Consider the following 144,179-nt stretch of genomic DNA (forward strand, 5'->3'; position numbering starts at 1 on the left):
ACTATGTAGGAAACAAAAATAAAATAATAACAAAAAAAAGAGAAAACAAGCAGGGAGACCTGCCAATTATACAGATACAAGTGTATGATCTCTTAAAACATGAATTCAGCATGGCTTAATTTCGAATCCTATGCTCAGAAGTGTGCGAGCTGACTCCATTGCCTTTTCACCTCCAAGATCCATGGCTTCCCCGCTTAGTTCTCCTTCAGTGTCCACCGACCATTGAGTAGACTTGTTCTGTTTTTGAGGAGAATCAGGTTTTTTCTTTGACTGCAAATTGTTCATGGATGCCGGAGCTGCAGCAGCCACAAGAGGAGCACTGGGTGGGCCATGTCGTTTCTTTGGCACAGGCATGTCATGGTCATGTACACCCTTGTATGTTATGATGACAGCATTCGAGTTATCAACAGCAGTCTCAATGTGTTTTCGGACAGGACACCCAGCAGAAGTGCATCTGTAGTAGTTTCTGCAAATTCATGATATGATCAGAAGAAATTGAAGGAATTTCATTTTCAGTAGCCAAAGTAAAGAAAACAAAAAGGGAATGCTATATCCTGTACCAAAAAAAAAAAAAAAAAAAAAAAAAAAAGGAGGAGGAAGGCTATAAATCTTTTGGCAACTTAAGAGAATTGCTGCTGCTTCACTTGGACATCTGTCCCTTATCCTTTCTCCAAAGGAAGCAGCTCTTCTTAAAAAAGCCCTGAGGAAGATAACCACACCACCAACACAATTTTGACCCCTCAGATAATAAGAACTTATCCTCCCTGTTTGGGAAGGTCTCAACCAATCATCATTCCTAATGAGGCAAATACAAACTAAGCATGCAGAACAGTTCGAAAAATACTTTAACCCAAAGGCCAATTCTATGATGTCTATTACTTGGTGCCTAATTAGTGCCTAACTTACCTTTTATGGCAAACTTTAAATATTTAAAAATTATTTATTTTTATACTTTTTAAATTAAATATTGATTTTTAACTTCTTTTGGCAAGTTAGGCATTCCTTTTTAGGCACCATAGCAATCACCTAATCCAAAACTATCAAAGTGATTAAGTGTATAAATGTTCCAGTTGCTCAAACCTGTTAATTTGACACTGAGCACACGTTTCTTTCAGCATATTATCATATAGAACGTTTTTAACCTAAATAGCCTTGGAACAACATTTTTTAGTATTATTACCTTTTGTAAACATAAAAAAGGCTAATAAAAGATTAGGAGAGCTTTTATTAGGTACAACAAAGTATTAGCCTAAATCAATAGATTAAGATATCATTTTTAATTTCTTCAGACTGCTTTACCAGAAAAATGGATGCAGCTTGCCACTGTATAACTGATTATTTTATTTTATTTTAAATACCCATTAAATCTAAATAAAAGCTTTACATATTTGTTGAGAGATATTTATGTTATAAGGAAAATTTACAAAATCAAGTAATCAACATTAAGAATAAACTAGAAAGGAAACAATCTAAACAGGTAATCACCTCGGATGTGGATTACCCTTCACCATTTTCTGTCCATACTTGCGCCATCGGTATCCATCACCTGATATACCTACATCCCCTTCTGCATGTACAACAAACCTCGATTTCTTTCCAGATTTTACAGGGGAATCCAAGTCTGCTAAGTCATCTTTCTTCATTCTGGTTATCAAGTTAAAAGGAGAGAATGTTAAATCGTTGTATCCTACCTCTGTTGAATAAAAAGCTTATTCACTAAATTATTTTTACGAAGAGAATGAACCGATAAGGAAGCTTACCTTTTTTTTGGCTCTGGCTCATTAACATGCTCCTCCTTCAAAATAACTTTACCATTGTCACTGAGATTAGATGAGTTTGGTCTTTTCTTGTCAGCAGTGCGAGGTGCATCTTGTAAGGTTTCTTTTGAAGGAGACGGATCAGAGTTTTTCAGACCTCTGATAGATAGCTGCTGAGAAACTTTGTTTTCTACATTAGGAGGCTCACTGGAAGACACTAACTTACTTTCCCTTGTAGAATTAGGCTTATGTGGGGGATCATGACTGTGTTGACTTTTATAAACAACATCTATTACACGACCCACATCATCATTGCATTCAATCTTCTTTGCAGCACATTCTGAATGAGTACACCTGTAATAGCTTCGAGACCCCGTGGGACTCTTCACTTGCTTCTGACCATACTTCCGCCAGCTGTAACCATCAGAAACTGAAACCCTTGCAACAGAACCACAAGAAACATGTTTGCCACCAGAAGGAATTTTTTTGTCCAATTGTGGCACATGAACATTATTAATCTTCAAAGGTGGCATTTTCTGTTTGGGGACAATTTGACTAGGAACAGATGATAAAGATTGTGTAACAGAGGTTGGTGACAGTTCTGACAATGGAGTTGAACATGCAGACACCTGTGGCTGATTTTCTATCTGAGTTCGAGGTGGTTGTACTGCTTCACTTGCAATAGTTTCCTTTTCGCGAGGTCCATCTGTCTCCTGAGCATGAAATGACCTACTTTTAGTGCAAAAGAAAGCAAATCTATGTTGGTAGTAGAGAACCTATAATTTGCTAATGCTTAATTTAAATGCAAGAAAAGCAACCAAATGACTATTGTTCAGTATACCATGGAACCATCTCTAGACATAGATGCTAATATGCTACCAAGAATTCAAGAAAACTAATTTCATGTATTACATTCTTAAAACATCATTATTAAATGCCATTCCTCATTTGTATGGGATCAATCAACAAGTATTTAGCAGGGCAAATTTAAATTCCTTATTATGCTTAACAAGAAGTTTATAGGCATTCCACTTAAATTTTTAAAAGAAAAAATGAAAACAGAAGGCCTCAGAAATAAATACCATAAGTCCAAACCCCAACTGGTTAATCGTAATGACCTATCGATCATTCCAGATCCAAGTTTCTAATCTGCAAAGTATGTTTCTCATTTATCGGTGCTGTTCTCAGATTATACACTCAACATTAAGAAAGATAAGAACAACCCTAAACCAGGCGGCTCAGAAAATTCTACCCATAACCAAAACCAGCCCTTCTCACGTATCACATATGTTCAAGTACAGTTTACAACTTCAAGCAGATGAACACGAAGAGTGAGATTCCCACAAAATTTAAAACGATCACAGCAAAACAATACTTAAAATCTCGATTTAAGAAATATAATAAAAATAGTAACAAGTTATCATGGAAATGCTCTAACCTTACTTTCAGCTTTGACATCCATATTCGGCGTAGCAGGGCTCCCCTGCAATTCTGCTACCCCAACCGCACCATTTCACCACAAAGAAATCACTCATTTAGATTTTTGAAGATTAAAAAAAAATTCAAATACTCATGGAAACCAAACCGTACCATCACTCCGATTGTTCACAACAGGTGATTCAGCAGCTAGGGTTCCTGAATTCGACCCCTTCGGAGGTTTATCAGAACTCTTCGGAGGTTTATCAGTTTCGCAAGGCGATTCGCTAGCTCGTTCTTCTCCCTCTGACGCCTTCCCTTGTTGTCCTTGTTCGTTTCCACCTTCGCCGCCTTCTGAATCCTTCTCTTTCGGGAGAAGCACCGGCGCTCCCTCCGTGACAGCTTCGGCGGAGCTTGGTTGCTCAGCCATGACAGCCGCAGAAGAAAGAGAGAGCGAACAAGCGAGAAAATCCGAAGTTTCGAGCGGTTTCTATGATAGCGTGAAAGTAACCGCAGCGCGTTTCGGATTTCAGCGAAACGCAACGGTTTTGTGTGAGAAAGAGAGAGAGAGAGAAAGAGAGAAAGGGTTTTTGAGTTTGCGAGAGAGATATGTATGTGTTTGTGCGTCTTTTTGACTGAGATTGACTCTCTCACTCACACTCAGGTGCTTGATGCTTCTTCCTTTTTTTATTTTCTCTCTCTTCTGTTTTTGTGCTCTGCTTCAAGGTAACACACGCCGTCACTCTCCGTTACGCTCCTATAACTACGTTTCTGTTTGCCGTTTTTCTTGACGCCGTCAGTGAGTAGTCTCCTCCGTCTTCGTCGTCGTCTTCTTCTTTGACTCTCCACAGTGACACTCCTTTTTGAAAAAATAATTTCCTTCTGCTTTTCCGGATGGACCATTGTTAACACTTTTTGGTCAAACCAACATTAACCACACTTAAATCCAATGTTGACAACACTCTGCCTTTCTCTCTTTTTTTCCCTCTCTTAGTAAAATAATTGCAGAAAATTTTGTGTAATTATGGTTGGTAGTTATTATAATAAATAATTATCAACATTAATTTGTCTAATTGTTTTTTAATGAGATATTCTCTTCTCTTTTGAATATAGAAATCTACAGTGGAGAATAGTCAACAGCATAAATCGGGATTAGGGATAACATAATATAATAATACCATAGGCAATTGGGACTACTATAAGAGTAATAATACTAAGAGTCTAAGACCAAGTCAAATATGTTTGTTGTTCCTGTGTGACTGAAAGTTGACGATGAATTTGATTAAATTACTATAAAATAATTAGCTTCGTTACATTATTGTTATTTTATGTATGATAAATTTAGTAACTTCGGTAGATAGTGGAAGCATAATAAATTTATTAAGAATTGGGTTCCGACACCCACGAACGAATATTCTACTTTAGGGTGTACTTACAAGTTTCAAGAAGATGATATACAAGGTAATTTCTACAATTTTTCCTTAATTTTAATTAACGATTTTAATTTTGTTTTATTTAATATTTATTAATTTTAAAAATAATTAATAAATATTAAATAAATTAAATTTTGACTAATTTTAATTAATGTTTTTTTGTTATTGAATATTTTTGTTTACCTAAATTGAACACAATATTTAATTTTTCAAAGATGTACATTAAATGCTTTCCGGGATATACTTCCATAAATATAACACTTCTTAAAGTAATGTCAATATTTGTCTAGATAAAAGTGAAGATTTACAATGAATTTCATCAAATTTTACAATCTAATTGGCCTTGATATTAGGTTTGAACAAAAAGAACATAGGACAAATTAAACTACAAGACTCCTCTTAACATTTAATTAAACCCATCATAATTCCTTTTTATTTGTTTAAATTATATCAACCTCTTCTAATCCACTTAGAAAATTGGATTTGCATTTTTTAAATTTTAAATTTTATTTTAAAAAATAAAGTATGATCTATTACTATTTATTTTATAAGTGGGACTAAAAAAAATATGAGAGAAAAAAATTTAATGATAAAAAATTTTATTTTATTTTTTAAAAAAAATCTAAATTTAAAAGATACAAATTTTAGAAAATTAGTATCGCTTTTTCTTTTTCAAAGAATGTCTAGATGAGTGTGTGTGTGAGATATAAATTTATTGTGTACATAATATTCTTTTATTTACATACAAAAATTGGACTCAGGTGTGAGGGAAAAAAAAAGAGGTGAAGGTACACATTATATGTGTTTAATTAGCGTATATGTTAAGATTATATGTTAAAATTATTATTAATAAAAAATTAACGTTCTACTTTAATATAAATATAAGATTTTTTATTTAAATAAATTAAATAAATATTTTTTTATTGAAATAAATAATTATAAAATTATTACGAAAATACGTTCCCTATCTTATCTCGTTTAAATCATAAATGATTTAAGACTTGTGCGTATGACATGTGTATATTTTGTTTATACCGTAAATAAGATAAGGATGGAAAATGTTTATATATAGATGTAGTTTACAGCTAGATTTTGGACCCATTTCAAACTTTTTCACCACTTTCTCGTTTTTTCTACCCCTTTCTAACTATATTATCGAGTTAGATAAAAATGGCGCGCGCAAATGCACGTAATCGGGACATCAACAAGCAGAACGCAACATGGTACTACGTCGGAACAGCCGACTTTGCGGTTAGTTTTATTATCTTGATGTTTATGTAATCTCATATATGTATAGTCATGATTATGGTACTTCTCAAAAACTAAAATACAATTTGTATCATTAGGAACATGTCACTGATAGAAACTAATAACTCTAGGAATGTGGTTATGACTTTTTGGTAATTAAGTTGTTAATTAATAATTATTAATTTAGAGTTTAAATGTTGGGATAGATATTTTTCAACCGTTAGAGTTAGTTTATTGGTTATACGTTTTTTAATTTATTAATTTAGTTATTAACTATCTAAGTTTAATAATTAGATTATTAAGTTAAAGTTTAATAATTAGATTATTAATTATTTTATTAAATGTTTTAATTTCACGTAATATATTGAGAAAATGTGTATTAGTTAAGTAAGTACATATTAACGAAAAATATCGTGTTGACATAAATTAAGTTAGTACATACGTGTAAAATTCTGTTAAGTAAATGTATAGAATAGTTAAACCTGTTATATATGTTTATGGACCTATACAAATTTTTTATAAGCAATAATAGTGATTTTTTTTTTTGTCAGAGGCCTTGCTTACTTCTACTCCGATGAGTAAGCCACATGCTTCCACCACCCGACACCATCGACCTGTATCTGAGGGAGGCTGAATTCGGCGACGCGGTGCCTCTCATGAATTTCGTATTCGACAACTCCCTTATCACGACATTTGTGGAACGATGATATTCGCAGACCCACACGTTCCATCTATCGTAGGGTGAGACTATTATCACCCTACAGGACGTGGCGTACTACCTTAGCATACGCGCACACGGGGAGCCAGTTGGGGTGCTTCTGTGATTTCTACCGGTGGTATGGCATGGAGACATGGGAGTTATTGGAGCGGCTACTCGGTGTCAGGCCTCCGGTGGTTCTACAGTAGGGGACACAGAGGAAGGAGTTGTTCTCGCTGAAGTTTACATGACTGTGAGACCGTGTCTGCCATATGCCACAGACGGACGACCCAGAGACACTCCGACAGTATGCGAGGTGTTACATCTTGTTACTGATTGGGGTACCTGATGACGGACAAGTCGAACAACTTGGTCCATTTGCCGTGGTTGCCATTGCTTCAGAACTTTGAGCGGTGCCGTGGATTATCCTGAAACTCTGCGGTGCTTGCATGGACATACCATTCTCTGTGCTCCAGCAACCCTCCGAGCCTACCTAACGAAATAAAACATTTATGGTTGGAAACTACTCAATATATAGCAATCATAAATGAGTAAGTACGCAACAATTAAACTTGAACTCACCAGTATCCAAAGTTCTATTAGAGAGCAACACGGAGACTCCAGGGACATCCATTTGTAGTTTGACAGCAATGCACATGGTACTTTAATCGGTCCGATTCGACTATTCGATACTCAGCACTTCTGCGAATACTGTAGTTCTTCACTCCCTGCATTACTGCATCTCTGCATTTAAATCTGTGACCAATCCGAAACTCTAGCCCACCGTCTAGGTTATAATCTTCTTCCTTGGTGTTGAAAAACGAAAATTTCTCATGCATGGCATCTAGATCCAATGTATGATAGTGACTTAGTACATTCGATAGCGCCAGAATCGAGTGGGGGGCAAAACATAGCGCACCACTATCTCGGCCGGCATCTCCGATACAAACTCCTCCTCATCATCATCTTCAAAGAAATCACTATCGTTGCTATCCGCAACGTACTATTCGTCGGAGTCTTCTTCACCCACCTTCATATCTTCCACTGGACTAGCAACATGAATTGGTGGTGATGAGAGAGGTGGGTCATCCTACACAAAGGTCGAGTGTACATAACCACCACCAATATCACCAATTTCGGCGGAAAGCTCCATCACTTGTTCCGCCATGATTATTCCATAGATGTCAAACATGAGTCGCACATGCTCATCATTTTGGAGTCGAAATAGTCGAAATCGAAAAACTCTATTACCTAACGGTGCGAACACCATATACCCCATCCTTCCGATCTCTTTTCTTCTTATGCCGCCAAGGTTATTCAATATCAAACTCTTCAACTCAGACAACGAACTTACGCGCCGAGTGTGTAATAGTAATGGATTCTCACACTCAAACATCACCACATTGTCGTTGTTTCTCATACGACAATTAGAGTACACACAGACAACCACATATCCACTAATACTGGATATTTTTGTCTATTTTTTGGAAGAAAAACGAAGGAGAAGAAGATATGAAATGTATGTGAAGAATACCTAGAGTTGCACATCCTTTTATAGCAGTTGAAAATTTGTCTTAATGTATCTCGTTTACACTATAAACACATTAATTTAACACTGTAAACAAGATAAGCTTGCACGTATCTCGTTTACACTGTAAATAAGATATCCACGTGTCATGCACACTAGTCTTATCTCGTTTACACTGTAAACGAAATAAAATTGGAGAACATATTTCCGCAATAATTTTTATAATTATTTATTTCAGTAAATAAAATATTTATTTAATTTATTTAAAAAAAATTCTATATATATAACAAATATATTTAAAATTTAAATATTATACTTTGTTATAAATCTTTTTCAATTAATAATATTAGACATACATACTAGTTAAATTTATATTATATATAATGAGTTAAAATATTTCTTACTTTTCAAAAATACTAACCAATCAATCTTGTTCCCAAAAATTTATTAGCATGAGGATATTGCACTTACTACTTTTTTGGGTTTGGGACACACTAATTTAATGTCAACTAATTAACAAAAAATAATGTCTGAGGTTATAATATATATAATATTGTATTAAGAGATAGAAAAAATTAAATAAAAATAAGAGAAAATAGAATAAAAATGTTTAAAATTAAAGACAAAGAAAAAATTAAAAATTTTAATTACATCATGTATATCTATACTGTAATATCCTATTTTAATTTTATTGAGAAGAACCATGTATATTGAAACTTATACTCTTGTCTTCTATCTTAGCTTCTATGTATTCTTCTTCCTCTTAAACACATTGCTTTGTGACAATGAGTTCCATTTGCATGCAATGATGGCAGTGCCACCGGCCCACCGCTTCTGCCACCATCAGAAATCTTTTGGTTTTTAGTTTCCATTTTGACTGCTTGTCTATCACCGATCTGGATATATTTCCAGCAAAAGTAATCACCATCTTTATATGTGTTGCATTCTCATTGCATTTTATTTTTTCCTCATATAAGAGTATACATCAATTTTCATGCACACACATTATTGCTGTCATTGAAACGGTCATTTTTCATGCGAAGAACATAATAATTAAAATATTAATATATATACCATAATTAAATAATTTAGTCAAATTATATTAAATTATTTAATATTTTTTAACTATTATTTTTCCGTAACCATATTTCTACACAAATATTCATATGTTGAAATGAGTGAATTTGGTGACATTTCATGGCATAGGGTATGGAGCATGGGGCCTTATGGAAATTTCATTGGATTGGAATACAAAAAACTTTACCATTGTGTGGCCTAAAGAATCCGAAATTCTGAATGTGGTACCAATTAGATCTGGTAGCGTTTGGTAGAGAGATAAAGATTGAAAGACTGAAATTCAGAGACAAAGATTGAAATAAATTTCACTATTTTATTTGGTATAAAGTGGGAGATAGAAATTAAAAAAAGAATGAAACTCTAATTTAATTTGTACAAAGAGTAAAATTGAAATTAATTAATTAAAATGAGAATATTTTAGATATAAAATGTTATTAAAGTTTTTGTCTTTAAAAATTTCAGTCCCCTGTGTCTTTACTTTTTGGAAGTACTGAAATACTAAAATTTTAGGGACTGAGATAGAAACTTTAGTACCAGTCTCTAAACAAACAAACATAATATTGAGTTTCAGTACTTCAAAACAAACGCTACCTATATGAATTCGAGTGAAATTGGGTTTGTCCTAACCTAGACTTGGATTTATTTTTTAAATTCTAATCCGGTCTTAGACTTGATAAACTTTAAATATTTTTTGTCATAATTATACTGGATCCAAATTGGATAAAAATTGGATATTTAAAGTTTTAACAGTAATTTATAAAAAATTTGTTTATGATGCATTTATTTATAAAAAAAAAACTTGTTACCGATATTCATATTTAAACTTGAAGTTGTCCATAAATTCTAATTTGATGCTTCTTTGATCTATTTTCTAATTTAACAAGTATGATTAAAATTAAACGATAAGCTTATAATTAATATAACATAATATTAAAACTAATTTATAATATATATACCTTTTTAGTTTTTTTAGAATGCACATGGATCAGGTGAATCCGAATTCGCTCTGATTCAGACCCGATACTAAATAATAATTGAATATATTGTTGAGACTATTATCCAATTTTAGACTCGAAAAAATCACACAAAATTAGCTTCTAAAATATTTGAATATAGACCGAATTTTCAAACCGAACAGAAAAGTATACACCCCTAGTACCAATGAGAGTGGTGTTTCTTCACTTTCCTGTTTCAAGTCTAGTATGAGTTTAATGGGGCCAACAATAAATGCTATTTTTGTCACTACTGCTGCAATGACCATCATAGCAAAAGCTTCAAGTTCAGACATACATCAGACACAGCTCAATCCAAAAATGTGCCATATCAATATCACGGGATTTATAGGGCACAATAATTTCGGATCTGTAATTTATATGAATGTAATGTGTAATTGGCAGCCTAGAATTGGAAGAATCAACTTACAAAATCATCTTAAGAGATATGAATCAATAAGCTGAAAGTCAGAGCAATGAAGCAAATGAATATGACATATATGTAGATGAATAAAAAGTTGAATTAAATCACACTTGTGGGTAGTAAGGAATATTAAAATATATTTATACAAAGATCCTAACAATTTTTTTATATAAAGTACCCCTTTTTTGTTTTACAAATATTAGTGGACGAATGGACCTCATAAAAACTAGTCTAATAGTTTTTACTGAATAAATAATAGAGTCATAGTTTGTCCAAAAAAATATAGAGTTATAGTAAATTTATTATTTTAAGTAATGAAAACATCAGTCCAAAAAAATTCCCATTTTCAAAAATATTAAAATTTCAGAAAATTAAAAGTGCTACCCAACTATACATGTTCAAATAGTTTCAGCACATAATATAATCACACTCCTACAACAATTTACTGAAAACAAATCCAACTATTACATTGTTACCGACTAATCTTCTACAATAAATTTTTTGATTTAAATTTTTTTAATTTTATTTTCAAATAATAATTTTTAAATATAATAACTTAATTATATTAGCATTAACTATTTATCATTTGTTGTTTTTTATTCAATTTTTAATACAATTCGTAATCATTAGATTTTAATTATGTGAAATAAGAATTTGTATTACATTTTTAATAGTAATAAAAGTACTCAAATTATATTACCTGCTATTAGCATTAGTATTATTATTGCTGTTATTTAACACTGTAGCTTGGCACTTTCTCTTCATGAGAAGAAGAAGGGACATCAAAAAAGGCCACCAAAATAATGGTCTGCATTAAGGGGAGTTATAAAATTCCAAGGCCTGCATTAAAAAAAAGAAAAAAAACAAACAAATAGTTTAGTCCATAAAGCCCAAAAATTGGTATATACAAATATTTTTGAAATTGGCATCTCAACCTTTATTATTTATACAATACACCATGTGTTGGGGGAGAATAATAATTTCTATACAACACCGGAATTGTCTTTGTTCGGTTACAAAGTCATAGAATAATACACATACCTTTACACGTGTAGCACCCTAACAGTGGACAACAATCCACTCCGTACCAACCTCATGGAAAGGCTCATTCTGCCAGCCCCAGACTAGAACTCACCCAAAGAGAAATGGGTGCAATGGATAGAGTGAAGAATGTTGAAGCATGATATATAGAAGGTGAGGGTGAGTTATAGCCTACACCCGTCAAGATGAGGAGAATGATGCACTTCGTATTTTTTTGTTTTGTTGTCTCTTTCACATAGTTGACACGTGTTAATAGTCTTGATGAGTTGGCAAAATTTAGGTTGCTTTATTTGCGTGTCAAGGATGTGTAGGTTTTATATAGAAATTTCACTTTTACATCAACTAGGGTTTATCTTGTAAATATACAATATTATTATGCCAAAACATAAAATACTTGTTTTACTTTTTTTTGTGTGCATTGTATTAGGCCTTTTGTTGTACTAATCTTCAGGGCCTGTGGTTTTTGAACCCATATTTTATGCTTTAATATGGTAAAGGTGATTTATATTTGATTTTTGTGATAATTAAAATTTTGGTTGAGTAGGTAAATATGTTACTTTTTAATATGTTTTAATGATGACTAAGTGATATATTACATAATAATTATGTCTTAATGTAATTAAGTTATTCTAATTATTAATAGAAATTTATTCCATACAAATTATTATAAATTTTTGAGACGGTTAAATCGATTTAACTTAAACTTATATAATTTTAAGAAACAAATAATTTTGAGTAAAAATATTTAAAATTTTTAAATAAAGTTTAGCTTTACAACAAATAAATTATTGATCTGTTCGACTAAAAAATACTATAAAAAAAACATTCGAAGAGTTTGTTGATTTTTTTCTTATATAAATTAACTCTTAAAAGAAACACAATAATCAAAGTAATAGAGTAGTTATTCGTGGGTTAACTTTGCATCGAACATAATGATAGGAGTTATGCAAAATAAAAATATTATTATTGTTAAATTCGGATATAATGATGAGGGTAGGGTAAAATAAAATATTATTGTTATTAAATCAGGATATTATTATTATTATTATTATTATTATTATTATTATTATTATTATTATTATTATTAATTATCGCAATATAATGAAAAGTTATATCTTTTAATCAGGATCTGAAATTGATATATCATTTTTTTCAAATTTAAAAGAATTAGTGAGAAATTTTAAACTAAAAGTTACAACACTTCCTTAATTCAAACATTTTTTTTTTATTTTAGCTAATAAGATAAGATAACAATCTCAAAATATATAAAGGGACTAATATTTTATACATGTATAATTGTAATTGATTATTCTTTTATTTCTATAAATAAATAAATAATAAACCATAAATTAAAGAGACTAATAAAAAAATACTTTATCTGTAAATTATCTGAAACCATTTATGTAAAATAAAATAATTTTTTAAATTATTAATTTTTTCCATTGTTTTAAAAATTGTTTTCATTAAATATTTTTTATTTCTACATCTTGCTTTCAATACATTGTAGTCGCAAGTTTGGAATCCGATCCATGTTGGTCGTGAATTGATTTTAAGGTTTTTAGTTTTTAGTTTTTATAATTTTTGTAATTTTAATTTTTAGTTTTCATCTTGTGTTAAATATTTTTTATTTTTAATTTTTGTTGTTGGAAGCAAACATATTAGATCATTGGCCAGTAAGACCCATCTGTCCAAAATGGAACAATGATAAAAATATTACTTTTATTATAGCACATTAAATAATTTGAGACTAATCAAATGCTCTTTTTGAAATCATAAAAAACTGGACAATGAATCAGTTACCTATGTTAGAAGTATCAGGTGCATTATTCTCCTTATCTTGACTGGTGTAGGTTATAACTCACCGAAGATGTGGAATGGAATAACTTTGGCCTTTTTATTACTATAAATATTAAATTATTTTTAATAAATAAATTTTATTATTTATGTTTATAAATTTTAAAAAAAATATAAATTATATTAATTTATATATATAAATTCTAAAAAATATAAATATAAATTATATATTTTTTATATATAAAATTTTATAAATATAAGTATAAATTATTATTGACTAAGTACTAAATAATATTTGTCATGGTCAATTGGCCATGTAGCATTCCTCAAAAAATTAATATAAGCTGAGCAATTTCTTGAAAACTTTTCTTTTTTCCTCTAGTGGGTCTAGTATGCAACAAATTATCTTAAAAAAAAATCCCAAGTGCAGAATTAGGCGTTAATATAAACAATTTTTTTTATGAGGAATGTTCAATGACCGATAGAATTAGTTGTTTTTGGCTAATATTTTTAATTATCAACTAATTTTTTTAATTTAATAATTTAATTAAATATTTTTAAATATTAATAACTAACTGATAGCTAAAAATAATAAATTTTATTGAATTTTTAATATTTTTTATTTTTTATTAATGAAAGTGAGAGTATAGTAGAATTTTTATATTATTTATATAAATTAAGAATAAAAAAATGATAATTAAATAAGAAATATTTTATTTAAAAATGACAAATATTGTGAAACAAAAAGAATAAAAGTGACAAGTTAAAAAAATTAAAAGAATAGTTTTTTTTTAACAAAAAATAATAAAATTAGAATTAAGTTTCGATAATGCAATATTTTTCCAAAAACAAAAACAAAACTTTTCTTGGACTAAATTAAATTAGTTAGTCTTAGCTTATCATACAAGACTGGATTTGTAGGCACTATTTAACATTTTAACATGCATATCTAGAAGATTTATACGAATTTGAAATTAAGAAGGAAGAGAGAGAAAAAAAAGATAACTAGAATGGTTGAAGGAGGCACAAAACTAATCTAAACAAATGCATATCTATTGTCAAATAGAATATTTTGCTTAAAATAATTTGGTTAGTCGAGTAATCAGTTAGTTCACTTGTCCATTTAAATAAATATAAGAGTTTAAATCACGTCTTGTATATAGCGACAGACTCTTAAATAAAGTTCAAATTTACGACGAATCATTAATCTGTCGAACTAGAAATACTTTGAAAAAAAAAAGAGAGAATATTTTGCATTGTTTCTGGTTCCAATACAATGCATATGGGCTCCACAATAAGTATCTGATGCTTCATATTAGAAACTAAAAATAACAATCAACTAATATTTATTTATTTTTTAAAAATTTTAAATAAAAATCCAATTTTTTATTCAATATTAATCTTTTAAAATTATTTGTTCCCCTAAATTATAAATTTTAATTTTAAAATTCTAAACTCTAAACGTTGAATTTTAGCCATGAAACTTAAGTCCTCCAAAAATGTGAGTTAATAATATAATTTTATAATAAAAAAATTAAATAATATTAACTAATTTAAAATTAATCTTTATACTTATTTTCTTAAATAATTATTGGCAAAAAAAAAAAAAAACCGACAAATGACATAAAAGTTGCATTGATTCCAACTTCAACCCCAGTACTAGGCATGTTGCAGGAAAATGAAGGAAGAGGCACAATCTGACAATTAAAATGTTAAATAATTCTACGTACCAAAATTTGAGCCAAAGAAGTCAATAATTCTTATGGAATATCGATATGAAAAGCAACTAAAAATAATATATTCAGAAATTTTAGAGGAATTATTTTTTCTGAAATTATTCAATAATTAGTGTAGCTTGCACAAAATAAATAATTGGTGTCACATTTTCATTTTGTAATCTACAACATTTTATTTTTCTTCTAACCAAAGGATCTATATTGATTAAAATAACAGAGTGACCAAAATGCCTCATAAACAAAGTATAGTTAAGGGTAAAGCCCAAAGTCTATGGGCCTGGATCCTTATCATCAAGTTCTCTTTCTTTTCACTTTTTTTTCAAATTTTCATGTTAGATTTAATTATCTATTTTTTGTTTGTCATAATATTTTTGACTTAGCCGATCAAAGACTAATTTCTAATAGATTAGAGCTTTTTTAAGAGTTTGTAATTGGCCAATAAATTACTATATACATAAAGAAGATTCAAATTTTTTATATTTATTTAAGTAGACTAGTGAATTAACCACTAGACAAATCCAAGTAATAAATTACTGACCAAGGACCAAAAAATAAAAAGGATCTACCATATTCAGAAAAAGGACAACATATAATTACAGAGAATACAGTATCTTCTGTTCCTGTCTAACCAAAAGGAAATTTTATTTATTTATGGTTAATGCTATGGTGCTTTTGATATTGTGACTAATTTACTAAAAAAGGCAAATAGATAATATTTAATAAATTTTAAATATTTTATTTTTTATTTTAAACATTTTATTTTTTACTTTTAAAAGAAAGTTAGACAATTTAAACATCATAGTAAAAGGCACCATAGAACTCACCTTTATTTATTTGGTGATGAAGCCAAAAGTAAAAAATAAGATAGCTTGTTTGTACAATTAGCTTAATAAGTTGATGGCTTTTTTTGGGTGCAAACTAACTATTTTACTGAAGCTATGTGTTTGCACAATTAGATTAAGCTCATATATTTTGTTGGTAACTAACTTTAATAAAGGTTTAATCAAGATTGAAGATTGAGCAGTGAAAAAGGTGCTAGGTTGGGACCAACCAAACCATAGAGACCCTCTTACAAACAATCATGTTAACAATGTTATTATTATTATTATTATTATTATAAAGTAGCTAGGCTTGTTAGAGTTGCTATGTTAGGCTAAACCCACTCCAATTCCAACATCATTATCACCATCCCTCTCTCTTTCTCTCTTTCACACACATTTTTTCTTCTTATTTATTTATTTTTTTCAAACAACATTGACATTCATGTATTTGAAATATTATTGACATTGACATAGTAAGAAATATACATCATAATGAATTGAATTGTGTACAAATAAAGCTTCTGTTATTATCCCAAAAAGACTACAACACTCTGAAAAATCTGTTGCTATACATGTGTTGGTGTCATGAATCATCAATAGCAAGGAAAAGGAAATGTTTCCTTAAATGAACTAATGCAATTATAAGACAATAGTTAATTTAATGTTAAGAATATAAATCTGATGAAGAAATATAATTCAAAACAAGATCACATGCTGCATTAACAAGTTAGTACAATGATCATAAAGTCCTGGTGTATATTCATCAAAGGCTCTCTTCTTCATAAGAAAAACTCAACTCCAGAATCTAACTGCTTTACATTTGTTTCATGGATGATAGAAAGAAACAAAACTAAATTAAAACAACCTCAAAATCCATGTCACCATTGAAGCTAATTAGAAGCAATAGGTTCAATGTCTTTTAGAAGTCCAACAATCTGCTGCATTGTTGGTCGCTTGGCCGGCAAGTCAGCAGTGCAAAGATAACCAATCTTGAGAGCCTCCTCCATTTGTTCATCTAGTCCTGTGTCCCTAATCTTTGGATCAATTGCTATTGAAGCTTGATTCTTTCTAACTAGTCCTCTCACCCAGCTAACCAAAGTTGATTCCTTGTCATCAGGGTAATCATCTCCGGCCGGCTTCTTTCCGGTTACTAGCTCAAAGAGCACAACTCCATAACAATATACATCAGATTTCGTGGTTGGCGACTCGAATTCTTGTTGGGAAAACTCCGGCGGAACATAACCAGAGGAACCAAGAGCAATCTCCTCGTCCAAGCCGCTTCCAAAGATCTTAGCCAGGCCGAAATCAGACAACCTGGGCTCGAGATCATAGTCCAAATAAACACTGCTGGCCTTGACTGCTCTATGAATGATTGGAGGAGAGCATCCATGGTGCAAGAAAGCAAGAGCTCGAGCAGTTCCAAGGGCGATTTTGTGACGAAATCTCCAGGTTGTGAGCAATCCTTCAGAGCCAGCATTCTGAATTCCATTGTTGTCAGATTCATCCCATGTATCTGTGCTCCAATCATCAGTGCTTTGCACACCAAGTGGCAAGTCATATAGCAGATTTTGCAAGTTTCCATTCTCCATATAATCATATATAGCAATCCTTTGATCCCCTGCTACACAATATCCAGTTAAAGGAACAAGATTGGGATGCTTGATTCTGCCAAGAAACTCAAGCTCTCTAGCCACTTCTTGATCTGTCAATGTAGAACCAACCACCAAAACTTTAACTGCCACATGAATACCACCAGGAAGAAAGCCTCTATAGACCGGACCGAATTTTCCTTCGGCCAAAAGAGTACCTCGGTCGAAATTTGAAGTTGCAGCCAGTAAGTCTGCAAATGTAATGTTCAACAAAGGCTTCTCAAAGATTACCACAGGAACTGATGTTGCCTGCTTAACATCAGCCACCCAGGTTGTTGAATCAGTCTGGAATGAGAAAGGCCCGGAAATGTTCTGTTCTTCTTTGTATGAAGTTTGTTTAACTTGCCACATTTTCGATTTCCTTCGGCAGCCGAATGCTAAAAACAACAGGCCAGCAAGCATGAAGATCATTGAGAAGGTTAACACCAATGCTAGCTTCATTCCCTTGTTGTGTCCATTGTTCTTTCTCCTGAAGAAATGTGGGTCTGCAGCAATTGGACAACTGTTCACTGATCCAAAGAATGCTGATTCAAGAACATCAGGGTGAATGTCTGAAGCACACAGTGTTAAGTTATTGTAAGAGAAGTTGTATCTCTCCATGAATGGTAGTTTCCCCAAGACAGACAAAGGGATTGTTCCACTCAAGGTGTTGTTTGAAAGGTCAAGAATTTGGAGGTGTTTGTTCCTCAAAATTGGAACTTTACCAGCAAGATGATTCATAGAAAGATCAAGAACATTGAGATTACTCAGTTTTGAGATTTCATCAGGGATTAGGCCTACAAGATTGGTTTTGGACAAGTTCAGATACTCCAATCCTTGGAGCTTTTCAATCTTTGTTGGGAATTTCTGTTTGGAGAATCTGTTGTGTGCAAGATTGAGGTGCTTTAGATTCAACAAGGACTCACTCAAACTCAACAAGTTCTGGAAAATTTCACCACTTAGCTGATTCCCTGACAAATCAAGATAAACCAAATGAGACCAGTTGTAGTATTGTACCTGTGAAATGTGGCCTTGAAATTGGTTTCTGCTTAGGTCCAATACCTCCAACTTTTCCTGAAACACACCCATGATAGAACCCTGAAAGGAATTTCCAGATATGTTGAGACTTAAAATGGAATTGAAACCTGAAATATCCAAGATTCGGCCATCTATATCATTGGCAGCAAGGTTCAAGTTCTTGAGCTTAGGAAAAGCAGCACCAAAACCATTTGGAAGTGTTCCATTCAATTGATTTGATGAGAGATCAATTGAAACCAGGGACTGGCACTTGAGAATCCCAGAAGGAATGCTTCTTGAGAATTTGTTATGGTCAAGTTTGAGGATTCTCAAACTCATAAGGGATCCAATAGCTTCTGGTATTTCTTCAGTGAAATTGTTGCTTGACAAGTCAATGGTTTCAAGCATACCAAAGTTGCCAATGTTGTTGGTCAATGAACCTGAAATCTGATTGGTGGAGAGGTTGAGGCTCTTGATAGAGCTTAAACTCCAAAAATCTGAAGGCAAAGTTGTGATCTTGTTGCAGCTAAGATCCAAAGTTTGAAGCTTGCTCAGCTTGCCTATGGTGTTATCAGGAATAGTTCCAGAGAGGCCTAAACCTGAAAAGTTTAACTCAACAACATGTTCTTTGTTGTTGTCACAGAAAACTCCTTGCCATGAACACACTGAAGCTGAGAAATTGTAGGAGGAAAAAGAAGAAGAATTGGAAACCATTTTCTTCAAGAACTCAGACACATAGAACTCATCAGTGTTTGGTTGCTGAGAAGCCAAATGCTTGAACAAGAGTCCCAAAATTAGAACAGTGCCAATCACTCCCAAACCCATCTGACAAATGATTCAGAACAAGAAAAAGAAAAACAACAACAAACCCCCAGAACCTCCACAACCACAGGGAAAATCAAATACTACAAAACTAGCATCACCATTTTATTGATAGATGATGAAAAACTCTTCCTTTAGAAGCTAGAAATTCTTTCATGCATGCCAAATCTACTTGAACTTAATTAACAGAATATTACAGAAAATGAAATCTCAGTTGACAAAAACTAAGGATAAGTAGCTGAGGGAGTTAAAAAGAAAAAAAAAAAGCATTAAACTTTAAAAAGAATAAATAATCTTAAGGGTGATTTTTGCTAGAAGAAATGGTGTGGAGTAGAAGAGGAGAATGTGAACAAGTGTTGGCTGGATTTGGAGATCCTAGAATACCAACAAAAAGAAAAAAGGTCATATAAAGAAACAACTGATGCAAGAAGCAAAACTAAAACCAAAACTATGTTGTCTTTGTCTGCACTCTTAGATTGTTGAAAAGTTGTGATTCTTTCTTCCTTAACTTCTATCTATGTGGCAGAGCAACTTTTTGGCTACAAAACTTTCTCTTCCCTCTATTTTTTTTTCACCCTTTAAAGTGGAGAATGCAGATCAGAGTAAGAACCAAGGAAGGGAAAAAAGAAAGTGAAAAAGTGAAGAGCAATGAGGGAGTGTAGTGGAGCTGGTTTGAGGATTCATAAATGGGAAGAAGAGAAGGGAAGTGAAGGTTGTTGAAAGCTGAAAGGTGAATATATCTAACATTTCTTGGTGGGAATTCAATGATTCTTAATTGAATGATCATCATGTCTATTATTAGTATCACCATCTTTTTCTTCTTAGTCTCATTGGAAACTATGGAAAAAAATTATTCTGTTTTTATGGAATTTATGGGAAAGGGAAACCATGACTTTTTAAATTCTTTTTATAGGATTTAACTAACTAACATATACCTTAAAAGTATTAATTGAAAAACTTTTATGGAGAATATATATAATGTTTAAGTTTATTATATATTTATGAGTAAAGTGATAAATAAATTTCTAAAAAGTTAGGTTTTGAACAGATTAGTCACTAAAAAAAATACTAATAAAATCTTTCATATTATTTTAGTTTAAAGATAGTGTGTATTTTAGATGATTTTATTAGTATTTTTTTAGAAATTAATTTATTCAAAATATAAATTTTTTAAAAGTTTATTTGTCACTTTATTCTATATTTATTAGAATAAAAATTTTAAAATTTGTTCTTAATAAGAATAATAATAATAATTTCAATATGTATTATTTAACTAAATTCTGGTTTATATAATAATAATTATTATATCTTTTAAAAAAAAACTCATTTTGGTGACAAATTTTTTTATTTTTGGGTGACAATATAATATGCAATGCAAGTCTCTACGCTACTTTGTCCCTTTCCTTTGCATGTGATGTGGTTTGCAGGAAGTTAGCGTAATTAAACTATTATTATTATTATTATTATTATTATTATTATTATTAATAAATAGTTTAGCTTAAATATATTTGTTAAGTAGTGAGAAGTAGAAATAAATAATTGAAAGATGACAAGTGTGGTCCTTTAATTTGACCCTCAAAACAAGGCAATATCCAGCTAACAGAGTAAAACACGATGACTGCAACCTGGGAAATAAGACTTTTTGTTTTTCCTCATATCATTTTATTTCTTCATAATAATATGTGCTTACAAAATTTAAAATCGTGTTTTTTAGTATTTGAACTAGACTTCATTTGTTAATGAACACGTTATTTTTAGATATTCAAGTAAAAAATATATTTTAAAAATATTTCTGACTACTGTTCATAGGAAGTAATTAAGGATCTCCTAATCACATAAGTTACTCCTTTTCAATTTTCTTTTCATTTGGCTTTTTATGTTGTTTTTTTGTTGTTGTTTATCGTATTTTTTAGTGTGATAGGTCAAGAATTAATTCGTCAATAATCTAAATTTTATTTAAAAGTCTATTGTTGTTGACCAATAAATTACTCATGCATAAAGTAAAATTCGAATACTCCAACACTTATTTAAACAGACGAATGAACTGACTCGATAAGTCCAAGTTAGTTTGCTTTTCATGTTCATGAAAGTTGGAAGATGTTGATCTTTGTTGTGCAATTAAATTAATGTCGTTACATACACAACCAAGCTCTCTTTTGGTTGTTACTAACATTTAACTATATGTTGGAGGTGTCCCAACCTACATTATTCCACCCACAAAAACATGGAAAAAGAGAAAAAGAAAAAGAATACTAATGTTTCCATTGATAATGATCATTCCATTGGAGCAGCTGGATTCTTTTTTGTGTGTTTTATTTGACTTTGAAAATTGAAACATAGAAAACAAGGTTCTTTTGTCACCTATTTTTCAAATCAGTCATTTTCTCAGCTTAATTATTCTCATTAGATCATAATAATCAATTAAATTTTGTTTCATTATTTACAACAACAATAAAATTTTGTTCCAAATTACGTAAATTAAATAACGTCATTATATTCTATCATATATTATATTTATATATATAAATTTTTTTTAACCATATCGTATATAAAAAAAGTTTTTCTATATCTTTTATCTCTCTTTTATTTGGTCTGTCATTTTAAATAATGTTATTTGAACTTATATTCACTTTATTTTATAATGAACTAATTTTATTCTCCTATTAAACATAGAATATAAACCCAACCTGATAAGTATATAAAAACAATTTCTATAAGACAGTAAACATAATAATGCGGGCCATTTGTTAAGTGTAAAAGGATATAGTCTAAGGTAGGGACAATGGCAATCACCAAGAATCAACAATGTGGACCCCTCTTAATTAGTAGCAATAGAGATGGACCATTATTCTTCGTTTTGAGAACCTGAAACAGTTAAACAATACTACTAATTACCAAATATTAATATTCTAAAAATAAGATTGATTATCAAATCGTTTTAATTATTAGTTTATTGATTCAATCATTTATAAAATAGTAACTTTTAAAATAGCAATTTTTACTTATGAACCAAATTACAAATATTTCAATTTATGGTTGGACTGATTCAACCGATCCTATGATATGGAAACACTGACACAGATATGGAACATAATATGATACAGAACATGCTGGCACGTAAATTTTAAAATTTTACAGGATACAAAAATATATATATACATATAAAATATAAAGTATTTTTTAGATGAATCGTAATGATATTTTGATATTTTATTGATATTAAAATATAAATTAATTTTTTTAATTATTTTAATATTTTCTTTTAATTATATCAAGTATTTAAAATATTTTTTATTTTAATAAGTAATAATATATACTATATCTAAATTTATTTTAAAAATATATATTAATAATAAGACTAGACACACTTATACATGATGATATTTAGGTGTATTTAGGTGTGTACAAAAAAAAATTATTTTTTAATTAAGCCACAATTATACACAGCAGACAAGCGTGTTAAACAAGTGTTAATAAATGTCATATTCAAAATATATTCGACACACAGATACGACAATTCGGCGAAATATCCGTACTTGTCGATTTTAAGAACCATACTAAATACTAATCCATTCTCCCCTGGAGTTTTGAGCAATATTTTGCCTTACTATTATCATGTGAATATAGATATCCAAAAGGACCCCTATGTTATCTTGTTTATTATGTTATTAACATTCACCCTAGCTGCATCCTAATTAATGATTTATTTTTTTCCTTCCCTAATCCCCACCATATGTTTATTGTTAATCAGATTTTGTCTAGTGACCCTAGTGGTACTACTTTTGACTATATATATAGATAGTATTATTTTATTTTTGTATAAAATCTTAGTTGTACTATATGTTCTACCTTTTTGGCCCACTATCCCTTTACTTCTTAATTTCACCAACATTATTTTGAATCTTTGATTGGAGAAATTGTAGTATCTAAAACATGAAATTTTCAATGTCTAACACTAACACTATTTGTTTGGTGTATGCACATGGCAAGTTGGCATGCTCATGGAACATGCACATAAAAAAATCAATATGTGTGTATATATAATTAAATATAAATAAAGGTCCAAGTTGGGTTGGGCAAGCAAGAATATATATTATGTGACAGTGTGTGTGAAAGAGAAAAGAGTGCACTAGGAAAATGAAACTATGGAGGGTCAGTGTCTAATGATTTGCATTGATTAAGGGCTAAGGGGATGAGGGTTTATTAATGAGTAACATGAAATGAGATACTATAAACAAGAGACATATATAATTGCTATGAATAATAATCATAATAACATGCCCACTAATGGGGACACTTGTGTGTATTATCCATATTCTTAATCATGCCATCATACTTATACTTCAAACCACGTCAAATAAATTATTTCTTTCTTTTTTCTGTATTGGTGGGCCCACTTCATGGACTCATTAGGCCCATCATATATATCAAAAAGAGCACTGGTTAATAAGTAACTGTGTAACTAACTTGGGTTGGTCGAGTGGTTATCTCACTCAGATCTACGATGGATTAGTTTTTAACCTGTTGGGTTGGAGAATATCGTGAACAAAAAAAAAATAAGTATCGAAGTTTAAATTCTGTCTTGTACATACATTAATTTATTAGTCAATAGTAAATTTTGAAATGAAATTTCGATTCACGACGGATTAGTTATTGATGTGCTGAACATATATGTAAAATATTTATGTAAATAAATTTGGTTATTTTTGTAATTATCTCAATTTTAATTATGTTTATGTATTATTAACTTTGATGTACAATTTTAAAATTTACTATATTAAATAAAAGAGAAATATTTTGTATAGCTTTAATACCCTAATAATAATAGACAAATAAGCATCTACTTGTTGAAGGAATTTAAAAATAAGTATATAAAATACTTAAATATATATATATATATATATATATATATATATATATATATATATATAATATTAATATTTGTTATCATCATGGTCCTCAGAAACTCAATCTAGATCCAATCCAAGAGTGCCTTTGTAAGCAATGCAATCCCATGAAACATAGTGTTCATCATTTCATTGATACTCTTTTTTCCATGTAACAAATATGTGCATGTACTAAGTAAACTAATTACCTTTTATAACAAGTAGTAATTACTTTATTAAATAAAATACATGGATAACCTTTATTTTTTCCTTTTTAATCAATACAACTTAAGGTTTACTTATTATAAGTATAACAGGTAATTTACTTGGTCCATACGTGTGTATATGTGATTGTATCATTTCAGTGTGTGAGAGATCATAGTGTGAGGATTACCCTAATTTTTCATATTAATAAAATAAAATAAAATAAAATGAATCATGATACTTTAATTATTTCTTTGTGAAAATCTTGAATGAAGTACATTTTGGAATTTGGAGTATATGAGAAGGTTCTAATACTTGAGATCATCCCTTTCCACTATCCGATCCTCAAACATCATATCACCACATTAAGAGAAAATTGAAGCAACCTATTCGTGCAGAAATTATGAGAAATCATAGGAAGTCATTTTGATTAATAAAACTTAATAAATCAAATTATAAATGAAGAACTGACACATATATATTATATTATATTATAGTAGTTATTAGCTGTTGAGTTTGTGTATTTATTTATTATCTCTTTGAACAAACGTTATTTACTTATGAATTATTTAGTAATTCAAGACGGTGATTTTATAAATGTCACAAATGCTTAATTTTAAAGCTATAAGAAAATTATACAAGCTAAGTTCTTAAGATGAATTTCAATTTTTTTTTTTAAAGAAGTTTCCATGTCCAATACTAGTGTTAATATTTGTTGAGTATTAGAATAATAAAGACGTGGATACAAAGACATATATATACAAAAAGACAGATGCGATTGAATACATACAACTTGTTTGGTTCTTGAGACATTAATTAGAAAACATTAACATATTTGTCATTTAAAATTAATTTTACTCCTAATAATAAAAATTTTGAAGGAATAAAATTATAATAATAAATTATGTTTTATAATTAATATTTATAATTTCATTTTCTGAGAATACACTAAATATATGTATTTTATATGTCATTATGTCTTACGTAATCACATATGAATTACTAAACAAATAACATGAATAACAACCACACTCGGCCATTGTTATCACCGATACCAATTTTTTCTTTTTGTTATCTTCAAATAGTTAATATGTGGAACAAAAGCACAATTACTGAAGGTAAATTTAAACACTAAACAAATTAATAGTCAAATTAATTTTTAAAAAATAAGATATTTCTTAAATTTGTATTTTGAAAGATTTTATTATTAATCTTTTAAAAATTACAAATTAATCATATTTGTCTTTCAATTATTTCATTAACAATTTCGGTTAACAACTAATGATATAAAATGTTAACTGATCATAGCATACATAACATCTAACATGTTTAATTAGATGCTGACTAAATATATTTATTAAAATCTATTAATTTAATCATTATGTCATATTGAAAAATAGTTTATATAATTTAAGAAATCAACTAAAATAATAAATTTTTGTAAATATATTCGATCAATATCAAATTAAACATGTTAGATATCATGTAGGATATCAATTAACATTTCACATCATCCATTATTACGAAAATTATTAATACAATTAATTTGTAAACAAATTAAAAAATGTCCTATGTTTGAAGACTAAAACTCAAGTAATGATGTAACAAAGTTACAAAGATTCAAAGATAGAGTGAGTCCTAAAAGAAGCAGTAGTTGGGAAAAAACAGTGTCCAGAAGACAGTTGAGTTATTTACATTAAATGAGATGACAGATTGAGGCAACAAAATTGGGACAAGTAGAGTCCTTAATGGAGAGGTCAACGTCCTTAGAGAAGGACATACATGTGACATATCAGCCACTTGTAATAATTCCACTTTAGATACCTTTCAATTTTTCGGTGCTTTCTATTAATGCAATCTTGTTTCATCTTCTGATAATTTTCTGATGCACTTGGATCTTAGCTACGCCTTCAAAATTCCTTATGGATAACACAAGAAAATTGTTACGATATTAAATGTGAATTAGAATAATGAAATACTTTTTTTTTTTAAGAAAGTGAGCTCAACACAGTAAAGTGGAGCAAGCATAAACAACAAAAAAACCAGAAAAATACATAATTATGCGGTAGAATTCGTTGTCATCTCCGACATTGCTATCAACAACCAAACAGATCTACGTCACACCATTCCTTATAACTCAGAAACGACTTATTCTTGATTCCATCAACACCTGTCTCTAATCTCTGAAAAATTATACTATTCCTTTCTAACCAAATGTTTCAGATAACTGCAAAGAATTCTATCACCCACCTCTTTCTCTCAGAATTACGATCAGACACTTTAATCCAACTCTCAAATAGTTCTTTGACAATTCCCGAAATAGCCCAAGCTCTATCTGCACCCGTCAACCAAACACATCACACCTGTTAAGTAAATTCACAACTAAGAAACAAATGGTGCACAAATTCTATTTCTTTTTTACACAAAACACAAATGTTCTCGCTATGATGTATGATTCTTAGCCTACTTAGCCTCTCTTTAGTGTTGATCCTGCCTATTAGGACAAACCACGCAAAAAGCTCTACTCTTGGAAGAACCAATCCTCTTCAAATGGCACTAGTGAAGCTGTAACTTGTGATATCTTCTGAGAGAGTCTCACCTGCACAAAAGATTTTGTAAAATAGATACCTGTTTTATCAAATTTCCATACAATTGTATCATCTCTACTAGGCGATATTCGTACTAGTCGCAACCGGTCATAAAGTTGATTGAGCAACTCAAGTTTCCATTAGAATAACTCTCTACTCCACTGAAAGTTCCATACCCATTCTATCCCATCCCAGAACCCACAATCCCCTACGATAGATCCTTGTTGATTTGAAATAGAGAAGAGTCGCAAAAAACTATCTTTCAACGGTCCCCTTTGAAGCCAATCATCCTCCCAAAAACAAATACGTCTGCCATTTTTCACCTCCATAGCCAATCTACTGATCATCATATCTCTCACATGTGACTCTTTAATATTAAGCTGACAAATGTCTTTTTACGAGCCACCTGGTAATTACTGTTTTGACATCATTACAAAAAGATTCAAAAGATTACAATAACATACAACCTTCTTCCACAACGGACAATCTTCCTTCAAAAAATGCTACTACCACTTGAACAAAAACACCGTATTCCTGAACGCATCTCCCACTCCCAATCCGCCTAACTTTTTTAAAACTTACACCATCTCCCATTTCACAAGTGGTATACGGTTATTTTTATTTTTTTACTCCACAAAAATTTTTTTCTATAGTCCAATTATTTTTTTCTGCCATCGTTTTTGACAGTACAAGTTTAAGTAATAAACCAGATGGATTAAGATATTTTAGTAGGAATGAAAAAGTTTTTTTATGGGAGCAAAAAATGAGTATTTCCGATAACGTCGGAAAGAGAACATAATTTTTATCAAATGTTCAAATGCATTAAAACCTTGAATACGCAAGACTTATTGCCTCATTAAAAAGGGCTTTTTGCTCCAACAAAAAGAGCTTTTTGCCCCCACTAAGAAGGCTTTTTGTCCATACTGAATTGCATGATTTCCTACATGTGTAAATCACATGATTAGAATCATTTCATAATATATGTTATGTAACTACTCATTCCAAAAATTTAAGTTGAGAAGGTAATATATACATGATTTTTCTGTATTTATAAGTTTAATTTATTTTTAATGTGTATTTATATTTTAACATATATTTTATATTAATAACTAATTTTAGTAACTAATTTTTGTGTACACTTAGCATAACTCTTAAATTTTTTAGCCTGTTTGTTATTTATAAATTCAATTAAATGGATTAGTGTATAAAAACTTAAAACCCATCCTTGCAATATAATCACCACTAATATTTAGCTCACTATCGTCATCGATATGTTCGTCAGGCTTCAATGTTTGGAATATTACAGCACCTTTCAAATTGGGAAGCTAATATTATGAGGGCAAAATGAAAAAATTACTAGGCTCAATTAACTAGAGCCAATTATTGTGTAGGGAAGTTTGTTTCTAACTTAGAACTCTTTTTTTTAGTAAAATAATAAATAGATTTTTAAAAATTTAAATTTTAAACAGATTAATCTTTAAAAAAAATATCAATAATTTTTTAGAATAATAAATATAAATATACTATCTTTAAATTAGTCTTTTATAATTAGAATAAAAAATTTTAATTTAAATTACATTATCCACAATTATTATTTTAAAAAATTTTATTAGTATTTTTTTTAAAAATTAATTTATTTAAAATATAAATTTTTAAGAATTTATTTATTAATTTACTTTTTTTTAATTTCCAACTTTACACTTTCTTTTTTCAAAAAGTAAAATATTTAAAGTAAATGAGTTGGAATTTAATTTCTTTGTGGAAGAGACGGGTTGAAGGATCAAGAGGATTGAGATTGACAAAACTTGTATTTAGTAACGCTAGAAGGAGGACTTGAACCTCCGACCTTGTGGTTAACAGCCACACGCTCTAACCAACTGAGCTATTCCAGCTTACATGTATGAGTTTTGAATATTAATAAAATTTTTGGAATGTTAATTGGGCTTTTTTTTCCAGTAAAAAGAAAGTGCATGCCTTTTATAATATGCTTAATATATCATAAAAAAAATAATATGCTTAATATATATTTTTAGTTCACACAATAGCAAAAAAATTTTTTTTACAAGAATAAAATTCGAATTCGTGATTTTTAGGTGAGTATGAAAAGACAATGTCACTTAAATTATAACTCGTTGACAGTAAAACCCTTATTAATATGTATAAATCTATGAATATCTAATAAATTTACGAAGAGACAATGATGTTACTTAAATTATTGTTCTTGTCCATGCTAAATTGCATGCTCTCATACATGTAAATCACATTATTAGAATCATTTCATAGTATATACATCCATGATGATATGAAATTACTCATTCAAAAAATTTAAACGGATAGAAAGAAACAACATAAAATAGTTATATCCTTATACAATGTTACTTGTACAAAACAAATCAGCTTTGCTCAAACTTTAATATTATTTAATTATTTTTTTTAGAGAAATATATTCCTATTTTTTAGATACATATTTATAATTAAATTTATTTTTAGATACATATTTATAATTAAACTTAATTTAAATTTTAAAAACTTAAATTTCTACGTAACTTCATATAACACGGTTCAACGTCTGGAATATTACGGCACCTTTCACGAGGCTCAATTAACTAGAGCCAATTATCTCTAACCTTTGTTGGGTAGGAAAGTTTAGGAAAGTTTGTTTCAACTTGAAATTTTTTTGAGTAAAATAACAAATAAAATTATAAAAATTTATATTTTAAATAGATTAATCTTAAAAAAAACAATAATCTATTAAAATAGTAAATATAAATACACTATCTTCAAATTAATCATTTATAATTAGAATAGAAAATTTTAATTTAAATTATCTTATCCACATTTATTATTTTAAAAGACTTTATTAATATTTTTTTTAAAGACTAATCTTCAAAAATTTATTTATCAATTTACTCTTTTTTTTAAAAAAAAAAATTCCACCTTTACATTTTCTTTTCCCAAAAAGTAAAATATTTGAAGTAAATGATCAATCACTGATAGTGATTTGCTAAATTATTAATCACAAACTATTGGTATTTGGTAACAAAGAATCTACGAATACAGAAAGAGTTGGCAACATGAGTCTCTTGACAAATATAACAATCAAAATTTCTGGGCTACAACATGCAGCTACGACAAAAACAATTTGTTCAATTCAGTTCTAGAACATGCAGGTAAGAATTTAGGCTGATATGAGAAATAGGAAACCAACTCTCTGCGGTTCCGCCCCAGGGAAAATAATAGAATCCTGCACACCATTTTTGGACATTGTGCATCAAAATTTTGTACTGAAGAGAAAAATAAGAAGGTAGGGGATCTCTCCACTCCAATACCCTCAGCGTAGAGGAATTGATAATTGCTACAAGCCAACACAAGATCTAAGGCAAAGACATCATATCCTGAATGGCAGGTTCCCTGAGCTAGATTGGTCCAACTTGGCCTTTTTTGACTTTGACTTCTCGGTAGCAATTTCTTGGAAAAGATTTGGGCCACCAAAGCTGGGCTTGTTGCTCCTCAACTTCTTTCTTTTCCCCTTATCATATTCTTCATCCCTACAATCCAAAAACGAGGAATAATATATCATATTCTTCATCCTAACAAGTCAAACTATCAATTTCTTACAACTGAGGCTTTGGTTGAGTGACTAGATATGGCGTCTCTTAATATGTTGCACCCGGGTTTGAATCTTTGCGATAGTCAAATAGTAGATAGAACCCTTAAATGTGTCTGTGTATGTGTGATGTAATGCCTAGGATTAGGAGCTGTCCAATATATCCGATAAAAAAAAAACTATCAATTTCTTGAACTCATGTGATTAGGGAAAATGTTTCTTCCAGAAGTTAGTTGATTATCACACAATACCCATGCTAATACACAGGAGTTATCAATAACAAAGGAAAATGCAGCAGCATTTATCTGAGCTCACCATTCATCTCCGACATATCCGATGGTGACAGGATTATTGTTTCTTGACTCCAACAACTGAGATCGAGGCAATTCTACATCATCCCACCGTGCAACTGTGCACAAATAATGAACAAACATGTCATATTCAGCACGAACTTGACAATGAAAGGACAAGGTAGAAGGAAAGACTTTTTGTTTTGTGGGTTACAAAATTAAAATTTACATGGCCTTCAATGTAGAAATGAAATATTGGCATTCCAAACCACTTTCGGAGTGAACTATCCCATTAATACATACAGTAATTGAAAAAAATGTGGCTAGCTTAAAGCACTCTCAACTAATATGGATATCATGATCACTAAATTTGATTCAAACAGGAGAATAGCAAAAAAAATTATAAAAAAATACAGCACCCAAAAAACAAAATACAGACCCACACAAAAAAAGGGTTAAAATTCAGAACTCATAATCATTGTAACCGCTGCAACCACCACTACCCACATTGGCGTATGCAGCCGTAGCTATATAAAGACGTGGCCACATTCATGAAAGACCTAGATAACCATCAACAAGGTTGCATGAACAAAATTAGGGAAGGAAGAGTGGGCACAACACAACTGTCATTCCCCGCAACTTTAACAGGATTCCCAACAGGAGATAAATGAAATATAAACTACCATCCCCAACTACTTCAAAAAGAGGAAATTTTAGGCACACAGTATTCTCCTGACTGTTCCTACCTTGCAGGGGATAGTCTATTCTCAACCCACTGTTCGAGCACAAGTAGATGAGTGCAGTGATGCATGTTTCAGAGATACCCCAAAATACATGTTTTATGAAACATGCTATCTTTAGATATTCAAGGAAAGCAGACCATTTTAAACCACTTTGTGCAAGCAGGTGAATTTATGACAACGTAAGTATAGCATCACAAAAAACAAGGCAAAGACATATAAACATAAAACTCTACCATAAACAGGAATGCAGGATGATGAAAAGGAGGGAAATATCAATAGAAACTTACCAACTGTCTCCTCAAGCCCTCGGGAAGGAATACTCATAAATTTATTGTGCATTTTATCCCTTTTACCATCTTGTAGACTATGTACTTGTCTACCTTCAAATTGATTAGTCGCTGAACCACTGGATGATGTATTTCCTCCTTGTGCAGCTGTTGCTAGCACAGCAGAGTTCTGATTGACTCTCCTCTGAAATTCACCTTCAACAAGCTTTTCTATCACAGTGCCATCATCAGATGGCCCAACATTTGATGAGAGTTTATCCATCTTTTTTTTTTTAAGATTGTGGCACTTGCTTCTTTTGTGAATTTTCTTTCTTTTGTGAATTTTCTTCCGTGAGCTTAAAACTGTCATGAGTAGCAAGGATGAACAAATATGCATCCTTAACGGTTGATATTTCAAAAACTTCTTTTTCGGTTTTTTCATAGTCTTTTGATTAACACTCTCTTTAGTCAAGGAGCTATTTGCCGACTCATTAGGAACCAATCCTTGACACCCAATAGAGTTTTTACACTCTATACTAACTGTTGCATCACACATAGAAGCAGCCGTGGAAACTTCAACCTGGATTAAATGAGGGGTTAACACATAAAAACAATTAGGACTTTATACTTGAGGTGCAGCATCAACTTAAAGCCATTATTCTAAACCAAGAGGAAAATTGAGAATGAGAAATGCTAGAGGGTCAACAGAATTTGTTGTTTTTGGCCAACAATTAGCTAGCAATATTTAAAAGTATGGGCTAAAAGCATATTACTAGACTAAAGAAAATGGGCTGATGACTAAATGTCTGGGTCAAAGCACAACTCTGCAATTACTTGAAATTATTTACCTTATGAAACTGGGAGCTCCCATTGGTTCTGTGTACTGCAGAAGTCTGTGGACTACTGAAGGTAAGAGCCGACAAAAGAGATTCGTTCTTAACATCTTTCGAAATCACATTCTTGTCGGTATTATCTCCAGCTGGATCAACCAAACTTTTCACACAACTAGGGAGAGAGTTCTCCTTTCTTGAATTATCTAGTGTCGACAAGCATTCGTGCTCTGAGCCAACAATGGAGAGCCCTCCTTGTGATCCTTTGTGTGGCTGCTCCTTGGAAGAAGGATCAGATATAGGTTTTTTATTTTGAACAAAGCTTCCTGCTAATGAAGGGCAACTTTTTTGCTGAACCAGACTGTACTTCGTAAAGGAAACAACTGATGAGTCAAAATTTGACATTTTTATCTGAGCTTTAGCATTTAAAGAAGGTTCACAAGATTTATTTTCTGCCAGACCATTGGAAAGTCCCTTCAATACTTGGTTTGCTGCAGCAGAATCCCTATTTCCGTTCTCCTTCTTAATAATATCAACAGATTTCCTAGAAACAATATTTTTTCTATCACGAACATAAAATAACATGTATGCCTGCTGATTCAACACTTCTCGCTCACTGACATTGTATACCTGATGCATTAGTGCGAATGGGTTAAAATGGCAATTCAACGACACAATGTTCATATATGATTGATAGTAGCTCCAAACAACATTCACCAAAACAGCAACTCGCAATTTTTCCTGGACATCTCCGTAGCTTATATTTATTAATTCATCAAGTTTACGTGAATAAAAGAACTAGTACTTATTTATTATCAGCATGCACAACCTGACTCATGCAATTGGATATATTCAGAGTTTCTGCTGAAGATTCTTATGCTCAGCGTTTATTGGTTTTCAATAATCAGTGAGAAGACAATAACTTTTGAATATTAAAAACAGAGCACAAGAGGAGATAGATCTTTTAGAAAGTAATGATGCTATTCAAGTTCTAGTTCTGCGAGACAAGATTTATACTTTAATTTTTCTTTAGTTCCTCCAGTCTAAAGACACTATATGCTCTTTTGTCCCACCCAAATGGATGAAAGAACAGAAAAAAACAATACCAGAAGAAAAAGAGATAGAAATTTGCAATACCCTATTGTCATCCAAGGTATACCACATGTCATTTGATGTGCGGACATAGCAGTAATAATGTCCAGAATGAGTGCTAGAACCAGAATGAACCAAAACCCCATAGAGAGAGTACTTCACATCTCCTTCCTGCTAAAAAGAAGAAACTTATACACAGATTGAAGGTACTCAATCGGAAGAGCAAATATTTTCAATGAGAAACAGAGGGATCTCCTTTTAGCAAAAGATACATAAAGTAACATGATTTACTTATTTCATCTAAAAAGGAAATTCTAACAAGGTGAGATATTTTATGCCCACAAAAACTTAGCAAAAAAGAACAACTTACATATGAGCCGCTGACAAAAGGTTTTAGGTCCAGAGCACAGTCAAACCGAACCTTCTTTTTAATCTTCTGTCCAGGATTGTGCGCATGGAACCGCTTTAAGTGAATAGTTAGCACATAAGGTGCCTTATGAACCGTAAGCTGTTTCAGAGCCCTAACTTTCTGCTTGCATCTTTGACAATTGTATTGCCTCTCCCCTCCATCCAACCATTCTGCAGCAGTGAAATTTGCAAGTGCTTTCTGCAATGATTCTGCCTTGAAAATTTCGAGGCTTAGATCTAAGAATGGATCAAACTTGTTGGAGCAAAAGGAACACTGCTGACATTTCACCTAAGAGAAAGCAACCACATAAGTATACGACAATCAGTCATTACAGGGGAAAAAAATTATAGAGCAATATTGTTCTATACAGATCACAATTTATGGGTTACATATTTACCAGACCATTTCTAAACTCAATCAGCAATGACCTCGCTCACAAAAAATAAACCAGCAGTCAAGAAATCTAACCTGACTTCGCAGGTGACCACCAAATATTTTATGAACAAAACTTTTCTCATAAGCACTAGGTGATTCACTTGGTACACCAGAAGGCAGGCAGCATTTATGCATTGACTCAAGTAAGTTGACCATATACTCATGTGCATCCTCCTGCCTTGCATTTTGGAAATTTCGTGATATGCCTGATCTAAGGTCAGGAAGTACAAAGTTCACGCTAATATGAAAATAAGTGATACTACTCGGCTAACAAACTACAGCACCATCAAGTATGCCTAAGCCAAGAGTTTATTTCCATATACTTAGTGTCAAAAACCAAGTAAAGGAACAAACACACAGTGCAACAGGATATTTTTAGGAAGGCAACCTAATTCTTGTCAAATTTCCCAAAAAGAAACATGAAGGTGAAAATAAAAGAAACATTCTTAACTGCTTATCCATAAACAAACAACTCAAAACATAAGGATACACCGCAGATTCCCAACCAGATCCTCGGGGGATAATGTTCTTCCAGATGCATGCAGTGCACGACTTACATGATTCTGTATTGCACACAGAGCACAAAATCCAGCAACATGGCCTACAATTATGGTCAAACATAATAAGATACTCAACACAACAATGATTTCCTTCACATGCAGACCCGTTTTCCAAAACTAAAAAAATGAAAAAAAAAAAACGGTAACCATGTTAACTTAATTTAACACCGTAGAGCAAACACCAAAGCAAAAGTGAAACATTAATAAATTATCTGGCATTAACATAACAAGGCAAAGCAACAAACACAAACATAAATAAACAATGGAAATGCAGTAAAGGAGAGCAACTCACATGAACTTTTGTGCTTTCCGCTTTGTAGATATGCAGCCAGAGGCTCTGTATGGGTCAAACACTGCAGCACCGAATTGAGGAAGCAAGTATTTCCAAGATTTCGCAACCCAGCTCCCTGAATTTTTTTCATATAAGAGAAGCTTCATCGTAAAACAGAGCATGGCATAATTCTCAAAATCCATAACAGTGGAAAACGCAGCAAGTGAAAAAAAAACTTAAATTCTAACAATAAAAAGACAAAATCACGAAGGAAAAATTAAATAACTACGTATCGTTGATCTGACACCAATTCGCATACCGAAATTTCAGCTGAAGCCAACAAAAAAAAATGAAATTCGAGTGACGAGAGGGGAAAATAAAGAAGAAAAAAAAGCTCACTATTTTTCGAACGGTGATTCCAAAGCTGAGCTCCGGATCCAGGCCGAACTCGGAGAATTCAGAACCGTCATGCCTCTTAGCTGGCGTGACAGACATGGCAGAAGAAGGTGTGCGATGTTCCGATGTGGTAGGATTTAGCGTCTCAATGTGATAATCGGAGGAGAATCCCTTGAAAGGCTTCTTGGCGAGTTGGAACTTAATTTCTCTGTGGAATAGAACAGAGGCGCTGGTGGTTGAAGGATCGAGAGGATTGAGCGTTTCCGCTTGGATTGACGAGGCCTCCACCATTGGTTGAGGTGTTTCTTATTCCTGTTCTTCTAGAAGCTTCGGAGTCGGAATAGAGAGATAAAGAAATCGCGTTCGGTGGTGTGAAGGGGAGAGTGGAAGCGCAGAAGAGAACAACAGAAGCGAAGGGTTTCGGCTTCTGCGAAAGAGGAGTGGTAGCTTAACGCTGGCTACTATTAAACCCTACAACACTCACCACACTCTTTCTTTCTCGCTCTAACTCTGTTTCTTTCTCTCTCTACAATTATGTGTTGTAGGGCCTGGGCTCAGGCCCACAATGATAAGGGTGAGAGGGATGTTCACAGACTGGTGTCGCCCATGTATAACTTGAATCAGATATGGGCTTGGCAACAATTTCCCCAACTCAGTTATATGCCAAATATATGTGAGCTTTGAATATTCATGAAAATTTGGAAGGCTAATTGGACTTATTTTCTTGTGAACAAAAACAAGTGCATGCAATTTTCCTTGAGTTGAGTTCTCCTACGAGTCTACACAGTAGGGTGAGAAAGAGAAAACCTACATCCCTTAAATACTAAAATAATCATAATTTATCTTATTTAATATTTATTAATTATTAAATTTATCTTATTTAATAATAAATAAATATTAATAAAATTAAATAAATAAAAAATTAAATAAATTTATTTTTTTAAATATATTTAAATAAAAAAATTATAAAAAATAATTTTATTTTTATATTATAAAATATATTTTAAAAAATAATATTAAAAGTAAAAAAAATATAATGAGTTTTTTTCTTTTTTTCTTCTAATATTAAAAAAAAAGATTTAGTAAATTTCATTCACTTTTTTATATTATTCCATTTTTTTAATTTTTCTTTTCAACTAAATAATGAAAAAGATTTTTTTTTTCTTTTTTTTTTATTTTCTCTCGAACAAACATAAATAAAATATTTTAATGTTATTTATTGTTTCTATACATTAAAAGCATAAAAATAATTATTTTTGTAAATGAAGAAAATGATCCAATCACTTGAAAAGAATTAAACGAGGAGTAGTATAAAGTGAAAATCTTATGTATAGTTCTGTAGAACCGCAGTAAGGGTGTTTTAATGGACGAACAGCCGACATTAAAGTAGGAGTGTGCATGAGTCGGGTGAAACCGAATTTGATGTGTCTCGGACCCAGTCCGAAATATATATCGCGCCTATTTATTAGATTCGAACCCGGTCTTAGACCTGATGAAACCTATACACTTCGGATCACGATTACCGAGTAAAAACCGAGTGAAAACCGGGCCATTAACATTATATTACCTTGATACCTTCTTATAAGCTAGCATGTGAAAATATTCAAATTTCTAAGACTCCAACCATTATTTGACATGGTAAAATTCACTTAAAAAAATATAACAACAACCAACTCTTTTCTAAAATTAAAGCATAACCATAATCAATACGAATATTGTCTAATAATACCAAATATTTAAATCAATACAAATAATATAATATTATGCATTAGTCTAAAATCTCATGCAGTTTAAACATAAAACATTAATTTATAATCTTATAATAACTAATAACACAAAATATTAAGGTTTACAATACTTAAATTATACGTAAGAATAGCCATCATGCATCACTAATAACACAAAATATTAATTGTGTATAATGACCGGGCCACTGGGCTGAGTTCGGGTGACCCGGACCATGACCTGGATCCGACCAGAAATAATGACCGGGTCTACTTTTGAGACCCTTACCCAATCTTAAACCCGGTAAAATCACACTAAAATAGTTCCTAAAATGTTCGGAGTCGAAGACCAGATCGGGTCATACACACCTCTACATCAAAGTGCCAAATCTTTTCTTCAATGTGAGCTCTTAAAAAAGATCAGCCTATTATCCCTAGAATAATTAAACCCTCATAAATCCGTTTCTTTATAACAATTCTTGTTAAACCCATTTTAAATAACATTAAAATATTTTTTTATAATATACTTAACATATATTTAGTGCACACAATAACAAAACCCTTATCTACATGTATAAATCTATAAATATCTAATAAATCTAGACAGACAATGTGAACCCTATTCTCAATTTAAACTACATTTGACTTTATATATATATATATATATATATATTCCCTAAAATAGGTGGAAACCAAAATATAGGGTTCCACAAAAAGAAAAAAGAACAAGATATTTTTAATTTGTCATAGACCCTTGGACTAATGAATGTTTCTAATAATATTCTAACTCATTTATTATTGTTTATGTCATCCATATTACAAGTCAACAAAAGGGTGATCAAGAGACACACTGGTGACTCTCAGAATTAATGCAACATTCTTTTTATTTTTTATTTTTTATTTTTTGGGGGGGTAAGCAATGCAACAAATCTTAAAAGATCAAAACAAGTCCAGAAAGATATATGAGAATTTATCTCCAAAGTAGCATGTATGATTGAATATCACATACTCTCCCACATGGTTAAAAGATAAAAATCTAAGAGGAGCTAGAAAATTCGTTAAACAAAGTTTGATTCTTAAATACATATATTAATAGGAGTTGATGTGAAATGTTTTGTCATTGCCACAAAAGGGATTAAGACGAGGAAAAACACTATGATTTCCTTAATTCCTTTGAGATTAAGAAAATTAGAAGTCCCAATTACGCAATGTATATATTAAGCTTTTTTATATATAAATGCAATCTTAATTAGTTTGGTATTGATGAGATAGCATAAACCTCACGTGAAGCATTCAATTTCAATCTCATCATCTATCTCAAAGAGTTAAAATGGAGAGCAAGATTGTGACAATCACTTAACCACCAAACGTTGTCAAATATCAAAACTATATATGTGTGTGTGGCAATTATATGATTTGAATTATCCTTATCACCATATCAACAACTTGGAGAATAGACTAGGTCCACCATGCCATGTTTATATTCTCAAATGGCAACATCAGTGAAAAATGAAAGGAAAGTTGTGCCAAGACAATACCCATTTCCCATTCATATATATATATATATATATGCTATTTTTTGTTTTTTGTTGTGTTTTTTTTTTTTTTATGATTTAGTCAAATAGGAGTTGATATTTTTTGACTGCTTCAAAGCTCTAAAAGAAGTGTTCACCACTCAAGAATAAGTATTCAAGTTTTCAAATTTTGCCGTCCACGTCCCGCTACTCGTATAACTTATCGTGGAGGTGGGGTAGGATGGAAAAAAAAAATTGCTTATGAGTAAATCAAGGAAAAAAGGGAAAAAAAAAAAAAAGGAATCTCGAAATTCATAACTTAATATGTGCAAAGTGGTAGTGGTTATCTAGTTATCTAACATGACAAAGACTATGGAAAAAGGGTAATAATATCCACTTGATTAATGGTGACGTTTAAAACTTGAGAACTATATATCAAGTTTATAGATTTATACATGTAGATAAGGGTTTTGTTATTGTGTGCACTAAATATATGTTAAGTATATTATAAAAAAATATTTTAATGTTATTTAAAATGGGTTTAACAAGAATTGTTATAAAGAAACGGATTTATGAGGGTTTAATTATTCTAGGGATAATAGGCTGATCTTTTTTAAGAGCTCACATTGAAGAAAAGATTTGGCACTTTGATGTAGAGGTGTGTATGACCCGATCTGGTCTTCGACTCCGAACATTTTAGGAACTATTTTAGTGTGATTTTACCGGGTTTAAGATTGGGTAAGGGTCTCAAAAGTAGACCCGGTCATTATTTCTGGTCGAATCCAGGTCATGGTCCGGGTCACCCGAACTCAGCCCAGTGGCCCGGTCATTATACACAATTAATATTTTGTGTTATTAGTAAATCAAGGAAAAAAGGGAAAAAAAAAAAAAAGGAATCTCGAAATTCATAACTTAATATGTGCAAAGTGGTAGTGGTTATCTAGTTATCTAACATGACAAAGACTATGGAAAAAGGGTAATAATATCCACTTGATTAATGGTGACGTTTAAAACTTGAGAACTATATATCAAGTTTATTATGGAGAATTAAAGACGATCACTAAGTGCATATTAAATAGAAAGAAATATATTTATTTAATAATAATAATTCGTATTAATTACTAGTGAAGAAGATGGGCACTTCAAGTACCATTCAGAAGTCAGAAGATGGTGTAATTTCCCCAACCTTGATTACTTAATAAGAAATTATGCTTTCCAATGGTACACACATGTTTAAGTGTCAACTTAATTGGCCCGATTAATTAGTTACGAAATTGAAAGACTAATAAATCTAAAACAGAACAAGTAGCTCATAAAATCTGAATTTACTACTTGTGTTTGAATTATAAATTCGAGCTCAATGTAAATATCATGAGCACCTTTAAGAGAAAGCCAAGGTGTCACAACGCGCTTTCTTTAGGCCAAGGAAGGAAGGTTGACTTTGGTAAGAAGTAGTTTTTTTTTTTTAAAGATTCGAACTGATAACACTTGTTTAGATAGACGAATGAGCGATCTCTCGACCAACTTAAGTTAGTTAGTTAGAAGGAATAATTAATAATGTATGTAATACACTAATACTAATATAAGAGGAGGCAACCAAGCTTAGCTTAAATTAAATAAGCAGCAAAGAAATTTCAATTTCATATTTGCTAAGGGGTCTATTTTTGTCGTCTCCACCAACAATAGTACTTTTATTCCTTCAAGGCTCAAGCCATGTTTTAACTTACTAGAGCCCTTTGATGTGATGTGATGTCATGTATATAGGTATAGCACAACTCCAAACAGTGTCTAACTTGATTGGATTTGGTCCCCTTCATACATATAATCATATAACACTACATTTTAGTAATAATATTTAATAATAATAAATAATGCATATTTATGGCGAAGGAAAATTAGGTCCTACCATCTCAACATATGGAAACGTACAGATATTAGAATTCATAAATAAATAAATATATTTATGTAAATATGAAGCCATATTGTATTGATTATAATTTGTACCCCAACTATGCCTCGACCAATAAAAGAAGGAACAAAAAGACAGACACACAGAGAGTGATATATATATATATATATATATATATATGTATATTTTGTGTTGTGTATAGATTTATAGAATGAAAATATCAAAGTGAGTCAGTCAAGTGTGTTTTGAATTCCACCCGCTCCAACACAATTCGATGTTTCTCAGCATTTTAAAAACCCAAACCCAAACCCATTTTAACTTCAATGTCCGTGTCCTGTTTTTCCATCATTTTCTTTTCTTTTCCCCAGTTTCCTAAACCACCTTCTTTTTTCTCGCTTGTGATCCCTTAACTCAACACAAACTTATCCCTCTTCTCTTGCTTCAATTTCAAGCCTTTCAACCTGAAAAAAATATCATCTTTCTCTCTCTCTCTCTCTCTCTCTTCAATCCTATTTGTTACCCAACAAAATTCTCTGTTTTCCCCTTCTTCCATACAACGCAGCGAAGACCCAATTGAGTTCCCTTCAACCTTTCACCGGTTGAACCACAATCTCCATCTGGGTTTCTGAAAAAGTTGACAACTTTGGAGGAAGCAAGAGCGAACACCAATGATGGGCATCCAAAAAGACAGAGTGAAGTTCAACGTTGGAGGCAGAGTGTTCGAGACAACATCAACAACTGTCGCCAATGCAGGGCGCAACTCCATGTTCGGGGCAATGTTCGATGACAATTGGAGCCTCTTAACGGACCAAAATTCCACCACGGAGGAGCACTTCATCGATCGGAACCCCGATTGCTTCGCCGTACTCCTTGATCTCCTCCGAACCGGCGAAATCCACATCCCACAGAACATTCCAGAGAAGCTTCTATACAGAGAGGCTCTGTTCTATGGCCTCCTTGACCATGTTCGTTCTGCCAAGTGGGGCCATTTCGACGGCAACCGTCTCGGCCTGTCGAAATCCGTACAGGGCCACGCTCCCGGCGATGGAACCGCCATTCGAGCCGGCCCTGATGGCGGCTGCTGTGTTGCTCATGGCTGCATGGTTCATGTCTATGATTGGATGCTGGATGAACACCCTCCATTGAATCTTGATTACCAGAGAGTCAATGATGTTGGTTGGGTTGACTCCGACAACATAGTCATCGGAGTCAGCGAAAGGCTTGGTCGTGGCGATGGTGGAATGGGGCTGTTCAGTTCCCACAATGGTGAACTAAGGTACAAGTTTCAGGTTTGTCATGAGAATCAAGTTAAGAGTTACACTGCTGGTGCATTGAGTTTTAGTTCTGATTACAAGATTTTTTCGAGTTGCAAAGGTAGGAGCAATGAGTATGGAGTTGGTGTTTGGGACCAAGTCACTGGAAAAATGATTGATTTCTTCTATGAACCTATTGGTTGGTCACTTGGTGATGCTGATAGGGTTCAGTGGTTGGAAGGTAGTAACTGTTTGTTGGTTGCAACAATGTTTCCTAGGAAGGACAATTGTTACATTAGTTTGTTGGATTTTAGGGAGAAGAAGATGGTTTGGTGTTGGTCTGATGTAGGTGCTCCTTTAGCTGTGGATGAGAAGAGAGTGAGGGATGCAATAGCAATGGAAGACAACAATTCAATTTGTGTGGTGAATGAGTTTGAGGATTTGGGGTTCATGGATTTGAGGAGTGGTGCTGCTGCTACAAGCATTAGGTGGAGTTCCAGGAGTAGGTTGATGAAGGGGAAGATGCCGGAGGAGCCGTGTTATCCGAAGCTCGCGCTCCATGGAGGGCAACTCTTCTCTTCCATGAATGATTGCATTTCAGTATTCTGTGGTCCTGAATGGGTTTTAACCTCAAGGCTTAGAAGAAGCTATGGTGGTTCTATATGTGACTTCTCCATTGGGGGAGATAGGCTCTTTGCACTTCATAGTGAGGAGAATGTGTTTGATATATGGGAGACTCCAACACCACCAATTATATGATTTAGTTTTATACAAAACTTGCTTAGTTACAACTAGTTTTTTTACTTAGTTTGATGTCTAACCAGATTGCATCTGCATATCTTGCAGATAGTGATGATTCTATAGCTTGTATATAGGACATTGTAGATTTTTTGAACTGGCATACATGTAGCCAGCCATATATGTTTATCTTGAGAGTAAAAGATATAACTTGTTTGAGGCTTTGAGCATATATCCAATGAGATTATACATGTATTTGTTACTTTTCTTAATCAGCAAATCAGATTTCATACATTACTTGCAATCTCCTGTAGTTGTTCTCTGAAATTCTTTTTGAATGATCATGTGCTCTTCTTTACCTTATATTGACCTTTCCCTTTTTCTTTTTGGAAGAAATCTATTGACTTTTTCTTTCTTCATTCCCATCTAACAAAGAGGAGTAAAAGCAGTTAAGTCACCTGCCTCAAAAGCATGAAGGGAATAAAGGGAAATTCCTATGCATGAGAGCAGTTGTGAAGTTGTAACTGCTGCACCTCATCTACTTTAAATAGAATCACACTTTGGCTAAAGGTGGGTGTGGTGGGTTAGTGCTTTGATTTTAACTTTTACCATCACTTTCTTTAACAATTTGCTACTACCACATTAAAAAAGAAACTCTTAACTCTTTCAGCTACACTACACCAAATCCCATGAAATGCATTTATAAATCCAAGGTAACGAAGCTAGCTAACCAACTGAGACTAGGCTCTTCCGTATCTAAGTTCTAAATCTTAATTTAATATTAATAAAAAAAGACAAATAAATCTCTAATTTTTTAATTCTAGGACACATAAAGACTCTGATTAATTAAAAATACAAAAATGTCTCTAACCTTTCTAAAATACAAGACATTTAAATTTCTCTAAGAATAAATCAATCTTCTAGATAGACTTAGATATCTCAGGTTTTAAATAGTAAAAGATATTTTTGTATTTTTAATTAATCGAGTACTTATCTGTCTTTGAGATAAAATATCAATGACTTATTTGTCGTTTCCTCTTAATATTATTTGGCAGACTAATAGTTTTGACGGGGCACCCTTGGTCTCTTCACAAGGAAATGCTTGTTTTATGTTTAGAAGATAGTTCCACTTAGAAATTTTCAAACAATAGAGATACCCTGCAATAATAAAACAGTGTCAGTAACAGTAAGCATATATAAACCCCAAACCACTGATACACTCCACGTGGTTTTTTATCCGTTATACAACTGTAAATCTATAATATAATATTTCTTTCAACGTGATCATGGAACAAGAATCTTGTTATTGAGATTACTGTAATATTTACTTTAACCTAATAAATACCTCTTAGAGGGTGCTTGCTTGCGTTCAGATAATCCGCAACTTGGGTACATGATCCAAGCAATTTTCTCTAACTTGGTATATAATCATATGTGATTGAAAAAATTTGCACCATATACAACAAGAGACATGGAGAAAAAAATGGATGCCATACCTAACTACTGACACATAAAATTCATTTAACAAGAGCCAGCTAGGACCTAATCAGGCATAATCAGGCATGACTTCCTTCAAAAATGTAATTGGACGGGAATCTTCAGGGGCAAGTTCGTCAAAGGCAACATAGTTTTGTTGTTTATCATACACATGACACACTGTCATGATTGTCTTCATCAGTCTCCAGTTCCAACTAGCCTCATTCAGATACTGTTATTGATCACATCACAACAAAATAAGATTAAAAAATAATAATAACATCACTAATTAGAAAAACTTAACCACATTGAAGTAGTGGTTTAGTTGGACATTCCTAATGCTGTGTCAAAGCATAAAAAAATTTGTACAAATAAGTTATAATGACAAAAATATTCTTAACATTTTGCATGTTGATGACAACGATAATATATTTTCAATGTAAAGGACTCCATGATAGAAGTATATTACTTGGCATTATTGATCTTACTACCTTTCCCCAGTTTTCTTGTAAAGACTTGTGGGCTGCTCGTAAATTATAGCTTGGTATTCTTGGGGATATGTGGTGCGGAATATGGACATTAATATCGTGGCATAGAATCTCGATCCTGTTAAGAAAAAGAAGGCAAAAGTAAGAATACAGCAGCTAATCAATCCAATGGTAATTCACTCAAATTTGAAAGTAAATAATGCCAACAAAATAGAAATAAACAAATGTTTATGACTTCGTAAACATGCAGCAATTATCCATACATCTAAGGTCAGTCATTCTGAGAGGATCAAGGGCACAAAGAATTCATCAATAGCTTATCAGTTATACAATATATTCTACCACCATCTGTCAATTTATTGGCAGAAAACACACTTAGAATAAGAGGAGCCGAAAGAATGCATATACCACTGGGGATAATCACAATGAACAGTTCCATTAAGCTGTGCTTGGGCAGCATTCCAGTTTTCTGAGTATTTGAAGGGTATGTGCGGTGCAGTATGATGTACCATGGTGAAAGTACTCATCTACAGATAGGAGCAAAACAACACCACTTAGATACAGGACTCGTTTTTATAGGTTCATATATTATTACTACATAGACACATGGAAATAATAATAGATATATCAAGAAAACACAGAACATAACAGCGGCAAATATATTAAGGCTGAGCCATTTTTCATTTTGGGGTGATTTAAGGAGAAAAAAAAGAGGGGGGAGGGGGGAGTGAGAGGGAGGTGAAGATTTAACTATATCAATAAAAAACCAGCAAAATTACAATTTATGGTAAATAACTCATTTTTGTACTTGCTTTTTAATTTTCAGATATGCCTTTCAGCAACTACAAGATACCACTTGACGATCAAATAAAAGCAAGCATCATACCATCAGTTAAACATACCCTGGCTAAATAAGTGTATGGCTACTACAATCTAACCAAACAATAAGAAAAACGCCCTATCCCACGAGGTGGAAAACAGTAAGGAAGAAATGAAAATATAAAATCCAATGGTATAACCATATATCAAGTTTTACAAGTGAAGTAAAATTACCCAGAAATGATACCCCAGCCACGGCATGAACCAGAATTTGATCCATCCCATGATTCCTGTCTTATAAATAATTAACGGCCATCCAATTGCCATAAAGGCAAAAACACAAGCTAAACTTATCTTGACCCTCTTTACTTCATTTGTCCTGAACTTCTTCAAATCAAAGTGCCACATCAACCTGCCAGAAGGCATGGTTATATCAAGACTCGGTACAGATTAAAATTGAGACTGCCCACTGCTCAAGACAACGAAGAAGTTATTGAGGAACAAAACAATGATATTACAGGGCATAGTTGATCACATAGAATAAAAATCTCATAATGTGCCATACCAGTGAGCTATAGACATCCAAGTCCGAAATGGACCATATCCATATATTATTGCATTCCGCAAAGCAGGAGATGAATCAAACTCATCTTTCCAAACAGGGTGCCAAGCAGTATCTTCATACAACCTATAACATTGGAAATATTATAGTTTTGAAAGCAAAACAAAACAATAAGGAAACTACTGATAATTTACATAATCTTCCAATAAAATCATTATTGAGAAACACTACTTACATGTTCGTCTTTGCATGGTGTCTGTCATGCTTAAATCGCCATGGCTCATATGGATAAATTAGTGGCAAGAAAGCTAGAGTTCCAACAATGTCCTCGACCAATTTGTTCTTTGAGAATGATTTATGAGCACAGTCGTGGCCTATAACAAAGAACTGTACAGCAAAACAAGAGCATTACAAAGATGCTAAGGGTAGATGAGTTTCTTAGGGATAGGAGTGAAGAGAACTTTTCAAACAGACAATAACGATTTAAGTAAAATATGCATATAATTGAACTAACCCCAGTTACTGCAGTCCCTGTCCATGCCCAAGCCAGAGGAAGTAGGTACCAAGGTGCTTTGGAAATCATAAAGAGCCCCAATGCATAGGAAGCAACAGATATCAATACTGTTTTCCATGCCTTTGTATCGTCAATCTCGAAGACCTTCAGAAAGGAAAAAATATACTCGAAAAGATTACAGAAAGTAAATACTTCCAGCCAAATCAGGAGAAAAAGAATAAATGGTGATTGACTGGGGAATCGTATAACTACATTGAAATCCTGTCCCTTTTCATATGTGCAGTAAATATTGCCGTGAACAATGATGATTAGTTATAAACATATCCAAGCATGCTATAAGGAACGGATTCTTTAATTTATTCTAATGCACAGACAAATATTTAGCAGGCTGGCAAAAGCTTAAGTGACTTTACAATTTAACTCTCTGCTAATTATATAAAAGATGAAAGTGGTTAAAAGATTAGCAATTGGCAACCTTCTTAGGAAGGGAATCAATGACATCCTTCAAAGTAATATCATCCGGCAGTGGCTCTCCAATTTGCCTAAAACCATAGCTTTCAGCTAGTTGTTTTCTGTACTCAGCACTCTCAACCGGAGATGGTTCAAGCGGAACCGCCACAGCTTGTATGACAGTAACTTTCTTCCTAGGGACAAAGTTCAAACGATGCCTAAACCCTTTTTGGATAAGCCCGCATTCCATAAGATTACATACACCTGTACCAAAACCACAACCAACTACTCAAAAAGCACCATATTATCCATGTCCATTAAGAGTTTCCCTCACTCCATTTTCACATGCAATGCCATTCCAACAATATAATTAGAGCAAAATGCATATATAAAAAAAAAAACAATTTGCAATGACAAATTGATTTGGATAGGGGAAAGAGGTGCATACGTGGTGAATATTGGGCAACAATGGCCCTTTTACTCTGAAGTGGCTTCTGATGAGAGCCCTGCAAAAGCCAAAACCATAAGAAAATGGAACAAACAAAAACACAAACACATAGAAGGCAACAGCAGCAACAACATGAATTGGAGGAAAGGATAGAAAATGAAACCTTGAATAGGATGAATGAATCTGCAAGCCTGCAAGCCATTGAGCTCGCTGCTCACAAGAAAGAGATAACGCTTTTTTTTTTTTGGGTTATGGAGGAAATCCAAAAGGGTCATCGTCCATGTGCTTCGTTTTATATGATGAAAATGAAGGAGAGTGCTCTTTTCATTGCTAGTGGTAATTTCGTGGGTCCCACCCTCAAATGTGGACGCCGTTACACACACTATTGCAGCCTCATCTTTCCATTAAAGCTTTCTCCGTCCATTGCCATCATATGTGGCAATTCTTTTTTTTTCTCGGATTGCGTTAAGAAAAAGTTTAGCGCAATAACTTTATTAAATTCTGAGCAGTATGTAATTAACAAAAAAAATGAGTTACTAAATGAAATCTCATATTTTACACATTAAAATTATTATTAATAATTACAAATCACAAAAATTACTAGTTCATAACACTCATTTTTTGTTAATGAAACCTAAAAAATCATATCTATTTATTAAAAAATATTAAAAGTTAATATTTAATTTAAGAGATATAAAAATAAATAATTTTTTAAAAATTAAAATTTATTACAAAAAAATAAATTAAATAAAATTTAGACATCAATTCATAAACATCATAAAATTAATTTTTAAATTTTTATCATAATTTTTTATTCGACATGTCAATGACTTAATATAAATTTTATTTAAAGATGTATCGTTAAATTAACCAAACAAGTAAAAATCACTTAATCAAATCAAGTAAATTACAATAATTCTATTCTTATTAGTTGTATTTAAATATTTTTCTATCATGTTGTCGTTGATGTATTGAACAAGGTAGTTGACTTTGAAAATTTCAATAATATTCAAATTATATTACAATGTTGTGTGTTACATGTTTACTTCATTTTTTTAATTTTACATAAAATCTTGATTTTTGCATTGAGCTGTGAGTGATTTTTTTACAGTAAAAATAGTACTAAATTATTGGATTAATTTCACTTCTTTAGTTTGAATTTGTTGTTGCTACTAATTTTATTAAAAAGTATGAGTATACTTTATAAACTAGTAAATCTATCTATAGATTGTAGTATTGTACTAATTTAGTGAAAGTACGCTTAAAAGTTTTAAATTCTATTTTCTCATCCTAAATAAAAAACTTATCAAGTTTGATAATTGATACTATATTTTTTTTTTCTAGCAAAAGAATACTCTAATTTAAATCAAAGTGTCTTAATTTATAAAGTGAAAAATCAACAAATTTTATTCCATATATATAAGTAAATATTGAATCACTTTAACAAAATTTGTTCTTCAACCATAGCAACTTAGCAATTTGCTTTGCCAACAGAGTTAGTTTCAGTGTAGTTCAGAAAGGGATTTGCATTTGTGTGGATTGCCGAACTCCACATTTATTTCATTTACATCAGATTGCAATTCAGTGCATTGACTTGAAATTTAGTGGTTGCTTTATGGCTATGAGGCTATGATCCTCTTCGCGATTACTGCATCACATTCACATGCATATTGCTCTTTTTTGAAGTTTGAACTTCGGAGTTTCCGATGGATGATTTTCACAATTTTTGTTTTAATTTTTAACGATTCTTTACGGTCTTTTTTTTTTTCTAAAGTTAGGAATAAAATTTCAATCCAAATTTTTTAAGCAAGATTATGTCATTTAAACTATATTTTTTTTAACTAATCTTTAGCGTTTACATGCAGAAAATCGTCAAAAATTATTAAATAATTTGATAAATTAAATTAAATTATTTAATAGAATATGTATTTATATCTTATTATTTTTACATTGATAACAAAAATTATTATTTTTATATAAAGATATTTTTAATTATCCTTTTATTTTTAATTTTAACTTCATATTTTCACCCATTTCATATTATTTTCTTTTTTAGGAAGATGCGTGTCGCGGAGCTACAGCTGCCGACGGCAAAAATATCAAAGGATGCTGTGTTTGAGTAGGAATCTTCAAAAATAAATAAATAAAAGAAAAAATAAGCACGTAGAGATTGATCTTTAGAGGGCGCGTATGGCGCAATAAGAGTGGTCTTTAAAGGGCGCGTAGAGCGCGATAAAAAAGATGGCGCGTGGAGCGCAATAAGAGTGCAGATAGAACTGCTAAAACATAATGCAACATGACTGCTAAAACAAGATGCAGATGAAACTATCGGAAGAAGGTGCATACAGGCTATATTGACTATTTCATGAATGATAGTTATTTCCTGTTAGAACAGGTGTAACCAAAACTGGCGTTGGATTTTTACTTGGATGGATGTAATAGAGATTGGTTGGATTTTGATCTAAATTAAAATATTGATTATTCATCGTGGGAGGAAGTTAAAAAAGAAGTAGAGTGATTTCTCACCGGAAAGATGATAGCTTATGTATCCTCTTCAAAGAGGATATAAGACTTTGATACCATGATAAAATTGTGAAAGAATAGGAAAAGAAAAGATGAAAAAATTTTATTGCTGATTGATTAAATTGAATTGAATTGTGAAGGTAAAACTAAATATATAAAGAACATTAGCCTAAGAAAGATAGAAGCAAATAAAGATAAGATAAGAACAACAAAAGATAAGATAAGATAATAAATACTACAATTATAACTGAATTTATGTATTCTGTTGGGCTGAATTTGTGAGTCACGGGACTTCTTTATTTGCTTTTATCTTTCTTAGATTAATGCTCTATATATATTTAGTTTTACCTTCATAATACAATTCAATTCAATCAATCAGCAATTAATAATTTTTTTTTTAATTTGTTTGAAGAAATTTTATCATGGTTCCACTCCTCTTTCTCTTCTTGAATATTTTCATTCTTAGCTTTCAAACAAGTAAGTCATCGTTGATCTTGATCATAATGGCTATAATGTCTAACGATGAATTAATAGAGATATGGTCTTGGTTACCTGCAAAAGCAATCCACAAACTCAAATATTCTTCAAAACTCTTTTCAGAGCTTCCAAAAACTCCATACTTTGTAGCAAAACAAGCAGAAAACTCATTGAAGAAAGATCGTCCTTCATGCTTGTTCATTCAAAGAGATGACAATCTGAATCACAACGGCATCATCGAGTTGCATCCTTTTTCGGAGAGGAACCTTCCTCCGGCATCCCTGAAAATATGCTACGATTCATCGCGCGCTCGCGGCTCAAGATTCTATGCTCAAGCAACAGTTTACTCCTTTGTCTTCATCGAATAGAATTGTTTATCATCAATCCAGCAACTTGTTACCTTTTATACATTCCCCTCCCCAACCACTTGCAGCTGCGAGGAATCTTCATAGTTTCTCTATGACACTGGAATGCGACTCTGATGATTACAAGTTGATTCTATTTGACCATGAAGATTGCCATGTTTAAAGTCACAACCTGTGATTTGCAATGGCGCCATTCACTTCATCTCGAATTGCTACAGTTATCTTGCTAAAGATAGCACTTATTTTAGGCCTTATATAATGTCTTATGAAATCACGAACGGCGATAAAGATGAAAGCATTGAAACCAAGTTGTTAAGGGTTCCTAAAGAAGCAAGAAGGGGATCCTATGATAATAGTTGCCATATGAGTATTTTCAAATGAGGAGAAGTTGCTGGCTATCAAACTATTTGCTTAGTGAGATTGAGAAAGCGTGTGTTTACGGTTTGGATTCTAACAAACTATGAGTCGAGTTCGTGGAGAAGGATCTTGAATGTGAGAATGAAAGGAATGTGTTTAATGGAACAGAATCATGGTATCAGAGTCTTGGTATCCTCTTTGAAAAGGATACATAAGCTATCATCTTTTCGGTGAGAAATCACCTTACTTCTTTTTCAACCTCCTCCCACAATGAATAATCAATCTTCTAATTTAGCTCAGAATTCAATCAATCAACAATCAATAAAATTTTTTCATCTTTTCTTTTCCTATTCTTTCACAATTTTATCATGGTATCAGAGCCTTAGTATCCTCCTTGAAGAGGGTACATAAGCTATCATATTTTCGGTGAGAAATTACCCTACTTCTTTTTCAATCTCCTCCCACAATAAATAATCAATCTACTAATTTATCTTAGAATTCAACCAATTTCTATTACATCCATCCAAGCAAAAGTTCAACATCAGTCTTGGTTATCCCTGTTCTAACAACCAGAACCAAATTTGCCCAACAATCGACTCCCTTCATGCCCGACCCTAATGGAACCTAAACTATTCGCCCTCGATGTCAATCTCAAATATCTCTCCCATTGTCATCAGAGCTTCCATCAGAATCCCGGGGACTTGATGCATGGAGCTGATGCCGAAATCGTTCATCATCATTGTTGTTATCAACCCGAATTCTCAGGTTTTCCCTTTGGGTTCTTCCGTAATCGCACCGCGCCAAGGACGCGACTTGATGAAGCTCTTGGTGATGCAATTGGGCCCGCCATGAAGCTTCGGCGTTGCTGTCGTCTTATGGCCCCTGCTGCTCCTATGCCGCAAAGCCTTCCGCCAAGTAGTGAGTCCCTCGGCGCCCCCTCCGCGGTCCCTCCTCTATATGTCAATTGTGTCATTGCTGGTGTCGTTTGTAGGCCGTTGCAATGCTGTGGGTCGAAACCGCTCTTCCCCTTCAGCTTCTTGCCTGTCGCGGATTTCCGTTTCCTCCCTCCCAGGTAACCCCTCTTCTATTTAAAATCCTTAATGGTTAGTTGAAACTGAAACCTCGTTGACTTGATTTCGTATATATTTATTATGCTGAAGTATTGCAAATCCTACTTCTGTTCTGATTATATTCCTGACTTGAATAGGTGGATTAATTGTCCACTGTCTCCGTAGTTCATTCTCCACTGCCATCGCTGCAAGTTGGTGAGCTAATTTGTTGCCTTCTCTTAGAGTCCAGGTAGCTCCCATATCCGAAGCCTCATCCAGCAGTTGGAGAATGGCTCTGTCTCTCTGATGATGGCGTCTGCTTCCGCTAAGGGCATTCTTGCCTTAATCGCTTGAACCAGAGGTAAGCAATCTATTTTAATTATGCAATTTGCTATTTGTAGATTTTTAATGAGAATGAGTGCCTCTCTGTATGCTTGAACTTTTGCTGCTAATGCTGATGTTGTCCTGAATGTTGATGTTGTTCCAGTGATGATTTTTCATTGACAGTTTCTGACAACCGCTACTGAAGCTGCCGTGCTTGTTTCCCTGTGGAAAGTCGCATCTGTGTTCACTTTCAACCTATTGTGTGGCGGAGGCCTCCAAGTAATTCTCTTACTCTCACCATTCCTGCCTGCCCTTGGTTTTTTATATATTGAATCCCTTTGTTGCATTATGGTATTCTGCCGCTAGATGCTCTGATTATTACCTTTTCTAGATTGACTTTTGTTTGCTGGAATATGTGCTAATTTATCGCTTTTCATATGCACCAATAAACACATCCCAAGTTACACAAAATTTTATCCTGTTCCTTCCCTATCTCACTCGTAATTTTCTCAATTGTATTCATCATCCATTTTTCCAAAGATCTCACATTATAGGCTGTAGGCACAATTTGAAGGCTAGATCCAAACCATACCGCTCTAGTCCACGGATACAATAATAACGCATGTTCGATGGTTTCATCATCTTCCTGGCATATGCTGCATAAAGGTGTAATTGCATTTTTACGCTAATACAAATTCGAGTTCACTGGCATAATTCTGTGCACTGCTTTCTAGCATTCTAACCTTTTGTGGCACCGGTAATCTCCAAATAGTCTCTCAAACCTCTCTCAAATTCTGACTTGTCGAAGCTTTGTTGAGTTTTGTCTCTTCCTTTGTATCTTTCTCCTCCCTCGCATAATGGTAACCGGTTCTCACTAAGTATTGTCCATCGTTTCTATACAGCCAAACAAAATGATCCTTTTTATTAATCAGACTGATGGGTGTTCTGGTTATTAGTTCAGCTACGTTACTAGGAAAAATGTCTTGAATCTTATTCACATCCCAACCCTCCCTCTCTCTTATCAACTCGCTCACTCTTCTAAATCGACCTTCTCCGCATCTCCCCAATTTGTCTACTCCTACCACCCAGTTATCTTTCCAAATATCCATCTCCGCTCCACTCCCTACACTCTACCTTCCCTTCCTTCTGAGGAAATCTCTTCCATCCAACATGCTCTTCCATATCCATGATGCGTTTCTTTCTTCTCCCACCTTCCATAAGCTGCAGTTAGGGTAATAAAAGACCTTTAGTATCCGAACCCATATTGCATCCTCTTTTTTTAGTAGTCTCCAAGCTTGTTTAGCCAAGTGTGCTATGTTTTGGCATTCTAAATCTTTAAACCCCAAGCCTCCATTTATTTTACTCTTCGTCATTTTTGTCCAACTCTTCCAATGAATGCTTCTTTCTTTTCCATTGTTTGTCCATAAGAATCTCGCAATTATTGTTTCAATTCTTTTGCAAAAGGATTTAAGGAATTTAATGATATTCATGGGATAGACTGGAATCTCCTGTATTATTGCTTTTACCAAAACCTCCTTTCCGGCTTGATTTAATAATTTCTCTTTCCATCCTTGCATTTTATCTAGTATCTTCTCCTATATCCACTCCAGTGCCTTATTCTTGGATCTTTCCCATCTCACTGGTAACCCTAGGTATCTTCCAGGATCCTCCCACGATGCCATTTCAGTGATCTCTTCAATGTTCACCCTCCTCTGGGTAGATACCTGACTCCCAAAAATCAGACCGAATTTCTCAATGTTGACTCTTTGTCCTGATGCCTCCGTATATTTTTTTATAATCTGAATTAGTTGATAAATCTCCTCTTCTTGCGCTCCTGCAAAAATAATACAATCATCAGCGAATAATTGATGAATGATGACCGGTGCTGTTAGAGCTAACCTTATTCCAGAAATTAGGTTATCCCTCATCGCCTTATCCATGAGAATAGTAAAGCTTTCGGCTGCTAAGATAAAGAGATAGAGTGATAGAGGATCTCCTTGTCTGATGTAACAGCTCAGACCACCCGCTAGCACGATATTGTCTACTTTGGCACACAAGGCCTCCCGGTTTTGCCTTTGACGATAGGGATGATAGCCGAAGCCCCCCACACTCACTCGTCAAAACGCGTCATGCTAGGGAGAGATATCCACACCCTTATAAGGCATGCTTCGTTCCCCTCCCCAACTGATGTGGGACCTTACAATCTACCCCCTTAAGGGAGCCCAGCGTCCTCGCTGGCACATCGATCCAGGTTCCAGCTCTGATACCATCTGTAACAGCCTAGACCACCCGCTAGCACGATATTGTCCGCTTTGGCACACAAGGCCTCACGGTTTTGCCTTTTACCATAGGGATAATAGCCGAAACCCCCCACACTCACTCGTCAAAAAGCGTCATGCTAGGGAGAGGTATCCACACCCTTATAAGGCATGCTTCGTTCCCCTCCCCAACTGATGTGGGACCTTACATCTGAGACCTCTTTGAGAGTAGATCTTGGTTGACAATTTTCCATTAATTTTGAATCTATAAGTAGCACTTTTCACGCAGCTCATCATCAACTTAACCCATTCATTACTAAAACCGAACTCTTCCATGAATCTTTGCAAAAAATTTCATTCCAATCTGTCATAGGCCTTATTCATATCCAATTTGATGGCTATCTCTTTGCTTCCAAGAGTTCATTTTCTGTTTAATTTGTTAAACGCTTCCTGTACTATTACTATATTATCCTGTATGAGTCTTTTTTTTACAAAAGCACTCTGAACCGGAGATATGATGACATCTAGCACTTTCCTTAACCTCCCCACCAAGACCCTTGTTACAATCTTATATACAAAATTGTAGCAGCTTATGGGTCTAAGGTGATTCAGGCTTTTTGGTTGACTCACTTTAGGAATCAAAACAACAGTTGTTTCTCTTAAATCCTCTGGTATGATACCATCTTCAAATATTTGTTTAACCACACCACACACTTCTTTACTCAGAATATCCCAATGTTGTTGAAAAAATAACCCATTTAATCCATCTGGCCCCGGAGCTTTTAATCCTCCCATACTAAATACCGCCTCCTTAATTTTCTCGTCATTAATATTTGTCATTAGCTCCTCATTCATCTCTCTAGTGACTCTCCTAGGTATTTCTCTTACGCACTCTTCTAGGTTTCTATCCCCTTCAGAAGTAACAGCTTAGTAAAATGTCTTTCTACTAACCTCATTATGTTTACTTTTCCTTGTATCCAATGTCCTGTCTCGTCTTTCAATTTGTCGATTCTATTCCTAATTCTTCTCTGAATGGTTGTTGCATGAAAGAAGGCTGTGTTTTTGTCGCCCCATTTTAACCATTTCAATCTTGATCTTTGGCTCCATTATTTTTCTTCTTATTTCCAAAGTTCTGATATTTGGTTCTTCAATTCTCTCTCTCTTCTTTGATCTCTTTTCGTCATATCGGCCTCTTGAATTTGATGTAGCTCTATTTTCTTTCTTTCTATTTCTTTATCTGCTCCTTTAAACTTCCTTCTGCTCCACTCCGTCAACTCCCTTTTGCATCTATTTCTCTTTCTTGTGAATTAATTCCAACAATTTTTATTTCCGTCATTCTGTTACCAACTCCTCTTGATTACCTCTTTGCACTCCTCATGCTCTGCCCAAAAAGTCTCAAACCTAAAATATTTTTTTATCCGAACCCGCGGTTGTATTTCCAAAATTAAGGTATAGTGGTCCAAACTTATAGCTGGAGCAGCTTTTAGAATAACATTCTGGTATATATGCAGCCATTTTCAATTTACTAACACCCTATCTAGTCTTTCCCTAATGATAAAGTTATTTCTTGGATTACTAAACCATGTATACTTACTTCCTTTAAGGTCAACATCCATTAAACCATTATCATCTACAAACCTTCTGAACGTTTCTAAATAAATTATTGGTTGAGGATGAATGCCTCCTTTTCATCTTGACTTAAAATATTGTTGAAGTCTCCCAAATAAGCTTGAGGTTCTTCCTTGCTCATATTACTTACCGTAAGCTCCTGCCATAGTTTCCATCGCTTTTGAAAAATTGGATTACCATACACGAAAACACCCTGCCATTTAAGATCATTATTGATGTTAATATTAGCTTTAATATAGTTATCACACCACTCATAAACATTAATATTAGTATTAGATTTTCATAACAAACATAGTCCACCGGACAATCTCCGAAATTCTACGCAAAACATATTGTCAAAATTAAGCCTTCTTCTTATCCTATTCATTTTTTATTGACTGGCCCTAGTTTCCATTAAAAATCCTATGAGCGGCTTTACTTTTTTACATAGATTGTATAACTCAGAAATTGTCAGGGCAGCCGCTATTCCCCGACAATTCCAGCTAATGATACTCATGGCCGAGGTTGGGGCATGTTAAGGCCCGCCTCCTCAGCCATTTGTATTCCTTTAATCTAACCAGAGACATGCATAGCTAACTGATACTCCCCTGTGTCCAGAGCGGTGTTGCTGCTCTTCAATTTCTTGGGCTCCCTGTCCTCTTGCTCCTCCTTCCATTCCCTGTATGTTAGCAACGGTACCTGTTTGTTTTCTCATTTCCTTTTCAAATTCAGCTTCAATTCCAACTTCTTATCTAGTTGTGTTTCCCAATCTGCATGTGCCTCTGTTCCTTTATTTCATCTTCATCACTTGCTAACTCTACATAATAGACGTTCTCACCCAAATTAACATGCTAACTCACAAATTCATGTTCTTTATTCTGTGCTTTCTCGCTAAATTCTTTAGTTCATCCTCTTCCTTTCCACTTTTCAGCAGTTCTTAATATTCCTTCCCCTCCACTCTGCCTTCACACGCTTGTTTATCCTTCGTTCTTGCTAACATAAGTCTTTTTAATTCCTGGCCTATGGTTTCTTTTTCTTTTTTTTTCCTCCCGGCCCAACTTTCAATCTTCAATTTTATAACTGTTCACCTCCTCTTTTACTGTTGTATAATGATTCAGCCCACTTTCTTCAACGTTCCAAGCTTGCAGATGAATTGCCCCTGTGTTGGATCCAATATCCTTTGTTGGTTTGTTTCCACTTGATTTCTGAACCTCATTCCTCTTTTCTCCCTTCTGGGCCTTTTTATTATTAGCCCCTTTGTTGTTCCTTTCTCTTATTTCCTTAATGAGATTTTTAAATTTGTAGGCTGCTCCTAGGTCAAACTGCGTATCCCTCTCTCACTAAATATCAGGAATTTTTGGTACTTCTTCTACCTGCTCTTCTGCATCTACCATCTCTTCCTCTCTTCTTATTTGGTTTTTCCAGACACTTTTCTCTCTAATTTTCTGCTGCAGTACTCACTCAGCCCTAATTCTACTCTCCTTAGAGCTTTGTTCCTCATCACTCTCTCTATCAAGGTTTTGTTGCTCATGCGCCTACTCCTCCCATTCCTCTCTCCATCCTTGTTATTTTGAACTTCCTCCTCCCATGGTTGGACCTGGTAGACCTTGGCTTACTCCCAGTCCTAGTGAGTACTTCTTCTTGGTTGGATCCCAGCATGTCATGACTGTTGGATTTTTGCATGTTTTCTTCTCATGCCCTAATATACCACAGTTGAAACAGTAGCTGTTCGGTAGCCTCTCATACTTGAAGAAGACCCACAATGGTGGCATCTCCTCTTTATCTAACCAAAAACCTATAGGAAGAGCCTTGGTAATGTTGATGCTAATCCTGATTCTCAGATATAGTCTCCTAAGGACGCCATCCACTTTTGGATCTTCAGCATTGGCCAATACTCCCAACATTTCTTTGATAAGAGTACCTGTGTCTTTGTCCATGAGATCATGTGGAATGCCATGCACTTGAATCCTAAACTCCATGAAGTCATTATCAATTTCAAAAACTGATTCGCCCTCCCTCCATAATCTGAGATTGACCATATTTTCTCTAACATTCCATGGATCATTTTGAATAATCTGCAGCCCTTTCTTCCTGTCTTTGAAGCTGAATAACATCTTCTTCCAACCAATATCAGTAACTGCAACACCTTGTGGGTTTTTTCATATTCCCAGTAAAATATTCTTACATGTTTTAAAATTTATTTCTTTATCACTTATTATCTTTCTCACTACATTTAAGCAGTCTTTCTTATATCCCAGTTCTTCAGGTTTGTTGAGTTTGATAACTTTTCCTTCAATGTTATTCATGTTGTAGGTTGCTAAATATATGTTGTTATATATTTCAGTTTTTCCAATGGTTTAAAGGCTCAGGTTGAGTGAAAAATGTGTGAGAATATAGTTTTGGGTATTAAAACAAGTCGAAAAATTTTCTTTTGAAAAAGAATCCGAAGTTCTCAGAGAACTCTCCTATTGAGAGAAGAAGAGCTCTCTAGTGGAGAATTTGAGAAATGGATCCTCTTAAATTTTTTTAATAATTGAGGGAGTAAAGTGTGATCTCTCACCATTAATTTTATAAGTGAGACTAAAAATAAATATGAGACAGAAAACAATAAAAAATTAAAGATTACATTTTATACTTTACACTTTAATTTTTTTTAACAATCGAAAGGATCCATTCCCAAAAGTTTGATAGTAACGAACCAAAGACTTATCCGGTCATACGCAGTCCACTTCATATCATTTTCAATTAGTTAAAATAATATAGCACATCTCTTTTGGAAACAAGAATTTTGGGGTTTTTTACCGTTGATTTCTGTGTTGTAATTCATTTCCTAACGAAATGCATTTACCTAGGTTTTGGGAAAAAAAACTAGAATCAACATAACGTGAATGTAATTGGGCAAGAGCACGAGATGGGTCTTAGCTTGTGTGTGTTTTTCAACAAGGCCTAGACAAAAATAAAAGAAGGCTTGGATGTTAATCCAACATCAACTTTACTCCATCATCAATATTGGGCTAACCATTCGTAGTTTTCTTTTCTTGACCAAAAATCGTTATGTATAAAAAGGTTGACAACTTCCGACCAAAAACTATGGGTTCAGAGTTAAGACAATCTACAACTACCACAACGCACTCATAAACAAACGATTCTTATTTATTAAGATATGTTTTGCCACTTGGATGGATTCTTAATTAATCTCACATTAACATTAACTTTATATTAAATCTACTAATTTATAAATATACCAAGATAATTAAAATGATAGTATCACAAATGGGAGGTAATCCCATTCCTATCAAGCGTGAAGAGGCAACGAGATTATCGGCCGTAGAAGTGAAAACAATTTAGTGAGTTGAACTAAAAACGAATTAATGTGTGCATATTATAACAAAATAAATGAATTGTCGGTAGAGTAGCTGAGAATTGTTTATTTTATTTGGTTTTATAATTAGAAGTAGGTGCGAGGTTTGATCGTTTCTATTAATTAATATGAAGTTCACACATCAAATTCATGTATCCACGTTCTACAATGTGCATTACTTTAGTAGCTTTTTTTGGTCGTGGAAGGGTAGAAGCCAGTGTCGTAATTTTCAAGGAACTAGAACCACAACCCTTTAGTTTAGTTACTTTGATTTTTCCTCGCAGATTCTCAAATCCCACAATAAATCTGGTTTTCAATTTACCTTGTGTCCCCCCTTTTTTGTTAAGACTTTAACCCTTTTTTTTCTCTAACTACTTATAAAGCTTCAAGGAGAAGAAATAACTAACGATGAATGCCCCCAATTTAAGGAGTACTTTTATCACTCTAGTAACGCATGAGTTGAAAAGTACAAAGTAATTAAATCAATTTTAAGATAAAGTTTCCAAAAAAAAAAATTGATATATTTTACACATGTACATTAAAATATGGCGAACACTCACCTATAGTTATCTTTATGTGAAGTTGCTAGTTAAAAATTATTAAATAATAATTTAATTAAATCACCTAACAATTCTTCACTAACAACTTTACATGAAAACAATTGTATATAAATTTCTATCTTAAAACATATATTCAATTAATCAACTCTCAAATTTTATTTTAGCTTTCTGATTCAATTAGTTATAGATTTACAAAAATATGATATATATATTCTTAAATTAGTTATTATATATATATATATTATTTTATATATTTCCAATATATAATTCTATTTCAATACATATTTTGTATATATAACTAATTTAATAATTAATTTTAGAAAAATGCTACTTATTTTATAAAATTCAATTTTAATTAATTTTTTTAAAAATTTATTATTATTTAGTTAATTTAAATGTTTATTTTTATGTATTAATTATTTAAAAAATAAAAAAATTTATTTATTTTTTATTTTTTCTCTTCTTTAAAAATTGAATAAAAAATAATATTTAAAATATACATAATTGTACTGTTAATTTTAACGTAGACAAAAAGCATAACATAGTTAATTAGTTTGTCAAGCACAAATAAGTTAAAACTAATAAGCTTGTATCAGTTGAATCATTCTCAATTATTAGGAGTATGTTATAATATGTAATAATTACTTTTTAACTGTCATCCACATATATATGCAACCAAAATTTAAAGATTATTAATTTATTTATTATAATAAAGAAATGATAATACTCAATACTCAATAGTAAGAATTTGTCATTTTATGGCGTATTTTTGAATATTTGGGATGTTTCCTTTTGGTTGAGGAACAAAGGAACCCCATTCCCAACAAAACACAAACTAATCCAACGGTGAGTTCTAGCCTGGGGCTGGCAGAATGAGCCTCCCCATGAGGCTGGTACCGTCTGACACAGTTTTTAGGTTGTTTTGGTTTTTGTTTTATTTTTTTTATTAAAAATAATATTTATACAAAGATCCTAAACAATTTTTTTTATATAAAGTACCCCTTTTTTGTTTTACAAATATTAGTGGACCGAATGGACCTCATAAAAACTAGTCTAATATGTTTTTACTGAATAAATAATAGAGTCATAGTTTGTCCAAAAAAATAATAGAGTCATAGTAAATTTATTATTTTAAGTAAATGAAAACATCAGTCCAAAAAAAATTCCCATTTTCAAAAAATATTAAAATTTCAGAAAATTAAAAGTGCTACCCAACTATTACATGTTCAAAATAGTTTCAGCACATAAATATAATCACACTCCTACAACAATTTTACTGAAAACAAATCCAACTATTACATTGTTACCGACTAATCTTCTACAATAAATTTTTTTGTTTTAAATTTTTTTAATTTTATTTTTTCAAATAATAATTTTATAAATATTAATAACTTAATTATATTAGCATTTAACTATTTTATCAGTTGTTGTATTTTTATTCAATTTTTAATACAATTCGTAATCATTAGATTTTAATTATGTGAAATAAGAATTTGTAATTACATTTTTAATAGTAATTAAAAGTACTCAAAATTATATTACCTGCTATTAGCATTAGTATTATTATTGCTGTTATTTAACACTGTAGCTTGGCACTTTCTCTTCATGAGAAGAAGAAGGGACATCAAAAAAGGCCACCAAAATAATGGTCTGCATTAAGGGGAGTTATAAAATTCCAATGCCTGCATTAAAAAAAAGAAAAAAAACAAACAAATAGTTTAGTCCATAAAGCCCAAAAACTGGTATATACAAATATTTTTGAAATTGGCATCTCAACCTTTATTATTTATACAATACACCATGTGTTGGGGGAGAATAATAATTTCTATGGTGAAGTCTAGGGTGTAGAAGGAAAATATTTTCTATACATGTATGTTGTTGCTGTCACCTTAAGATTTTGACAAATGTCTAAATAAAAGTTGGTTGAAGACAAATATTGCAGAAGCAGCTGACATAAAGAACATTTTCTCTGCTACTGGCACGTGATCACCTATGCTAAATTATGTTAATTAGTTTAGTTTAGCGTGAGTAATTAATTTAGAAGATATTGGGCTAGGAGTGTTTGGGCTTTTTAATTGTCAGTGTGATTGTTTTTTGCCATAGTGGGATTTAGTTTTCTGTTGTCTGAACTTGTTTGTTGGCTTGGATCCTAACCCAAAAAAAAAATAAAACACGGTAACATTGGTTAAAAAAAAAACAGCTTGACATTATGGGATAAGGAAATGTTATGTGGGTTTGGTTTAGGATTTTGTTGCAGGTTTTGAATGTTGGTGCAAGTGGTTTCACCATCCGCCCAGATCGGAGTGAAATTGGGGGATTTCGGCGTTGTCATTGCAGAGGGTTGGGAGAGGGAGACCGGTTTTTTCAGCTGTTGTCCATCTCGTATGCGGCGAAGGAATGGAGGTATGTGTTTCTTGTGAACTCTATTTATTCTTTGTGTGCATTGATTTCCATTATGTATCGGTGGAAGAAGAAATATTTTGAAGTTATAAAATTTTGAAAAAGTTAAAAGGTTTAACTTAAAGGATGCATACTATTAATTTGGGTTGTGTCTTTGTTTTTTAATTTATTTTGAAAATGACGAAAGAGAGGGTTTGTCATTCCCCTCTTTCTCTAGTGTTAAAGCATGTGTTATTTGTGGGTGTATATTGCAAAATTTATTTTATTTATACATTCCAAAATAATGGGTTGCCATGTCTGAAGATTTACACATAATAACATTATATATTTGAATGTATCCACATATTATTTAGTTGTGTCATATATTTAAATAATTAAAGCACTTATGTTTCTAACCTGGACATAACGATTAGACTTTGGAAGGTTAATTGATTTTTTATTTGGAATGTGTAAAGTATGAATGATTAGATTAAATATTCATTAGGAAACTCCTTTATTGTTAATGTATGTGAGGTTTGTATGTGTATCTTGCATAATTGGTTGTGTCATAATATATATAATATTTAAATAATTAAACTATTTATATTTTTAATCTAGACAAAATAATTAGACTATCAAAACATGATTTCTTTTTTATCTGGAGCTTTTAAAATATGAATGATTAAATTAAAATGATGTGTGGTTAAAGGGGTTGGATAATGTTCTGTTGAGTAATGGGTGGTTTGCTAATAAATGTTGTGGCATGGTTAGTTGAATTTTTCTATTTGTGAAGTAGCATGTTTGTGTGGTTTCCACTTAAGAATAATTTTAGCATGAGTGTATAGCAGATTCCCAAGACTTTGCAATTGGTTTTTATGTTCTTGCAATTGATTTTAATCAGATGGAATTCACAAAAGGAAATAAGGGTTGCGACACGATGGAAGGAAGCCAAAGGGATGAGGGGTGTAGGCCTGATGAGGAATTGGATAATGCATGCGGCGGTGACAACATGAATGGAGTATCGGATGAGTATCCATCCGATTATGCTGATGTATTCGGGTTGTCAGAACATGATATAATGAGAAAGGTCTTTCGAAGTGAGGAAAGAGCATATAATTTTTACAGTAAATTTGGCAGATGTCATGGATTCGGCGTGCGCAAGGGTGATTATGGAAATGATGAAGAAGGAAATTTGATAAGGAGAAGGTTTTTTTGTAATAGGGCCGGACTGAGAGATGAGAAACACTTGAACAGGTTGGATAGAAAAAGGGGACACCGTCCTGAAACAAGGACTAATTGCTTGGCGAAGCTGTCGATTTATCTGGATAGGGAAAACTCAACATGGAAGGTTCGCAAAGTAATCTTGGATCACAATCATGAACTGACACCTCGAGGGATGGTGCACATGATTCCAAAATTCCGTCGTATATCGGATGCTGCAAAGGCAAACATAGATGGCATGCGTGGGTATGGTGTTTCAACATCAAAGATTTTGGGTTACATGGCTGGGGTTGCCGGAGGGTACTCTTTGTTGGGCTTTACAAAAAAGGATGCATACAACTACATTGATCACATGAGGCGGGCCAAGGTCGTTAATGGTGACTCGAATGCCGCTATTGTATATCTAGAGGGAAAGGCAGCGGCGGATCCAATGTCAATGGCTAGGTATAATGTTACAAATGATGGAATGTTGGCGAACATGTTCTGGGCTGATGGACCTTGCAGAGTAGACTATCAGTATTTTGGGGATGTGGTCGCCTTTGACTCAACATACAAGAAGAATAAGTACCAGCGCCCGTTAGTGATATTCTCTGGGTCAAACAATCATAAGCAAACCACGATATTTGGATTTGGATTGGTGCTAGACGAAACAATAGAAAGTTATACGTGGATGTTGGAGAATTTGTTGGAGGTGATGTGTAATAAGCAGCCTTCTGTTGTTGTAACTGATGGCGATGATGCGATGATTGCGGCAGTCAAAAAAGTGTTTCCAGAAGCTACTCATCGGTTGTGTGCATGGCACTTACAGAAGAATGTAACCTTGAATGGAGGCGAGCAGATGTTTCGTGAGATATTCTGTAAATGGCTTTATACTGACATGGAGGTAGATGACTTCGAGCTTGAATGGGAAGAAGCTTCTGAGGAATTTGGTCTACACGAAAAATGTTGGGCAAACCAAATGTACGAAAAAAGGCACATGTGGTGTAATGCGTACCTTCGTGGCAAGTTTTGTGCTGGATATCGCACAACATCTAGGTGTGAGGGAATAAATTCTCACATAAAGGGATTTTTGAACTCAAGACATAGTATTTTGGAATTGGTGCAAAATTTGGAGTTAGTAGTCCGAGAATACCGCAACAACGAGCTGGTTGCGCAATTCAATTCAATATATAGCACCCCTGTTCTAACAACGTGCCTGGATCCTATTGAGAGGTGTGCTGCAGATGTTTACACGAGAGCTATTTTTATACTAGTTAAGAAAGAGATTGACGGTGTTGGAGCGGTTAATTTTGTGAGTAAAAGGAGGGTCTCCACAACAATTGTATACACAATGGAAGAGTATGGTCATCCCGGCCACAACATTGTTACCTTATTTGATAGGACCATGACCAGAATGGAATGTCGGTGCCGATTCTGGGAGAAGGAGGGCTTTCCATGCAGGCACATGTTCTTTGTCATGAAGCACGAGCATTTAAAGGATATTCCAAATCGTTTAATTCTGAAGCGGTGGAGGAGGGACGCCAAGGCAATTGAAGAGTATGGCGATAAGTCCGACGACATGTTGAGCGAGAGAAGTTTTCTATTGCGGCATGGGGCACTCCATGCGGCATCACAGTGGATGTTATACCTTGGTTCAAAGAATCGAACTGTATTTAAGACTGCAATGGAGGGAATTCGCAGAATTTGTACTGACATCCATGCAATTCTTGGTCAACCGAATGAGGGAAGAAAAGCAAATGCGAACGAGGACATTCGGGATCCTGTTGTTGTTAGAACTAAAGGTGCTCCACGGTCCAAAGGCAAAAAGGGAAAGAAGAGGAGATGTACGTTCTGCAAAAGGACTGGCCACACAAAGCGGACATGTTGATAGGGTACGAAACCGATCCAAATGGGGTTTGCAAGAGGATGAAGAATCTGTCGAAATACCAGGGGCCAATGAGGTTCGTGCTTTATTAAGTACAATCTGGTTTTTTTTTTTTTTTGCAGAATTTCATGTAATTTTAGAAAAAATGCAGGTTTGAATATATTTTTCAATATGGAATTTCAATATTGCATCTTGGCCCTTCGTTTTCTTAATTCCTTGTTGCAGCATAATTTTTTAATTAGGCCTTCTAGTGACATAATTGAATGTTTGGATGAAACATGTCTCACAGTTTCTGTATGGGGTTGTGGGGAATGTGGACATAATTTGATATAAAATCTGGCATGTATTTTTTTCTATATAATCCCATGAATGCTAATTTAAAATTGTAGGTTTAGGGTATATTTATTAATATGGAATCTCAATAGTGCACCCTTAGCATTTCATTTGATTGATTTCTTGTTAAAGGAACCTTCGAGCGACCTGATTTAATGTATGGATGAAACATATATCATACTTTTTGTATGGGATTGTGGGGAATGTCTCCCTCAACTACTTATGCTGGGAGAATTAGCATTACTTTTGCCTGCTAAGTGAATGAAATTATGAGATAATGTTTTGGGGTGTGAAGTTGTTTTATAGCCAGCATATCTGAATTAACCGTGGTGAATGATCATTTGGGTTGACGTTGCAGAACTTTATGGGGCTACATGAAACAAGTCTGCCTCCGAGGTCAGAATCGGTGTATTCACGAGATGGAAAAAATGTTTTGGCAGAATTAAAATCCGTGGGAACTCAGGAGAGGATCGTCGGAACTGCACAAAGTGAGATTCTAGCATCTGTTGCAGATGCAGGCAGTTGCGACTATCACCAACAGGTACTCCCCTCGATTGCATATAATATTTATCAATTAGATTGGACGTGTTCCATTTATTCATCGGTTGAAGGGATTCGCAGGTACTAGATCTCCTGAAATCGCTGAATGCAACAATAGGCTCAGATGGCATTGAGAAGTCCCAGTGATGCTTCAGTTAGTGATTTTGTTTGTTTTTCTCAGGAGTCGGTGGGTGTTTAAAAGACTCTTTTCAGCTTTCTGTGCAACAATGTTGTTTAGGTGCAGCGCAGTTGAATATGCTAAGTACATGAGTTTTATTATTTGGCTTTTTTTGTAATTACGTTAGACTTTCAATGGCAAAACTTTGCTTACTGAAAGCAGAGATCATTATAGCCTTTACTTTAATTCACCAGCCGATAGATATTGGTTTTTTATTTTTTTTCCCCAAGGGTCAAGTTATGATCTAATGCTATTTTTAATAACAAAGACAAAAACCCACATCCACCGACTGATTATGAAGGTCTTTTAGTTATGTTAACACCTAAAAGTGAGAACTACTAATGTAATTAAATAACCTTTATTAATACAATTTAGTCTTTACAGTACTGGATTAAGTTCTCTGAATTACAATATAATCCAATAATTTCAATTAATCAGTGGAAAATTTTTTTTGCCTTTTCATGCTAATGACTACTGCAAATAATTCTAAATCTCTAAATGTGCATTGCAAGAATCTTTTTCCTTTTAAAATTAAGATTCATAGTAACTAATGAATCAAATAATGTTACTTATTCCAATAAAGGTATGCTAGTAATATTAAAACTGTTATACACATTATATTTTGGGTTCTGTCAACAACATGATAAAAACGATTTTTTAATTTTGGACATGTTATATGTGAAGTTTGAATATCTAAAAATTAAAAATCTAATGCTACTTTCAAATAACATAATCACTTCGTTGAAGTTACTTAATCCGCAGGACGTTGTGAAATCTTAACAATTTGAAACAGCAAAGTTACAAGGTTAAACATTGTTGTTCCGTGCCAAAAATAGCCAGTAATTAAATACCCAAAAGAATCTCATACCCATACGCCCATGATCAGGAGAAGCGCACAAATTCCCAAAAGATACACAGCAGAATCCATGATCTTGTGCTGATCAAGACGGATTCCAATAGTAATATATACTAACACAAAGTGTAGCAATTTCTAGTATGATTATATACCCCTAATCTAACCAAAATGCATCATGTGACTTGTCCCAAAAAGAAGTACTCCTACGTAAGCATCATTCGGCATGGAACATGACCGTGCAATCCCTACACATTAGATGGTGATGCTTTGGCTGCTGCTGGTGGCCAGTGAAACAACTTCGGCGACAGATTCCTTTGCCGACTTCGTTCTCGTGGTGCTGGATTTTTGATCATGCTTGTCCCAATAATCAATAGCAAGTTTCACCACTTCGTCCCTCTTTTTGTTGGCTTTTGAGAAGAAAATGTCTAGTGCTAGACTCATTCGGGTAAGGTCAGTGACACCCTAAATTAGTGAGCAAACCATTGGTGACCATATCAAACAACAAAGTATGAAAATTGACTATCAAAGGTGTCATAGTTGCTATTTTCTCCCATGAATGTGTAGTGCTCACTTGAATATCATACGTGCTCCACAGATGGGAAAGTTGCATCCATTGGGCTACAAAGACTCCGCAATCTTTTCTGCATTTTGGTTAAAAGAAGACCCAAAGTAATTTAAAATACAAATTAGTTTGTGTCCATGAAGTATTCTTCGAAGTTGATGAAAATAAATTATGTTTCAAATAGAACTTACGAGTTGTCCTTTTGTTGTGTGACGAGAGGTTCTCTCAGATTGAACCGCGACACCAGCGGTGGGATACTTGCTTGGTTTTCATAAAACCTCTTGTCCGTCAGCATTGTCTCCAAGAAGAAAGCCTGCATCCACTTCCCAATGTGAGAATACATGACATTGGACGTCACGCCAAGAATAGAATAGTCCATAAGGGATAAAAATTTTGCACCGTACAACGTATGTCATCATCTGAACTCTGTGCGCCCGATCATCTGGGTCCTTCGCAGAGTCCAGGTAGATAAGGTCTCCCGAGTCGAGGTCAACGATCATGAGAAACCAATGCCTATCCTTATTGAGGGGGATGTAAATCTACATGGTAGGAGGAACATTGTAGACCCTTTGTTAGTGAATAATACATATACAAGGGTACAGAACAATATGGAGTTCTCAGTTCGACTAGCCTTTTTTATTTTGTCAGCTTTCTTAATCATGTAACGAGTTCGTATGAACTCTAGTGTGTCCTTGCAGTATGTTGTTGGGTTAAGGGCCAGTTGCTGAAGCAATAATTAGACCAAAATGTTATACACCTGATACGATTAACTCCATAAAGAAAGTAATTGCAGTGCATGGAAAATGTTTGTCAGGAATAGCATGCCTTACCGCAAATGTTGTGGGTAGCCACCATGCTGACTCATCACCGCGCTCCACAGTCAGCATTCTCACCAGTAGGTTAAGGATCTACGATTAAAGGGGATGAAAGGGTAAGCCCTAGTTTGAAGATAACAAAATACAAGGAAAATAATGAAAAAGAGAGGACAATGGAAATGCGAATCAAAGGAACTGACGTCGTCCACTAACTCGTGTTGTGGTCTAAGAGTCCAAAGGGCACATCGATCTCCTTGGCAATGCTCCTCTGGGAACAAAATCTCTCTTTGGCGAGGACACGGCGCAGCAAACGTTACACACACCAAAAAAAGGAACATATTAATTCAAATTTGCACAGAAGTTGCGCAATTAGAAGATATAACAAAGCATGTAGTTTCTGCAAGTGCATGTCTAAAAAGGTAAGAAAGATAATACGAAACAACACAATGCCAACATCATGCACAAGCAAGACATAAAACCCTCGGCCCGAGATAATGTTTTGTGGAGGCCCAAGATATTAATTTAAAAAAAAATCAGTAGGCAATGTAAACAGTACCGTTAAACCTTGTTTATTTTTAAGTCTTGGACATGTACGTTGTCACACCTGAAAGAACTCCATAATGGATCATGTAGACCCATGAAGAAAAAAAAACTTCCAAACCATAAAGCTCCCAAAAGGCCTAAATAATTTCGAGCCAAGACAACAAGCCCAAAAGATGGCAATTTTATTGAACAACAAGGACATATGCAGCGCGTAAGAGAAATGATAATTCCATTTGCGGTTCCATGGAACTCACCTCTGATCCAAGTCAACAGCAAATATATATGCAGCAACCGCCATTTCGGTAGCCCCAAATCGATTCCCTTGTGGTGGCCGAAACACGACTTGGAAGAACTGTTGCAGTAAAATAAAATAGTTACACAATAACCACATAACCCACTACGAGGATGTGACAACATGCATGTTAACATACTTTACAGGAAGTGTTAATACCTCAGGTAGCTCCCCAGAATCCATATACTTCCAATGAGCAAGTCTAGTTGAGAACGGGGATCCATCCTCAGCAGCACCAGGGCCTTCAACAAAGGGCTTATGCGACCCCTCACCTGAATCATAATCTAACTTCCTCTGTCGTGAAGTAGGTAAAGCAAAATGACATGCATAGATGTTAGGAAGCCTATCGTCACCAGCATTATACATAGAAAAAAAATTGGAGAAACACTACTAAAACCATCAAAGGAGGTTCACCTTCAAAGGTTGTTCCAGCCTAGAACTCCTTCTTCTACCAGCATTTTTTATGCCACTGGTCTTGCCTTTTCTAACCTTGTCAACATGCAATAATGCATGGACGTTCCAGTTAGCCTTAGTGGAGGAGCCCTGCTTTTTCTGCTGTTTCTTTCCAAAATGGTGCACCTGTGGATCCAATGTCTTTGCCTCATCATGGAATGACCGAGTTTTCTTCCTCTCAGCATGGGAGGCGCACAACATCTCTAATATTGTTGTATGGCCACCAACAATGGCCATCAGTTTGTTGATTTGTTGTGCTTGGGACTCCAGAATGGACCTGCTCACGTTGGCGTTCTCCACAACCGACTCATCCACCGATGGGAGCTTCCCATTTCCTCCTTGATCACCTTCTTTGTTTGGATCCATGTTTACCAACCTTTAGGCGATGGGTACTGGCGCCAAAGAAAACTACAAGTGAAGGATTGTGGATCAAACACTTGGATATAAAATACCCCCACAAAAATCAAAAGACATCGAAACATGTTTATGTATTGGGTGGGCCCACATGCATTCAGCAAAAGGAATGGGAAGGCAGAAGGAAATACCAACCCACATCATAAAGTGACCTCTTATGCTAGTGAGTCGTAAATACAAATTTTATGTTTTGCTATATTCCACAAATCTTACCGGGGAAGCCATCCCTGATGTGAAGAAGCTTCAGAGGCGCGCTTCGATATCTGCACCAATGAAAGGACAGCAACATTGCAGACTTGACCCTACAAAAATGCAGCGCCGATTAGGTAGCCGTTGAAAAAGACCAACAATTTCTATCAGAAGTACTACATTTACCATAAGTTAATGCCCAAAATTAATTATTAAACTGTACATGAATAAAAATTGATTCGGAACATAAACGTTACTAAAATAAAATCTGTTAGAAAGACACTGTATCCTCCATCATTTAAATATTAAAGGTGGTCAATGCCTACCTAAAAAAGATACACCATTTTAGATTACTCAATGCATATTAGTGATAATCATTCATCCACCTCATCACATAAATCAATGACAAAATCGTTCATCCACTTCATCACATAAATCGTTCAATTTTTTAAACCCTTATATTAATAAGCCATTTAAATTTAATCTTGTACATGATGCGTATTCTAAAAAAGACTCAAATATAAGTACACTATGGTTATGGGACTACATCATTCACATAAGACACACCAGATTGTAATTTAAATCGAAAACTTCGTTAAAGGCAATGACAAATATAACTACATGCTTTATGAACTATAATCCATACTGGGCATATAAACTGAGATTTCTTTCCAGTGAGTTCTTCTAACTTGTGACTGCCGTAAACTACAAACACCATCCTACATCCCACACACAAAACAAAACACAAAATTCATATACAACGAAGCACCGATACACCACATACCTTCCTAAGCAAACCACGCATTAATCACCTTCACCCTTAATCACCCAACATTTCCTCAATCATTTTGACCTGGTGCCTCAGTTCAGCGTTCTCCTCCTCAAGCATCCGAATTCGCTCAAACATCGACTGTGGCATCTCATCCTTCATCTGGTGTTGCATACGACCGAGGACTCGATAATTATAGTCACAAATGCTCTTTCCACTAGCATCGACCAATTTCTCCAGCATGGCGAAAGAAACTTCTTGCGTAGCCACCTTTTCCTCTTCAGACTCTGGGCCATATGCCACAAGTTGTAATCCTCTTGCATTGCTTGGAAGGAAAACAATGAATCGAAACATCACACACCCTCTGACGACTTGCTGTCTTGAGGCACGAAGATTGGAGCTCCAATTGCAAGAGTCGAACAAGCTCGCATGAGCATTAGTTCAAAGTCCTCCACATACAAAAATCCAGGATCTTGGGTCTCGGAGACCACTTCTCCGCCTACGAAGAAAAAGTTCCACTTGAAATTGTACAACGGCCAAGAAAAACATTATAACTGTTATGTAAAGAAGAAAAAAACTACCTGACGATGCGGATGTGCCATGACTACCACCACCAACGAAAACACTGCTAGGAGAATGGCTCAAGTATTGCACTTTTTGAGAAGAAGGGCTTGCATATACAGAAGCCAGAGGTAGATGTTGGGAACACCCACCACCTCCAAACGCGTTCCCTCCACCTCCATAGAAGCAACCTCCGCGGCGCATATATTCTTTAGCCTCTGCACGAACATGAAACCCCTTGTATTCGTTCTTTTTAAACCCGTTTACTTGTGCGCTGCATTCCTCCCATGGCAGGTAAATTCCTGGAATTCGTCCCTTTTTGACGGCATAAAACCTATACCTTCCATTCTCCATGGAAGTCACTGCAAGTTCCAGAACGGCAACGAAGACTCTTCGAAAATCCAACCAACATGAGAAGCACTCTCCCACTTAGTGAATCTCAATCGATGTGGGTTATTTTATATTTAAAAAATCAAAACCCCACTAAAGACCTATGAGTCTATGACACACATGGACTGATGACTATCCTATTTTTTTATTTTCTATAATACAACTTTATTATTTTCGGATAATACAACTTCATGTAACTATATACATACGATTATACTTTTTACGATACGCTTTTATATATAAGCCTAATTAAGATCGTATTATATTCCATTTTTTATACAAATAAAAATTTAGATTGTGCATGCATCTCAACATACATATTAATAGGAACTTTTAATTTAAATTTATTAAATATTATGTTAACTAAAATCTGTAATATGTTTGAGATTTACGCTTTTAAATTAGCAATTTAAATATTTTTTTAATTATAAAGTTAAAATTTATATATATATATATATATATATATATATATATATATGTGTGTGTGTTTTGGCAAAATAATATTCTTCGGTTGTTGAATTCATTTTTATTTTTTTGCTTTTATCTAATTTTATTTAAATACTTTAATATTCCAAAATTATAAAACTGTAAATTTCAAATCTAGGTTATCATTATTTAAATTAACGATTTCATTTGATCTTATTTTTAACTTATCTATATATATAGACAGCGACATATACATACATAAAAAATATACGTATATGAATAAAATATCTATATGTATATCTTAACAACACGTATATAATTTTTTCAACAAATTATGAACTTGAATATAATCGTAGATTAATAAAATAAATAATCCAGATATATATATATATAACTTTTAAATATAATGAAATTTTGAATATTCATACTTGTTGATCAATCGGTCAATTTTAACGCTGCAGCATGCTTACTGTAAACTCAAAAAAAAATATCTGCCATCAAATCATGTCATACCTACTCTTTGTGACCCTTGTGAACTAAACTCTACTGTCCCACCCACATCAACCCTATAATATACATCTGGCATTTTCACAGTAACAATCTCACCCAACCAACATGTGAATCATAAGATTTTCTATTTAAATAAATTAAATAAATCTTTAATTTATTGAAATAAATATTTTTTAAAATTATTACAAAATAATTTATTTAATCAGAGTAAATGAGATATATATCTTTTTTCAAATTTCATAAACATTATATTTATAGTGTAAATAAAATACATACAAATTTGGTGTAAACGAGATGTGTATTTATAAATATAAAAATATAAGTTGTAAAAATAATAAAAAATATTAATAATTTAAATTAAACAAAACTCTTAAAAGTAGAACATTTCCTATAATAAAAAAGAAGTGCAGTTTTAAATAATAGAGAAGCTAGACAATTTTAAAATAGCACATTATTTAAAAATTAGGACGCCACGTGTCACTTAACATGTAAAAAGGTTATTCATAATCAAAATAGTCCCTGAAAGTTCAGACGTAACTCATTTTCATCCTTAAAATTTTAAAAATGAGCCAAATTAGTCCTTATATGATTTTTTTTATGTTGTCTTCATAATATTAAATCGAAAATTTTTTGTTAGTACTAATTTGAATATTATTTTTAGACCTTAATAAACAATTTTTTTACATAAAATAATAAAAATAATTAAATTATTATACAGTTATTTCACATATATTTTAAAATTTTACCTTTTCGAATTGTAAATTTTTTATAATAATTTTTTTATTTAAACGAATTTATCAAATTATTGTTAATTATATACTCAAAATTTAATTTTTTAAATCTCACTAACTAATATAGTAGTTATCTTAAAATTTAAATCTTTTAATTTGTTGAAAGATCTTTTTAAAAATTAAAATATTTAAATTAAAAAAAACTACTATATTATTTAGTCAAATTTAAAAATTAAATTTTTGAATATATAATCAACAATAGTTTCATAAATTCATTTAAATAAAAAAATTCCACTATAAAAAAATTACAATTTAAATACATAAAATTTTAAAATATAAATGACAAAATAACTTTATAATAATTTAATTCTTTTAATTATTTTATATAAAGAGAATTTTGTTTATTAAGGTCTAAAAATAATATTCAAATTAGTACTATGAAAAAATATTTTAAATTTAATATTATGAAAAAATTTAAAAATATATAACGACTAATTTGACTAATTTTTTAAATTTTAAGGATGAAAAGACTTACGTCTGAACTTTTAGGGACTATCTTGATTATGAATAACTTTTTTACATGTCAAGCGGGGGTGGCGTGGATGTTCCCTTCCGCCTTCCCCCTCTCCCCTAGAAACAACACTCCCCGCCATCCAATGAGCGACTTTCCCCGAATCCCATCCCCAACCCTGCTTTCCTTTTTTTTTTCCTTTTTTTAATTTTATATTCTTTTAGTTAGGAGTAATTTGGTAATAAAAATAAAAAATTTCGTAAAAATGACGATTTTAAAACTAAGTTAAACCTTCCAGATCATTTTGTAACAAAAAAAAAGTCGACAACGAAATACATTTTCGACTTTTACGTTAAGAACCAAAATTGTATTTAACCCTTTATAATAATAATTATATATATTTTTTATTTTAATCTTCTAAAAAATTTATATATTTTTATTAATTATTCTATAGAGTACACAGAGACATACACTAGTATATTACAATAACAGAGATGCATATTTAAACATTATATGTATTATATAAATTATTAAAATAACTCTTTTTCTCTTTTATCTCTTTACTTTACTCTGATTACTCTGTTCTCTGTGTTTCTCTACTCTGCTCTGAAACAGTTTAACTTTTCATATTATACCTAACACTAGTCGCAACTCAAGTACTAACTAAGTTGCCCTAGTTCGTTCACTAGTCTCTGTCTGTTTTTCTGTTATTAAAACCTTACAGACTTTTCTTTAATTTTATCTTTTCTTCAACTTTTTATCTTTCTTTTATCTTTGCCTCACTAATATGTTCTTACCACTCCCTAAGTGTTTTATGAAAGTAATTATGAGATTCTGCACTTAAAGTTGTCTTTCTAAAGCTTTTACAGAAAATTGCCTTTTTCGCATTATTTTATTATTATTATTAAAATATTATTTTTAATTAAATATTATTATGTAATATTTTATTATTATTTATTATTTTATTATTAAATTTTCGAAAATTACCTTGCCTTTACCTTTTAACCTTTAAAATTAACTTTTTACTCCCATAACTTTTAATATTTCTACTTTAACCATCCTAACTTTCAAAAATTACCAAATAATCCCCCAAACACCAAATTAATTACTTCCTTGCCCTTTTATGAATCAAAAAGGTGTTCTTCATTGTTCTTCACCACACTCAAAGTGTTCTTCGTGTTCTTCGTAAATTCTTCAAATTCTTTCTCTGTTTTTACCCGTTTTTCAGTCTTTTCAGCAAACGATTTTTACCATAATTCATAACAAATTAGCAGCCACTAAAACCCCATCTTTTCTACATGATTTTAACACAAATTGAACCCCATCTTCAAATTTGTAGGGTGAGTTGTGATTGGTTGGCTTGGAGGTGGGTTAAAATAATATTAAAATATCTCAGGTGTATAACAACTAAAACTAAGTGTATCGGAACACTTGTAAAATATCTCTAAAAATTATTTTCTGAGCTACTAGCATAAATGACACTAGTAACATATTTAATATGATAATAGAACATGTATAATGAGGCCTTAGCATTGCTAAAGTCATCAGAGAGTGCTGGTGCTAAGCTGCACCAGTAAACCGTAAATCCGGTTAAACCGATTTTCTGTTTTTAACAAAATAGACCAGGTAACCTTATAATATCATTCAAGCATTTTATAATACTAATATAATGATAATATTATACTATTCTCTCTCCTCTCATGAATCGAGTCCGGTTCATCAAACAGAGACTATTTACGAAAGTCAAAATCAAAACTACCAACCGATACGGTTCAAAACTAGGTTCTTCGCGATCGAGCTTGCCTCAGAGGAGGTTCTAGCTTAAGGATGACATAATGATAATGAGGATTGAGATGCTTGATGATATAACAGAGGTGTTCCCTTTACTGATCTTCCGGAGAAATTCATACCTTCAGAAAAGATCTCGCATACTCGAAAATCAGGGTTGTTACACTGAATTAATGACTGTGCTGTTTGATTGTGTGGTTGGTTTCTGATTGAGATTTGCTTATGAGAAAGAAAAGACTTTGAATTTCTGAAAATGTTAAATACTGCCTCTTTGAAAAGGTTTTAAACGATTAGCTATTGGATTTTAGAAGTGTTTTTAAGACAGTGATAATCACAGAATCTGAAAACAGTTTTCTTATTGAATATCTTCTTATGACAACTTTGAAACTTCGTGGTGAGACCGTGTGGTTAGGTTCTCACCCCCTACAGCTTTACCTTTTCAAGAACCGGATGAAGAAGCGTTAAGAAGAGTTATACTGCGTTTGGTTGATATGTTGTTGTATTAATTAGATTATTTTATTCCCTCGTCTTTGTTATTACAAATTTGTAAGAGGGATAGGAATTGTATGTTTTATATGTATATTATATTATGAGTTATTATGTAAGGAGTCTTGTATATGAATCTATGCCTGTTTGTATTTTTATTAAGATATAGTGTTTATTTCCGGTTTTCAAGGAAATCAGTGATACAGTGTCGAGTCACAGGCTCCTATTTTAGTATTTAGTATGTAAAGTAGTCGTAATACTCCTTGCTATCAGAGTAGCGCAGCTGGAAGCGTGACTTCTAATAGTGAGGGTGTTACATACGTTATATAAAATACAACAAAAAATAATTAAATAAGAATATTAATACTTTATTTTCGGATAAGTTACTTAATTGAATTGTTTGGAATCTAAAATTATCAGAATATAAGTTTTTAACATTGTAGACGTATTTTTAATATTTACATATCTATAGAAATCATTAGACGGTGTAGTGGTTTCAAATTTAAAGTGTAGCAATCGATGTGAGATTGAATGCTAACTAGAAATTGCTAGAGGATGTAGTATTTTTTAAAGAACATGAATTATAAAAAAAACTGCGAGAAGTTATCACTATTATGCAATTACATATAAATTGTTATAGGATGTATCGGTTTACTTTCCAACTTGAAACCACTACATCCTATAGCGACTTCTATAGATATGTAAATGTTGCAAATTCGTCTGCAGTATTACAAAATTTTTATTTTAGTAATTTTCAATTTCAACCAATTTAATTAAGTAACTTGCCCTTTAACTTATCATAAGAATAAATTTATTACTACTATTTTTTTATTTAAATAATACATACTTTAAGTTACATATAATATAAATGAAAGTATTAACGTGATTTTATTTCTAAATTCAAAACCCTAAATAATAAAAAGAGGCACCAAATTTACTATTGTACTATAAACCCTAAATAATAAGAAGAGGCACCAAATTCACTATTGTACTATAAACCCTAACTCTTGACATCAAAGCACAATTTTCAGTGCTACACTCAACCTCTTAAACCCTTAAACCCTAAAATCTTATCACTCGGCACTACACACTGAAGTCTAAATCTATAAACTTTAAACCGTAAATCTCAAACCCTAAATCTTAAACCGTCATTACTCAACCCCAAACACTAAATCCTAAACTATCAACTCTAAACATTAACGTATAAACCCAATAGCACATGCCTATTAATGTTAAATCTTACGTCCAAAATTTTAAAACCACGCCATTTACCTTTTAACACTAACTACTAAAACCAAAACCCTAAATCCTTCACCCTAAATCCTAGACCTTTATTCCTAGACTTATACTCTAAATCTTAATCTATAACCCTTAACATTACTATAACCTAAATGTTAAATGAATTACTCTTCATCATCAACCTCTAATTAAACTTCCAAAACTCAAGCCTAAAATTTAAACACTAAATCATACGCCATAAATAATAAAATATACAGCATAAAGATTAACTGTTAAATCTTAAACTATAAATAATAAATTTTTAACTCTAAATACTCGATTCATATCATATCCTATTATATACCGTTAATTTTATTTTATTGTCAAATAACTCTAAATTATATACTTTAACCCCTAAATATTAAAATTCAACCACTTAGACCATGCACTCTAAATCATAACATGTATATCCTAACCCTATAAACTGTATAAATCCTCAATTCTATACTCTAAATTCTACATTAAACTATAATTCATAAACCTTATATATTTGACTAATAATAAAAGTAATAGTTGTGGACAATTTACCATAGTTATTATTATTTTTGTTATATTATTCTGGTATTATTATTAACTTCTAACATTATTATGAATTTACTATGTCTATCAATATTATTTTTATTCCTTTTAAAAAGTATCGTTAACTTTTTAATTTTATTAATATTTATTGTTATAAAAATAAACAACCATATAGCGTGAATTAATTATTATACCAATTACTGTTATTATTATTATACATTAACACCATATACTAAGAACTACTCATAAATTATCGTCAAATATGTTTTTTTATTTTTTTTTTTTGGTTTTAACTTTTCTTTTTTATGTCACTTTTTTTTGTATTCTTTTTTGGACTAAAGTCAAGATCCATTACCTATATGTCTCATAATCCAAAAAAAAAAATTAATACCCAATCAATAATATTTATAAACAAAGCCTCATTCTTGTAAAAAAAATACTAAATGCTCAAATAAACTTAACTGGCCCAATCCATAATTTACAAAATTCTATGAAAAACAAAAACAATCATTTTTAACCAAGGCCCATTCTCATGTCACATTAGTACTAATCAAATCTAATTCAATCAACTTTACAAATTAAGCTGAGCACATGCATAAGGGAACAATATACTGTAGCTTACTGAAATAGTTCAGAAATTGTCTTTGAAATTTTCTCACTCTAGACACTTGTCATTAATATACTTGGACAACACATTAATATATGTGTAGAAAATTTTTTTTGTCTAAACCATAGAATTCACCTAATTTCTATACAACACCGGAATTGTCTTTGTTCGGTTACAAAGTCATAGAATAATACACATACCTTTACACGTGTAGCACCCTAACAGTGGACAACAATCCACTCCGTACCAGCCTCATGGAAAGGCTCATTCTGCCAGCCCCAGACTAGAACTCACCCTAATCCAACGCTGCATGAAAAAGTCACAAGTGTAATTTATCTATTTCGCACCAAAATTACCCGTCGCGGGCACAATATGACACGTGTCACCTGCAAGAAGCTCCACGTAAGCGACCGGTCACTGTGAGTCGGTTAGTAACCACAGCTAGTCACATAATTCAGCTAAAAACAAAACAATAAAAAACTGAACGGAGCCACGTCACAATTCTCTCTCTTTTATTTTATTTTATTTTTAAAACACAATCTTCTCTTCTTCTTCTTCCTCATCGGTTTCTCACTGAAAACAAAACAAGAGAAAGAGAGATCAAAAGCATTTCACAGACTCACTCACTTTTCGATTTTCATTCTCTCATTAACGAAACCGCTTCTCAGCGATTAAGCGTAAGGGAAAAGATAACACGGTTTATGTGCGCGCTGAATGAGAGTTTCCGTTTTTGCTGAACCCGAAGAAGCTTGTTCTCAGAGACATGGCTATGCTCCGAAAATTGTTCTTTCGAAAACCCCCCGATGGCCTTCTCGAGATCTGTGAACGAGTCTATGGTAACCTTGTCGCTCTCTTTCTCTCTTTATTTTTATTTAAAATGTTTGTAATTGCGTAAGGTAGATTAATTCCAGGAACCTTAGGTTTTGTAGAAATGGAATTGTTGGTTTCTTAACCAATTAATTGATTAATGTAGTATTTGATTGCTGCTTCACCACTGATGCTTGGAGCGAAGAGAATTACAAAGTTTACATTGATGGTATAGTTGGTCATCTTAGGGAGAACTTGCAAGATGCTTCAATTCTTGTTTTCAATTTCAGAGAGGAAGACACCAAAAGCGTTATGGCAGACATATTATCTGAGTATGACATTACTATTATGGACTATCCGCGGCACTACGAGGGTTGCCCTGTGCTCAAGATGGAGCTTATTCACCATTTCTTAAGGTCTGGTGAGAGTTGGCTCTCTCTTGGGCAGCACAATGTGTTGTTAATGCATTGTGAGCGCGGAGGTTGGCCTGTTTTGGCCTTCATGCTAGCTGCATTGTTGATTTTTCGGAAGCTTTATACCGGGGAGCAACGGACTTTGGATATGGTGTATAAGCAGTCTCCCCGCGAGCTTTTACATTTGCTGACACCCTTGAATCCGATCCCTTCGCAGCTGAGGTATCTGCAGTATGTTTCAAGAAGGAATGTGGCCATAGATTGGCCACCGTTGGACAGGGCGCTCATGTTGGACTGCATCATCCTTAGATTCATCCCAAATTTCGATGGAGAAGGAGGCTGCCATCCCTTGTTTAGAATTTATGGGCAGGACCCTTTTAGTGGAGACAAGAATCCGAAAATGTTGTACTCAACGCCCAAGAGAAGCAAGAATATCCGGTGTTACAAGCAGGTGAAATTAACTAACCCCTAGGCTTTCATATGGATTTGTTGCTCTGTTTGCTCCTGGGTCCTCTTTTTTGAAAAGTAGAGGACTCATTTCATATTTGAGCACTCTATTTGCCCAATGTAGTCTTAACTTTAAAGTTGGTAATAGTTAGCATTTCCAGCAATTCTTTCCACTGGTAAGTTTCTCAATAGTGATACTTTGCAAAAAAGTTATTTGATGAATAAGCAAGCTTCATTTAGGTGGGTCGTAGTCTTTGATACAAGAGACTGTTGCATCAATATCCCAAAATTCTAAAAGGAATAAGAGGAAGAAATATGACAAAATAAGGAAGTGAATATAAGTTCATATTTACTAGGTTTAACATGAACAAATTTTGGTCAAGTTTCAACATGACTACTATTTTCAGTCTTACAAAATCCTGGATTAGTTCGAGAGGGGCCCATTCTATGAAATTTGAATTGATACAATGATATGTTTGTTGTTCTAGAAAATATTGTGCCCCTAACACTTTTATTACTCAATCTAGATGCATATGGAATCTGATCGTAGATGTGTAATTATTTTGGAACTCCTTGCTAACTGTGCTGCAGGGAGAGAGTGAACTAATTAAGATTGATATCAGTTGCCATATTCAAGGTGATGTTGTGGTTGAGAGCACTAACTTGAACACTGATATGGAGCAAGAAATGATGATGTTCCGAGTAATGTTCAACACTGCTTTTGTTAGATCTAATATTATGATGCTTAACCGGGATGAAGTTGACATTTTATGGGATGGTAAAGATCACTTTCCAAAGGATTTCAGAGCTGAGGTATATCTTCTTTTTTCTTTTTCACATATATAACCGTCTGTTATCATGGCTACATAGCTTAGAAATACCTAACTTTCAAATTTATTCTTTGGTTTATTTGGATGAAGATCCTTTTCTCAGAAATGGATGCTGCTGCAGCTGTTATGGTGGATCGCACCTCATGCTTCGAGGAGAAGGAAGGACTGCCAGTGGAAGCATTTGCTAAGGTTCAAGAGATTTTTAACTATGTGGACTGGTTGGACCCCAATGCAGATGCTGCACTAAATGTTCTCCAACAGATGACTGCTTCGGCTATCATTAACGACAAGTTGGATACAGTTTCTGATCAGCATGGAGAAATGGGCACAATGCCTCAGGGGAAAATGAGTAAGCAATCCCCGGAAAATGAGAAGAGTAAAAAAGGTGACATGGCCAGCAAAGTTGATGCTACTCCAAAGGCATCTGATATTTCTTATTTGCCTGGTTCTATGGAAGCTTCTCTTTCCCCAGAAACACCTCCTTTACGGCCTGCCCGAACTAGATTAGGCAAAACACTTCATGATTCTCTTCCCCATACAGAAGTCAGTCATCAACTTGTTATTGATGAAACTGAAGCCCAATTACAAGATAGAAGTCTGTCACCTATTTCTAGGTTTGCACCTGAGAGTCAATCGTCACCTACCTCTTGTAGTAACTCACCAACTGATTCCATCACCCTGGCTTCAAATTCAGTTATTACTTCAGTTCAGCCACCCCCTGCACTTTCTCCCAGAACACCGTTGAAGGAGATTCCACCTGTAAAAACAAGACTCGAGTCATCCTCACCGCCTCCACCCCCTCTTCCTCCTACTCCTCCTCCAAAGGATCATAAACCAGCTATAGTTAGACCTCCTCCACCTCCGCCACATCCTTCAAAGAATGATCTACATGTTATAGAAGGAACCCCTCCTCCACCATCACCTGCTTTAGAGGAAGAGCCACAGATAAAAGCTAGACACCCTCCTCCTCCTCCTCCTCCACCTCCTGCAAAGGATGATTCACAGGTTAGAGCTAAATCCCCTCCACCACCGCCACCACCTCCTTGTCTCTCTGTCAAAGCTGAAGCTCCTAGTACACCATCAGCAGCACCACCGCCGCCGCCGCCGCCACTGCCACCATCTGCATCATTTCCCTCCAATAAGCCCAATCCTTCTGTCCCAGCTGCTCCTCCACCTCCTTCTGCACCAGCTGCCCCTCCACCTCCTTCTGCACCAACTGCTCCACGACCTCCTTCTGCACCAGCTGCTCCACCACCTCCTGCTCCCTTTGGCAAAGGAGGTTCAAACCCAAGCAATGGTTTTCCAGGGTCTCTTTCGGATGGATCCGGCTCAAAGGGACGGATTCTGTCACGTACTATTAGTTCAAAGAATAATGGCAAAAAGCTGAAGCCATTGCACTGGTTGAAACTATCTAGGGCGGTGCAAGGAAGTTTGTGGGCTGAGACACAGAAATCGGGTGAAGCTTCCAAGTAATGTTGATTTGGCCATAGTGTTCATTTTTATGACCAATAGTCTTCCTATTATTCTAGTGTGTCATGTGCCTCTACATTTGTTATCTTTATGTAGAGCCCCAGAGATTGACATGTCAGAGCTTGAGAGTCTCTTCTCAGCAGCAGCCCCAAGTTCAGGTTCAACCAAGAAATCAAATTCCCAAAGCTCAGTTGGGCCTAAATCTGATAAAGTGCAGCTGGTAGGTTACCTCTGGTTACTAGTACTACAAATATAGCTTATGGTTATCTAAATAATCTAGTTGTTTATACCTGAATGTGATAACTAAATCTACGACAAATAGTTTCTAGGAGCTCTATCTATTAATTGATTATCAATTTATGGCAGTACTATATTACATTAACATTACAAGTTGTCATCTGTCAGCTTGCTATTCACGCCAAATTTTAGATGACAAGATAAAGTATAAAAAATGATAAAAACAAAATTGATTTGAAGAGAATTACTTTGCTATTTCCTGCACTTTTTCTTATCATGGAATTATGAGAGATCTGTTGTTGAGTGCTGTGTTTCAAACAACGAACATTAATCTGTATGGTACTGTGTTTGAGATAGGTTATGCACTTATTTGTGATTTTATAACTGCTATATCTTTTATTTGGCCACAACATAAAGTTGGCACTAACTTGCTATATCATTTATATTTATTTTGATGTTATCCCTCCTTGCAGATTGAGCATAGGCGAGCATACAATTGTGAAATCATGCTTTCAAAAGTGAAGGTGCCATTGCATGAATTAATGGTAAGATTGATGTACCCTATGATGAGTTGAAGTTTTGTATGTGGAATTAATGTTCTCATTTAAGAATAATGGCTAGGACTTGTTCAACATTGTACGCTTCATTGCTCTTTTCTTTTTCTAGTCTTGCTCATGATATGGAATATTCTAGATGATAAGTTTTGATAAGAGTTATCATCAACCATTGCTTCTTTTGAATGTTCATAGAGCTCAGTGCTAGCACTGGAAGAGTCAGCACTAGACATTGATCAGGTTGAGAATATCATAAAGTTTTGTCCTACGAAAGAAGAGATGGAATTACTTAAGGTTGGTAAACAATGATCAATAATTATGCTGATCTTAAGTTCCTTAAAATAATGAGTATCCTCTTTCCTTTCAAAATCACTCGACTTTTATCAATTGGACAGGGTTATACAGGGGAAAAGGAGAAGTTAGGGAGGTGTGAACAGGTACATAAGCTTTTATGAGTTTTTTATGTACGGTTATAGTTTGGGATCTCATTGGTAGACATAGGATGTTCGAATATTTGAATTTAAGCAATCTTTAGAAGGTCCCAAATATTACTTCTTATCTTCAATGGTGGAGACTGCATTTCTACCTTGACTTGGAATGTATTTGGCTTACATCTCCATAACATTCTCATTACAGTTCTTCTTAGAGTTGATGCAAGTACCACGGGTAGAATCCAAGCTCAGAGTTTTCTCATTCAAAATTCAGTTCCAAACTCAGGTAATTCCCATTACTTGAGTCCTTGATAAGATTGAATTTTAAATTAATTTGCAGGTTGAATGACTCGTTATTTTTATGTAGGTTGCTGACCTTAGAAATAACCTGAATGTTGTGAATGCTGCAGCAGATGAGGCATGATAACTTCTTTTATACTCAAATATTTTTTATTTACTTTCCCTTTTTTTTCTAATAAGAAATAAAATTTTGGATGCTTCTTTGTCATTCCTCTTTATCTTTTTCAGATCAGAGGTTCTGTCAAATTTAAGAGAGTTATGCAAACCATACTTTCCCTGGGCAATGCTTTGAACCAGGGAACTGCCAGGGGTAAGTTGAAACTTAAAACAAAGTACACTGATATATCCCATTGTTTGACGTCATCTTATATTGACATAATTGGCATTTAGTGTTGAGTCTCATAGCTGAGATATTTTCACACACTCCAATGTTTTTTTAGGCTCAGCCATTGGATTCAGATTGGATAGTCTTCTGAAGCTTACTGAAACACGTGCACGGAACAAGAAGATGACTCTCATGCATTATCTTTGCAAGGTAGACAAAGTTACTTATTCATTGTTGTCATATTTTCTAGTTCCTGTTAAGTATTATGTTTCTTGTGTGCCTAATCAAATTCTGAACTTCTAAGTCAGTGTAATGAATAGCTTTTCTTGTACTGAGAATTTTGCATCTTTAATGAGTGATGGTTTGAAACTACCATAGGTGCTGGCTGATAAACTACCAGAAGTTTTAGACTTCTCCAAGGATGTTGCTAACCTAGAGCCAGCAGCAAAGGTTCTGCACTTATCCCAGGGCTATTCAGTTGAATATGTTTTTGGGAATTGAATATTTATCACCACTGACTTGTAAAATTTTGATCCAGATCCAATTGAAAATTCTGGCAGAGGAGATGCAAGCTATAAGCAAAGGATTAGAGAAAGTTGTGCAGGAATTATCGATCTCTGAAAATGATGGTCCGATGTCAGAGACTTTCCGCAAGGTATATAGGCATTGTACCTCAAATTCTGCTGAAGTTTTTCATCAGTTTCATGTGGTTCATTCACCAACTCATCTTTTGTTTGAGTTCATCGTAAAGAGAGGGGAAAAAAATATTGTTGTTCATTTTTTAGATTTCATATTTCCACCACAAAAAATGAATGCATAATTGTTTGTGAACTCTGCATAAACATATCTTAATTAGAGCCTACTGAGTTTGTAATCAAGTGCTGTCAGGAAGGAATAATGGCATTCTAGTTTCTGTCCCCATTCTGTGTAGGTAATCATTGAGATACTGAGGCTTGTTTATCATTGTTCTAATATGAGAGTTTCAAACCATGGGCTTTAAAAAAATGTGGAAACTAACCAGGATAAAAAATGTGCATACTTATCTGTTGGTTAAATCCACTTTGTCAATAAGCATACATATGCCAATATATGATGTTAAGAACCGAATCATTCCTGATCTCGGGCATAAGAAATATTGACGTTCTCATTCTATAATTTCTTTCTTTGTTCCTTTTAGAATTTGAAAGGGTTCCTCTCTCATGCTGAAGCTGAAGTCCGTTCATTGGCTTCACTATATTCTCGCGTGGTAGGCTTTCCTGGATGTATCTGTATGTCTTTGAAGTTTAGACCATATATAGGCAATGCTTTACTTGGATATTTATATTTTACAGGGTAGGAATGTAGACACGTTGATTCTTTATTTTGGGGAAGATCCATCACGGTGCCCTTTTGAGCAAGGTGAGAAGTTATGTATATATATTACTCTGTTATAACTCTTTGTTCGGTTTTTTATTTTTTTTACTTTGATTCCATTATCAACACTTTTAGTTTTGCCTGCTATGTCTTGTGATAATTTTGAAACTTCTGCAGTTGTCAATACTCTGCTCAACTTCACTGGAATGTTTAACAAAGCACATGAAGAGAACAGCAAGCAGCTAGAGCTTGAAATGAAGAAAACAGCAGACAGTGACAAAAAGAAGTGTGAACAAGAAAAGATAATACCGGCAGCAATCCGGACCGGCAACGTCCAATGAGCGGTAATTGGATGTAACACTAGCTTCAACAATCAGAACACACTAAGCATGACTAGCAATTTGATCGGAGAAAAAATGGTTTCATGATTTTGGGGAGTGCATGTATAGTGACACAGCACTTTTAGCTCTGACGTTGAGAACCAAAACATGCATAGATGATAGAACTACATATAGCACTGCAAAGGCGAGGTAACTTTTCATGACCAACTCACTTTGGTTGTACATTCTTTTCTCATCATCATCATACTCTAGTTATTTTTGGTTCATAAATATCCTACACCAGAGACGGTAGAGTTTGCATGAGTTGTGTTATTTTGCCATGCAACTGTATATTTTTTCCTCTCCGCTCTGAAATTATTCATGTTTGTGCCCTTCACCCACCGCTAGCAAGACTGTTTTTCCATCTGTAATGGCATAGCATGTATTATCATATAAATAAGATTTAATTTTGAGTTAGGTGAGAAAATATAGACTATAGAGGGTGAAAATTTATGCAGTGGTTAATCAATTCTTCAATATTAAATTATTGGCAAGCCAATAATTGGAGTCTATTGCGGTGGCCAGTGGCTTCATTACCTAGCCTGATTTAATTTGTCCACATTATCACCGATGAACTATATATTAGCATTTTCAACCTATATTTCAGTGTCACGTAGCAGGTTGCAGTATTCACTAGCCACTAAGCCCACTGTTGATTTGATAAATTAAATCACCATTAAATTAGAGGATTGCTTTACAAATTATTAAGCATGCAAGTTGAATGCATCCTTTTGCTAGACAGATGCCAATATATTATGCAAACCCCCAACACGTGGTAGACTTGACTGACTTTATAATGTATAGTTGTATAGACTTGGAAAAAATGTGAAGTTTATAGTATTAATTAATGAAAAGTTGGTGTTATCCTGAACAATGAAAGAATAATCGATTATTAATTATAATTAATATATATGGTGCTTCTTGTTTGTGTACTATGCACTGAATGAGGATTAGATATAAAAGCAGAAAAATCCGCCCCCGCCGGAGTTGGATGGCAGAATCAATTTTCAGACTTGACCATAGATAGTGTTTTATGGAGCCAATACTTGGTTAATTAAGTATTTTGATTATTGATTTGGGTACTTGTGTAGATCTTGGTGATAATTGAGACAGAAGATAGCACAGATTAATTAATTAGTGGAGCTTTGCTAACATAATTGGATAAGCAGGCACGTGGGTTGAGGATGATATCACAGCATTTTTATACAAAGTCATACATCTGAACTATGAAGCATCAAACGGCACGTGGTGTGGTGGCGCTGAGGTCACGTGCCTTCAACGTTATACCTTCTTGTGGGGATTGCGGTCCCCTCTTCCTCCCATCTCATATAATACCAACAAGAATGATTAAAAACCAAGAGGTCATTTGTCTAAATTAATTAAAAGCAGTGCTTCAAGCTATTATTATTATTACTATTCTTTTTCACTTTTTCACCTTCCCAATTCATCCATGCCTATCCCAAAAAAAGTTGACTTATGTAGTTATGCAACCTCTTACTCTTAAAAAAGAAGGCTTAAGCTTTTGCTTCTCCCATTTTAATGCTTAACCGATAAAGAAAAGTAAAAAGAAACATCCTGTGTAATGTGTGTATTTATACATTTGTTTTTTAGTGTACAAAAAAATTTCTCATTTATTTTTCACATGACAAGATTACCATGTGTGATTTTTTTTATTATTCATGTAAAATGTGAGACCTAAGAAGGCATGAGATTGAAGTTTGAAGATAAGAATCTACGCTTGATAATTTTACGTGAAAAATCAGTAATAATTTTCGTTACTCTTGTTTCTAACATAGGAAATATAGTAATTTTAGATCAGGTACTATTTTATTGTGTCTTATTTTCACAATGAAACAAATGTATTTGTCATATGTTTTTATTTTTTATTTTTTCGATAAATTGGATAATTCTCAATCCTAAGTATCACATAACACATCTACACACTTATGGTTGTAGCAACAGCTAAGATTTTTTTGATTGGTTGCAATCGAACCTGAAATCTCTAGGTGGAGAGCGAGAGACTATGTCATATAGTTAATTAAGGCTCCATAATGCAAACAACAACATTGTAATCAGTTTAGCTTCAATAATCTCCTGTCCTTTGAGTTTAATAGCATTTTCCCTTTTGACGTCATCGATACAATCCACTATATGAAACATGATTCATGAACAAGTAGACAAATTATGAGTAGTTAAAAACCAATTATCTAATATATCCTCACCCGAATTAAGAAAAAAAATGCTAGTACTATTTTTTTTAAGCAGCAGACAGAATCATGGGAATTTGGATATATAGATCCAAGTATTGAAATCATGTTGATGCTGTTGGAATCATGGCCATAATATATAATGATGATTGATGAATAGTCGAAGAAAGCAAATAAAAGAGAATCACAATACTATTCCAAATTGTGTCGGTGAGTATTATCAAGCGTATGTATGTATGTATTTGCATACGTATGCAAGAACAAAAGAAATCAATGTCGTCACGTACATTAGACGTAAAATGCGGACTCTTAATATTTATATGATTTGTCGAGATCTCACATGCATGGCAGCATCCCTAATCCAACCAAAAAAAGAAAAGCAAAAGAAAAGAAAAGAAAACGGTGTGCCTACTGATTCATGTGGGGTGGGGTCCCAAATGCAAAGCCAAGGTTTATTATTCACTTATTCAGTGTTCGTGAGATTCTTTATTTACCTTCACGCCAAACATTCCCACATGCAGTAACTTCTCTTCATGCATTCTTTTCTCTTTTCTTTTCATTTTTTAACTAACTCTTTGCTCATGTTTTGTGGTATACTTATCAAGATATGAAAATTAGAATCTATTTTTAATACACAGTAAAAAATTTTGTATAATTATTCAATTAAATTTATGTATAAATTTTAAATTAATTATTTTTATTAATGTAACAATATACAATTAATTAATTACGTAGAACTCTTTTATAAAATTAAATTACGAAAACTAGCAAAACTAGAAGCCTTTTTGGACTGAATTTTGTGAGGGGTGATTAGATCAACATTAGAACCTATAATACATTAAAAAAAAAGGGGGTCTATCATGCATTATTAACCATGAGTACGCATTTAACAATTCTTTGTTCATTCTCCATCTTTTGTAAAAAGGGGATAAAGTACAATTAATTAATTGATCTTTAATTTTTTTATATATTGGCTGTAAAATTAGTTTAGTTTTGATGAATTAAAAGTATACAGAATTTTACACAATTATCTATTCAGATTTTTGTACTTAAATAATTTTTTAAATAATAAATTTAAAAATTAATTATTTTTTATCGATGTGGTAATATATAATTGAATATCGGTGTAAATTTTTTTAAAATATTGTTAGTGATGTACAAATTTTTTGGTAGATATTAGTCATGTAAATGTAATATGATTTGAACAAAAAAAAAACAATTAAGGAGTACTAGAGCAAAGTAGCAAGTAGGAAGTTGCAGTGTTTGGAATCAAGAAAACACTTCGCTGAGGAATTAATTCGAAGCTCTGGTATATGCTGTCTCCATAGTTGAGTGGCTTGGCATGCCACTAAGTACAAAAATGCATTAATTGCAAGCTATTTGATACGTGCAGACATGCAGTTGTCTTCATGTGAAGTTGATAATTAAAAGATGTTAAATAACAATTTAGTTAAACATATCAAATCATTAAACAGTAAAACTAACAACTTCATATATAAACAACTGCAGACGAGTTTCTACCTTTGATATTATGCTAATGTGTGTGGGGATGTACCAGTAACTCTGTAAACCTTACTTAACACCAATTTAATATTTGAGGGCAGGAACTACTTTTCATCAAATTATTATTATTTAGCACTAAATGAATACTTTGAAGTCACACATTATTTTTAGTTACACATATAATGAAAGTTCAAGAAGCATATGTAAGTAATTTAAGTTGTTACCTTTCTTATGCAATTCACATCCATATACACAGATAATGAAAAGAACAAAAATCTTGCAGAAGGCATCTATTTTCTGTAGTATACCTACATATATAAACATAACCAAAGCACAGAACTAAGCAAATACTTACCAAATAGAGTCTCAAAGGACATCATAGGATATAGGATTTCAGGACCATATAGAAAGATGTAGTTAGGTTTATCATTTCTGCACGTGAGAGTATGAAATGAGAAAGAAGATCTATATCTATATTAGGAGAATCTATTCTATTATGTGCATAAAAAATCACTACACAATACCTTAATTATTCAACCCCACACCCCTTCACAACTTTTCTCTCATAACAGAACTGCAACAACAGACAGAGGAAAAAAGTAAAGTAACCATCAACAAGAAGGTATCTTGCTCAATTCATAAACACACAAATATAACACAATCCCCCAATTCTCTCCTCTTTTCTCTTTTTTTTTTTCTCTCTCTCTCTGAGCTAACTTTAGAAAGGGATCCCAATGTTGTTGCACCCCACCAACCGCCATTTCTTCAGCTGAAAGCTTCTTTCTTTCTCTCTCTCTCTGTCTCATGCAACAACCAGCACACCCTATGTCCCATTACTGTAGTTAGTGATTATTAGCAAAAGAGAGAGAGAAAGAGAAAAAGGAGGATACTTAAATATGGATGTGAGCAGAAGAAGAGTTGGAGTTAGAAGCAGTGTGGTTGCAGGGTCAGTGTGGGAAACCAGAATGAAGAGTGATCAAGTTCGAGGTGGAGTTAAGGTTTTCAATGCAGATGAAAACGGTTCTGAAGAAGGTGGCACCGCCAGATTCAAGAGAACTCAAATTGGGGTTGCTATTCCCACCGGAAAGAGGAAAACTTGGAAATCAGATAGCCCTGACGGATCAGAAAAGACCCCAATTCACATTGCCAGAGGAAAAACAGAGCAACAACAGAGCAATACCGTTTCCTCTGATGAAATCACCCCCAAGAAGAGCCCAATTCTGGTGAGGAAGAAGATTATCAGGACCCAAGGGGCCAAGGAGGTTCCTGTTGGTGGAAGAAGCAGCCCAATTCAGGCTTCTAGAAAGCTAAGATCTGAAGAGGAAGAAGAAAAAGAAGAACAGAATGGGAACCGAGATTCTGTTAAGGCTGAGGATCAATCTGTGAAGGGTGTTTCTGATGGGAATGGAGAAAGTTCAATTCAGCCGAGGGAGACAGAATCAGAATCCAATCGTGATTTGGCTGAGGAATCAATTAATGGGATTGATGAATCAGGATCAGGACCAGATGGTGTTTGTGGAAATGTCCTAATGGATGAGAGTTGCAAGGATTTTGGTGTGTGCCAGGACAAGGTCATTTCAAGCACTTCAGACAATGCAGATGAAGAGGAAGATGAAGATGTGGATGAAGCTGTTGATATTGAGATGGAGAAGAATAGCTTTGTTGTCAAGGAAATCAGTGTACCGGAATCCATGGTTGCTAATGAGCCAGAAAAGAAGGTGATTGTGAATGAACCTGAAAAGAAAGAGATTGTGAAGGAACCATTAAAGAAGGTGGTTGTGAAGGAACAAGAAAAACACAAGATTGTGAATGAATCAGAACCTAAAAAGATTGCAACTACACGATTTCATCAAAAGAATGAGAGGCCAGTGTCTTCCCCTATTACTGTGAAGCAATCTCCTCCAGTTAGAAGACAATCCACAATTTATCAGAATTTCCCCAAAACTAATTCAAGTAAGGCCTTTTGATTTTCGTTTTATAAGTTTGTTCTTTCAATCTGGATTTTGTGAAGCCTAATTGATTGATCATCACCATGCAGTTCCAAAGGCAGAAGCATACAGAAGCTTTCCACAAACCCAGAGCAAATTGCAGAGTCTAGGTGATTTATTTATCTGCATTTCAGAATTATTATTCAAGAAAGAAAATTGTACTCAAAATCTTTGATGTAATGTCTGGTATTTATTATTTAATTTATGTCATTCCTCAGTGGATTTAATCATGTGGAGAGATATCTCAAGATCAGCATTTATGTTTGGGACTGGAACATTCCTTATAGTATCATCTTCTTATGCAAAGGATATTAACCTGAGGTTAGAATTCCACACAAAAAAGAGAATAAATATCTTCTTCTGTATATACTTCTTTTGTCTTAGAATTAAGAGTAACACAGGATTAACACTTGTTAATACTTGTTTGTGCAGTCTTATTTCAGTATCTTCCTATTTCGGTCTAGTGTATCTAGCTGTTATCTTTCTCTACAGATCTCTAATTTGCAGGTAATAATCCAAGCATTGCACATTAATTAAGTTAATGATCATGTTTAGTAAGAATTTCAAAAAAAGTATAGAGATATTGACACAACGGAAACGGAGATACTCCTTCTCTAAACAAGTTTGTGTATTCCAGTGTCTATATTTTTTAGTCCGAGGCTTACCGAACAGAGATACTCCTGTAAACTTTCTTTATTTGGAATCAAATTTTTTCAGGGGAATCATAGATGTAGATAACACAAATTATGTGCTGGGAGAAGAAGAAGCCATTTGGTTGCTAAAGTTGATTCTGCCTTACTTGAATGAGTTCCTGTTAAGACTTAGAGCTATGTTCTCTGGAGATCCTGGTACCACAATGAAGGTACATTATTATTTGCTCAATGATCACATAATTTCTCCATTTTGTTGCACTTTTTACATTGTTAAATCTTGGTAGTGCTTTGTGAATTGTAGTTGGCAGTTTTGCTCTTTGTTTTAGCCAGATGTGGCAGCTCCATAACTATTTGGAAGATGGCCAAATTCGGTAAGTTTTCTAAATTAGCATCTCAATGAAGCAAAAGATGCAGAAGCAATTCACATGTCATTCCAGTCACTGAATTTATTCTTTTACTGCTTCAGGCTTCTTTGGAGTATTTACCCTGCCAAAAATCTGCTCCTTGTATTCTACACAGATAACTGCATATGGTAACATATTCTGAAATTCATATATAGTAGCATTATTTTAATGCATGCTTTATGACACAACACTTTGAAATGTGAAGAGACACAACCCAATTTCGATAAATACTTGCATATTCTTAAAACAATAATATTATTCACGGTGGAGCCTCACGTACAGTTAATAGTTAAGAATTATTACATAATTTGACATGTTTGACTAAATTGAGATCTAACAATTTTTAGCTATCAATTTCACATAAAAGAGAAATGCACGTGAGTTTCCACCATTATTCATAGACTACATTCTTGATACCTGTTTAAAAATACAGTTGTTATTAACAAAACAAAAAGAAATACATGTTGGTTGTTTAGAAAGTACTGATTTCAAAACAGTAACTGTAAAAGTTGTATGCCTAGTGAAGTTGTTCTAGAAACATACAAGTATTTTCATGAAACAAGTTGCTGCAAAATGGCAAATGCTCATTGAATGTGGTTGGGGCAAATTTTGACACTTAAATGTCAAATGTAAACGTTGCAGTTGGCCCACTATAGTTATAGTTTTTTCATGCATATCTATTCCTAAGAACGGCTCCTTTGTACTCTTGATTTTATGGAGTGGTACTACTACTTCTATTACTGTGTTTTTCTCAGATCCACCATTCTAGATTTAGTGGGTCCTTTAGGAAGAACGAGTGATTAATGTATATCAAAAATATGGATCCTCTAAATTTTGAATTTTTAATTTAGAGGGTAAAGTGTGATTTTTCACCTTTGAATAATTTCTCTCTCATATTTACTCTTGGTCCCACCTATGAAATGAATAGTGAGAGATCATACTTTACTCTCTAAAGTAAAATTCAAAATTTATAGAATTCAAATCCAAAAAAATTAACAACAAAAAGTCAGAACTTGCCTTATTTAATGAATGCTAAATAGTAAATAATGTAAGTTTTCGCTTTTTTTTTTTTCTATTATTACCGAATGTATATACAGATAAGGTCCAATTATGAATCCTCCACAGGCATAATTAAACCCTAAACTCACTTTAATGTAGTCTCTTTGGCTATTATCATTCATAATTTAATGCATCACATGGATAAGCATGAGCAACTTTTTCTTTTTATCCCTCACACAATTTTGGGCCCATTAGAAGGCTGAGACATAGGAGCACAATAATGAAATAATAATGGTCCTCCATATTCCTCGTGAATCGTGATCCTCACCAACAAAGTCAAATATGTATATTACTTGGTAGGCTTGTTATAATGGGCCATTCAATGGGCCTCCACTAGCTTTAAGGAGATTTAAATTTAACTACTAAGATCTTAAAAACAACCTTGCATTCAATATAAGTTGCATTAGGTATTTTGAATGACATGTTTGTTCATTAATTGTAATTGTTATTATATTTTAGCAAATTTTTGGATTCGTCGATTCCGGGACGCATGGGATTCGTGCTCTCATAAAAAGGCTGTGGCTCTGGGCATCTTCGGCCTCGTATGGAATTTGTCATCAGTTGTTGCACGCATTTGGGCAGGTAAATAACTAATAAATGTCTTATAACAAGAACTCGGTTGAAAAGCTTCAAAATTTACTTTTTTGAGTTTTTGACTTATCAAAAATAATAGTATTATAGTAGTATTAATTGCAGAGAGACTACAACCAGATTAGTAACTATCATGTAAGTTTCGGCTTTGTTTTCCGTGGGTTTTAAGCCCTCTTTTAATACCAAAAAGAAAAAAACCTAATAAATGTCTTGTATCTTTTTACAAGGACTGTTAAAATTGGTCAAACTCGTTAGAATCAACCCGTTTAAATGGAGGGACTTTAGCCTTAAAACTAGGTTCGTTTAAATTTTGGATTAAACGGACTAAACCCAATTAACTTGAAAAAATGACGGATTAAATGAGTCAGCTCGCGAGCTGAACGGGCAGCCCGTTTAACTTTTTCTGCATTTTTTAAAAGAAGTAGCACATTTGGCCAATAGTGTTTTTATTCCGACCCATCAACAAAAATGTCTATTTAAAATTTTTTTATCCAAAAGTAATATTTTTTAAAAAAATAAAATAAAAACATAAACGAGTCAGTTCATTTAACCCATTGAACTGGTCATAACAGTCTGAGTTAAAAAGTTATCGCCCGTGTACAAATTGAATTTAAATGGGCCAACTCATTTTAACCCACAACCAGACCTAAACAGGCTAAGCTAGTCCATTTTAGTTGATGAAAGTAGAGATGCTTAATGAATATTACATTTGGCAATTGGCATTATAGGTCACATTTTTCAAATGTGCTAGTAGTATAGTCCTCTCCACTCAAAATGCTAAAGTTTTGGTGCCTTAAACATGAATAATAACATATTTTGCCTATGCAGTGTTCGTGCTATTTGTGGCGTTCAGATATTATCAACAACATTATTTGGTGAGAGATGAATGGGAGGAAGATGAAGCAGGATGTGATGAAACATGGCATGAACAACATGTTGGAGTGCAGAGACAAAGGCGTGCACCTAATTTAGTTGTTGACACACACAATAAAGTAAAGAAAGGATACTAATAATTTATAGTGTGTGTATGTGTTGTGGGTACCACATTTAGCAGCCTTACCCATTGGCAGAGTGACAATATCTTTTTTCATTTTCTACTTTCTCAAATTATTTTTCTTTACCTATATCTATAGTTTTTTAAGTTCCATATATTATATAATCTTTTAGTCATTACAAAGATTATTCAAGTTTAGAAGGAAAAAAGATCCATAAGTACAAGTGGAAATGAAAACCCACTTGGATATTTATGGTTTGTAATATATGAATAACATATTTTTCTCTGAATTTTATTTCTCTTTTTGTATATATATAACAAAGTGTTTAATGCAAAAAAGTAATAAAAAAATAATAAAGCTTAAAAGATGAATTGTATCAAATATCAGTGAGTTGTTGATTTAAGAATTAAAGGCGAGTTTAGATTGGCGTTTAAAAAAAATATTGATTCTTTATTAAACAACAACTTTTGTTTGTATAGAAAATATAAGTATTACTTTCTTTAAGTAGATAATTAAAGAAAAAATTTAGGAAACCAACTAAGGTGTAACTAATTTGGAGTTAATTAGTTGAAAAATAATATTATTTTTAATTTTAAAATTAAAAAAAAATTAGAATAGTAGGATATTTTTTTTGTAATAGACTTATTTTTTAACTAGTTGGTTTTAAGTTGGTTACACCCTAGTTGGTTCTCTGTTCGGATCATTAATTAAAATTTTAACTTTTTTTTAAAAAAACATAAACATATTTTAATATATTTTTTCTTTTTTTTTTAAATAAAATTAATGTATTAAATATTTATCTTCAAACACTTTGATAATTATATAAAATTACTTTTTTCTTCGAAAAAGGCAATCCAAAATGAGCACTAAATGTGGATAAAATGACTTTTTATTATGGATGATAAAATCATAATTATAGGAGATATCAATTTGACTTCTTTCTGATGATTTTAGTGTTACACAATCATGTTTTTTTTTTTTCTAATGACATCTGAATTTTATTAAACAATAACACTCAAGAGACGGTATTTTCTACCTTCACGGTCACTGATGCACTACAAATTTCTACAAAAGAAATAATTACTTTTGCTTTTTTTTTTGTCATGGATTAAGCCCAAAAACCCTACCCAAACCCATAATTCAACTCGCTCAAATCTAAACTCCAATATGATCTTTTCCCTCTCAAGGCGTTGAATTATAACACCAAAAGATAAGCTCCTATGGCCTCCACGCTAAGATCATGATTTATTCCACTTTCTGATTGATTCTCAAGTCTGGAATCAAGGCGTGATTTGGTTCATAAAGTCCGCATCAGGTCTCTCTGTTAGCATCACCTCGGCAAGAAGCTTCACCCCAGAGGTTGAGTCACTGCCTGAACCCATGGTGTTTCAGGTTCTTTTCCTATATCCTTTATCTGTAACCTCGTTGTCTTACCTCTACTAACCCCATCTTTTCTGAATTATCAAGATATTCCGAATTTATCTTTTCTTAATATTTCTGTAGTTTCTTGTGTAGGATATATGCACCAGGATGCCTGCAAATCCGTTCAAGTTTGTTAGCTGAGCAATTATATGAGGCAGACGATTTCCATTCCTAGGAATCCAGGTAAACCCATTGTCTGGTAATCGGTTTCTTAGAATTTGAATATCTTGCAGAATTGCTTCAATTTCTCCTATTGAACCTTGAGATTTTATTGCCTGAATTAATTATTGGTTGTCTGATTCAATAAGCGTTTTTTTCGTTCCCAAATTTTTCACTATTATAAGTGCTTGTCTAATTGCATTTGCCTCAACTGCTAAACTAGAGTGAGCTTTAATTCTTTCGGAGAATCCCAACTCTAATTCCCCTTTATCATTCCTAAATACTACAGTAATTGCCCCATCTCCAGTTTTCTTGTCAAAGGCGGCATCAACATTAGCTTTAAGCCAATTTGTAGGAGGAGGTCTTCATTTTACTTGTTGAGTGCTTCTTTTTTTGAACTCTTTAGTTACTGTCTTCTCCTGTTTTGTTGCTTCTCTGTGAATTCTCTCCATTAATTCAGTTCTTATGATAGTGCTTTTGGGATTTGCTTGTTGTTCCTGGAATACTGCCTTATTTCTCGCTTTCCATATTTTCCAAGATAGAAATCCAATTCTACTGATTCTGTCTTCGTGGTCATCTCCTCCACTCTTTTTAATTTTCAAAATGTTGTCTATCAATCAATTGCCAAATGATGTTATTGTGTATTTGGTGGGTATGCAATGACATTGTGCACCAAACCAAGTTTCCTTAGTCCATTCACAAAGCAACACCACATGCTTCACTGTTTCTTCCTCCTTTTGGCAAATTGAACATATTGGGTTGTCCCGCAGCCTTCTTTTGTATAAATTAGAGTTTACTGGAATAATGTTTTGAGCTGCCTTCCACAAAAACATTCTGATTTTTGACAGAACTTTCATATTCCAAATGTCCTTCCAGAGTTCCTGGTTATCAGTGCTTGTAGAAGGATTCTTGCTCAAACCTTCCAGTGTCTCCAATTTTGCTACTTGATACCCTCTTTTTATGCTATAATTGCCATCCTCCCTGAAGGGCCAAAATAATGAGTCTTCCTTTCTTACTATGCTTATGGGGGTTTTAAGAATCTGCTCACATACTTCTGGTGAGAAGAGGTCTTTGATTTTTGAAACGTTCCACCCTGTTCCTTCTGTTATAATTTCCTCCACTTTTTGAATGTTTGGATTTTCAGTAATTTCAGATCTGATTTCTCCCGATATCCATCTATCTCTCCAAATATTTACTTGAGATCCGCTTCCTATACTCCATTTACCCTTCCTTTTGAGAAGCTCTCTTCCTATTAAAATACTCTTCCATAACCACGACGCGTTTCTCTGAATTTTGGCATCCCAAAAGTTGCTATTAGGAAAATAGACAACCTTAAGGACTTGAACCCAGATTGCATTTGGATTTTTCATAGCTCTCCATGCTTGTTTAGCTAAATGGGCCACATTCTGGCACTCTAAATCTTTGAATCTTAACCCTCCATCTCTCTTACTCTTGGTTATTGAGTTCCATTTCTTCCAGTGGATGCCTCATTCTTTTTCCGATGACGTCCACCAAAATTTAGCTATTTTTGAACTAAGTCTTTGACAGAAATATTTTGGGAGCTTAATCACATTCATTGCATATGCTGGTATCGCCTGTATGACTGCTTTAATTAAAATTTCTTTACCTGCCTGACTGAGAAGCTTTTCCTTCCACCCTTCTAGCTTGTTTAAAACTTTTTTTTTTCAATTAATATAAGTACTCCGGACATTGATCTTCCCCAATATGCCGGCAATCCTAAATATTTTCCTGGCAAGTCCCACGTAGTCATTCCTAAAATCTCTTCAATATTGGCTCTAGTTTGTATAGGGACTTGAGATCCAAAAGTGATTCCCGATTTCTCCAAATTTATTCTTTGTCCCGACGCCTCTGTGTACTTGTTTTAAGATTGAAATGATTTGGAAAATCTCTTCTTCACATGCCTCAGCCAAGATTATGCAGTCATCAGCAAATAATAGACGAGTAAGTGTTGGTGCAGTGGGAGCTATTTTAAATCCTGATATGAGCTTTTTATCTTGTGCTTCATTCATAAGTATTGTAAAAACTTCAGCTGCGATAATAAACAAGTACGGTGACAATGGATCGCCTTGCTTTAATCCTCTCTGTGGTATTATCTTTTTGGAAAGCTCCCCGTTAATCTTGAATCGATAGTGAGTGTTCTTAACACCAGCCATCAAGCGTGTAACCCATATTTCATGAAACCCGAATGCTCTTAGAACCTTTTCAAGAAAATCCCATTTTAGTCGATTATAGGCCTTATTCATATCCAACTTTATGGCCACATTTTGTGATCCTCCATTTCTTCTGTTATTTAAAATATGATAAACCTCTTGTATTATAATAACATTATCTTGAATTAGTCTGCCACTCACAAATGCACTTTGCGTTGGAGATATTATGTCTTCTAGTATTCTCTTGAGTCTCATCACCATCACTTTTGCAATAATTTTATAAATAAAATTGCAACAGCTGATAGGCCTAAGTTGATTTAAGCATTCTGGATTTTTAGTTTTAGGAATGAGAACCACCACTGTTTCCCCAAATTCTTGAGGTAAACTCCCTTCGTTGAAAAATTCTTTAACTGCACCATACACTTCCTTGCTTATGATTTCCCAATGTTCTTGATAAAATAAGCCATTTAGTTCGTCCGGACCAGGTGCTTTTAGGCCTCTTATGCTAAAAACTGCATCTTTTACTTCCTTTTATGTGACTTCTTGTAACAAGTTCTGGTTCATCTCTTCTGTGACTCTCCTTGAAATTTTGTTGATGCAATCTTCCTAATTCAGCCTCTTTGTTGAAGAGAATAGATTAGAGAAATGATTTTCAATCAGATACATGAGTTCCTTGTTCCCACTTACCCACTGTCCTGCTGTGTTCTTAAGCTTTTCTATTTTGTTTTTGTTTCACCTTTGAATGGTTGTTGCATGAAAGAAAGCAGTATTCTTGTCGCCCCATTTTAGCCTTGATCTTTGTCCCCAAAATTTCTCCTCTTGTCTCCATAAGAGCATAATACTTTTCTTTAAGGCTTGTATCCTTTCTTGCTGATCCACCGTGAACTCAGAATTCTGCAATCTGCTCAATTCTTCCTCCTTGCTTTGTATTTCTCTATCCGCTCTCTTAAAGGTGCTTCTACTCCATTTTTTTTAATTCTTCCTTGCAATTTTTATCCTCAATCCTACTCTAGCTCCTTCACTATCTGTCTTTCCCCTCTATTCCATCCCTTTTAACAATTTTTTTGCACTCCTTGTGATCTGTCCAATACACCTCAAATTTGAATGCTTTTTTAATTCTAATATTTTGGTCCAGCTTCACACCAATGGATAGTGGTCTGAACTCATAGTCGGTAAGGCTGAAAGGGAAGCCTGTTGGTTTAAAATCCACCACTCCCAATTAGCCACGGCACGATCTATTCTTTCTCTGGTTACAAATCCATTTCTTGAGTTGCTAAACCAAGTAAACCTACTACCTTTTAAATCTAAGTCAATCAAAAAATTAGCATCCACAAAATTTCTAAATTATCTCACATGTACTTGAGGTTTTGGATGCAAGCCGATCTTCTCTTCTTGACTCAAAATATAATTAAAATTGTCTATGTACAGCTGCGCCTCCCCTACATTGGTAGTGGTGGCAGTGATATTTCTCCACTGTTTTCTTCTTTGCTTATAATTTGGGCAACCATACACAAAATTACCAATCCATCTGTTACCTTTTCTATCATCAACATAGGCTTTAATAAGATTATCATTCCAAAAGTAGACCTCAACATCATATTTTTCATTCCAAAACAAGAATAGACCACCAGACAAACTCCGGGGTTCTACACAAAACATGTTTTCAAAATGTAATATTCTTTTGATTCTGCTAACATTTTTTTCTTTTGCCCTGGTCTCTATGAGGAATACTATGGCTGGCTTTATTTTTTACATATATTTATAAGTTCCGAAACTGTCGCGGGAGCTGCTAGCCCGCGACAGTTCCAACTTACAATACTCATGGCTGGATTGGGGGCATGTTAAGGCCCACCTCCCCAGCCATTAAAATCTTCCCTATTTTCTCTTCGATCTGCATCACTTGCCCTTCCTATTCTTCATATATTGCCTCTCTTCTGCACTTTTTCCTTCCTCCCAAGTGTAGACCAGCACTTTCTGCCTCCTCTTCTTCGTTCTCAGCACCTTCAATCGTCATTGGTATCTCATTGTCCCTTCTTCTTTTTAATTTCAGACTGCTGTTAATGTGGCTAGCCAACTCTGTCGCCCATATTTTAGCTATAGATTCTGTTTATTTTGCTACTTCCTTTTTCTCATCCTCTTCATTGGCTAACTCCACAATGTATAGGCCTCTGTCATCTGAGCTGTAAATTTGTTGTCCTACTTGTAGATAATTACTAACTGTCTTTGCTTGTTCTTTGTAATTCCACCATAAATGTCTTTGGTCTAGGTCGTTCTCCGCCTGCGCTCTTTTTCCTAATTTATTCTTTTCTTTCTTATCCTGTTTGTCCCCTCCCATGGCCCCCTTCAAAACTTCTCCAATAGGTAATTCCACCTCTCTTTCTCTTATCCCTATCATTGTTGATATATTTCGTTCCCCTTTAATTAGCCCAATTTCTGTTGTGAAGTTAATGCCGATGGACTTGGATGTACTGCTGGCCCAGTATTTTATTTCCTCTGGACTATTTCTGGGCTTCTTTTATTCACTTGCTTTCCTTTTAGCACTCTCCTTTTCTTTTATCTATCTAATTTTATTTTACTTGTCTGTTACTTGCATGGGCTCAACTCCTTTCTCTTTTAGTTTCAAAGTATGGAAATGGCCTTTTAAAGCTGACCCAATCCCCTTCTCATAAATCACTTTCTCACCCTCCCCTTCTTCTAATGTTACTAGTTTTATCTCCCGTGCCAAGCATGGGCATTAAAATTATAATTTTAAATAAATATTATTCAATAAGAATATGAATTTAATTATTTAAAAATGAACAATAATTGCGGCCAGCAACGTTTGTGATTGGAAGCATCAAATAATCATCAATATGATTTAATGGTGGGAGATTGGTGTGAGATTTCATTCAATGACTCACCGTTTTCTACTGGTTACATGCTAGCCAAAATTCAATAAAATTGCTGGCCCCTAAACTTTTCCTTTAAAAATAATTGTTTGTATAGATATATTTTATATAAATAATAATATTTAATATGTAATTTATTAAGAGGGAAATTTTTTTCATTTCTTCTTTAAGAGTTAAAAGAGCTGCGGACCGAAAAGATTACAGAAGGAGCACATGAGAGGTAAACCGATCAAGGGAGAATGTTAGGTAGCAACCCAGTAAAAACTTCTCTATAGACAACATTAATAGTATGATCTGAAACTTTGCCGTTAGAATCAACAGATAAAATCTTCAGTCCAGAATGAATGCTGACCCGAGAAAGCGCAACATAAAGCTGACCATGAGTAAAAACAGGCCTCGAAAGATAGACGCCAACTGTTGACAGCGTTTGACCTTGGGACTTGTTTATGGTCATCGTAAAGCAAAGAGCAACCAGAAATTGGCGTTGAGTAAACCTGATTGGTAATGTATCATTATTAGGTGACATGTTCATCCTGGGAATAAAGATAACTTCACCAGTATTACGACCTGCTAAGATGACACACTCAATGATGTGGTCACCAAGACGTTTAACCTGCATGCCCGTACCATTGCATAGTCCATTAGATTGGTCAATATTGCGAAGAAGCATCACAGGAACACCAATTTTAAAAACTAACCGGTGTTGGGGAATTCCTGAACAATTTAGCGCTTTCAATGACTCGGTGCTCATTGTGTATAATTCAGATTCTAGGTGACCATATTCGTTAATTAGTGTAACAGAGCTCAAGTAAACCCTCTCATTGCCAGGGATCAAAGACATCACATGATTGTTTACTTCAGTTACAACATCAAGTGTTGGTGCTAATATACTCCTACCCTTAAAATAATCCACGCTAGAAGAATAGAGTAAGATGTCAGGATAAACGAACAACATCAAATCATGCAGACATGGAGACTCAATATTCAGCAGCAAATTGTCGGGTATTCTAATTACTGATTCGTCATCGATATTGTCTCCGATTAACCCATCACCAACTTGAAGCAACCATGTAGCAAATTCCTTCAATTGTACACCGTGGATATCTTGTGAACCACGGACAGCCTCATGTTTTTAGTTAACTGAAACACTTGGCAAGATTGCCACAGGTTCGAAGCATTAATACACGAATGAACGATCTCTTCCCGGGAACCACGAGGAATCACAGGCAATATCTGACGGAAATCACCTCCCAGAACAACAATTTTCCCACCAAATGGAGCATGAGGATTATATCCACGATCAAAACGAAGAACATCCTTAAGGCATTTGTCGAGCACTTCGAAGCAAAATTTATTTAACATAGGTGCCTCATCCCATATAACTAATTTTACAGATGAAATAAGACGTGCGAGGGGTGTGCCTTGCCTTATATTACAAATAGAGTCCTGGTTAACACTGAGCGAAATCTTAAAGCGTGAATAAGCAGTTCGCCCATTAGGCAACAACAGAGCCGCAATGCCACTGGATGCAACGTTGAGGACAATATCACCCTTCGACCTTATTGAAGCAGACAGTGCATTCCATAGAAAGGTCTTACCAGTTCCACCATATCCACAGACAAAGAAAAAACCACCAACGTCACGACGAACTGCATTTGCTATTGTGTCGAACGCAATGCGATGGTCTCGATTCAACCGGGAAACCAAATCCACAGAGATACCTGCCAATTCTGTCCTGTCGAAATTGAGCTCATCAAAAAAGATTGTGTCGGAGGGTTCAGGTAAACCAGCATAATCAGGAAACGGCATGTCAGTAAATTCTTTCAGGCTCCTTCCATTCGGCTGCAAGAGTTTTTCAATTTCGGCAAGCGTGATGGACTTAATCTCATGAACAGAACGCTGGAAACCTAAAAGCAAAAAATGCAACATAGTTACGTTAGAAACAAATTGGACACGATGACGAAGGGAAAAAAATAAATGCATAACACACTACAAGAGGTGGAGAAGACCGGAAGTTTTTGAATGTAGCGGTTTGAATTTATGGCCAAATAGTAACCGGATAGTAAAAGCATTCCAGAAAGTTTACCCAAGTTATGTCTTCTAGAAAGCAGCGAGTTGTCCACACAATGTTGCTAACATTTCTCCCACACCATGTCAGGACGCACAATGTTGTTCGACATCAAAAGCATTGCAAACAACCTCCTGATATAATTCGGTGATGCCCATGCACTGGCTTCATTAAGTGCATCAATAAATTCCCTATCATCCTGCAGTAACCTTAGCGCATAACAGGCCTCTTTGAATGTATCGTACATAATCCCACCAACGGAACAGACATCAGCAAATGTCTGGCACCCTTTTTGATAATTCAATAACAAACGAAGGTAGTACTCCTCTCCATGCGAGTGAGGAATATGTATGAGACGACCTATCACATTCCCTTACTTCTGTGGCCTCCACATATAACCCTGCTTGTCCCAAACAAAAAATGACGGCATCTCCGCGTAAGTCAGTGTACGGGCTAGGTCAAAATTCCTGTTAGCCTTAAACCAGCCAATAAACATACTATCCTTTGAGACCGCAGCGTCGATAACATTCTCAATAAGCTGGTGATCTTCGTACAAAACATTCTATTCATTTGGAAGATGGAATGGAAGGCGGATGACGTTAGGCTCTTTGTACTGAATCTCAAACCCGAATAGCCGCCAGGATGCCTCACAAGTTGATATATACCGACAATCATAGTAGTTTTGGATTTCATCTACAGTGACATCAGAACCAGTTGAATCATGTGATCGGAAGAACAAAGCTGTGACACAATCATTACCTTTGTGGACGTACTTGAACAAATACTTAATAGCAGACGTCTGGCAAGTATACTCAACATTTATGTGACAGCCATACTTAATGAGCATTGTTGCATTGTATGGGACAATAAACCTATTGTCGAGATTAACATTTCTCTTGGTTGTTGAACGCCCATTATCCGACTGTTTATACTTGGGAAAACCTGCACTGTCTATGGATGTTTTCTCACGGAAAGGAACTGGATAAAACTTGGAACACCTCCCATTAACCATACACGGGCTACTCATGTTCAAAACCCCACATGGTCCGTGAATCATGAATTTTTGGACTAAGCTATACAGCTTAAGTTGTGTGTGTTCGTCGGGTATCTCAGTCGATATATGATGGTCAATATCATCGGATGATCGAGGCGTATCAGCTGGTTGAACAAATAATAAAATATGACAGTGGGGAAGACCACGCTTTTGGAATTCAACTGTGTACACAACTGGAACAAAGAAAATGGGAAAAGGCAAAAGAATATGTTAAGGAACAAGTAGACATTGATAGAAATATAACAAATGTGTTAGCGTGATATTGAAGACAGTGAATGGAAAAACTTACTTCCTTTAGGCTTTCCGAATATGGACCCATCCTTTAAGTCTTTCAGCAAGACATCTAACTTGATCTTGAAAACCCTTGATATGATATCAGGCCTGTCACTTGGCTTTAATGAATAGTCCGCAATGCAATCTTTGATCTCGGTCCAATCTAGGTTACATGTGATAGTAATGAAATAGCTAGGGTATCCGGCATACTTGCAAATAGAAAATGCATCTTTGCAATTGTTGTACATGTATCGGGGACCACCGACAAATGAAGACGGCAAGATAACTCGTTTTCCAGTTCTTGCAGCCTGTGTTTCACCCTGTATTAGACACTCGTGTAGGCCTTGCAGTTGATGGGAATGAAACTTGCTCTGGTGGAACATGTGATATTGTAATCTTTTCGGTTCTACCATAGTGTAACTATCAACCAAGAATTGTTGGAACAAACGTCTTGATTTGAGAAGCACTTGCGAATCATGCGATCTCATTTGGATTCGAAAAGACAAAAACTCCCTCATGCTAATTGTTTCTCGCTTATGTAACTGTTGCTTAGATGTTTCATCGGATATTAAGATATCACTCCGAAAACCATCTTCTCCGTACGGAAAAAGCAAGGGGTACTGTAGTGCAAGGTACTGCGGATGATTAACATCAATCCGTTTCAGAAGGTTCGAATGCGTCTGAATAACAACGTCCCTCGAAAGGTTGTCGATATCAAAATCACCTACAATAAGAGCAGCAACTTCAGACGCTGATGGTAGATTATATCTTCTACCATCAGTATTCCTCTTCTTGATAAGACGAAGCTACAGCGGAATCGTTGAATCTTCAGTGAACCTTTGCCTAGCATATCGGAAGCACTTAGCAAGAGAATGGTGGGAATCAAGCATGCTAGTTAGGTCGGCTACAATGGTATGATCTATAGCTTGGTGTTGATTAGACAGGCTACATTTACCCAAAAATAAAATAAATCAACGTAAATCCAGGTCACACAAGAATCATGTAATACAGACAGTAAAATATCAACATACCATAAGTACCACATACTTACCCAATTGCATTAATCCGGTTCTGGACCTCATTTTCTGTATCATAAAAGTAGAGCTGAGCAAACTTGGGCTTGCTAGACTGCTGTGGCGTCAAACTTCCAATTGAGTGGTAATTTTGGCCACTTATAACAAACATAGGGGGCAGAACCCTTGTTTAGTGTGTACTGAATCTTTCCAGCCATAGATGTGAACGAAAACATACCATTAAAGGCCCTGATATATTTCTGGTATTGCAAAGCTCGTTGATCATCACCATTCAACAGCACCCACAACAATGGTGGCGGAACCGGCAACAAAGGGAGAGTGAACTTTCCACTCATACAACAAATAGCAAATAATATAGTGTTATTGGCTCCACCTTTCGCAAGGCGCTCATGCATCCACATATTTGCCCCACAAAAAACACAACTTTGGGTGGGTTGCCCGATTGACCAAACATTTAGGGAACATTAAAAATAAAACAAAATCAAGTGTTGCATGAGTCTAATAATAAGTCAAAATATATATAAACTCATAATCATGTTCATTAAGAATGACACCTGGTTCAATAGAAGATGTAGTGAAAGCTTCTAGTTGGTCGTCGTTAGCCTGAGCCATATGAAAATGTGAAGACGGGGAGAAATGCAAATAGCCAACCAGACTGCATATTTGATGAGAACAAATTATCAAATGTCAAATATAAGTTGGAAAAATTTAGAGGATTGTGATTAAAGGGGAGGAACATTCTGGTAAAGACCCATGTTCAACGGTGCCTACTGGTGAGGCTTGGCAAAAAGGTGCCATGCTAAGGAGGAAAAACACCACACCAACTTATACGGGGAAATTGGTTAAGTGTTTAATTCCAGCATAATCCCTGGTTTCAGAGTCTCAAGTAAAATGGCACTTTCAGGCATTACTAACGTGGTAGGTGTTACATAACGCTGGTGTTTGTCACGGGACGCATCTACGTTGTATGGTGAGGAACCTGCAAGGAAAAAAGAGGTGTTATCCGTGGAGGGAGGGTGCAAAACCGTGGTGCGATGTAGATTTAAAAAAAGGAACAGAGTGTAAAAACGAAACAGAGCAGCACAGGTGATCCCAAAAATAAAGAATAAAAAAATAGTTGTTGTAAGTGATTTAAACGTGAGAGATACTACTATTATATTATATTAAAAGTTAAAATTAAATATTTTAAAATTAATAAATAAAATATAATATAGTAATGCCATTTTTTAATATTATAAGTCAAATTTGTGTTAACCAGGAACTGATTTAGTTCGCATGATTGACTATGATTGCCTAATGCTTGCTTTATGTGCGATTCTAAAAAGAAATGATGAATTCTGGAAACAATAATTTTAAATCAACAATAATGTTTTCAAAGTTAGAAGAAGGTCACATAAAAAATAACTAAATCTAAAAAAGTTAACAATATTTAGCATGTAATACAATGATTAATAATCATGATAATGACCATAATATAAGATATACATATTATATTATTGAATATACCATACATGTCATGTTCTCTATTCTTTATAATCAGTGTATGCTTCTTTATAATATACTATTTTATATTATATTATATATATATATATATATATATATATAAAAGGGAAAAAAAGAGTGTTATCTGCCGAGGGCGGATGCAATCCCGCGGTGTGGTGCACGATGTTAAAAAGGATCAGAATATAAAAAATGAAACGGAGCAACACAGGTGATTCCAACAACTAACCAATACCAGCGACGAGTATCGCACATGAGGGGACTATCATTCCGTTCCATTGAGACTCAATAAGCAAATAATAAATTGGAAAAGACACCCAACTTATATTGAAAAGTCAGAGCTAACCTTGGCGTGTAACAACAGCGGTGGGGGATTTTTGAAGCAGGCCGATATCCTGTTGGAGGGACTCAGACACCTGTCTGTTAGGATTAACTGTAACAATAGGAAAGCGTAGATGAAAGTTAACAAATCATGCATAATAAGACAAGAAGAGCAGCAAGGTTAAGAGCGCGCAAGATTTCCAGCAGAAAATGAAATGTCCCCTATCAGGGGAAAGTATAGATAATGACAAAAAATAAGAACTGTAACGAAAAAATTGACGTCAAGCATGCGGAGAACTATGCAGGGCAGAACGACTAAGAAACCATTCTTGGGGCCGGATGGGCTAAGCAACACGTTGACCCGGTGCCTCTTATGACCAAGCAATTTCATCCGTCGTTGTCGTGCGAGCTTAGCTTCGTGTTCCATGGAATCCAGGCAGCCAAACCGTTTGCCAATGGCTAGGTGTGTTGGATAAATTTGTTTCAGCCACTCAAACTATTTGCAGACAGGTTCAAAATAGGATCTCGGTAGGCAAGACAGGAAAGGCCACACGCAATGACAGAAGTCTACAAAGAATTGGGGAGATGGAGGAAGACCAAATATGTATATCATGAATAATGTCAAAGTTGGACTATGAAAGGCACATGTGTTCAGTCGCTTGAATAGTCTTTAACCATTAAGGAAAAAGACCACTTCACAAAGGAAAATATTTAGCAAATGTTTATGGACAAGATTGTCATAATAAAATAATAAGACGAAAAGTAATTTTCACTTTATTGTATCCAATTATCGCCGAGAAGTATTTAACAGCATTATTCATTGGCAGACCAGAAAATTATTCAAACATAATTTGTTTTATCTATTCTGACTATTCAAAGAGTGTTAAATGAATAGGATGCTGAAGTTCATTTAAAAAAAAAAGAAGAAGAAAATATTTTTAAGACTCATACTAACAAAAACTGTTTAAAAAGAACCCTGAAATTAAAGAAAAGTTGGCAAGGAACATAGAGCAGGCAAATAAAAAGGTTTGGTCTATGGAGGGATGAGAGGTTAGAGCGCACTGAGATGGAGGGCTAAATTAAATAATGCGCCGGCCCACCATAGCAAGGGTGGCCCCAGCCACATGCAAAAGGTTGCTGGCGATGGATTGCGGCGGTCATGCTGGTAGGATCCTCCACCATTGCACTCACCCGTGCCAATCTGATTCCGCACTCAGTAAGTAACCCTTTTCTTTACATCATCTGTTTCTATTTCCCAGGTCCATGCTCATTTGATGATATTTTATCATTTATAATCATACCTTATGTTACCTACTTTATGGTTTAAAAAAATTTAAATTACTTAAAAATCCAAATAAAATTTGACTTAGTTTCCAACTGTAAAATATGAAGCTAAATAAAGAAAGAGGAAAGCAAGTTAGCTGTGAGGAGAAAATGCTTATTACAGAATCATAGTTATACTTACTTGTAACATAAAATAAGAGTAGTGGAACATGAAATGAATTAGAGAGGTTTTTTAGACTTTGTTTGGATATAGGAAAGAAAATAGAATGAAAGAAAATAACAGTTAAATTTTGATATTAAAAAATAAAGATAAATAGGTTTTATCATAAATTTAATATTTAAAATTGAGAGCTAAATTTTTATTAAGAAACAAAGAAAATATTAATTAATTTTAATGGCCTCGTAATTAAACAATAAATTTTTTTATTTTTGTTTTAGTGCATTTCAGCAATATAATAAAAACTTATAATTTTATAGATTTTTAATCTAATACATATATACTGATTAAATGTAAATCTTTATTATAACAATGTATTAAAACAATTAAGACTAAATTTATATTAATAATTATTAATTATTCATAATAATAGAATTAGGTGTAATATTATAAGTACACAAACATATTGTAGAAGATAAAAGAAGTCAAGCAATGTGGTTTAACTTAATATCCCAAATGGGCATTGCAACTTATTCTACAGGCTCAAAAGCAATAGCGTGAAATCTGCATTGTTGGAGAAGAATATGAAGTCCTGATGCATGCAGAGTTCCTTGATGCATTTGGGTAGATGAAATTTTTCACTGTTTTTTAGTGCTTAATTACAATTTGTATGCACCTCCATAAATAAGAGTTGTTTATGTTGGCATGAGTAGAAGTTCAAACCGCTTGTTCTAGTTAACCCATGGAAGGCTGAAGAATGCTGACAATCCTCCTACATGGAAGCATACAATGTACATAAACAATATTGGAATAAATTGTGATTCTATTCAAAGATCATCCAATTATTCAATACAGGTGAATTTTATTGGCGCCTGACATTTTATTTTAGGCAATCCTTTTTTTCTTAACACAGCAGAAAGTAAAGGCAAATTACTTGGCAAACCCAGTTGAAAGACACCCCCGCTCCCCCAAAGGCATAATAAAGCAGTGTCAATAAGCATATCCAGCATGTGGAATTCCATGTATAATGACATACATTGAGCAGGTTGCAATGATAGGAGTAGACATAAAAAGTTGGTGAGGGAAAAAAAGGGAAGGCCTAACATGTTAAACACACCAATAAGATTTTGATTACCAAGTAAAGTAGTGACATAAAACGTGAATGGCATTACAAATCCTCATTGAAGCATAAAGACAACAACCTATAAACCAAAGGAAGCGACAATACGCGGCAGCTACCTTGAGACCAGGCGTGAAACCCAGCCGAGATCGGCCTTTATATATAACACCATGATCGAGCAAAGTAAATAACAATGATGACAATGACACGATGGATCAGCATGTCAATGTCTGAGAGACGTTGCTAATGTGATGGTGGAAAAAATGAATGCCAAACTAGAATGCAATAGTAAGAACGTAAATTAAGTTGATATCATGTTGATATAACGAAAAATTCAGAGCGGTTTATTTAACGCTAAGCAGTTGGGGTTTTCCTGTTTTTATTTTAGACGCTCTGGTACGGAGGGGTGAGGGGCTCACATCTCCCCTACATCAGGGTCGGTGGCATTCCCTAGGAGGCAGAGGGTGTGGCACGGGATGACAAGTCGTCACCGGATCTAATGCAAACCTGCTTTACAGGAGTATGTGTAACCACGTGGGCAGCCCCGTGACCAGAAACTTCAGTGGATTTGGGACTCAGAGTGGTGGTGGAACCAGGAATGCCGAGTATGCTCCCAGACCCAACCAAATCACCGCTTCGAACATCCGCTGCCGTGGTCAACTTCTGCAGTGAATCCTGGAACAGATGATGGTGAGATTGTAAAGTGTTAAGGCATACAAAAAGCAATGGTAATTGAAAGTCCTCTATGGAGCACTCAACGACCCATACCAATTTAATGTTCTTGTCTAAAGCAAGTGACGAGATAATCTCTGGGTCAGAACATATCCTTGAAACGGTAATCACACACGGCTGAAATTTATTTAGGCTATCATGCCTAACAGTAAGCTTGAATAGGAGTGTCTTCCCAATCAGTGCATTTAGCTCATCTGGGAAATGGTCTCTTCCATAACCCTGTTTGTTGAAGACAAGAAGGCAATAAATTGGCAGCAAAATATATCACAGAATCTCAGAGCAAGAGCAAACAAAGTCAGAATAAATAACCCTAGCAAGTAGCCTGGTGCGGATCTCAGCGGCAGATAGGCCTAAGAACTTTGACGCATAATTCTCAAATAGAACAAAGGTTGCGGTATCTGAGTCATCAACAACACGAACCTGAATGCAAAACCTTTATCCACATATACAAAGCACCAAAAAAAAGGGGGGCATGTTAATGCGCCTACAAATACTCAGTCAATATTCAACAACAAACACATAAGTGTAACAGGGCTGTTTGATGGAACCAGCCCCAAATTTAAGGAAGGCATCCAACCGACAAGAAAAAGTAAGGCTAATGCTTCAGAGTCTAATGAATTAACACAAGAACAAACCAACCCCACATGAAGGGATACAAACCTGGGGGCAAAAACTGTAGAGTAAACATCGCATTTTGCACAATAAAATTGGTCAGTAAGTGCCTCCAGTCCCTATGTGCATTGCCTGCAAGCCTTGTACTACCATGCATGATCTCTATCAATGTCAATGACCGTTCCACATGTCACATAGGTTGATTTCTGGAAGCAAAAATTAGTCACAATGAAATGAGTGGTGTATCACATGAAAAAAAGGGAGTCATGTATTTATTTGTTTCATGATGGTAACCAGAATGAATGTATTTAAATGGGTGTTGCGAAAAAGCCATTGAATTCAAAGCACCCAATGAACACACCTCAAGAGTTTGTTTTATTTGATGTATGGGAGCATAGGGGGTAAGGCTGAGAAAATCTTCAGATGGAGAATGCCTCACTACCCTGCCTATAACTTCAACGCTAGTGCTGTGCTTGCTACCAAGTCGAATCAGCCTAGCATCAATCAAATTAACAACATTACCATATCACAAACAATACAGGAATGGGTAAAGTTGCATGCAAAAAAGTGGTGAACAAATAAATAAAGCCTTTGCAAAAGAACCAAACTTTTGGCATAATTTCTTAACCACTTCAAGGTCAGCATTAACCATGAGCCTTGTGGTGTAGTTTGTGTTGGTGATAGTCATCACACCTGAAATAAAATGAAATCTGATTAGAGAAATAGTTGGTAAGATATAAAGAGGTTCGTAAATAGTGGGGCAATGTTAAATATACCATTGTAGAACTTTATCTTGGCAAATTGAAGCACAATTATAAATTCAGTGGCCTTGTTGGCATCAAGAAGAGTTACCAATTCAGATGCATAATTTTCCCACAAGGTGCATGAAAGCTTCTCACTGCCACTTTTGGGTCCACACGTATTTTTTTATCGCGGTTTACATAGACCAGTTATGATCATTAGAGAACACAATCAGAGGCCATTTTCAAATGCGACATGGATAAGGTATATAAGTGTCTATGAATAATGAGATGAAAAAACTTACCTGAGATCATCAAGCTCGATTTTCATGTAATGTGACTTCCGATTTCTATTTTCGAAAGGAATCAACTCACTCTTTGCAGACAGTAGACCAACAAAATCTGCGCTAGATAACCACAAGATAAGCATAATTAAGAAGACAGTTAGCAAAGGCAAATAGATTTTATGCTAGGTAAATGACCTAGATGTGGGTGGCATAATGAGAACATCAAAGTGCATACCAATAAGATATAAGTCATCCTTAACAAATGATAAGATTTTCTTGGTTGCCACGAAATCAAATGACTCAATTGGAATATCCATGTCATCAGCACCGGAGACCAATGTGTCCCTCTTAAATATGATCCGCATGCTATGCTTGGTGGGTCTGTATTTCTGTGTGTTTGAATTCATTGCGAAGTTGGCCACAACAAACACCTTTCCCTCCTCAAGGATAGGTTCAAAAAGCCGGTAATGGACAGACTGGATGAAACAATGGATTCGAGATCCCTGACAATGGTGCAATAAAAAAATAAAGAGATGGCTTATATCAAGGAGATGAGAAACTTCCGAAAGGAATAACATACATGATTCAAGAAAAGGCGGAAACGTACATCTTTGTCAATTACAACCAACTCCATTGAAGGCTGGGAGTAACTCTTTTCATATGGCGGAACCTTCCACATCTTCAAAATTCTTACTTTAATGCACTAGTTCTTTTCGGAAATGAGAGAAAGGTCTTTCACAGAATCAAATGTCTGATCCATCTAGTGGATTAGATTTGGGTCTCCAATAAGCTTTAGGAGAAAATATGAGTTCAGCAGCTGGTTAACTGTAGAGACTTGTAGATATTAATTAAAAAAATAAACATGAGGAGAAACAAATACAAAGGAAAAAGCACCATCAACAGCGAGGGAAGTACAAAAAGCAAAAATAAATATAAATATAACACCAATTAAGTGTATTAAGTATATAATATACACAATAATGTTTTTAACGTTAATGAGTGGGGGTTCCACCGAAGACACCAATGAAAATCTATTAAACACGTGTTGTGCCATAGCAAAGTAAATGTAGAAATCACAACACCATGTCCACAACCCAACAATAACAACAGTGTGCCAGTTGTGTTTACCTATCACATGCCAAAAAGTAAATGGTCGATGTACAAATTGGGAATAAACACATAGACACTCAAGACATGTCACCGAGTGTGCATTACTCGGGTATTGAAAAAAGGTCAATTTGCAAAGAATGTGGCGCGAGGAAAGTCAATGTAATAGAAACAAAAGTAGTGAAAAAGGCGGCAGAATGGCATGGGAAACAAAAAAAATAGATCTCAGTGCAAAGAATGAATGTAATAAATATGTGATATGTGATGCATGTTTATGATTAAATCTAAGGAAGTGAAGGAAAAGCTTGAAGACATGTGCTTATAGTAGTAGCAATAACAATATCAATCACAATAAACATACCTGACATGAGATAAGGACGTCTTAGAACGAACCAGTATTAAAGATGCAGACCAAGTCAGTATGCAAGGATGTTGGAAGGAAGAGGAGGCTTTATAGAGCACCAGGTTCCAGCATTGACCAAGTGCAATTTAGCATATTGAATACGGGACTGCGGTCGGGATCGTCTGACGCTGGTGAGACAATAGTTTACTATAAATTAAGAATAAATTAAATAAATAAATAAATTTACAAAGACCACGAATAAGACCATGATTGTGAAAGCTGGAATCTTAACTCCAAATACAATTTGAATGGTAGCGGACTAATTTGACCGAGCAATTAAACTGTATTTGATTTAAAGAATTAAAAGAAAGTAAAAATAAATATTATTTAGTTTCTGTCAAAAATAATATAATTATACAGTTATAGAATTATACTATTATAGTATAGTATATAGTATATACAATTATACAATTATAGTATAGTATTATAGTATTATAGTATTATACTATGCGAAATCTGGAACCATTATACTATCTTAACTCATTATACTATATTTACTATATTTTATATTTTATTAGACGGTTGTTATTATAATATGAGTGTTATTAGAACTATGACCACAAGTATATAAGTATAACAATAACAAATATAACTAATAACTAATTACTAATTAAATAACTAATGAAGAATCACTTAAATATTAAATCCAACAAAAAGGTAATTAAATATTAAAGTAAATACCAATTAATTAAGAAATGAACTAAATAAAATGCTAAATAATTGACGAATAATAAATAATAAATAATAAATAATAAATAAGCTATAAATAACTTTGGGGCGGAATACCTTGTGGGAAAGGGGTAACCCAACCGAATAATCAAAGCTCGTGTTTGATGCTTTTCATTGGACTGAGAAATGATGCCGAAAGCAGGCAACACAGGTGACGCTACGGCAAGCCCTGGAGAACTGGGAGTTAGCGGTCAAAACCCACCGGTGTATACGTTGAATATAGGAATTAGCGACACAGCTATTGACACAGAGCAATGAAGGCAAACAGGCCAGAAAGAGTTGACATTTAGCTGGCACGGTTGAGATTATAGGGTTGAGGGAGCACGCCACAGAGGAAAAAAATTGATCCATAGAAAGCAAAGTTCACAAGTTAAAAGAACTTGACCGTTTTAGGTGAAAGGGAGGAATGGAAGAAAACTTAGTGAGTTAGTCAAAAATGGCTGACCATGTGCCAACAGGAGAATTAGATAGTAATGACAATAACAACGTGTGGATAGATTCATACAAAAAAAATATTTGATAAATTGCAACATAGCGAACTTGTGGTGATATTTTTTTTAATTGTTAGACCACTCATTCGATAATATCCATAAACGTCATTATAACACTGCAATAAAGAGATCTGACCCCTGATAATCTGTAGAAGAATTAATGTATAGGCATTGTTATGGGAAGAAAGAAGCATGAAGGCTTTTTTATGTCATGTAACAATAATACATACAGACCACCCAAAAAAAACCATTATTGAAAGAACAAAAAATTTTTCAGATATTAACTAAATAATTGACATATTAATAAAAGGTTTTTTAATATGAAAATACAACAACAACTATTTAATGGTGTAAAATAATAGAATCTAGTGAATTAAAAACTAATTGGTTAAATGGTTTTTCGAAGGCAATGTATAATATAAGAAGACTAAACCTTTGGTTAATGGGTGATTCAAGTAGGGAAAAAGTTCTTTAATGCAAGATGGATATAACATGACTTAAAAGGAATATAAAGTTGTCAACAGTAATATAGAACTAATTTTTCCCAAACCATCATGGGGAGTCATCTCCGATAAACCAAAAGGTGTAATAGTGCGATCCTAAAGCCCAAAAAAAAATAAAACACAGTGGCTATTATATGAATGGGGAGAAAAAAAATCATATTTTTCCCATGATTAACGCAGCAGAATACTATTCAATTATATAGACAGCATTGTCCAAGAGTATGTATTAAAGAACGAAAGTACTTTTGACTGAATATGATTAAATTTATCTTAGCAATATCCGGTGAGTAAATCTAAAGTTGGCTAAGTTAATGAGTTAACCCACAGCACATATTAAAATGCATATTGCACATTGCTGAAACACCAAGTTCGATATTTGATGGGTGGAGCACAGTTTTCGGCTTCAGGGAACAAGGCATCAAATACATAGGACATGACAATGCACACGCCAATTCTTAAAAGAATAAACCATTAGCCTAATGGCGCTTCCGGTTCGCAGCATGTGGTGCTGACTAAAAGGCCTCCAGCCTTTAGCAAAATAGCACTCTCGGGGCCGACTTGGCTTGGAGCGAACATGGACCTTGTAACACACACCAGCATCATCGACAACGTCGACTTGATCAGATTTAATCCCAAAGGCCCTTTGAACAAAACTGATTGGGAGGGTCTACAAAACAAATGAGAGAAAATGGTCTTAGAGTGACTAAGATGCTATTACTACGTACATGTAGACATTAAGGACGAAAAACCCACATAAACCAAACACGGCGGCATTGAAGGATTGAATAAATCCTTACCAAAATATACTCGTCAGCTTGGTATTTTGAAATCATTTTGTCGACAACAATAGCCTCATGGTTTGGCATCAAGCTGTGAAGTGCTCTGAGGTAGGCATTTGAGTAATGGCCAAGCATTGAAGCAAAGGCGCAATAGTCAAGGGGTTTGGCATCATAACCAGTAGCAAAAGTGAAATAAATTTCCAGAAGCAACGAAAGCATGGGCAGATTTTGTATGGTCGAGGCGAACTGGATGGTGTATGTATCACCCTTGGGATATATTACTGATGGCAAATTAGAGTGGATTGAATGTGGTAGCAACAAATCCTCGTCCTGATACAAAGCAGGCACAAAATAAGCGGCAACATTGCTACAAGTATTCCCTAAGAGTTCATGTACGGCAAAAGGGTACATGGGTGAAACTCCGGCATCCGGGAGGCGCGCATTCACCTCTAGCACATGGAACATAACAAACTCGGCATCACCCACATAGGCCATAAAGAACTAGCATCTTCCCTTAATGGTAAAGGCATTAATTAATTACGGAAACCCTCCCACTATCAGGCAAAGAGCAGGAGTCTTGTGGAGCAGCATGGTGAACCGACGGCCAGAAGAATCGACAAATCTAACCTCCTCTGGCAGTTCAGAACGAAATTCATGGTAAAAAATTGGGAGAAGAGTAATAGTGGCCTGAAAGCAAAATTTATGGTTACTACAATAATTTTTTCATTCAATCACATATCATAATATCTGCATCACACGCTTATGTGACGGAAGAAAGAGACGCACCAATCAGGAGTCCAAACAGAAAAAAATGCATCTGCGTGCAACAACTGAGATGAATAAGTTATACATGTTCCCTGATGCATATAATGGGCAGCAGCAAAAGGAGAAGTGACCCCATTAGCCAGGAAAATAGTGCCAGTCACGAACAACACAGGAAATGAACGATTGAGTTCTTGAAAAGCAAATGTAAGGTTTTGCAACGTACCCAGTATGAAGCAGGCAATCAAGAGTGGCCCAGCAAGACTGAGACGATGCTTGTGGGAGGTTGCGGAAGAAAACTTACGGAAAGGAGCACAAATCTCGTGGGCAAAGGAATGGAAAACGACCGGGAAGAAATCAAAATCAGCTTGCTTGGCCGATGATAACCATTTACCACGAAAAGATATTGAAAATGCAAAAGAAATGATTAGCAACTCACCTTTTGTTAGAAGGAATCCACCATGCGAGCAAATGAGGTAGAACGACAAAAGATGAATAAGCAAAATTGAAGAGAGATGGAATTGGACAGTTCTCTTTTTTTGGTTAAAGGGAATAGGAGATAACACCGGCAAAGTCAAGGTAGTAGATGGAATTATTAAATGGAAGCAGCTGTTAGGGTGTGTAGGTATAACAAAATTAATTAAAGGGTTGTACAGACCAGAACCGTGCATTGCGTACAGTGTTAATTATGTATATATACAAATAATATACAAATAAAATATATATATATATATATGTAAATATATTATAAATTATATACATTATATAGATATATATATATATATATATATAGTATATAGTATATAATATTACTAATACTAATAGTAATACTATACTAATAGTAATATAGTCAAGTATTAGTAATAGTTATTTAGAAATAAAGTATACAGTGTACATTATATGTATATACGCAGGCATTTATATGTATATATGAACAAAATAGAGAATAGTTTATATATATATGTATGTATATAGACATATAGAATATAGAATAGCATATTAGAAGAAAGTATTAGAAAGTGTATAATGATTATAAAGCATAGAGAATAAGACATATAAGATATATATGATATGATAATATAGTAATACTATAATACTAATAGAATAGTGTAGAATGTAGATGTGTTGATTCTATTATAAGTTATAAATTATGATATTTTGATTTATGAATTTATCAATTAACAATTCCGATATCAATTATCAATGAATATCAATCAATGTATCTCGAAGCGACGTAAGTAGAATTAACAATGATATCAGGAGCGTACATTATTTGCATTATTAAACAGATATCTACAATTGCTATGATTTCTACAACGATGTATATTACTATTCTTATCCATGCATATAAATGGATATTTATCAGCATGGAGATGGTCAAGGGAAAAATGGTGGGGACGAAACTAATACGCTACTAATTGATGTGGCATAGTGCATGATAATTACAAATAACATAATATATAACATATAATATTATAGTATTATCGTTTAATATATATTAGGTCAGTAAGATACATATATATATATATATATATATATATATAAGAAATTATAAAACAGTGAATGAAAAATTATCTATGAGCGTGTCTGAAACTACAAAGGTTTAAAACACACATTAGCACACACGCCCGATAGTAAATTAACAAAGGAAAAGAAACAAAAGAGGCTGGACGACATGCCAAACCACAACTGAAGAAAAGGCAAAGAGTCGAGCCTAAACTTGAAACATGCATTAGATATAGTAGGAGAATCATGGGTCAGAAGGGAAGATCGAGAACAAATCTAACGACGAATCCACTCGGAGAAGCTGGCAGCATCTGCAACTAAAATCATGATTAGAGAATTCTAATGCTTAGATACCCATTCCACTGATTGAGAAAAAAAATATTTGTGGGAGAGAGAGAAAATCCTTAACACCATTGGATAATATTAAAATAAGTTGGCCATTACCTCCTGCATCGGTCGGAGTAGGTGCTCGGATATGCGAACCAAGATCAACTTGGCCCACGAGACTTGCGTGTGACGTAATCGAGGCAACATACACAGGACAGCCCAGGCTGTTGGTTGATATCGGTGGACTGCTGAAGGCGTTGCTGCGAACAGGAGAAGTCGGAGGAGTGTATTCAATGGAAAATGGAGGTATAACGTCGCCGGTATGGATCACATCACGAGAAACGACGCGGGTTCGATGATGATTAACACCACTTATTGATGGAGCAGCATAGCTGCTCCGAGAACGTGGCCTTGGGTACACAATGCGGGATCCATCAAGGTTCCTTATAGAGGTGCATAGAGTGCCGTCACCTTCATAGTAGGCGCGCAACCAAGCCCCATGCCTTATGTTGTACGCGGCAACCATGAAACGAAAGCCCTCCGAAAAAAAAAAGCATTGTTACCAACCTTGTCTAACATGACACGAAACTCATTCCCATGGTTGTCCCTAAACATCATGAAATCACCAAGTTCATGACGAAAAGCACGATAAAAAGGACCAGGGACCGGAACTCGTCGCTGAAAAACATATGGAGAGAGCAGAAAAACAGTTAAACATAAAATAACTAATTAAATATACAAATACATAGAAATAATAAAAATAGTTAAACATAAAAATTTATTTATATATATATAAAAAAAATTAAATTTTTAATCCTAGTAGCCAGAACTTCTCAAGTCATGTATATGGACACAATATAATAAACATATGCAAAATATTTTGATATTACCCGTAATTTTTCAAGTCATGTATATGTACACAATAAATATATATATATATATATATATATATATATATATATATATATATATATATATATATATATATATATATATACCATGTAAATAATGTGCTATATACATTGATAAATTTCATTATAAATGTATGATATAGATTAAAAGAACGGGTGAAGATATGGCATGCGGCCATTCAGCCAAAGGAAAAAAGGACCGGGATTTGACAACTACAAAAGATGACTCTTCATATTACAGATAGAGTATATGAAATAGATAGTAAAAACGAATATATGATTTATGAAGATATGAATAATAGAGGTGTTGAGGCAAAAGAAAACGTACGGCCACGGGATCCAATGCAAGGAAGAGAAGCCTATAAAAATCAGGGTTGGGATTACCATTTTCACCTGAGTCAGCAGATGGCCAAAGGCACATACTTCACAAAAATAGCAACAGTGTCAGATGCTATGTACGGACATAAAGCTCTCATTTTGGGTTAGCTTGTCAACAGAAAGCGCTATAAAAGGAACACATAGGCTTGTGTGTGTGAACATAAATAGAAAGCAACATATATATTGGTCACTCACCCATGGTGCACCAAGCCGTAAATAAACTTCTGAAACATTTCAGATAGTGACCGCATGGCTAAAAACAAAAACAAAGTTGGGGGAAACAGCGAAATCCTGTGGAGTGGAGGGAAGGGTGTGGAATGTGGTGCGTTGAGTAAGTGATGTAGGGTAGACCGGGAATATATATATATATATATATATATATATATATATATATATATATATATATATAGTTACATATGTACGTGTGTGTGTGTGATATGCTTATGCATATAAGTGGGGTTATGAATGGCCTATTCAAAAATTTCTATTTAGTTAGTTACATTTCTTATATTTATATTTATTTATCTATTTATCTATCTATTCTTGTATTTAAAATTTAAGTAATAAAGAGTAAGCGATGCCTATGAAAGGTGTTAAGGTTATATAAAAAAAACTAATAATACTAAAAATAGTAATAATAATCGTTGATGTAATTGATCAAAGAGTGAGAGATAAAATTAAAAACTTATGAACAATAATTGAAGAATACTATATCAAAGAAGATTATATATTATGAAATCACTGAGGATATTATTTCGGCCACCGTGGGCCGGAAAGAAAAAAATACCCTGGATTAGATAGCCAAAATTGAAATTGGAATATTGATATTTATAATAAAAAGTAGTGGATTTGGATAAAAAGTTAATGTAAGCTTATAAATTATAATTATAATTATAAATGTATAAAAAAATAATAATTGTTGAAATTGTTCAAAAGGTGAGAAATAAAATAAAAGATAAAAGTTGTTTTTTTAGTAAACTTTTGGAATAATACAATAAAAATGACAATTATATTATATTATTATATTATTATCTAACTACCGAAGAAACTTATTGAGCAGATCAGATGGTGTCATAATTAATGGTATTGTTATAAGATACATGGGATCCGAAGTCGTTGGCAGGTATGTTATTTGGGCCACTCAGGCCCGGATACCGAAGGAGAGACTGGATTAGATATACTAAAGGAAATGATTGGCATAAATAAAAATTGAAGATGTAATGACAAAAGCAATCCCTGAGTGACGTGGGTATGACAAATGTGATCACTATGAGTCTTTTCATGATAATTAATTGGGTAAGTTAAATTAAACACTTAAATAATTGGTAGTATGACCAATTAACCGAATAAAAAGAGAGACCAAACTTATTTAAAAGTTGACAATGCGAGGAAACCAAAAAATTAAGCAGAAATTGTTCAATAATCCAAGCAACCAAGCGGTATTCATTAAAAAACTTTGGGCCCCCTGAAGCAGAGTAAATAGAATTCCAGCTGATGTGATGATCAGACGACTTATTACATAACCCATTAGAAATATTTAGCATGTAATACAATGATAACTAATGATGATAATGACCATAATATATAATATATAATATATAGTAAATAATATATGTCGATGGTTCAGAATTAATTATGGACAATATAGGGAGCACTTAATACGCAGGACTCAGGCAAAGTAAGAAATTTGAAGAAGAAAAATTTCCCGCCTTTGGAGGATAACACAATGAAAATTAATAAGAAACAGGTAGTCAATAAATGCAGCTCATCAAATGAGATCAGTCAGCAACCAAGTAGTCTGAAGACTAAAAATAGCATTGATAATAACTAAGTTTAATTACCCCTGACATAAGTATGACTAAAAGAAGATATAGTATCATTAAATGAAATTCACAGTAAGTGTTGAAGGAAGTATGGAAATTGAAGTTCATTTACTCCAGGTAGGAATCTGTCTTGTCACGAGAGATTCACAGGGTTGAACAGGATGGATAGGAAAGAATGGAACACACCTAAACTAATTAATTGCATTGAATCACCAAGCATATTGAAATGGAAGCAAGATTAGATGAATGGGCAAGTCGGATGGATGTATGATACATGGAGAGATGCATGGGAACCAAGCAAAAAAGATACTGGGATGTCAAAGTAAAAAATGAGCGCTGCGACAGATTTCAAAAGCGTTGATGTAAATGTAAATGTATCTGCAATGTAAATGCTGGCCTAACAGATAGGCATAGAAGTAAATAACAAATGAATAAATTTGGGGAACAAAAATTAGTCGGAGCACAAGAATAAACTTGGCAGCCAAAAATAAATCGGAGGACGCGTAGAGGCATTGGTTGATTGCATCTAATCGGTTGTTTACCAGTTTCATGATCATCACCAAACGTGAATAGCAAAAGTTACGTAGCCAATGTTAGGTTAGCGGGGGAATGCAGCAGATAGGAAGTCATGGCCTAATAAGCTAAATTTAATCAAGCTAAATCAGATTAGCAGGGATCATCAACAGTGCACCTTGAACTGTATTTTTTATTATGATCAGCGCACCTTAAAATGTATTCTTGCTGGAGGAGCATTATGCTAACGTACAATATTGCATTAAGAAGTAAGCTTGACTTCATCCTGATTATGCCATGCATAAAGGAACATTTAGTTATATAAACTCATGATTGTCATAAATATCGACTGATCAGAACACAATATCAAGAAGAATAAAACTTAAATGTTGCAATAGGCGAGATAATGACATGCACAAAAGTGAGTAGATTGGTAGACTGGTACCTCATATGTCTCAGAAGCTTGGGAAAAATAAACAGTTCTGCCACCTTCGAGCGAGTACAACTGATATAGGAGTTCAAACACTTCACTGCTTGGTTGATGAATAGAAGCCCTAACTTATCTTCGATCTCTTGCCAATGCACACAGTGCCTTAGTCGCAAATAAAAACGACGCACTGCAATAACAAGACATGTACAATTTTATCTGGGCTAAGAAGATCTTTACAAACTTAGAAGAGAAAATCAAAATAGAGAATACATGAATTCACCACATATAGAGCCTTTATTTTGGTGCATGCTATAATGTCTATAATTACCGTGCCTATACAGCTTTGATCAACATTTAAAAAATATTGCCAAAATTCATATTGGGTTTCTTAAACATTTGATTAAATTTTTTAATTTTAAAAACAAAGTCGATTTTTTTAATTATGTTGTATATCTTAAATCTAAATTGTAAATCAAAATTTTTAATATTAAATATTAAATTATAAATAAAAAATATGAATTTTAATTAATATTGGCTAAATAAAAGTTATTTTTTATGTTTTTTTCCGTAATCAAAGTCATGGTGGATTTGTGGTTGTAAAATAAAAATATAAATAAATACAGAGACTTAATTAATCAATCCATAGAAATCATTGTTGTGTTAGATGATTTAGTTGACAAATGTCAATTTAACGAATTTTTAATATGTCATATGTCATATGTGGCTATTAAATCGTCATTTCATATATATAATATATAATATATAATACATGATACGATGATGAAGAAAAGATAAAAATGAGCCTTTAATTATTAATTGCATCACCTTAATCTTTCCTGCAAGAAAATGATATCCTGTGTTTAACTATTAGTGAGGATGAATAATATTCGATGGTATTATAACTATTACCATTATTATAGCCAAAAAGCACAGTTGACTAATAACATGTGCAGTGAGTAGGCCACAGTCAAGGAAAGCAGCGCCAAGAAAGCGTATATCCTCGAAGTTCGTTTACTAAGCATTGCCGCACAAAAGCCGGAGCTGCAGCGCAGAAGAGGTAGCTGAAAAGTGGATGGTATTAACAGTTGAGGTCAACGAAATTAGTCAGAATCAACAAATGGGATAGTCCGGCAATAGTTGAAACAAAAGAATTTTCCATGCATGAAGTTAGAGAATGAGATTTTTTGGACAACACAAACCGATATAGCATCCAAACCGTCGGAGGGGGTTTAATTTGTGCGAACAATGTAAAAATAAAAAAGAAAAAAGAAAATAACAATAGAAGAGATGAATCAGGAATTACCGAGGTATTATGCAAAATGAAATTGTCCTGGCCACGGTGAGGAGCAAGAGCCACAATAACGGCGAATGGAAGGACTGGCGAAACAATCATAGAGAGGCATTGTTGTACCAACCTGGTTGCCGTGAGTGACGGCCGAAGCAAGGGTTTCAAGTGGAAACGAAATGAGGGGTGGTTGCAGGAGGATTAGGTCATATCATCAGCGTGGGCCAATGCTAACCCAGCCCACAGTTACAAATGCAATAGATTGGGCCCATGTCAGGAGAAAAGGCCGGTTATGCCTGAAAGAATCATGATGCATCTATTGATGCATTTGTATTGAAATGGCGGGAACCAAACGGCAGCCCAATGTAACAGGCCGACTGTGACTAAGTTACGATAAGTTGCAAAGAGAGGGAAAAAAGTAACCGCAACACAAGCTGCTTGGCCAAGCCAACCATTATCATAACCACCAAATCCAGGTCTAGCATCACCAATAAACAATACCCAACACGTTACATAATAACCAGGGAAAATAAACCGAGATTTATAAAAGATAAATATAAATATAAATAAAACATGAAACATTCATAGGTCAAAAGACATGGAGATAAAAGATCTAAACCATATCAAACCCATCAGTCCCCGGAACAAGATGTAATAAACTTGGGGGCCAAAACTAAATACTACAATTGGCAAACCACCAACTTGTTCAAAAAGTGCATACATAAATCTTAAGGAATCAAAGAGCAAAACACATCGCGGAAAGAACAACACGATAATCAACAATATTCAGACTTCTATGGAAACCCCATGCACCCCCGGATGCAAACAACTCCAGGCCATGTAATGCGTCCAATAAACTTCACAACTCCGTCGGTCAGACCAATGGAACGGAACTGGGCAACCAAAACCACCGCATCAAGCGATGACTCATTACCGTCGAAACCACGAACACAGTGGCTGATCCCGAGTAGATCGCGCCCTATCTTCAGAGAGGGTGTTTCCGTCATGTTAGTGACACCAATAAAGAGATGTCGACCCCACGCCATTGCGCCAATAAGGCTAAGGTTGATGGTCATGACATGCACTCCAAATCTCAAAGCGGACCGCTCATACGTAACAAAATCCACATAATCATCGTGGCCAATCAAGGTGGGATGATCCACACATGCGCCTGCGCCTATTTCTATCTCATCCCACGCAGAATCCATCGTTGCGAATCGAACCATGGAGACCGGTGTCTTCGTTAATCTACCTTCACAATTGACCTAAAAAACACAGCTGCTGGCCACGGTATACCCACTGCGCAGTCTATCAATCATTGGCGGGGTCGGCACAACGCTACTCCACCGACCTGTAGTCGAGAGATACATCTGCACGTCGTATCTAGGACTTGCCAGATTACGCTTCGTGAGACTGAGAAGCTTATAATCATCACAACCCACCATGCTGAGAAAGGCATAAGCAGACCAGTCGTCACAGTGGTTAAAGTGGTAACCGTCAGACCCGAGATCAGCAATAACAGACCTCCAAGAACCAAACGGATCCCAGGTGATCAATGAACTCGAACGGCCATCTATTGAGAATCTTGCACATACCTTGCCAGAGTCTGTTCCCACCATGGAAAACCAGGTCCAGTCCAGAGGAGCCGTAACTGGAACGGCGACACGAGTTTCAAAGACAAACATCGAAAGCCTCCCACAATCACCATCTCTCAGGGGATTGTCCAAGTGAAGAACCACCGCCTTCCCACCAACCGATTTGAAATGAGTCACCATATTATCCGCCCGGTTCAATCTGTCGTACCAATCACACGACATACACCTCCCCCTTCCTATGATTTTTGCATCAGAACGAAGAAATATCTTCAAAATCACGTCGGTTGGCAAGGTAGGGATGTTCAAATTGACCTCATCGCTATAATGCTCAACGTGGAAGGCATGATCAACCTCTTTGATTGTTGCTTGGGACATTCCAAATTGATAGTGAGGTTTTTTTCTAGACACGAAGGTGGAAATTCTCTGTAAAAGGTAGAAGTATTTCTTTAGTTGGTGTGGGTTCCTACACCATGAGTGTGGCTTTACTTAAATGCAGAAACAAAAGCATACAATAAATCACAATGGAGAATAAAAAATATAAATAATAAATAAAATAAATATAAATAATATAACTTATACATATAAATAAATACATAGAAAAGATCTACATGCATGTAATGTAATAGTATATTGTATATTATTATATATTATACAATTATATAATAACTATATAACTATATTAGATTACATTATTACATTATATTATTTAACTATAAATATAACTATAACTATCCTAAAGTCACAGTCAAGTTCTTAACCCAGGAAAAATTAATGTAATATAATAACTATATATATATATATATATATATATATATATATATATATATATATATGAAACATATTATATGTATTATATGTATTATATATATATATTATGCAAGTAGATATAAAGATACATATACTTTAGTGGGTCAGTGGATATATATTAGTAGATAAATTTTTTTTGTGCTCCATACTTTACCACTTACGTGACGAATATGAAATGCAATGAAGTCGGGGATGAAGTCGGGGATGATTGAATAATATTTGATGAATGACGGCAGGAAACAGAGTCGAATTGTCAACAGTCAAACACATGAGCTGGTTGAATGGTTTAAAGCAAAGCAAGACCGCAAAACACCCGTGTTGAAAAAAGAGGATTCACCCAGCATTACCTGGGATTGTGACACCTGGACAGCTGAAACCGGAAATTAGGATATTAACTTAGGATTCCAACAATTTTTTTTAATCTTTTTTTTTTCTTTTCCAACGTTCTAACCAGCATTATTTTCAAGATATTGTGTATCTTTTTTCCGGTTCATTTCTTCTATCTCCATCTGTTGTTGGAACCTTCTAGTTACATGTAGGTCTGCTCCTGTGCCTCCAGCTTCTACAATATCTGCCTGCTCTTGGATAGGGCTGCCTTCTCTTCCTCCTTCCGTTACCCACTCCCTATTCCATGTGTTTTTCTCACGCGCCACCCATAAATTTGTCTCTAAAATTTTAATTATGTTGCCTTCTTGCCTGATTCCAGCTTTTCCAGCTAATGAAGAAATCGACCGGAGTCCTGGAGCTGAAAGATTTAGCCCATATCCTGGTAAGTTTGAGTTATCAATAGCCATTGCCTTTCCCTCTCTGTAGCTTCTCCTATCATGACCTATCCTTCCACAATTATAGCAATAATCGTATAATCTTTCATATTTGAATGAAGCCCAAGAATAGCTGCCATCATTTCTCTTGTACCAAAATCCTGTTTTCAATTGCTTCAACGCATTCACTTCCACTCTGACTCTCAGAAAGTTTCTAAGCAAATTTCCGTCAACGTAAGGGTCTTCTGCTTCTAATAGTTTCTCCAGAGAAGTTCCTATCTTTTCAACACTACTTTTATTCAACTTTTCCAAGGGCAAGGCATGAATTTGAACCCAGAAAGTGATGGAGTTATAACTTACCTCTTCAAATGAAAGCTCTGGCCTCCACCATTGCAAGCTAAGCATATGTCCGTCCACCTTCCATGGCCCTTCTCCATGAATTCTTATGGCATCTTCTTTGTGCTTGCAGTTGAACAAATATGTATTTGTGCCCATGCTTGAGATGATCAAATCTTGGGGCTCTCCCCACATTCTCTTGATTTTTTCACAGTGACCTTGTTTATATTTTTCTCTGTCAAAATTCTTCCAACAAACTTCTTTATTTGATGTTCACTAACAACCTGGTCTCCATTAAGGTCAAGAACTTCTCCACCTAATGCTGCTATGAGCTTAAAATGTTAACTAGCTAAACTGAAAAACTAGACTAAGAAATTTGTGATTGTTTTGGTTGTTAATGTTATAATTTTCTCCTTCTTTTAACAGATTCCACTATGGAAGATAAACAAGCTTCATGTCGAAGTAGTTGCTCTAGCTATCTAGAGAAATCAGCTCTCCTTCCGAGAGAAAAGAGGCTTGTATTACTTTTGCTTTTGTCATGACAAGATAAACAACTATTTTTTTTGGCCTACTAAATTTCTTAATGATCGAAAGGGCTCAGCCCAACTATGTTCAGCTTGTAAGATGGCCCAATATAAAAGCCCAGCTCCGATAATTCTGAAAATAGCCATAAAAAATTAAAAATACTGATTCAGCTGTAGCATCCAATTCCCAATTGCTTTGCCTTTGGTGCTTCTTGTGTTGGTGTCTATTTTGGTGAAGGTTATAGACTTATAGTATCCAAATTTTAGTGTCTAATTTATTAAAAAATTATAAGTTAATATATAATTTAAATAATATAAAAATATCTAATTTTAAAATGTTACAAATTTATCTTGAAAGAAAAGTTAGACAACTTGGACGCACTTTGTTAGTGGAGTAATTAAATAACCTAATAATATACCCGACAATCTTAGTCATTTAAAACTTTACTCACAGTGACATATGTTGTAATTTGTGTGACTCAATAGATGAGTAAGATTTCAAATTATGTTTTACTTTAAGCGCATAAACTAAGAGGATTTATCATTTCTTCTTTAAAAAAAAAAAAAAAAACTTTTATTAAAATTAAAGACCCCACCACCAAAAAGGAAGAAAGAAAAAAGAGGTGTACTATATTTGTCTATATTGACACATAATAGAATAACTTAGCTATACTCAACCTCCTCATATCTTACTATGTATATACCTGGAAACAATTATCTAAGCGTCAATATAGATTTGTGTTTCTATTTTTTATGGTAAATAAATACCGGATGATGGAAAACTCTTCATTTGAACACAACATTTGTAATAATTTTTTTTTCGTTTTTATTATATTCTTAATTCGACAAGATAAAAGCTAATTCATTTTTAATTGAAACTCTATTTAAAAATTTATTATTAGTCAATAAATTATTGTATACACAAAATAAAATTCGAACTCTCAACATTTAATTAAACGAACTAATAAGTTAATCGCTAGATTAACTTGCCTTTAACTTGGTTACAAAATATGCAACACTAACATATAAAATTTGAACATTTGAGAACTAATTAAACGCTTCTTTTCTTCTTAGCCGCCTTAGAATGTTCATACATTGAAAGTATAATTAATCAATAATCTTAATAATGATGAGTTTTTCCTATGTAATTTCACATCAACGTTATCATTCACATGTTATCACATGTAATTGTTACACTTTGTCGTAATTTAATTAATCACCATGGCATTCAAGATTATATTATATATATACATTTGATTTAGATATTAGCTAATTAAAGAACTAAAACCAATTGTGATTGCGCAATGCACCTACATGTTTGCCTCAATAAAAACAGAAAGCCAAGACACGATTTGTGCCCATCCACGTGGAGTGCCACGTGCCATGTGAAGCGATTGTGATATGATGTTACTGAATTTTGGAAAAATGGTTGTTACGACAATAATACCAATTCCTAACTTGCCCATTATGCAATTTATACGTGACTACGATGTATTGGTAAAATAAACGTATTTGTATTTGATTAATTATCTGTTGTTAAGGACAAACAATGATAGATATTTGTCAACTGAAAACAGTTGAAATTTGAGTGGCCAAAATTTGACATATCTTATCTCAAATGACAAAAACATATACATTGTATCACTGTTTCTACACCACATGTCCCATGGAAATTCATCTACACATGTACCCTACTTCGCCCTCCAATAATGTCACTCGCATCCATCCTATAATATATCATATATGGTGCAAATAATTGCAAAAGAAACATATATTAAAAAAAAAATCAATCATTAATAAGTTATCATGTATAAAAATACATATATGATATCTTATAAAATTTTTTATCATATTATACTCATAAATAAATTTTATTATTAGCCAACGAGTTAGAGCTCAAATGATATAATCTTTTCATCCTCACCTAAAGGTTTTAGGTTTGAATCTCACTCCTAACTTTAAAAAAAAATTATTATTAATTTATTATAGATTTAATTATTCTAACATGACATGTTTTATTATTTTATTATTTCAATATGGCTAAAAATTCTAATGCATTAACAGAATAAACGTTTTACACAGTTGTGCAATCACACATCTATTATTTTAGATGATCATTAATGCTATTAAGGTAAAAAAAAATTACTAATATTATATCACATAATTGAATACACGTATAAAATTATTTTAGTGTATCAAAATTAAATTCAATTAAACAATATATAATAATTAATTTAATGACTAATTTTTTTTATTTTGGTGGTTGACTTTTAGTGTATATATAACTTTTATTTATTTATATCTTCTCTATTTTACCACTTATTTTAAAAATTGAAGTTGTTAGATAGAGAAATATGCATATTATATTTGTCTTATGTTTTATTTTATTTTTTTAAATTTTGAAATTTAGACATTTAATTTTAGTCATAAAAATTTTAATATTGTGTTATAAAATTATTTATGTCAAAAATTAAAACAATTGAATAAAAATATATGAATAATTATATATCTAATTATCATAATTCTAAAATAAACACCAAATTGGATATACAGATATTATTACATATATAATTTCAAATATCTCGTATATTTGGCCTAATAGTGTGATTTGTTATGTATGAGCTTGAAATTAAAATAGGTCCATTTTTAGACATTTATTAGGATCTTGACATCTGTCAAATGTGTGTGGCCATCGAATGTATGTATGTGAACATATACATGTGACACGAATTATAAGATGGTGCCAAAGTTTTTTATATGGAATCGTATAAGCATGCAAGCAAACTTCAGAAGGGTATAGAGAGTAGATGTGACACTCAGATTTCATAATCTGGACATGAGAAACCGTAATAATATAATGCATGGAGAGAAAAAAACAAAGGGAAAAGAGAACTAATGAAGAGCTTTTGAATGAGTGACAAATTAAAAATGAATTAATAAACATGATCAAAATCTACTCCATCATGATTGAAGTAATTACGTACTTCTGAGTCTTTAATGTGCTCTCCCAATAATATGTGGCCCAAATAGTGTGCGTGCGACCAAGTATTAATTTGTCACAAATAGTAGTCATTTTATTTAAATATTTGTTATTAATCAATTTATTATTATATACATAAGTAAGATTTGAATTCAATATTTTAACGGAATAGGGAATTAATCACTAAACTAGTCCAAATTATTTTATATTCTCACAAAAATTCGAATAACATTTATTTGCTACAAAATTGTTAAAGGGTAAGTATAATCTATTATTTTTAGTCAGCAGTTAGCTAACAATATTTAAAAATATAAACAAAAAATATGTTGTTAGATTGTTAAACAAAAAATGTTAAACTGATGACTAAAAATTTTGTATTAGCTTTTTATATGAAATAAAAAATTAAATTAGAACTTTACCAACTATTTTTGTTAAAAAATACAAAATATTTTTAAAATATTTAATTTTGTGTTTCTTGTAAGATAAATTATAAAATATTCTAAAAACAAATATTATCACTACAAAATTTTGTTTGTTTGTAGAAGTTTTTTAGCGAGGGTTATTAAAATTTATATAATATATTTTATTTGTGATAATTTTAAATAATATTAAAACAAATATTATGCATAATTATTGTGTTCTTTTTGAAAGATAACGATTAATAGGGATTCAATTAAAATTTTATATTTAGCATAAAAATTCAATATAAATTTTTAAATTATAATTAAATACTTATTATAAATATTTAAAAAATTATAAAAACAAACAAAATAATTAAAAAATATTTTGTTTTAGTTTTATCAATATACAAATCAATACTAGTCAACTTTTCAGATTTTATAATGGTCTTTAATAGTCTTTCTAATTAAAATCTTTAATATATAAATCGATGATAAATGCCGAACATATAGGAATTAAGTAATATTTTCTATTTGGTTATTTAGATCCAGGAATTTATTATTATTGTATAGCTAAATTGTTGGGTAGGTTGGAAACTCAAATTCATGGCATATTTACCTAGGAGCAAAACCAAAAAGAAACACTGCTCAATATATTTACAATCCCACTACCTTAAAGAACAGCATTTTTGTTCATTTCTGCTAATTTTTATTTATAATTATATTTAATAGAAATATTTTTATGTATATATTAAATAAAAATATTTTTTTATGATTGTATTTAATAAAAATATCTTTATATATATATATATATATATATATATATATTTTGAATGTGTCTTTTTATATATATATTTAAAATATAATAATTAATTATTACTGACAATAAATTAGCAGATAATATATTGGGCAATTTACGTAAATAAATAAAGTGAGAGAGTTATTTACGTAAATGTGCAAATCTGTTTGTTGTTACGATTTTGTGCAAAATGGATTTATATGTAAACCGTGGCAACCCACCACGGTTTCTAAACATGCATAAACCGTGGGAGGTCACCACGGATTAGGAGCAAATTTTTGTAGGAGGAAACCGTGGTAGATCACCACGGTTTATGAAGGAAATTTGGCAAGCATAAACCGTGGGGAGTCACCACGGTTTATGAAGAAACTTGTTTGCACATAAAACCTTGTGGGTCACCACGGTTTATATGTGGTAAATAATGGCCAGAAAATCTTGTTAATTTTATGTCCAAGAGACACAAAGCTGTTTATTATAAAAATCATTATTTTTATAATAGAAAGAGTACAATAAAAAAAATCAGATAATACTAAGAAAATGATTTTTATAGTGCTTAAAAAATTGATGTCTATTTACTAAAAATAAAAATTAATATTTAATTTAAGATGATGAAATTTAATAAATTTAAAATATTTAAAATTTGTTATGTAAAATAAATTAGAAAAAAATTAGACTCTAATAATAAACACCATGAAATTTTTGGATTTTTTTCTATTATAAAATAAAAAAATATTTTTAAAAATAAATTACACTAACATTAATGTTTGGAATCTGTGTTTTTATTTTTTATTTTGAGTTTTTATGAAGTTTTCAAAATCTTAGGCGAACTTATAAAAACTACTCAAAAGTTCGTTTAAGCTTAAGGTGACCTCTCTCATTATATACATCTTTATTTTTTCATTTATAAAATAAAGATTTATTACACTATAACATATTAATGAGTACAATAAAATAATTACTTGTTAATATTGATATATTAATATTCATTAACATGCTTATTGATTAAATCTTTTATATAGATTTAATAAATTCACATATAAGTGTATATTGATACATTAGTATTTGTTAAATTTAAAATAAAAAATATTTATTATATTTTAAGAATATTAATGAGTACTCTAAAAAATATTAATAAGTAATTATTTTATTATGTTCATTAATATTTTTTATAGTATAATAAATATTTAAATATAGTGTAAAATGAAAAATAGGAATAAACATAATGAAAAACTAATTGATAATACATGTAAAAATTTTATAGTATATATTAGTCAATAATACATAAAGAGAACGAAAAAATTTTATTATAAATATTCAATAGAAATAGATGATTTTTTTCTTTATAAAATGTACTATATAGTGTGTATTTATTAGGCTGCCTTTGTTTTCAACAACAAAATAGGATAAGACACTGAAAATAGGACAGGACAAGACACTGATGGATAGAGACACAAAATTTTGTGTTCTTGGAATTCTGCTTGGTGATAAACTAGAACAAATTATGAAAATCTAATTTATTCTCATTTTTTTCATTAAAAAAATTTGAGATGAAAAATATAATAATAAAAAATATAATTATAAAAAATTTAACAAGAATAATAAAAAAATAAAAAATAAGTTGTGTTTCTTGGACATAAAATTAACAAGGTTTTCTGGCCATTATTTACCACACATAAACCGTGGTGACCCACAAGGTTTTATGTGCAAACAAGTTTCTTCATAAACCGTGGTGACTCCCCATGGTTTATTCTTGCCAAATTTCCTTCATAAACCGTGGTGACCTACCACGGTTTCCTCCTACATAAATTTGCTCCTAATCCGTGGTGACCTCCCACGGTTTATGCATGTTTAAAAACCGTGGTGGGTTGCCACGGTTTACATATAAATCCATTTTGCACAAAATCGTAACAACATACAGATTTGCACATTTACGTAAATAACTCTCCCACTTTATTTATTTACGTAAATTGTCCTAATATATTAGTATTTTTCATATATTTATATAGATGGTGACTACAGAGGGCAATGCATGTGATGGAAGAAACATCAATAGAAGATGGGAATTGAAGGGACCATATAAAGAAATGCTTAATCAAACATCAGAAAAAAAAAAAAAAAAAAACCACCACCAAAACTACTTAACCCTGATTTGGACAGAAGATTATTGCTATCAACACAACTACACAAGCAAACACAACAACTCATGCATCATCATTATATTTCACATGCTGCCCATTCCCAATATATAATTTTATAATTAATTTTAGATCCCATATATATATAGAGAGAGTCAAAAAGACACACTAGTTAACACTGATCAGCCATACATAGCTAGCTAGCTAGCTAAAGAATCAATATTAATTAATGCATAATAACAACAAATTAGAGACAGTTCTACTTCTGCACTATATATATCTTGCTTACTGGTAATTTAATTTAGAATAAATAAATAAAAATATATATGAAAGATTTTTGAGATAACAAAAATACATACAATAGAATTGAAATTTCACATCAGATATTTTAAAGAGTGCCACATCACCTGATTATTTGCTGTGTATACATAGTACATTACACTTAACAAAAACGGAACTCCGGATTAATTTTGTCCATTGTTAGTCATTTTTAATGTGTATATTATAATTTTGATTTTGTTGTGTATATTTTTATTATTTTAAAAATCTTTCATGTATACTTTTATTCAAAAATATAAATTTTGTAGTTTTTTTTTGTGTCTGACAAAAAAAGAAAAACAAAAAAAAATACCAAATCCTCCAACTACAAAGTTAAAAGTTTCTCTAAATCTTCTTGGATTAGCCTTCCAATTAATATCCTCAACAGGAATAGTTCATTCCTTATAAGGCTCATTATGCCTTGTATCTTCTTTGACTAAGAAGTTAGCAACAATGTTAGCAGAACGCAGCACGAAATATGTCAGTCTCTAACTAACATATGTTGAATTTTTTTAACAATATCTTTATTCAAGGTATGAACAGTGGCATTTGTAGTTTGTATAAGAAGAATATTTTTGAGACAATCTATTTCATAAATGACTTCACAAAGACTCATCTCCCAAGTCAGAGTCAAATTCTGTCAAATAGTAAAAAACTCTCCTCTAAGAATAGAACTAAATGGAAGAGAGCTAGCATAACATTTTACACATTCGTCAGCTGAATTTTTGATGATACACCAAAACTTTCTGAATCAATTTCTCCTATAAAACTAGTATCATAGTTTATCTTAAACTTATTCATTGGTAAAACTACCCAATCAATCAACAAAGAAGGAGGTGCACCAATCTCTCGAGTATGAACTGATTTATTGAAATCTTGACAAGAATTATATATAAGGAATTGAAACTTAGTTGGAGGTCCAGGTTGAACATAATTGAAAATATCATTGTTGCGGTTTCGCCAAATCTACCACATGGCAGACAAAAAAATGAAATCATCCTTCTTAACATTTTTCAGTTATAGTTCGAGAAAAAATATTGGAAAAAAAAGTTGATTTTATGCCACATATTTTTAGCCATACTACAGTCATACAAATAATGAAAAACAGACTCCACTTTATTGTAGCAACGAAGACAAATATCAGAATTAGCAAATCTCTTTTAACTCGAAAATACGTAGTAGTCAAAGCCTCATGAAGTAAAGCAAGTCACACAAGAAATTTGATCTTCGTTAAAATTTTTAATCTCCGCACTCACTGTCAATTATTGTTATGCTACCAATTAAATCTTTTGTGTAACTCATTCATACTCATTTTTAGCTGTATAAAAGTTAGAATGTTCCCAGATCCAATCAGCTTGTAATCTACTATACATTGAGCAATAGAATTGTATCTGTTGAGTTCAACCCGCACATTATCAGGAATAGAAGAATAACACTTCTCTAAACACCACCTGCTATCCCTCCAAACATCTTGCACCTTGAAATCCAAATCACTAATATGAACATAAGGAATATTCACTATCAAGAGGCCCTCTGGTTTTTATTTGTCAAACCAGAAAGATTGGTCTAACGGTCCAATACACCAAGAATACATTTCTTTAAGTCATCTGCTAGCTTTCTTAATACTACACCAAATATAAGATGGGTTATGGATAGAAGAAAGCTCTAAAAGTGAAGTATTAGATAAATACTTAGCATTATCATTTAAACTCAAAGCTTCTCTTTACTATATAAAAGATGCCAAACCAGTTTTTTCAAGAGAGCAATATTAACATAGTAAGCATCCCTAACACCAAGACCACTATTCTTTTTGGGAGTAACAACAATTTTTCAGTTAACCAAGCTCAGCCCTCTTCCCTCGATATTCTCCTTCCACAAGAATAGACACATCATAGAATTTATTTTGCCATAATCAGGAAAGAAATCAATCTGCATATGATAAATGGGAATAGATGCAACAACAGAATTAATGAGATAAAATTTGTCTGCCTTATTAAGAAGCTTACTTTTTCATACAGTTAGTCTAGATCGAATCTTGTCCAAAATTTCTTGAAAAGAAATTCTATTAACCCTCTCATGCATGATTCAATTTTACCCCCAAATATTTTTTCAGATTTTGAGTAAAACGAATAGATAAAATACCAGTAAATAAATCTTTTTTCTATTTAAAATACTTCTGATGCAAAGAGCCTTGGATTTATTCACATTCACTTTTAATCACGAAGCCTTGCTTAAGAGTTAAAGCATATTCATGACAAGCTAAACCTGGAATTTTGTTGCCTTGTAAAAAAGAAGTAGATCATTAGCAAACATAAAGTGAGAAATTTGAAATCCTTCTCTAGACACCACAACCAGCTCCCACAAATCATCTTTCACCTTTTTACTAATAAGACAAATTTAACGTCCATACAAAAAACGAATAAATAGAAAAATATAAGGTCTCCTTGCCTAAAACCTCTACAAAAAAAAAAAATCATTCAAGTTTAAAGTCATTCCATATAATAGATAAAAATATAAGACAAAACATAATAAGGCAGATAATAGTAGTAGAAAAATAAAAAAATTATAATGTCTACTCTAAAAATCTCTAATTAACTCTGTCATAAACCTTCTAATTATACAAATTCATATATACATTGTAATATATTGTTGTTATTTTGGTATATATATTATTTTGATTTGTGGAGTTTTACATAAATTATTTTTAATATGAAAGTGGAGATGGTGTTTTAATTGAATATTGACATTTAAAGTATATTATAATATTGTAAAAATATTTAACACGTCTCCTACGTATTTCAATACACCTAAATACACCTATTATGTGTTGGTTAGGATGTTGTCACGTGTTACAACATACTCTCCCATGTATTAATTTTTTGTCTACAAAATTCATTTACCTGTAATTAAATCAAATAATTTTATTTTTAATAAAAATACCAATATTTTTTTATATAAAAAAATTAACCTGGAGTTTTAAACATTTCCATTTATATACAATGTGGACTTCTTAAAAATAAAAAATAAAAAATGCAATGTGAATTAGAAACCCACCAAAATCCAAATTAAGACTAAGGAGATCGGAATAGCTAATAAGTACGCATAGATCATAATAATTTCGCAATAATATATTATAATTAATAACTACTGTTTTAAATCATATATCCATTGACTATATATATCATAATCATATGTGTAATTACGTTTTTATTAAACCTATTTATGATATAATATTAATTTAGTAATAATTCAACTCATAATTAATTAGATTTCAATAATAAAACGATATATGCTGCAATAATAAAACTATATTATATATATGTGTGTGTATGTTTGCGTGTGCATGTGTGTGATTTGAGAAGCATATAAAAAAATTATTAATGTTAAATAATTTATAAGATAATATAAAAAAAATTAATGATTGTAAGTTGTTATACATTTGTTTTAAAACATACATGTGCTAGTTACGTAATTGTTTTTCTGAAGGGTCAGATTAGTGGGCAACTCGCCCAGATCAGAGAACGATGAATTCAATTGGATTAATTATTTGTTCTTCTAGCTAGCAAATAAAGACAGAAATAATTCATATATTTGTACGTATACTTGCACCATATAATTATTGTGTATTTTTTTAATTTATACAGCTAGTTTTTTAATTCTTCATCTGTTTTATTTATTTATTTATTTATTTTCGCTATACTTATTAAAAAGATAAAATCTAATGGTATTGCGACATACACTGAGCATAAGCTTGTGACACTGTCACTATATATATATATATATATATATATATATAAATAAAGCGAGCTTTAGCTATGAAAATATCGTAGCTAAAATAAAAAAAAAAAAACATGTGAAAACGACATATTAGCCGTGAATGAGGATCCGTAGTTAATAAGGACGACGCATTTTTACTTACCTTAGATTTCTATTTGTATTTCTATTATAGTAGTTAATCAAAATAATCATATTTATATATTTAAATATTGAAAAAGTATATAAAACCAAGAGGTGATCAGTCAAAAATTAAACAATTTAATTATTTATAATGATTTTAATTAATTTTATTTATTTATATATTAAAATATTTGTTATTAATTAGTTTTAATGTCAAATTCAAGTATGAAGAGATACGTTGAGTTATTTTTGGCTAGAATCACGGTGAAATTTCTACGGAATTCATTTTCTTTCCACGGCTGTAGTAAATTATTTAAAAAATATATAAAAAAAATATCTATTTAGTATAAAAAAGAAACATTTTAATACTTAACAGAAGAAACATTCTAATACCTAGCATAAGTACCATTTACGTAAAAATTTTAGATTTATCTAAAAGTATTTGGCTGATTCTTAGCTTATAAAGAGTTGGTTCCCTAATATTATTGTTAAATATTATATATTGGTCTCTATATATGAAACGATAACTTTTATTTAAACGTATATAAAATGAAACGAGAAAGATTGAATGATAATAAAAACTATCTAATCATATTTAAAAATCAGATATCAATTTATACATGTTCAACTGTTCAAATATCATTATATCAATATTATATGCATGGTTAGAGTGGTAAACGAATCGAAATTCGACGGATCGGTTTGTATAATTCGCTAAAAAAGTAGGTTGGGCTAGAAATTTAAAATTGTTAAATTTAAAAAATTCACCTAACTCACATTATTTAATCTGTGGACTTTGGCAGATTTCAACAGAGCGAGATAGATTTTTTTAATGGGTCAGATATTTTTTTATCAAGGTCATTCTTTTATAAATTTATATGATGTTATTGATTTATAAGAGAATGAAGATGTTCTAAATTATATTTTAAATTATGTTTTATATTTGATTAATTATAAATTTAAAAATGTTAAATTATATATTTTGAATAATGTTAGTTTTATTATTTTATTTTAAAAAAATTTAATTCATAATTAATTTTATTATATTTTATAATTATAAAAATTTTAATATTTATAAATTTAAAATTATAATTTATTAAAATAATTATAAAATTATATATATTATTTAATATTTAATAGTTTATAAAAAAATTGACGGATTTAACCAACTGGACGGAATAGGACGGAACAGACTTTCTTGCTCGACACCTCTATGCACGGTGTGTGTATATATAGATGAAGAAGAAGAAAAAAGTTTGGTAACCAAAATGTTTCGGCCATAATTAGCCAAAACTTTCCATAATTTACTTCATTTATATCATTTAATATTAGTTTTATTTTTTATTCCACTCTCTTATCATTCTACCTTATCACCGTTCTTATCAAATCTACTTATTAATGATATTAATTATAAAATCATATCCGTTTTTATTAGACATTATTGTAATCAATACTTAATATTCCTTTTTATAATATGATTTTTATATATAAAAATACAATAAAGATTAATAATTATATTTAAGAACGATAATTATAATATCAATTACATTAAATCATTGCAATTGATTCTTTGTCCGTTATGGTATTTATCATCAATTATTGGAGATATGAAACATGAAACCTATCCTAATATATACTTTATGTTAATTCAATCATATTCATTCAAAAATCACAAGAATAACACCATTGCAAGCACAATAGTGTATCAACCAATAAATTTTACATGAAATTATTGTTATCATTGTAATTTGTATGGCAATTGATTTCGACCTTAATACAGTACCTATGATAGAAGGTGTTTTGATGAGGTATGGTAATAGTCTGGATTATTTTTTATGTATTTTTTAGCACTTTAATTATATGCGTAACATTCTTGATCATTATTTGTTTGCTATTTATGTCTAGAAAAATAAATTTTTTTATTATTTTTGTTATATTTTTTAATTTTTAAAATAATTTTATGAAAATAGAAGCATTTAAAATTATTTTTGTAACATGTGAATGATATACTTTCACCTTTGATTTATTTTTACATCTTTTTTTCAAATTTTTATTTGTAGTATCCTTAATTATATCTTTGGATCTCTTATTAGTAAAAACCTAATTTTTATAGAGACTAAAAACTGAAAAATCAATAATTATTTTAGAAGAATATTTTGTATACCATTTTATATATGTTTCAAATGTATACCTTCAAATGTATACCTTCAATTTTTATATATGTTTAAAATGTACACTTTTAATTTTTTAAAATAGTTTTATGATGTTGATCGCTAAAATAAGAAGCATTTTTTTAATATTTAAACTTTCTTTTGGTAATTGGTATTTAAATCTTTTGATTTTGCTCACTAACTTTTTTTAGTTATATGCATAATATTTGTGTAAAGTTCATACTTTACGCAATCAATTAGTTTATATGAATAACATCCATAATTACATGAAGTTAACATCCACGTTAACATACATAATAAAATGAAATTGGCACTTAAAATTATGAAAAAAATTTGGTAATCAAAATTTAACATCTATAAATTTATCCACATAACATCTATAGTTTCATATTAATAACATTTATAACTTATACTCATAATATTCATAATTTCATACTTTTGATGTCTATAGTTAATAAATTTTTATAATTAATATTATCATATTTTAAACTATATGTCTTATTGTATTTTTCAAATTATCTCATATGTGAACTAGTAGATCGTAATTTTAATTATTTTAATATTTTTTTAATATTCATATGTATGCTTATTTATTGATTTTAATATGACGAGTTAATAATTATTTATGAAAAATTATTTTTAAATTTTTGTTTATATTTTATATTTTATTTTTTATTTTTTAATAGTCTATATGTAAAATATAAGTTGTATAGTAGAAGTTGTTAAAATTTTTTAATTATTT

At 33.2% G+C, this 144,179-nt stretch overlaps 10 protein-coding genes and 1 non-coding gene across 19 annotated transcripts in view; 4 read left to right on the top strand and 7 right to left on the bottom strand.

Annotated features, from left to right (window-relative positions):
- Window positions 1–3,843, bottom strand: part of LOC130943107 (probable WRKY transcription factor 32) — a 4,100-nt gene extending 257 nt beyond the window's left edge. Inside the window, exons 1-5 of one of the 2 annotated variants that reach the window (XM_057871053.1) lie at window positions 3,348–3,843; window positions 3,196–3,251; window positions 1,761–2,470; window positions 1,486–1,644; window positions 1–466 (exon numbers count right to left, since the gene is read on the bottom strand). The exon at window positions 1–466 is cut by the window's left edge and continues 257 nt beyond it. In XM_057871053.1, the coding sequence (XP_057727036.1) occupies window positions 106–466; window positions 1,486–1,644; window positions 1,761–2,470; window positions 3,196–3,251; window positions 3,348–3,603 (1,542 nt within the window). In that variant the 5' untranslated portion in view covers window positions 3,604–3,843 and the 3' untranslated portion in view covers window positions 1–105. The remainder of the gene's footprint in view (window positions 467–1,485; window positions 1,645–1,760; window positions 2,471–3,195; window positions 3,252–3,347) is intronic. The other variant, XM_057871055.1, reaches the window with a different exon arrangement.
- A 12,816-nt stretch (window positions 3,844–16,659) lies between these two features.
- On the bottom strand, window positions 16,660–20,172 carry LOC130939579 (probable LRR receptor-like serine/threonine-protein kinase At2g24230). Of its 2 annotated transcripts, XM_057868489.1 has the most exons (2): window positions 18,610–20,172; window positions 16,660–18,534 (listed from the first exon to the last, which is right to left on the bottom strand). In XM_057868489.1, the coding sequence occupies exons 1-2, from the start codon at window positions 19,432–19,434 to the stop codon at window positions 16,855–16,857; spliced, it is 2,505 nt and encodes an 834-aa protein (XP_057724472.1). In that variant the 5' UTR covers window positions 19,435–20,172; the 3' UTR covers window positions 16,660–16,854. The 2 variants fall into 2 exon arrangements, with proteins under 2 accessions (XP_057724472.1, XP_057723883.1); XM_057867900.1 differs by having other exon boundaries at window positions 16,660–20,172.
- An 8,755-nt stretch (window positions 20,173–28,927) lies between these two features.
- TRNAN-GUU (transfer RNA asparagine (anticodon GUU)) lies at window positions 28,928–29,001 on the bottom strand. The gene has a single exon. It is a non-coding gene; the product is annotated as a tRNA-Asn (tRNA).
- Window positions 29,002–30,111: 1,110 nt separating this feature from the next.
- On the bottom strand, window positions 30,112–36,464 carry LOC130968347 (ubiquitin carboxyl-terminal hydrolase 23). Of its 2 annotated transcripts, none has more exons than XM_057893566.1 (10): window positions 36,012–36,464; window positions 35,634–35,748; window positions 35,272–35,382; window positions 34,815–34,987; window positions 34,308–34,634; window positions 33,983–34,111; window positions 32,864–33,475; window positions 32,037–32,595; window positions 31,032–31,125; window positions 30,112–30,657 (listed from the first exon to the last, which is right to left on the bottom strand). In XM_057893566.1, the coding sequence occupies exons 1-10, from the start codon at window positions 36,297–36,299 to the stop codon at window positions 30,498–30,500; spliced, it is 2,568 nt and encodes an 855-aa protein (XP_057749549.1). In that variant the 5' UTR covers window positions 36,300–36,464; the 3' UTR covers window positions 30,112–30,497. The 2 variants fall into 2 exon arrangements, with proteins under 2 accessions (XP_057749549.1, XP_057749556.1); XM_057893573.1 differs by having other exon boundaries at window positions 30,113–30,657; window positions 33,983–34,108.
- Window positions 36,465–41,348: 4,884 nt separating this feature from the next.
- Window positions 41,349–43,446, top strand: LOC130968362 (BTB/POZ domain-containing protein At2g24240). Its single transcript, XM_057893586.1, has one exon. It carries the CDS (start codon window positions 41,824–41,826, stop codon window positions 43,165–43,167), a length of 1,344 nt encoding a protein of 447 aa, XP_057749569.1. The 5' UTR covers window positions 41,349–41,823; the 3' UTR covers window positions 43,168–43,446.
- Window positions 43,447–44,070: 624 nt separating this feature from the next.
- Window positions 44,071–48,252, bottom strand: LOC130968369 (omega-6 fatty acid desaturase, chloroplastic). Of its 3 annotated transcripts, none has more exons than XR_009081644.1 (11): window positions 48,067–48,252; window positions 47,904–47,961; window positions 47,481–47,719; window positions 47,006–47,149; window positions 46,727–46,878; window positions 46,495–46,617; window positions 46,164–46,341; window positions 45,519–45,637; window positions 45,114–45,228; window positions 44,492–44,854; window positions 44,071–44,304 (listed from the first exon to the last, which is right to left on the bottom strand). XR_009081644.1 is itself a non-coding variant. In XM_057893599.1 (10 exons), exons 1-10 carry the CDS (start codon window positions 48,103–48,105, stop codon window positions 44,693–44,695), a joined length of 1,329 nt encoding a protein of 442 aa, XP_057749582.1. In that variant the 5' UTR covers window positions 48,106–48,252; the 3' UTR covers window positions 44,434–44,692. The 3 variants fall into 3 exon arrangements, 1 of the variants encoding a protein (XP_057749582.1); XR_009081646.1 differs by having other exon boundaries at window positions 44,075–44,304; window positions 44,643–44,854; XM_057893599.1 differs by lacking the exon at window positions 44,071–44,304 and having other exon boundaries at window positions 44,434–44,854.
- A 15,849-nt stretch (window positions 48,253–64,101) lies between these two features.
- On the top strand, window positions 64,102–66,252 carry LOC130932546 (protein FAR1-RELATED SEQUENCE 5-like). Its single transcript, XM_057861887.1, has one exon. It carries the CDS (start codon window positions 64,102–64,104, stop codon window positions 66,250–66,252), a length of 2,151 nt encoding a protein of 716 aa, XP_057717870.1.
- A 14,311-nt stretch (window positions 66,253–80,563) lies between these two features.
- LOC130973458 (formin-like protein 13) lies at window positions 80,564–89,239 on the top strand. Of its 4 annotated transcripts, none has more exons than XR_009084142.1 (18): window positions 80,564–80,836; window positions 80,974–81,671; window positions 82,259–82,480; window positions 82,588–83,966; window positions 84,064–84,187; window positions 84,678–84,749; window positions 84,954–85,052; window positions 85,154–85,195; window positions 85,395–85,475; window positions 85,557–85,607; window positions 85,718–85,799; window positions 85,930–86,024; window positions 86,193–86,264; window positions 86,353–86,469; window positions 86,992–87,060; window positions 87,146–87,212; window positions 87,345–87,697; window positions 88,639–89,237. XR_009084142.1 is itself a non-coding variant. In XM_057898002.1 (17 exons), exons 1-17 carry the CDS (start codon window positions 80,764–80,766, stop codon window positions 87,506–87,508), a joined length of 3,507 nt encoding a protein of 1,168 aa, XP_057753985.1. In that variant the 5' UTR covers window positions 80,564–80,763; the 3' UTR covers window positions 87,509–88,600. The 4 variants fall into 4 exon arrangements, 1 of the variants encoding a protein (XP_057753985.1); XR_009084146.1 differs by having other exon boundaries at window positions 88,717–89,237; XR_009084149.1 differs by having other exon boundaries at window positions 80,761–80,836; window positions 81,098–81,671; window positions 88,639–89,239.
- Window positions 89,240–91,620: 2,381 nt separating this feature from the next.
- LOC130943397 (reticulon-like protein B21) lies at window positions 91,621–97,234 on the top strand. The gene is made up of 9 exons (XM_057871257.1): window positions 91,621–93,210; window positions 93,296–93,355; window positions 93,464–93,566; window positions 93,678–93,752; window positions 93,963–94,107; window positions 94,200–94,269; window positions 94,365–94,430; window positions 95,821–95,943; window positions 96,781–97,234. Exons 1-9 carry the CDS (start codon window positions 92,154–92,156, stop codon window positions 96,960–96,962), a joined length of 1,881 nt encoding a protein of 626 aa, XP_057727240.1. The 5' UTR covers window positions 91,621–92,153; the 3' UTR covers window positions 96,963–97,234.
- A 6,582-nt stretch (window positions 97,235–103,816) lies between these two features.
- Window positions 103,817–105,902, bottom strand: LOC130932562 (uncharacterized). Its single transcript, XM_057861910.1, has 3 exons — window positions 105,725–105,902; window positions 104,782–105,494; window positions 103,817–104,668 (listed from the first exon to the last, which is right to left on the bottom strand). Exons 1-3 carry the CDS (start codon window positions 105,900–105,902, stop codon window positions 103,817–103,819), a joined length of 1,743 nt encoding a protein of 580 aa, XP_057717893.1.
- Window positions 105,903–106,217: 315 nt separating this feature from the next.
- Window positions 106,218–108,417, bottom strand: LOC130932572 (uncharacterized). The gene is made up of 3 exons (XM_057861922.1): window positions 108,166–108,417; window positions 106,999–107,788; window positions 106,218–106,882 (listed from the first exon to the last, which is right to left on the bottom strand). The coding sequence occupies exons 1-3, from the start codon at window positions 108,415–108,417 to the stop codon at window positions 106,218–106,220; spliced, it is 1,707 nt and encodes a 568-aa protein (XP_057717905.1).
- Between the last annotated feature and the right edge of the window lie 35,762 nt (window positions 108,418–144,179).

The sequence above is a fragment of the Arachis stenosperma genome, chromosome 1 (assembly GCF_014773155.1).
Source record: "Arachis stenosperma cultivar V10309 chromosome 1, arast.V10309.gnm1.PFL2, whole genome shotgun sequence".
Taxonomy (NCBI): Eukaryota; Viridiplantae; Streptophyta; class Magnoliopsida; order Fabales; family Fabaceae; genus Arachis; species Arachis stenosperma.

What these genes read in the sequence shown, in the direction of transcription:
- LOC130939579 (XM_057867900.1), bottom strand. Translation starts at nt 19,434, where the DNA reads ATGGGTTTGGGAGTGATTGGCACTGTTCTAATTTTGGGACTCTTGTTC.
- LOC130968347 (XM_057893566.1), bottom strand. Translation starts at nt 36,299, where the DNA reads ATGGTGGAGGCCTCGTCAATCCAAGCGGAAACGCTCAATCCTCTCGAT. An exon ending in TCTGGTTGGGAATCTGCGGT is followed by an intron (nt 34,988 to 35,271) that starts GTATCCTTATGT and finishes ACCTTAGATCAG; the next exon opens with GCATATCACGAAATTTCCAA. An exon ending in AGGGCTTGAGGAGACAGTTG is followed by an intron (nt 31,126 to 32,036) that starts GTAAGTTTCTAT and finishes ATTTGTGCACAG; the next exon opens with TTGCACGGTGGGATGATGTA.
- LOC130968362 (XM_057893586.1), top strand. Translation starts at nt 41,824, where the DNA reads ATGATGGGCATCCAAAAAGACAGAGTGAAGTTCAACGTTGGAGGCAGA.
- LOC130968369 (XM_057893599.1), bottom strand. Translation starts at nt 48,105, where the DNA reads ATGGCTTGCAGGCTTGCAGATTCATTCATCCTATTCAAG. An exon ending in TGTTGCCCAATATTCACCAC is followed by an intron (nt 47,720 to 47,903) that starts GTATGCACCTCT and finishes GTTTTGGTACAG; the next exon opens with GTGTATGTAATCTTATGGAA. An exon ending in GGCTGGGGTATCATTTCTGG is followed by an intron (nt 45,638 to 46,163) that starts GTAATTTTACTT and finishes TCCTATCTGTAG; the next exon opens with ATGAGTACTTTCACCATGGT.
- LOC130932546 (XM_057861887.1), top strand. Translation starts at nt 64,102, where the DNA reads ATGGAAGGAAGCCAAAGGGATGAGGGGTGTAGGCCTGATGAGGAATTG.
- LOC130973458 (XM_057898002.1), top strand. Translation starts at nt 80,764, where the DNA reads ATGGCTATGCTCCGAAAATTGTTCTTTCGAAAACCCCCCGATGGCCTT. An exon ending in TGCCATTGCATGAATTAATG is followed by an intron (nt 84,750 to 84,953) that starts GTAAGATTGATG and finishes GAATGTTCATAG; the next exon opens with AGCTCAGTGCTAGCACTGGA. An exon ending in TGTCAGAGACTTTCCGCAAG is followed by an intron (nt 86,470 to 86,991) that starts GTATATAGGCAT and finishes TGTTCCTTTTAG; the next exon opens with AATTTGAAAGGGTTCCTCTC.
- LOC130943397 (XM_057871257.1), top strand. Translation starts at nt 92,154, where the DNA reads ATGGATGTGAGCAGAAGAAGAGTTGGAGTTAGAAGCAGTGTGGTTGCA. An exon ending in TACAGATCTCTAATTTGCAG is followed by an intron (nt 93,753 to 93,962) that starts GTAATAATCCAA and finishes AAATTTTTTCAG; the next exon opens with GGGAATCATAGATGTAGATA. An exon ending in TGTTGCACGCATTTGGGCAG is followed by an intron (nt 95,944 to 96,780) that starts GTAAATAACTAA and finishes TTGCCTATGCAG; the next exon opens with TGTTCGTGCTATTTGTGGCG.
- LOC130932562 (XM_057861910.1), bottom strand. Translation starts at nt 105,902, where the DNA reads ATGTACGATACATTCAAAGAGGCCTGTTATGCGCTAAGGTTACTGCAG. An exon ending in TGACATGGTGTGGGAGAAAT is followed by an intron (nt 105,495 to 105,724) that starts GTTAGCAACATT and finishes TTTTGCTTTTAG; the next exon opens with GTTTCCAGCGTTCTGTTCAT. An exon ending in GTGGTTCCCGGGAAGAGATC is followed by an intron (nt 104,669 to 104,781) that starts GTTCATTCGTGT and finishes GTACAATTGAAG; the next exon opens with GAATTTGCTACATGGTTGCT.
- LOC130932572 (XM_057861922.1), bottom strand. Translation starts at nt 108,417, where the DNA reads ATGTGGATGCATGAGCGCCTTGCGAAAGGTGGAGCCAATAACACTATA. An exon ending in ACAAGGGTTCTGCCCCCTAT is followed by an intron (nt 107,789 to 108,165) that starts GTTTGTTATAAG and finishes ATTCCGCTGTAG; the next exon opens with CTTCGTCTTATCAAGAAGAG. An exon ending in ATTCGGAAAGCCTAAAGGAA is followed by an intron (nt 106,883 to 106,998) that starts GTAAGTTTTTCC and finishes TCTTTGTTCCAG; the next exon opens with TTGTGTACACAGTTGAATTC.